Raw genomic sequence first — 123647 nt, 5'->3', positions numbered from 1 at the left:
TTTGTCCTCCAGGTACCTGTCCAATCCTTCTTTGAAGCCCTGTAGCGTGCTCCTGCTTATCACATCCTCTGGTAGCGCGTTCCATGTATCCACCACCCTTTGGGTGAAAAAGAACTTCCTGGCATTTGTTCTAAACCTTCCCCCTTTCAATTTCTCCGAGTGCCCCCTTGTACTTGTAGTTCCCCATAATTTGAAAAATCTGTCCCTGTCTACTTTTTCTACACCCTTCATGATCTTAGAAATTAGGAAAAACTCTTAATTATTGAAATGATCCACCTCACTGTGTTCCTATTCCCTCAAAGATGTTTCTAGCCCCCTGCCCTTCACCCCCCCTCCCGTCTTACTACCTGCCAGCTCCAGCTCCATGTTCTTCTTCCTTTGAATTAACGTTTGTTGATTGCATGTCGCCTTGAACCTAAACAGGTATAGAGCGTCTCATAAATATTAGATTAGATTTTAGATTTCAGTTGGTAAACCTGTTGGGCATTACATCTGAATTACTGATATTGGACCCCAGATATCAAAGGTCTGAGTAAGAGATTACAAGAAGCCATTCTCTTTAGGACCTCCATAGCTCCTAACCTAGCAATCTTCTGTTGACAACAATCTGTCTCATTCATATTCATGGTGGTTATTCTGAATGGCTGGAAGATGCTCATAGGCTCAGTAGAGAAAGAAATGTTCCAGAGCAACTGGAGCCTAGAAAATAATACAGGTTCATGGTGTAAATTCTACCCAAGCAGTCCCAGCAGTGAAGCAGGGCAGGGCCTACTTACAAACATTCCTGTATCTTCTGAGGGAGATGCAATATTTTCCATGATGACAGCCCTAAATTTGATCTGCTGTGACTAAAAGGTTAAAGAATAGAAACATAACCAAGAGAACAACCAGCATCTTCCTGGCTTGCTTTTCTGTCTGTCTTTCTTTCACCGGGTCCTTGTCTTTTTCACTCCTTATCAGTCCATATCTGCTAGTCATTCTCACAGTGCTCAGCTCTGGAGCCAGGAAAGCAGACTGATGGCAGAAGTAACATTTTTAAGCCTGTAGGAATGATGCTGCACACACAAGGCTCAGAGTGGGATGAGGCGACCTAAATGGATGGTCTCTCCCCCTTTTATTGCAAATCATAGTTCCATTAATGACTTAGCTAATGCTCTACAAGGTTATGATGTCATAATGCAATTACAGTGAGGATTAGATCAAGACAATACTTTGTTTAACTATTTCATGTGATTATAAAGTTACTATATCACGTGACATATGAATACATAATAATAGTTACAATAAAGTGAATTCCAATGTGTACATTTCTGATATGTCTCAAATCTTACTATAGCATGTGACAGTCCAAAAGGTTATAATGCATACTCCTTAAGCTCTTAAGTCAATGCCTGCTCAGGCAAAGTCTGATTGTTGCCCATATAAGGGATGCTTAAACAAGATATGAGATAAGATAGGAATAAACCTGTGTCAGGTTAATAAGTGGCAAGAGTCGGGGGGCTCAAGGTGCAACCCTTGTCCTTGCTTAGAATGAATACGTGGCGAGAGGGAGAGGAGATGAGAAACAGGGCCTCAGAACCAAACTCAAGCCTGGATCCACACACAGGCCTATATCCGCACACAGGGCCTAGGTCGGTGTGCCGACCTGACCTGCGCTCAGAACCGCCTGAGTGTTGACCCTGCCTTTGTTCTGATGCCTTGGATCAGAACTTATCAGATCTCCATCCCTACATAAGCCAAAAATATGAACTTCTCCAGATCTGAAAACACTTTTTAACTAAGGTGTCCAAATTATACAATTGTAAAATCTGCCAACCCTAACTGCAACCAACCACAGAATCCATGCAAAGGTAGCACTGAGTGTGCCACACCTGAGCTCTTTTATTAATACTTGGGGAACAAGGTTAATTTTTATCGAGCAATAGAAAAGTTTTTGGTACTCAGTACCCCAAAGCCCTGTATCTCAGAATATGCACAATGGATATAATATTTTTGTGTGTGTGTGTTCCGTCCACTCCCTGCAACGAAAGGTTTCAAAGTGACTGTTAAATCACAGTGCCTAAAAAAAATAAAAGTTAACTTGATTGTTGCTATTTATATTGAATCTCTTCAAACAGTTAACTCAAAGTAGGAATTTGTGAAATCACCAAAAAATGAAACACTCCCCATGAAAATTCAAATAGAAATATTAGTAATATTTTCCCCCATCCACCTTTTACAAAACCGCAATAGCAGTTTTTAGCCAGGCCAATGTGCTGAATGCTCTGCACTGCTCACTATGCTCATAGGAACTCTATGAGTGTTTGGAGCAATACAGAGCATTCAGTGTGCTGGTCTGCACTAAAAAACACTATTGTGGTTTTGTAAAAGGGGGGGATTGTGTGAGATCCTAAGATGAGCGTGAAAATGTGCATATTGTTTATTGAAAGCTTCTACACCGTTGTTAATGACTGGGGGAGTCAATTCAGAGCAGTTTATATGAGCTTTGTAATGGTGTTACAATACAGAGTTTGCATTTCCTGGGATGGTTTCAATACAGACATTATTAAATCATAATCCCTTTATTAAACCTTAATCAATACTTGTGCTTTTGTAAAGGTGTTACAATACAGAGTTAACGTTTTTTGAGTTGGTTCTCAATACAGCCCTCTTAAACCATAATTTATGTATTTTTTTTTTTTTTCAAATCTTTATTCATTTTAACATATACATCAAGTGTACATTAAAATATGAACACAACATATTACATTATCACTTGATAATTCCATAACAATATATAACTAAAAGATTTATATCCCACCCCCATCTCATAACTATACATGAATAATATAATTCCTATGTATATTAATCAATAAAATTATGCACACATATATTAAATTATCATAACCCACCCATCCCCCATCCCCCCATTCTTTCAATTATCATATAAGGAAAAAGAATAATAAATTAACATTAATCATTATGATAATTTATTATTGGCCTCCACACATCTTTAAATCTATTAAAATGACCATTTTGTATTGCAAGTAAACGTTCCATTTTGACACACTGAGTTCCACCAGAAACTGTAATTTAGTCTAGAACAATTTTTCCAATTCAATGTTATTTGTTGTATCCCTACTCCTGTAAAGATCATCAAAAGCTTATTATTTGCTGCAGATATTTGGCTTTTATTTCTCATACACATTCCAAATAAAACTGTGACAATGCCACATGATTTTCCATAAAGAGGTTAACTTGATCCCATATTAATAACCAAATGCCTGAATATATGGACAATAAAATAAAAGATGATCCAACTTCAATTTTAAAATGCCAGCACCTATTAGACTTAGAGCAATCTAATTTTTGTAATCTAGTAGGGGTCCAGAATGCTCTATGCAACAAAAAGAACCATGTTTGTCTAATAGATGCCGACATCGTACCTTTAATTCTCCAAGACCAAATACGTGGCCATTGAGATGCATTAATCTGATGCTTAATCTCAATGCTCCAAATATCCCTTAATCCATGTATTTATTTAAAAATGTATATATCGCATATGATGTTTCCATATCACATACATAAAATCTTTTTTTCCTACAATTGTCACATATAACATAGAGATGTCTAAGCAACATCATTAATCGTCCATAAGCAAGCTTTAAATCATACATTGCTGTAAAAAAAAATTCTAAAAGGCGATCTTCAAATGAAATATACCTTAGCATAAGAAGGCATTGGCATTATTTTCAGTTTTCAGCATTTTCTTAAAATTCATCTTCCCCGTACAAAACCGCAGGATACCAGGCAAGGCATTCCGTAGTTCTAAGCCAGCCACAGATATCACTGATGCTGTGATCCTCTTTCTTATTTATGCCTATAATATAATCAATCTACCTGCTTATACATACCTCCAGCCCTCAGAGGAAGGCATGTTCAAGACGATCACCCAGATCCAAAAGATGTTTCTGCAGTGCCACAGTGGAGTTCAGAGCTGATGCCGAGATAAAGGTAGCTTTGTCCATGGTGGCCAATGCAAAATCAATATAAAATAACCAAAAGGCCCCACATAGAATAAATTACCTCATATTATTTAATATGTACTGAAACATTTTGCCATGCAAAAAAAGATTAACTCAGATTCATAAATGAGGATCTATGCATTTTTCTCCAGGAACAGCCGATACCTTCATGGGACAGAGCTCCCCGTAAAATCAACAAATAAGCAGGTGCTCTATGGTTCCCACTAGAGAATGACACGGGGACAAATTTGTCCCTGTCCCCATGGGATCTAAATATCTCTATCACTGTTCCATTCCTCCCAAGCTCTGCCCTAATTGCACAAGTCTTGAACATTTATGATTTTAAAGTGTTTGAGGCTTGTGCAGATGAGGCCAGAGCTGGTAGGAATGGGACAAGGACAGGGACAGAGAGTTCATGGGGATGGGGCAGAGATAGAGAGATTCCGCGGGAACGGGAAAAATTTGTCCCTGTGCCATTTCCAACTTGTCTGCATCCAAGCGGGATTGTTCATTAGAGGAACTCCATTTGATCATGTTAATGTTTCACTACCAGCTTGCTTTCCTGGATCAACCATTCAAAGTAATTTACAAAATATAAGTATCACGTAAAACAGAGAAAATGAGTCAAATTACAATAAAAGCAACATACAAAAATATAACATCTTTATAAACGATCTGGACATAGGTATGACGACTGAGGTGATTAAATTTGCAGACGATATGAAGTTATTCAGAGTAGTAAAGATGCAGGGGGATTGCGAAGATCTGCAACGTGACATAATCAAGCTCGAGGAATGGGCATCAACATGGCAGAAGAGGTTCAACGTGAATAAGTGTAAAGTGATGCATGTTGGTAACAAAAATCTCATGCACGAATACAGGATGTCTGGGGCGGTACTTGGAGAGACCTCCCAGGAAAGGGACTTGGGAGTTCTGATCGACAAGTCGATGAAGCCGTCCACACAATGTGTGGCGGTGGCAAAAAGGGCAAACAGAATGCTAGGAATGATAAAGAAGGGGATCACGAACAGATCAGAGAAGGTTATCAAGCCGTTGTACCGGGCCATGGTGCACCCTCACCTGGAGTACTGCATCCAGCACTGGTCGCCGTACATGAAGAAGGACACGGTACTACTCAAAAGGGTCCAGAGAAGAGCGACTAAGATGGTTAAGGGGCTGGAGGAGCTGCCGTACAGCGAAAGATTAGAGAAACTGGGCCTCTTCTCCCTCGAACACAGGAGATTGAGAGGGGACATGATCGAAACATTCAAGGTACTGAAGGGGATAGACTTAGTAGATAAGGACAGGTTGTTCACCCTCTCCAAGGTAGGGAGAACGAGAGGGCACTCTCTAAAGTTGAAAGGGGATAGATTCCGTACAAACGTAAGGAAGTTCTTCTTTACCCAGAGAGTGGTAGAAAGCTGGAACGCTCTTCCAGAGGCTGTTATCGGGGAAAACACCCTCCAAGGATTCAAGACAAAGTTAGACAAGTTCCTGCTGAACAAGAACGTGCGCTGGTAGGGCTAGTCTCAGTTAGGGTGCTGGTCTTAGACCAGAGGGCCGCTGTGTGAGCGGACTGCTGGGCATGATGGACCACTGGTCTGACCCAGCAGTGGCAATTCTTATGTTCTTATAATCAAATTCAAGGAGTTTGCAATGATGAGCAGAACATGCTAAACATGTTGAAAAAATAGGCTTTCAGTTTATTTTCAAATGTAATAAGATTTCATTCTGAAAAGCTGGCAATGAATTGAAAAGGCCCTTGTTGGATGACAACTGTTCCCATCACCTTGACAGAAGAAATGTTTAACATGCATCCTTGACTCAGGCATTGCTATGTCAGCAAGCCTCTATCAGTCCTTCTGGGGATGGAAGTCCGAGCAGGACTGGGTGCTGTCTGAACATTTCCCTTGAGAAATCACTTAGGGCTCCTTTTACAAAGGTGCGTTAGGGCCTTAACGCGCAGAATAGTGTGAGCTAAAATGCCCCGTGTGCTAGCCGCTACCACCTCCTCTTGAGCAGGCGGTAGTTTTTCGGGTAGTGCGTGCTAATCCGGTGCATGCGCTAAAAATGCTAGCGCACCTTTGTAAAAGGAGCCCTTACTGTGGATTTAGAGCAACTCCATTACACTGTTCCTAGGAGCAATAGTTACTTTTATTGCAGTATTTATTGTTGTGGGATTCAAGAGGGCTGCACATTCATTTGAAACAACACAGCTCGGACAAGCAACAGGCGTCAAATTTTGGATGTTCAAATAACTTGGCACCAAGGCCTACCTATTAAGCTAGGTGAATTCTCAAGAAGGCATCAAATCCCAGGGGTGTGCTGCCAAAATATCAGTTTGCCATGTTGCTGAGAGGAATTTCATTTTGTTATTTATTTGGGTCTGATATTCAATGTGCAATGTGCTCCGGAGGAGGAAATACCTTTTACAGAAAGGGTGGTAGATGTGTGGAACAGTCTCCCGGAAGAGGTGGTGGAGACAGAGTGTCTGAATTCTAAAGGGCCTGGGATAGGCACGTGAGATCGCTCAGAGAGAGAAAGAGATAATGGTTACTGCGGATAGACAGACAAGCCATTTGGCCTTTATCTGCCATCAAGTTTCTGTGTTTCTAATGTCTATTAAAACTCCTCTTTGTCAAATAAAGTGTCAAAATTTCACTATGTGAATATTTTTACATCTACTCAAATAATCTGCTTTCTAAGAGTCCAAGAGCCCTCTGTTTAAATCAGGAGAGTCAAATGTCAATCTTCGAGGGCCGCCATCCAGTTGGGTTTTCAGGATTTCCCCAATGAATATGCATGAGATCTATTTGTATGCATTGCTTTCATTGTATGCTAATAGATCTCATGCATATTCATTGGGGAAATCCTGAAAACCTGACTGGATGGCGGCCCTCGAGGACTGACATTTGACACCCATGGTTTAAATAATTGGGGGAAAAAAAAGAACAATATGATACTGGTATTTCTGTTAAATGAGCATAAAGCTCCTGTGGTCAGAATATCATTCTCTAGGTGTCTTCCTATCATAGCAATTATCAACGTATGGTTAGAAGGACCCTTATCCTATCTGAACAATAGTTCTTCAGTTTCCAATCTCTACACATCATTGGGAATCTGCTCATACATCCAACTTGGCTTAAGAGATGACATTTTTGCTGGATAGATTAAACAGAGCTATAGTGGAAATGCTAATCCCTGATTCAGTTTGATGACCAAGCCTGCACCATGTTGGATGCATGCGCAGGTTACCGATGACATGTTGGGTACAGAAGTACTGCTGTTCAGTTAGGTTACTGCAAATGTTTTTCTATTCGCACATAATTGCCAATATAGAATTCTTAGTACACATCATTCTGGCTCCTAAATTTAAGTGACTTTTTGAGAATTATCCCTATAGGGGAAAATTCTATATATTGTACCCAAAAAATTGGCATAGAACCCCCCCCCCCCCCAACACACACACACACACACACTTAGTGCTATTCTATAAGCTGTACCTAAAGTTAGGGGCAGTTTATAGAATAGCACTATAGTGCCTAACTCATGATAAAATTTAGGCGTGACCATTTACAGTATACCAACTAAAGCATGATGTAAATCTCCGTGCCAAGCTTAGGTCTGGATAAGGCATATTATATAAAAGTGTATGTAAATTTTTGGAATGCTCTTGCCCATGTCCTACCCATGCCCACACCCCCACCCCCTTTTCAGTTCCAGGCACTAGAATTTATATGCACCTCTTTATAGAATATGCCTAAAAAGATGCACATGTAAACTCTAATTAGTGCCAATTAGTGATAATTGTCTTGTTAATGGTCAATTATCAGTGCTGATTGGGTCATTAATCAAATTGTGCGTGCACCCAAATTTCTCTGTGCAACTCAAAGCGCCATATGTCAAATCTGGGGATAGTGTGTAGAAGATATCGAACTATCATCGATTTAGTGCACTTAGTGAGATTTAGGATGTCTCTTATGTGCTACCTTTTACCCTTGATGCAGCCTGTGGGCAAAACATGGCCATTTTGGGTATTTTAATAAATATTATTTTTTAATGAACTGGAAGTTTTGCAAACAGAGAGGATCTTTGAAGAGGAAGGGATTGTAGAGATTAGTGATTGATATGGATGGGCCAGTTGGTCTTTATCAACTTATCATTTTCTCAGTTTCTATCCATTAGGCAATACTGTGGTTTTAAATTAACCCACCCCCTTAATTCAAGCCACACTGCAGAACAGAACACAGCTATGTGCTGAGCTGCAGCTTGATAAAAGGAATGGGGGGGGAGGTAACAGCTGCAGCTATTTTTTAATTAGCACATATCAAAAATCGATCTTTCCAGCAACACAAATGCAGTTCCAGTTCCAGACCAACTGGATTAATGGAAGCAGTACAGATCACAAACTACACTGATCTTTCAACCTTTTTTTTTTTAAATTTAATTTTACCAAAACCAAACAAACAGAAGTGCATAAGACACAAAACCTTAGTCATAATCCAGAAAAAAATTCCAATAAAAAATTCCAATAAGATCAATACACGTTCCACCAATAATATACTGTCATTCTTCAGCATATGACAATCAGTCATAAGAACATAAGAATAGCCATACTGGGTATGACCAATGGTCCATCTAGCCTAGTATCACGCCTTCACAGCGGCCAATCCATGGGATCGCTGTAGGGCGTGCATCCAATCAGATCATTTGCATGTAGAATCTGTAGTGAATCGATTGCTTGGCAGAACTCGGCCCAACTCCAGATCGGTAAGTTTAGTTTAGCTAACTCCACATTAACACAATCCTTGGAAAATTGATCAGTGTCTTTTATGCAAATTCAGCCTTATCTTTATCAGCTTCTACATATTTCTCTCCTTCCCCTTTGAGTCTCATAATGCCACTTTTGCACTTCTTCCTATCACAAATATTCCTAGGATTTCATTTGTATATTTTAGGACTTTTAGTTTGTGGGCCTGTATTTGCATAGGGTTTATCTGTGTTCTGCATGTGTGACAAAGGCCAGGTGTTCTGGTAGGAATGAATGTTGTGACGCATTATTGGTCATGAGTCCAAATAGAAAGATATTTGTTGGCTCTCCATCAGTCCTTTGGACCCAAAACATCCCTTGCTTAAAAATTAGTGAAGACCACTACACTGTGTAGAAGACTTTCTTGGCCAAAGTGACAAGGAGCTAACTTCACCGGTTCTCAACCATTTGGATAATCTTCCACTCAGTGGGTAGGGGGTGGGGTGGAACAGGAAACAAATCAGCATGGGCACCACTTCTCATGACTACCAGAATATATACTTATCCTGAAGACTGGGTTGGGAAATCCCTTGGAGCAGTATCTTGTTCCAGGTTGTTGTGAGAATGAGGTTGGTGAGATAACCTCACAACACTGCTATCTCCAACCTTACATTTTATTCCCAGATTTTTAATTTTTTTTATCAGCAGTTATTTTATTTAAGTGAGCTGTAAAGACCTTGTCAGAATTGTTCCAGAGTAGCTGGCCAGTAATAGGGAACCTTAAGAAACTGATGGCAGTTTTACTGAGTACACAGATGCTCTGGTCTCCTGCCTGTCAATAAAGAATAATTAGCAAAGGACTGTGATTCAGATTTTTGTCATATTTGGGAAAAAAAATAAAAATAAAAATCAATACCTGTGTTTAAGAAGAACACATTTTCTTTATTTTCTGAACTAATTGTAATATATGGGAGATGACGTTAGCTTTTACCTACAGTGAAGCAGCTTTTGCTTTAAGCTGACACCAGGGTGCCACATATGTCCTTTCTTTGGGTGGGACAAAGGCTCCATAAGCTGGGATGAGCCCCCGGAGAGTCAGCAAGCAGCTGATTTTTCTCTCTGGATGCTTCTCAGACACAGACAGTACAACCATGCTGCTGGCTGAAGGTGATCGAGCTGTGTGTGAGGCGGAGTGACTGGAGATGGACGGAGCATCTTTAAAATGCAGCTCACAGAAGTCCACGGCAGCCCCGCCAGGGTGACAGACTGCGTCTCATTATTTTATGGTATCTGCAGCCCCCCACCCCCACCCCATGATCCTTTGGTTCAGCCTCGGCAAGCACTAGCTTGGCTGCTCCTCATAGCTTTTTTTCCCTTCATTTCAGTCTGTCCTGGTCCTACCGCGCCACGGGAAGACGGTACCAGTTACAAAAGATCAAATAACCTAGTCCAGTGGTCTTCTTCCTAAATGTTAAACTGCCTAAAACCTTTTCACATTTTACAAATATTCCATGCTCGATTTCATTTGCAGCCATCTAGTATCATGTCCTGAACAAGGTCACCCGGGGACACATCTGAAATGATAACAGCACTTATTCATCAGTGATCTAGGCTTTAGCTCAGTACCCAGCTCTAGTTTAAAGCTTAATCAGATAAAAGAACTTAAATGCATTCACATCTTCTTTGTGATAAAAAAGCAACATTTGACTTTTGAACATAGGGCTAGTCCGTTGCTGCAGAATGGGATTTATGGTACGATAAGTGATATTTTAAGTCATTCATTATTCCTTCAGGGAGATGGAAAAATCACAATCATTTTGGGAAATGGAATCTTGTGTCTTGTTAACGCCTGAAGCTAAGCCAGGGCACGTCTGCTTGTAGTACTACACACTCCCAACATGTCAGTGCATTGCTACTGCTCTGCTACGTGGCACCCCATTCCCTACAAGGACTGCATCTTAAGAGGGTGTTGAGCAGGACCACACATGCTCAATTGCATCCAAACTGCTAGCCACAATCAGAAACAGGATGCTGAGCTGGACGGACCCAGTTTGGCAAGACTGATGCTCTTAGGTATCTGGGTAAGATGGCTTTACATGCAAACACTGCCACCTACAGGCTGCTGTACAATACAGCAGCTTTCATCTACACCTGGTCATCCACACCAAAGGTACCACAGGCCACAGGACCACAGTAGACAATGAAATTACATTACATTAGTATTCATGGATGCCCAGAAGGAGTTCAATGTGATTTACAATTTAGAAAAGCCTGGTCATATCCAAGGATTATATTATTTTATTAGGGTTCATGACACAGATAACGTGGTTTGTGTTGGCATATGCTTATGGCGTATGGTTTGGAAAGAAGATTGACTATATCTGGTGTTGTAGTCTTGATATTATGGGTTCTAGCATGGGGGTCATTTTCCTATTTGTAGGGAACTTGGTCATCTATTGAGATAGATTGTTTGGTTTCTGGCGGTCGTAACCTGTTGTTTGTGGGGAAGAGTGCGGTATTTTCCAAATAGATAGGTTTTTAGGCCTTTATGAAAGTTTTGGTAGGAATGGGTGTTCCTTAATTGTGCTGGTAAGGAATTCCACCATTTTGCTGCTAGGTTTCATGTTGTGAGCCCAGTCGGCAACTAAATGATTGACTTCCTTTACTGATTTGTTGATCTTGTTTTCTTTCTTGTAGAAAAGAATGCATATTTTAAAATCATCTGTGTAGAAGTGAAGTCTTTCTTGTCTAAGAAGTGTCCTAATGTTGACATCAGTATGTTGAAAAATATTGGGGAGAGTGGTGAGCCTCAGGGTACTCTGCTTGATGCTGACCATTCTTCCAATCTTTCTCCATTCATTTTACGCTGTACTAGTATATTCTGTTTGTTAGAAGTCCTTCTAGCCAAACATGCACTTTACTACTTATTCCTATAAAGTTTAGGATCAGTAATAGGAGTTGATGGTCTACCACATCAAATGCACTAGCTAAGTCAAATTGTAGTACAAGGACCTGTTGAACGGTGCTCAAGCATGTTCTAATCTCGGATGTCAGGGCACCGAGTAGTGTTTCAATATTATAGTGTTTTCTAAAACTGCGTTATGTGATATGTAATAGTTTATGGTGTTCCAGGTACTTTGTGATTTGTTACTACGCTTTCTAATAGTTTGACATGAAGTGGGATTGAAGGACTGGTCTGTAATTCTTGACATTGTTCATTTCTACATTTTGATCTTTTGGGATGGGTGTTAGAATAATTTTTCTTAGGTGTTTGTGGAATATTTATTTTTCTAGTGAGTCATTCAGCCACTCTAATATTATATATTTGATGGATTTTTTTAATAGTAAAATTGAACACAGACATCTAATAAATAAACTGAGTGCCCTTGGGATGGGTCCCAAAGTGACGGGCTGGGTCAAGAACTGGTTGAGTGGAAGGCGACAGAGGGTAGTGATCAATGGAGATCGCTCTGAGGAAAGGGATATTACCAGTGGTGTGCCTCAAGGTTCTGTTCTTGGGCCTGTTCTTTTTAACATTTTTATAAACGATATTGTTGAAGGGTTGGTCAGGTAAGATTTTCCTCTTTGTGGATGATACCAAAATCTGCAAGAGTAGACATGCCAGATGGTGTGAATAACATGAAGAAAGACCTGGCGAAGCTTGAAGAATAGTCTGAAATTTGGCAGCTAAAATTTAATGCTAAGACATGCAGGGTCATGCATTTGGGCTGCAAAACCTGAGGGAACGGTACAGTTTTAGTGGTGAAGAACTTATGTGCACGACAGAAGAGCGGGACTTGGGTATGATTGTATGTGATGATCTTAAGGTGGCCAAACAGGTTGACAAGGTGACGGCGAAAGCTAGAAGGATGCTAGCGTGCATTGGAAGAGGTATGGCCAGTAGGAAAAAGGAGTTTTATACCCAGGAAGTTTACAAAGTATTATTTTAATGAGAGGATAAATATCACCTAGTCCTGAAGGATGATGGCCCAGTAATGGCCACCACCTAGAAATCCACTCAAATAGTATCTTTCTTCAGACCCTCAGAAATGCCACCATCCACTCCAATAATCTTCATAGTGGTTGGATTTAAACATTGATTCCTCACCGGGCCATTTATGTTTATAAATATTTTAAATAGAAATGTGTTCTCAATTCACTTGGCATGTATTTTAAATGTAACGCTAATACTTAGCTAAAGTGGTCCATTCACAGGGATCAATCGCCAACATGTTTCACCCTGAACGGGTTTCATCAGGACACAAATCCCTCTATCCACAATTGGTTTCCCACAGCACGACCACTCCTAATTTTAAAAAAGATACTATTAGGAGTGGTTGCTTTCCTAACCACTCGGTGACAGTCTTTTTGGTGCCTTTTGTGCTCCTTCTGGTTGTGTTTGGTCCTTTTTCCATTTTCTGAAAGATGTTTTCTTGTCACTTATCGCCTTTTTCACTGCATTTGTTATCCATGCCGGGTTTTTTGTTCCTGCACCCTTTCCTAAACCTGGGGATGTACAGGTTTTGTGCTTCGTGCACCGTGCCCTTGAGTAGGGCCCAGGCTTCCTCTACATTCTCCATTTTCCCTGAGCTGTTGCTGAGCTTCTTTCCCACCATTTTCCTCATGGCCTCGTAATTTCCTTTTCTGAAATTGAATGCTGTCGTTGTGGTTCTTTTCACCTTTGATGTTCCTATTTTTAGCTTGTACTGGATCATGTTGTGATCGCTGTTTCCTAGTGGCGCTAGTACTACCACCTCCTTTGCGGGTCCCCCTAGCCCGTTGAGGATAGGTCAAGAGTGGCATCTCCTCGTGTTGGTTCCGTGACCAGTTGTTTCATGAAACAAAATCATCCTCCAGGAATTTTGTTTCTCTCATGCAATTTGAGTGCCCAATGCTCCAGGGTAGTTGAAATCCATCATTACCACCACACTTCCGCTTTTGCATACCTGCCTCAATTCAGCCTCCAGGTTCTGGTCGTTTTCTTCCGGTTGTCCTGGTGGGCGATAGTACAATCCCAATTTTATGTGTGCTCCATTTTCTCCTGTCAGTTTAACCCATAGTGATTCCAAGCCTTCCGCCCTTACTGTTGTTTCCATCCTGGTTGAAGGAATGGAGTCCTTTATATATAGCGCTATTCCTCCACCCTTCTTGTGTGTCCTGTCCCTCCTAAAGAGTTTGTACCCTGGTAGGACCACATCCCATTTGTTGTCTGTGATTCCAATTATGTCTAAGTCCTCCTTACTGGCTATAACCTCTAGCTCTCCCATTTTGGTTGTTAGGCTCCTAGCATTAGTGTATAGGCAATTTAAGTCCCGGTTGTTTACCTTCTCTGTTGGTTTTCCTCATGGTTTGATGCTCCTGCCGACCTCCTCATGGGCTGCCAGTCCCCGATCCTCGTTCCGGTCATCCTCCTCCTGTGGTGTGTCTGTTTCGTCCTCATTCCCCTCCTGTGGAGGGTCTATCTCGTCCTCAGTCTGCTTCCCCATTTTTGGATGTCCCTCTGGCTCCGGCTGTTTCCTCCTTTTCCCGTTCTTTAGTTTCATTAGTTCCTTGGGCCCCTGCATTGCGTCTTTGGGTTTTTGTTTTTTTTTTCAGAAAATGTCCACTCAGTCTCGAGCCCTCTATCGCCTTTTCCCTGTTCAGTATCCTTGTTTGATACTCTAGTCCGATGTGTCGATGTCAGATCGACTATCGGCTTTCCCCTTGTCCTCAAATTAAAGCCATGTCTATGCCGATCTGGAATCCCATCATGCTGGAATCTTCTTCTCTATGTCACAAAATAACCTGAAACCTCACTATGTAACTTGAAACCAACTACCTTCTAATGTAATGTAATTTCATGGAAATGTCCAGCTATCTTCCAATGTATCTTCCTGGAAATGTCCAGCTATCTCCCAATGTAATGTATCTTCCTGGAAATGCCCAGTTATCTTCCAATGTAATCCGCTTAGAACCGCAAGGTACAAGCGGAATAGCAATCAGTAATGTAATGTAATGTAAAATGCCCCGCATGCTAGCCGCTACCGCCTCCTCTTGAGCAGGTAGTTTTTTGGGTAGCGCGCACTAATCTGGTACGTGCGCTAAAAACGCTAGTGTACCTTTGTAAAATGAGCCCTAAATGTGTACTATTTTTATTAGTTAATTATTATTGTTTTCCAATGCTCAATAAGACTTCCTTTTTAAGGTTTGACACTTGTGCCAGAATATTTTTACTAAATTTAAGAAGTATCAAATTCTAGAGTGAATAATTAGATATACGCCCTCTTTCACATGGTATAGAGGTTTAAAAAAGGGCAATGCGTTAATGAAGTCATTGGGTTCAATCTAGCCATTTATTTCTGCATTAATTTAAACAACTAAGGAAAAAAGATAAATATAGCTCATCCAGTCATACAAGAAATGGCTCTACCTCACCTCTAATAATGTTTTGATCACTAGGTTCCTTCCTGAGGTCTTACTGAGGATATGAAATAGATGCGATCCCCACTTCTAGACCTCTTTCACATAATTTATGGAGAGGTGTTACTGAACCTTGAAGGAGACCTGTGTGATTGCACTACAGCAAAACAAAAAAGTAGCAGATAAAGATCAAAGTGAGAGCTAGGGCAAAACAGTTTAGGTAAAGATGCAGGTAATAATTAGCAATGTATTAAAAATATTTTATTTTTATTTGCTTATAATGTCATTTGAAAGCTGCTTGATGTTAATACAACTTTAATTTAATTCTTTATAGTGGGTGTGTGTGTGGTGGTAGTTGGGGGACAACGCCTACATCAACAGTAAAGTTAGAATAGGGTCATTAAATCCAGTGGCGTATCTAGTATATATGACAGCCAGTACTGATCTTTTTTTTTTAAACCCTCCTCTATATAAAAAAGATATTTTTAGTAATAATCCATGAGTCACACAACAAGGGTGCCTAGGTAAAGGCAGCATCTTAAACACTGCAGTGAGCACTAGAACACCAACACATGCATTGTAAAACTAAACAAGCCAGATCCTGCACAGTCAATTGATCCTGTACAGTCAATGCTAACAGAAAGCCATGTCCTTTTCATACGCACAGAACACAGATACACTCTCGCCCAATACGAAATAATCACAAACTAAAAATAGAAATATGTAGACAAAAGTTAAACTGAACCAAGAAACCAGACTCTGCATACAATGCAGCACCACAGAAAGTGACACGTCCCCTAATACTGTGCAAAATATAAAGACAGTTGATGTAAATTTGAAAAAAACTGCTACATAACAATCACCACTTTACAATTTAACAAATAGAAATAAAACAAATAATGAGAAATAAGAAAATATCATTTTATTGGACTAATCCATTTTTCAATTAACTTTCAAAGGGCAAATCTTTCTTCAAAACAGTACTGTACAGTATACAGCTGTTATGGTATCCTGTCCTGACCTGAGGAAAGGGGTTTAGTCCCAAAAAACTGCCTTATTTCCATTTCCTATGTATAAACTTTAATCAACACAGTTACAATACTACTTGATTCTATGTAAAGGGACAAAAATTTTTTTTTTCTACCTTTTGTCGTTTCTGCTTTAATCATCTTCTCTTCGCTCTCTTCTTTCTATTCAGCGTTTGTCCTCACTCCCTTCCATGCAATATCTATCATCTCTCTTTGCCCTTTCTACCCAGCCTCTGCCCTCTCGCTCTCTACCCTTTCCATCTACTGTCCACCCTCTCTCTGACCCTTGAATCCACTTTCCACCCTCTCTCTGACCCTTGCATCTACTGTCCACCCTCTCTACCCTTCCTTTCCTATGACAGTCCATTCCTGGTGTTTCCATCTAGGGCAAGAACATGTACAGGAAAAAGATCCTTAAGGAACAGCTTTGTTTGATATCAAAAAGAGACCCAAGAAAAGTATAATTAGTCACTCGTGTCCCCCAAAACACCACAAAAAAATATGTATTTTGTGCATGACATGCATAGTGACAACACACAAACCTAGAGGACTGGGTAAAACGAGGATCCTGCAGGCCTCATGAACCTTGCGGGTGTCTACCTCACATCCTTAAAAATTTGCTTACCTCAAGGGTGAGTGGGAACCGTGAGGTCTGTGGGTGTTAAAATGCCCTGCAGACCCCATGTCACAGAGATGTGCGAGGTCTGTGGGATCCGGGCGATCCTTATTTTACCCAGTCCCCAAACTTAGGAAAGTCTATGCATTGAGAGCAATTTTTTAAGCTATTTACCCAGATGCTGTTTGCCAGAAAAGGAAGGTTTAAATCTATGGGATACTTATTTTCTTGGATGACTTTTTCAAAGAGAAAGTGCTCAGTGCTCTTAGTTTCATGATTGATGTGGCGTACCAGGTATCAAAGAGAAAGCATCCACAATCTTTTCAATGGACTGAAGTTTTGAAAATAGCCCAGAGATAACTCGATTTCTGTCATGGAACTACAACTCTACCTTCTTGCAGGACTTGGAAACAGCAGCCGTGCACATAGCCCCATTTGCACAATCATTAACTCATACCAACATCTGTGCACAATGCACAGCATGAAAATCCCCGCACTTCAAAATCATGCCATCGTAGGAGCTTCAAGTAGCAGCTTTCATCTGATGATTTGCCAAGATTTTTTCCCTGTATTGTAAGGGATAGGATTTTTTTTTTTTTTTTTTTAAACCCACAAAAAAAACCCACCTCTCTTCTGAGCTGCACACGTTAAGCACTGCAGTTCAAATAGCAAACAGCACTGGAACCCAGTGAGAAAACTCTTTTTACTACCCATAGATACATACAACTGATTAATAATGACTTGCCGTCCTGCCTCTTTTGGGGGTCAATGGGCATTTGCTGTGCCTTAGGAAAGATCAGAGCAACCAACCCCCTTCCTTCGCACAACTCGGATTCTGCTTCCTCTCAAGAAAAAAATGAAGTTACAAACCGAGTAACAATCCAAGAGACCAAAAACTAAAGAAACCCCCCACGTGGTCTTGATCACCCTGCTTGCCGGAACTGAAGGAAACTTGACACTTTTTTTTCTCCCAGAAGAGTCCCAGACTCGCTGCAGCCCCACGAGCTGACAGTCTTTAATATCCTGGTGAGCAGAGGCATTACCAGCAGCTTTGTGGAGGTGGGAGGAGGGTTTACACTCAACACAGCAAGATTATTCTGCTTTCTGGAGACAGGGAAACATACCCAATCAGAGGACAGAGCCTGGTTAAAGAAACAGCAAAATAGCTCAGTAACCCTCCTGAGGAAAACTGGAGGCAACTTGAGGAGTGCCCTTCAGATCGGCTTCTAATGTGCTGTCCCGTGCTTATAAATTGGCAGTGATTTGAATTTATTTCACAGGCAGGAGGACTCAAACACTGAACTTTCAGTGGCGAGTCAGGCTGTGCCGAGTCAGCCCAGGAAATCTCCAAGCTGGTGAGAGGGTTTAAAAAAAAAAAAATGTTGAGCAGTGGCGGCAGCAGCGCGATTCACGATTGAGATGACAGCCGGGTGGTCATCTAAATTAAAAGGCCCTAAGGAGAACACTGAAATCTCATGTTTACTTGCATAAACATTATTTCTCTGTATGTGTAAAACAAAACAAAAAATTTTATCTTCCCCCCCCCCATCATTTAAAGGTAAAAGCAGACATGTTTTTAAAAAAATTATTATTATTTAATGTTTATGGGTTTCCCAACCAGTGCTCACTTCCTCCTAAAAAGTCAGAACAAAGAAACAGTCAGTTCTTCCAGACTGAGACAGAATCAGTCCCCTTGATTTTTAGCTGAGGTGGTCAGCATTTAAATCAAATCCCAGCCTCTACAGGTTTTTATATTTGGATATTCAGTACCAGTATCAATACCAGGCAGTTCTGAATATGTATGTATAACTTGCCCTTGGCAATATTCAGACTGATATCCAGACAACTAAGCAGATAAAAGTTAGGACAGCCTAATATTATCTGGGTAGTTACCTGGTTAGCGGACTGAATATCTTCACTAACCAGGTAACCTGCAATTCTGCTCAGGTTTTGGTTCATGATGAACTACTCAGAAAGGATTTTCAGCCCCATGACACCTGGACAATGCTACTGAAAATCCAGGTATGACTGCGATGCACTCTTATCCCAATAAATCCCATTGAATATCGAAACAAATGTTATTGTGCTCTGTTTTATTAATGTTACCAATAAAAGCCTGACTGAAGGGAATTGAGCATGCTTCTGCCATCCGATAGCAGTTATAAGGCATGAATCCAATGACAAAAACCCTGTATGCAGCTGCCAGTATGCACACAGCCAAATACACACTGATACTAACTGTCCTGGGGGACTGAAGAGGAAATGTTTCACATCCTCAGCAGCTGTATAACATGAAATATATGATCACATCAGGAGCAAACACACATGGTCCTGAGAAGATGGCTGCAAAGTGAAAAGCTTCTCTCTGATTCTTTCATTCATCCAAGGGGTGCACACAGTCTGGACCCCCAGTCACAATCTCATTCTACAGCATCTTTGCTGCACAAACTTTCTCCAGGTGTGAGCAGGTGGGAGAGGGCTGATCCTTTGCCACTGCCATAGAACATATACTTGTCCAATTGTATGTCCTGTAGTGCTGTTGTATCTTGGACTGGCTTGGGTTTTTTCCCCATACTGGTGGCTACCAGTAAGCATTCTTGCAGTCCAAGGTGGGAGGGACAGGAACAGGTATACAGCTACTGCAGGGAGAAAGGCAGAGATGTCACTCCTTCACCAGGACCACCTGCTTCTGCTTTCGCTCCCTCTTCTTCTGGAGCTTCCTTTGCAGCTGCGCTTCCTGCCTCTGTTGCAATGTCTCCTGGATTTTGTCTTTGAATTTTTGTTTTTCTCGCTTGATTTTTTCCAGCTCAGCTTTTCTCTTTGCTTCCAGATCTGGATCCTGGAAAAATTGATAAGTGTAAGGGAATCAATTTTACAAAGCATTTTTACAATTTTACAAAGTCTTTATCGGCCATCATGTTTCTTTGTTTCTATCCCAAAAGAAGTGGTGGAGACAGAGACTGTGTCTGAATTCAAAAGGGCCTGGGATAGGCATGTGGGATCTCTTGGAGAGAGAATGAGATAATGGTTCCTGCGGATGGGCAGACTAGATGGGCCATTTGGCCTTTATTTGCCATCATGATTCTATGTTTCTACTGGTAAAGCATGTTTTACAACTGAAATAGGCTCTGATAAAATTGCACAAATGAATACACCTGTATAAATACTCCTGTCAAAATGATCGTGGCAGAAGCTCCTGAGGTGGAGCGATGCATGCACAAACCATCAAAAGCACAAGTACACACAAAGAATACAGTCCATTCTCATTATTTGCATGTTCCCGGTGCACAATTTCATGTATCTATGGTTGCATCAGTTGAGAACAATATTTCCCATTCGTGCTGTTGTGTTCACGTATTCGCAAACCGGCTGTTAAAAACCAAACAAACCCGTTTTCACTTTCACCTCACGGTCTGGTGTTTGCTTCCAGATCTGGCCCCCAAGCTATGTTTCCTCTAAACTGAGCAATTGCTCATACATCCTAGGAGTGTCACTCACAGATTTTACATGGCCGCTCACAAAAATACTTGCAAATCTGGAAAATTATTGGTTTTTAGAACTTGTTGCTCATATGAGAAAATATCTGGCGACACCTGGTCAATCCTAAACAAATACAGCTATTACTTCTAGTTAATTCCTGACCTGGTTTTCCCTTTTTATGTGCTTTCCTATCTAAATTGTAGTTCTGCCTTCTATCCTCCCCTAAAAGTATGTCATGAGTAATTGGTGGAGGATGGGCTGGGGAGGGCTTCAATGGCTGGGAGGGTGTAGATGGGCTGGAGTAAGTCTTAACAGAGATTTCGGCAGTTGGAACCCAAGCACAGTACCGGGTATAGCTTTGGATTCTTGCCCAGAAATAGATAAGAAGAAAATTAAAGCTTTGGATTCTTGCCCAGAAATAGATAAGAAGAAAATAAAAAAATTTAAATTGAATCAGGTTGGACAGACTTGATGGTCCATTCGAGTCTTTATCTGCCGTCATCTACTCTATTACCGCATTTTCGCGGATATAACGCGCGCGTTATACGTGATTTTACGTACCGCGCATACCCCTCGCGCGTTATATGCCTGAGCGCGGTATACAAAAGTTTTTAAACATAGTTCCCACCCCGCCCGATTCACCCCCCCAGCAGGACCGCTCGCACCCCCACCCCGAACGACCGCTCGCACGCGCTCCCACCCGCACCCACGATCGGAGCAAGAGGGAGCCCAAGCCCTCTTGCCCGGCCGACTCCCCGACGTCCGATACATCCCCCCCCCCGGCAGGACCACTCGCACCCTCACCCCGAAGGACCGCCGACTCCCCAACAATATCGGGCCAGGAGGGAGCCCAAACCCTCCTGGCCACAGCGACCCCCTAACCCCACCCCGCACTACATTACGGGCAGGAGGGATCCCAGGCCCTCCTGCCCTCGACGCAAACCCCCCCCCCCCCCAGCCGACCCGCGACCCCCCTGGCCGACCCCCACGACCCCCCCACCCCCCTTCCCCGTACCTTTGGAAGTTGGCCGGACAGACGGGAGCCAAACCCGCCTGTCCGGCAGGCAGCCAACGAAGGAATGAGGCCGGATTGGCCCATCCGTCCTAAAGCTCCGCCTACTGGTGGGGCCTAAGGCGCGTGGGCCAATCAGAATAGGCCCTGGAGCCTTAGGTCCCACCTGGGGGCGCGGCCTGAGGCACATGGGCCAAACCCGACCATGTGTCTCAGGCCGCGCCCCCAGGTGGGACCTAAGGCTCCAGGGCCTATTCTGATTGGCCCACGCGCCTTAGGCCCCACCAGTAGGCGGAGCTTTAGGACGGATGGGCCAATCCGGCCTCATTCCTTCGTTGGCTGCCTGCCGGACAGGCGGGATTGGCTCCCGTTTGTCCGGCCAACTTCCAAAGGTACGGGGAAGGGGGGTGGGGGGGTCGTGGGGGTCGGCCAGGGGGGTCGCGGGTCGGCTGGGGGGGAGGGGGGTTTGCGTCGAGGGCAGGAGGGCCTGGGATCCCTCCTGCCCGTAATGTAGTGCGGGGTGGGGTTAGGGGGTCGCCGTGGCCAGGAGGGTTTGGGCTCCCTTCTGGCCCAACTACACAAAGGTACGGGGAAGGCGGGTGGGGGTGTCGTGGGGGTCGGCCAGGGGGGTCGCGGGTCGGCTGGGGGACGGGCGGAGGTTCTTGGGGGGGGCGGTCATTGGGGGGAGGGGGTTTGCGTCGAGGGCAGGAGGGCCTGGGATCCCTCCTGCCCGTAATGTAGTGCGGGGTGGGGTTAGGGGGTCGCCGTGGCCAGGAGGGTTTGGGCTCCCTCCTGGCCCGATATTGTTGGGGAGTCGGCGGTCCTTCGGGGTGAGGGTGCGAGTGGTCCTGCCGGGGGGGGGGGGATGTATCGGACGTCGGGGGGGGCATCAGGCTTTCAGGATGGGGACAGACCTTCAAGGGGGGACAGGACTTCAAGGGAGGACAGTGCACGGAAGTCAGGGGGGGTGAACGGAGAGTCGGGACAGCGCACGGAAAGTCAGGGCGGGCGAAAGGAGAGTCGGGCAGCATGCGCGTTATATGCCTGAGCGCGGTATAGAAAAGTTTTTGTACATATCATCGTGATTTCTGCGCGCTATACCCCTGTGCGCGTTTTACAATGGTGCGCGTTATATCCGCGAAAATACGGTACTATGTCTGTTGTTTATATGTCTCAACGAATATTTTATTACCACTGTAAATTGCTTAGAAATTTTTTATAAGCATTTTTATAAAATTTTAATAAAACTTGGAGTATTGCTCCCAAGTATCTGGAGAATGAATTATAAGCATCTACAACAGGTATTCCAAGTGCTGTCCCATGCAGGAACCTAAGCCTATTTTTCCAAAAGGATTCATTGTTCACTTTCTGTGGTTTTGTTTATTGTGAGCTTCCATACTGCTACTAATGACTGGGATGTCAATTCAGAACGGTTGGCATGAGCTTCTGTAAAAGGTGTTACAATACTTGAGCTTCTGTGGAGGTGTTATAATACATGGGCTCTATACAGAGTTACAAGGGCTTCTGTAGCAGTGTTACAATACAGAGTTATTAAGACTGGCATAATTATGGCATAGTCAATCAATCATCCCATTATATTACTGGCACATCGATCGTCCCACCTATATGTATATGTTCATACTAAATCAATTGTCTTACCTATCTTCACATCTAATATTAGATTTACTATTGTAGCTAAGTATACAGTATTTATACACCTCCTAAGGAATTTGGCCTATTCAACTAAATATGTTCTATATACACATGTATATGTATTGTGTTTTATTTTATCTTTGAAGTATTATCTTCCTCAGTCTAGTTTTCTGGGCTTCAGCCCTTGGTCTATTTATATCCTATTATGTTCTTCCTATTGAGTTCCTGATTGGGGGAGGGGGTGGGCTAGCCAACTGTCTCCTCTATGTTGTTTTATTGGCTAAAGTAGTCTACAAAGAGGATGGTCTTTATCCCTTTCTTGAACACACTTTTGAGGCACAACATGTACTACTGGAACCTAACCTCTATTTTCCCATAGACTCAGCGTTTTGTTATTTGCGAACATTTTCAGGAACCATTCTACTGTGAATAATGAGAATGGACTGTTACGTATGTACAGTATGTGTGTATATATACATTCTAGATTTCTATGAAGACTGAAAGTTGTGTGTTGAAGATAAAACTTGCCAATGGCACCTGTAATACGATTATGCCCAAAGGAAACTGGCTGCAGACTATGAAAAGGAACTGTGTAAAGCATTATGTTCCTTGTATGTGACTGAGGTATTCTGTTTGCATGGCCATAATCTCATTAAAAGTAACTCAGGTTGCAGCCTTACAGAAAACTTAAAGAGATGCCAAGCTGCTTGCTGGATTTGAACCCATTGTTGCTTTATTTCTGGGCAAGTCCACCCACCACATATGAAAAAGGATGCCAACTTCCCCGCAACCCCTTCAGCATTTCTCAGTGGTAGTCGGAAACATCCTGGGTAGTCGAGCAAAATCCTACGCCAGTTTCTTTAACTACAACTGACAGAGATGACTCGTTAGCCTTTATTATCTTCTATTGTTTTCCATTAACAGATTCCCCCAGATCTTCTTTGCATTGAGCCATATATTTAAACTTCTCAAATACATTACCGTGTATCATGTCATATAATTCTGATATTAGCCCCCTAGAGTATTTGGCATATTTAGCTCAAGATTTTTAGTCTTAACAATAGCGTCCATTTCACTCATAAGGACACACTTAGTCCTTTCCTCGAACACTGCAGTCTGTTTCCTTGTCAACACTTTCCAAATAGGTGCTCAGGGAATCCTCTGTAAACCTAAAGCAGTTAATCAGCAGACAGAACTCACCTTTCCCTCTAAGATCAGTTGCTTCCTTTTATTTTTTTCCTTCTTTTCATCGAAATCCGTAGATTCCAGCTTCTGCAGAAAGAAGAGAGAGCATTGACTGCACATTCCCTCAGGGTGAAGGGCAAGAGAGGTAGCAATGAATGTAGTAGACACGAGAAGCAAGATGCTCACAGCAGCTGTTTGGAATATAAAAGAGCTTTTTGATAAGCCAAAGGGGAGCTGGGGACTGGAGGGAATGAAGTGGAATCTCATGTGCTCTTTTACCCATCTTGATGATGGGAAAAAGTAAGATAAATTCTGTTCTGGATTGGGAGAGATCTGGTAGGAGGTTATACGCTGGAGTTTGAAGATGGAATATTTCCTTAGAACTTTGGGAAAAATAACTGAGCAGACTGGATGGGCCAAAAAACCTCTCTGTACCTTCTGGTCTGGATAGGGACCAAGCGGTTACTTGCTGAGGCTTGAAGCTGAAATGTTTCCTTAACGTTATGAGCAGAATAACTGGGTGAGCCAAATAGTCTCTCTCTATGCCCTCATCTACCAAGATACTATGGAGTTAATAAACAAACCATCCCCAATTTGTACAGAGATATGTACAGGTTTTGTTCTTTAATTGCTACACTACAAAACCTGCTCACATAAGGTTTTGCAGATGTTCTTTCCAGGGGCAAAACAAATTCATGTAGTTTTGATTATCCAAAATCATGCATATAGTTTTCTCCTCTGACCTAGCCCTGTCCTAAGAATGCCTCTTAAAATAAATACCCAGTTAAATGTACATGTGATAGCAACATGCGTAAAACTTTCCTCACTTTTAGGATAAGCAGTAATCCAAAAGCCTATGTTTTACTCGCCAACAGAACTTTACTATCCTCCTTCATGAAGGTCAGATTAAGGAGATTAGAGAGCCCTCAAAAATGACCTACTGACCTTGCAGCAACTCCCTCTATAAAATAATTCAAGGGAAGGAGCATAAAGAACTTAAGGAGCATATGCCATCAATTCTGCAGCAGTGAAAAATACAACAATAATACTATACTACTATATTCTACAATTAGAGATAATACTGTTCATTGTAGATAACACATAAGATCACCAATCAAATACCGGGATGCAACAATACACAATAAATCATGTAAAACCCAACTGAAACCAGGATCTCCGGTTGTTGATTAAACTGAATCTGTGACGCCATCCCCCCCTCACACACACACACCAGCAGCAGCCCCCTCCTGGGCCTACCTTTTTATTGGCGGATAGTGGCATTCCTGCACACAGCCATGTGAAAATGGCTTCAAAGACTGCTGCAGGAGATCCTGGCAGCCATTTTGAGAATGAAATTGGCATAGGCTACAGAGACTCCCACTCACTCTTGCCCATGCCATATCCAATCTCAAGATGACTGCTGGAACCTACCATAGCAGCCATTTTAATATAAAGCTGGCCATGCACAAGAGTGGTGATACTCCTTTGCCCATTTTCTACCAATGAAAAGGTAGACCCAGGAAGGGGAGGGGGGTGGGTTGTTCAGTTTTAGCTGAAAATGCACTGGCATTTACAGTCGATATCTAAACCCGAATTCTGGGCCAGTTTCAATGTGAAATCCCAAACCAAAGCTGAAATTTGGTCAGCCTCTAAAATCATGAAAAATTAATAAAAGTTTGTGGAATAAAAAAGTTAACAAGTTTTTAACTTCCTGTGAAAACTCATACAACTGAAATTTATCTTTAGATTTGCAGGTAAAAATCTTTCAGAGCATGGCTCAGACCATTCCCAGATCCCGACGCATACTATAGCTATCTATTACTATTGTAATCTCCCTGGGAATTCCCAGGCTAATTTCTTGTTGTAAACTGCCTAGAACTGAAAGATACTGGCAAGATAGAAGACATCAATGTAATGTAATATAATAAGAAAATTAAGAATTAAAAACTCGTCTAGATTTGATCTTGCTTATGGTTTAGTTTATTTAATATACCGCTCTCTCTTAGGTAATAGCAAATCGGTTTGCAATATAAAACCATAAAAGACAGAAAAGAACTACAAATCACAGAAAAAGTAATTAAATTACACAATTCTAAAAAACAAAGGAAAAAAAACCCCAAAACAGAAAACAACAGATTGCAACTCTAGTAAACCCTTATGACACCTGGTGCAGACAGCTCAGCTGAGAAAGACTTCTTGAAAAGGTTTCAGGAGTGTTCTAAACTTCAAATAAGAGGGCTCAAGATGGACTGAACTTGGGAGAGACTATTATTGTATAATTTATAATGTTTAATAAAAATTGATTTAAACACTTATGTCTAATTTATGTCTCCCCAATTATTTTATCTCACTATAAATTTGTACACCACTTAGACAACTTTTTAAATGGTATATCAAATTTTAAATAAAACTTGGAAAAAAGCAGGTAAAATATGGGAAAAAGTTTTATTCCTACTTACTTCATAATGGGCTGATCACATTAGTAGAATATGAAGATGTAAATTGTTTAAAGAACGCAGTGCTCTGGGTGTACAGTACGAACAAATAAGTGAAGATAAGTAAGCTGGTGTATTACAGTGTAGATGTGTCTAGTAGTCCTGAATGCTAGGATTATTCATCTGAACCTGCAAGTTGCTTGCAGAATGATATCACTCATTTTCAACTCCACCTCCTTCCCAGTAGCCTTGCTCCTGCCCCCTCAGAGCTCAGTTTGTACAAAAGTAGTCAAGAATCACTGTAAAAGAAGACATCACCTGAAGGAGGGCAACGGGGAGAACTCCCCAACACTAAACTTCTGTTGTGCTCTGAAACATTATGTTTATTGTACATTTGATAGCCTGCTATTCCAATAACAAATGAAGGGGTCTTTTTACTAAGGCGAGCTAGTGCATCTTAGCGTGTGCTAACATGTGGTAACATGTCCATACGATATAATGGATGCGTTAGCTTTTAGTGCGTGCCTTAGTAAAAGGACCCCTAAATAAAATAACCAATTAAAAGAAAAGAATACCATTAATTAAAAGGACGGAAAAACCATTCAACTAAAATTATCATACATAAATATTACTTAGTACATCTTAAATGCTAGCCCGCGCATGCGCACTCGCGACACGTGTTCCCTGATCCCTTTTCTGTCGGGATGTGGCCGCACGAGTGCGCATGCGCGAGTATTACCTCACAACAGCCTCCCTGCTCTCCACCTAGCGCTGCTTTCAAAGGGCCCGGTAAAGGTCGGAGAAGGCGGCGAGCTCTGACACCAACAGCAGCGCCACTGCACACCCGCCGCCACCCCCTGATCCCTGTTCTGTCGGCAAGAGTGCGCTACAGGAGGAAGGCTTAAAGGAGCAGTGCTGGCGGCGGTTGCCAGGAGGAGGGCTTCGAGGCGAGGCGGCTGTCAGCGGAGGGCAGACGCCGGGCCAGGATGGACTGAAGAAGACGCGGATGGCGGCGGAGGGAGCGATCGCAGAGTCCTGCCGTCGAGATGGCCTCTGCCCAGGGAAACCTTCCAGGAAGTAAAGATAAACCGGCTCTGGAACACTTGCAATTCAAAGTCGATGCGGCAGCTCCTCTCTCGAACCGCACCAGCGTTGGAGAAGACTTCCGACTCAGGCGGGGATCGAGAGAGGAGTCGCGGCGTCGGCTTTGCACTAAAACATGAACTTTGACGGAAGAGCTCTCCTCAATCGGGAAAACTACAGATTTCCAGCCCCCATCTTCTGATCTGTAGAGAGAGAGTACCTTTATGTCAGCTCCCCCATTTTTTTCTAATCCCAATGCTCCAGAAAGGGAGGGGTGCAGCTCTCCCCAGGGAAACCTTTGACTAATTAAACATAAACCAGCAAACCCGCACGGGAACTAGCTCTCTCACACTTAAGATATAGTTACGGTACACGAACGAGCTTAAACATAAAGCAAACGTGGCATCACATCCGGGTAATAGTAGGCGCGTTACACGGCCGAAATTATCATGTTCAAGAGCATGCCCGCCAGCTGGGATTATAACACCAACCTGACTGCGGAGAACCAGCAGAAGCAGGTAGTTCGGTGCGGAGGGAGACCACACAAGTGTTTTGCGGCGGATTTTGTTGTGGGGGAGGGGAAGGCAAGGACGATTGAGTAAGAAAAACGGTAGAGGAGGGGAAGGGGGTTAAACAGATCCTTACTAAATAAGCCTCCAATGAGAGTAATTTTTAGATACATATTCAAGGCCAGTTTCCAGTTCTTTCATCTGTGCTCCTCTGTTAATGAAGATATCGTGTATTTTTATGCCTACATAAGAGTAGGGGCAGGGACTGGGGAATGACTACCTCCCTCTTCCTGGGTAATGAGAGCTATCAGGTGGAAAGTAGCTAGCTGGATGGGGAAGCTGCATATGGAGATGAGGTGCTACAAGTATGCATCTGGTGCAACCCCAAACTTATATGTCATGTCTGTATTTCTAAGTTAGATTGTAAGCTCTTTGGAGCAGAGACCATCTATAAATGTCAAAATGGCTACATCAGGTCACCAACTTCGACTTTATTCTACCCACTGAAAAAGTGACCGGCTTGAAACCTTTGCACAAATCAAAACAAAGAGCCAGACAAAGAGCAGGCAGGGGGGGTCTTCGTGGGGGGGGCGCAAGCACCTCTTCTCCTTTCTGCATACCTCTTTAAATGTTCGCCAGCATACGAAGCATATTCCGTTCTTCAGATAAGCTACTCTTACATTTACCCTTCTCCTCCACTGCCAATTCCATAGGGGACATGTGAGGGAAGGAGGCTTTACTAGCACCCATTAATGTAACGGGCTAAAAAACTAGTAGAGGTATATTATGAATCCACTGTGCTTACAAATGCAGTGATTCATAACCTTTTTTAAGTCATGGACCCCTTTAAGAATCTGATGAAAGCTATGGACCTCCTTCCCCAGAAATATTCACATAAACACAACTTTGCATGCAATGAATATAATGTACTTTCGAGATTTGACTGTCTCATACATATATGACATACACAAAGTATTACTGTGTTTCTCTGAAAATAAGATCTACCCCAAAAATAAGCCCTAGTCCCTGGATTTCCTCCCTCCCGTCCCTTGTGCAGCAGGACCCTTGAGAGAGCACCCCCTCCCCGAGTACCTGCACCCGCCATGCAGCCGAATCCCCATCCTTCCCTCCTCCCTCCCATTGGAACCCGGCCGCGAGCTCTACTTACCTCCCTAAGCAGCGTTGGGCCGGCAGCACTCTAACAGGCTGCTTCGGCCTTGTCCGCTTGTGAACTGTGCCGCGTTACTGATGACATCATCAGTAACACGCCACAGTTCACAGGCGGACAAGGCCGAAGCAACCTGTTAGAGTGCTGCCGGCCCGACGCTGCTTAGGGAGATAAGTAGGGCTCGCGGCCGGGTTCCGATGGGAGGGAGGGAAAGATGGGGATTCGGCTGCATGGCGGGTGCTCGGGGGAGGGGGGGTGGCCACTCATTATAATTGTGAAATGCAATCCTCTTGTGCAAGATCTATTACTACTAAGTTTTATACTAACATTACTACTACTACAACTACTCTCTCGTTATCTATGAGAAAAATCAACAGTACCAGGCTGTATAGTGCATATAAATGTTAATTTTTATCTGACCTTCACGGACCCCAGGTTAACAACCCCTGTTCTAATTGAATGCCTTTTGAAAAAGCGATTTAAACTTTGGGAATGATAATTAAGGTTGTTCCATAAGAAAAGTGAAATTTAAAAAAAGCAAGCATCTGCCCCTTCTTCTCTTCCATTCAGTGTCTGTTTTCTCTCCCCCTTCCATCCAGCACCTAACCCCCTCTCTACCCCTTCCATCCAGCACCTGACCTCCTCTCTCCCCCTTTCCATTCACTGCCTGTCCCCCCTCCCTCCCTCCCCCTTCCATCCAGTATGTCTCTCTCCCACTCTCCAGTGGCAGCAAAACAAAGAAAGGCCTTGTGGGACTGCACTATTCATCCTTGCAGCTGTCGGTCATGCCTCCTTCTGACCTCACTTTCAGTTTCAAGACAGAGCCAGCATCTTAGGATGAATAGAGTGGCCCCGTGACGCCTTTATCTTTGTTTTGCCGCTGCTGAAACAGCAACAGTGGTATTGTGGTATAAAGAGATTTTTAGGAGTACCATAGCACCCATAGCTCCCACTATACTGATGCTGTAAGAAACAGCCCAGAGAAGTGGGGCAGGATATATTTGGGAAGAATAGAAAAGTGGCAGTGAAGAACAAGATGAGTGAAGCCAAGGTGTGGAGGAGGGCTGGAGAGCTTGAAGCCACAGAACCATACTTACGATTTCACATTCCCTACGAGTCACGTTAACTTGGGTCAGGATTTTTAGCACCTCACCCTCGTCCACAGCGAAATCCTTTAGTTTTATTTCTGTGACAGAAGAAGCCATATAGCAAAGGTCAGAATAGCTATTAGTTAAAAGGAGGGAGAGATACAGCTTCTATTCACACTTAATAGAACCTACCATGATGGATGAAGGATCTCAGGCTGCACAGCACACAGTGAGATGAGCACTGCAACCCTCTTTCAAAAACTTTGGAACAAGCCCACCCTCAGGAAGCTACATACAACTCCTAACCTAGGATCTTCACCAGTGTTCCCGCTAAGCTGCGTTGGCCTGCGCTCGCGCACAAAATATTACATCGCAGCGCAAAGTTTCTCTTCACAGCGCACACACGCGTCGGTAAGGTAAGGGGACGCATTGGGGGGATTGCACTTCCCCACAATTGCCATGCTTCGGTTCCTCTTCTTCCTTCCTTCCTCCACCCCCCCCCCCCGCGGGACCCTGCGGCACCATCAACTCTTACTCCCTCTAATGTCGGCCCTGCAGCTCCAGACTTCCTCGCACCTTCTCCCCTCCCCCTTTGGATCGCTATTATTTTAAATGTTATAGCCGCGGAGCTGTATCCATCAGTGGAGATGTCTAACCTCGGCCTGCCCCGGAACTCTTACTGCAACAGTGACTTCCTGTTCCTGCCTAGACGGGCGTCTGCTGCAGTAAGAGTTCCGGGGCAGGCCGAGGTTAGACATCTCCACTGATGGATACAGCTCCGCGGCTATAACATTTAAAATAATAGCGATCCAAAGGGGGAGGGGAGAAGGTGCGAGGAAGTCTGGAGCTGCAGGGCCGACATTAGAGGGAGTAAGAGTTGATGGTGCCGCAGGATCCCGCGGGGGGGGGGGGAGGAAGGAAGGAAGAAGAGGAACCGAAGCATGGCAATTGGGGGGAAGTGCAGAGCTGCAGGGAAGAGTGTTGCGGTACCCAGCTGGAGGGAGAAGGAAGATGAGGGAGGGAATTAAAGGAGATGCCAGGGCTTGGAGCGTAGGAGGAAGGTATGCCAGTCTAAGGGAAAAGGAAGGGGGAGATGTGAGAGCATGGAGGGGGAGCGAAAGATGGAAGAAAAGGAAAGGAGAGAGATGCCAGAGAATCAGGGAAGGGGAGATACCAGACTATGAGGAGAGATGTGGGAGAGGGAAGGCGAGGAGAGAGATGCCAGACCAATGGGGTGAAAGGAGAGATGGAAGGGGGAGGCATACAGTTTCTGGAAGGGGCATAGAAGGAGAGAAGATGCCATATAGGGGAAGAGAGACGGCAGACAGTGGATGGAAGGAAGAGAGTTACAAGAAGATGAGGAAAGGAGAAACCACAGAAGACAAAGGTAGAAAAAAAATTTCTATTTATTTATTGCTTTAGGAGACATGTGTCACTGTTTCTGTGAAGCATTGTATGCAGAGTCCAGCTTCTTGCTGGTTCAATTTAACCTTTGTCTATGTATTTTTATTTTATCCCCCCTTTTACAAAACTGTGAAGCGTTTTTAGCACCAGCCTTGGTGGTAGCAGCTCTGATGCTCAGAATTTTATGAGCATCAGAGCTGTTACCTCCGTAGCTAAAATCCACACTACAGTTTTGTAAAAGAGGGAGGGGTTAGTTTGTGATTACATATTCCTTACTAGGCGAAGGTGTTTTCTGTGTTCTGTGTGTTCGAAAGACATGGTTTTCTGTTAGGATTGACGGTGTAGGATTGATCTGTGCTGGTCTGGCTTGTTTAGTTTTACAATGGGTGTATTGATGTACTGCTCACTGCAATATGTAAGATGCTGCCTTTTCCTAGGTACTCATGTGTGACGTGTGGTTTGTTACTAAAAATCATGTTTTTCTTACAGATGGGGGGGGGGTGCCAAAAAATGATGGGCCCCGGATGTTACATATGCTAGGTACGCCACTGTATGTAAAGATACCAGAAAGCTGGCGTAGCAAAAACTTCTAAGTTTTGAGTATTTAACCCTCCCACAATCTCACGGGCACTCGTTTCAAGTTTATTGAGATTTTGATTTAAACGCAATATCAAATATTTTCAATGCGTATAACAAAAATAAATTTGGGGAAATAAATAAAACCATTTGAACCAGTGTTCCCGCTAAGCTGCGCTGGCGTGCGCTGGCGCACAAAATATTACATCGCAGCGCACACGTTTCTCGTCACAGCGCACGATCGGAAGAGGCGTACGGCAGATGGCAGGGCGGCGAGAGGAGAATCGGGCGAGTTGGCTCATAACTTGCTGGCGCCCGATATTTTTGGCTCACGGTGAAAAAAGTTTGCTCACAACACCCGCCCGCTTAGAGGGAACACTGATCTTCACTCCAGATTTTCTCTACCCAAGTCTTCATGATGGTGATTAGAGCCACAGCCTCAGCATCCTGAGGTTGTGAGTTCAAATCCCACGCTGCTCCTTGTGAACCTGGACACCTTAATCCCCCATTGCCCCAGGTACATTAGATAGTGTGAGAGCCCACTGGGACAGATAGGGAAAAATGCTTGAGTACCTGAATGTAAACCATTTAGGCTATAAGTGGTATATAAATATTTAAATAAATAAAAAATAAAAATGATACACCCAGTCAGGTTTTAAGAATATCTACAATATAATAGCAAATGTATATACTGCCTGCACCAGGAGCTCATGTACAGCTTACAATGGTTGAAATTCATATAACAGCAAAAATTAATACATAATTAAACAGCATAAAATACCACAACATGTAACCAAATATCAATTTCAAAGATCCAGTTCAATTTTTTAAATAGCCAACCTTTCAACAGTTTCCTGAATGTTCAACAGGTTCCTGAATGTAACTACGATAATTAGACTAAATACTACTAGTAACAAATTCCACAAAGAGGGGGTAGCTAAATTAAAAAGATATTGTTTAAAGGATAATGTTCTAAACAAAACTGAGGTAGGTAACTGTAATTTATTCAGATAAATAGTTTGTGTGGAAACTAAACATGGCCAAATTGAAACAAGATTTGAAATATAAGCAGAATAGTCCCCCACATAAAATTTAAAAAGTAAACATAAAAATATTAAATTCCACCCAGGAAACCACAGGCAGTCAGTGTAATTCACAAAGAAGTGGGGGAACCCTATCATATTTTGTTTTGTCAAAAATTATTTTTAATGCTGTGTTTTGCAATAACTGAGGACAAAAGAGAAGCGATTTAGACATACCAAAATTAAAAAACCCGTATAATTCAGTTTAGAATTGAGAAACCCTAAAACTAATTTCTGCAATTTGTCTAAAGAGAGCAAAAAATGTATCTAATGTAAACGTAGCTGTACAAACACCAAACTCATCAGGTGATTCACATGAGAACGATCTTCCAAAGAAGAGTCCAGCCATAAGTCAAGACTATGAAAACTAGACTGTAAAGAAATTAAATTGCCTTGTAGCACTATGGAGATTCAACGCTGCACAGGAGAATCTCTTCCCGCCAACCCAAAGAAGAGAGGATTTTTCAGTATTTAACTTCAATTTATGGATAAACATCCACTTTTTTGTGAATGTAGTATTTGTAAAATCGAAAAGTTTCAGTTACAGAGTTCATCTCAGGAAAAATAACTTGATCATCATCAGCATAAATTAAAAAATCTTAGCCACAGTTGTCTTAACTCATAACCAAGGGTATTTAAAAAAAAACCCATTAAACAGCACAGGAGACAGTGAACATAAGAACTGCCACTGCTGGGTCAGACCAGTGGTCCATTGTGCACAGCAGTCCACTCATGCAGCGGCCCTTAGGTCAAAAACCAGTGTCCTATTTGAGTATAGCCCCATCTGCACACGTTCTGGTTCAGCAGGAACTTATCTAACCCTTTCTTGAATATTTGGAGGGTGCTTTCCCCTATAACAGCCTCTGGAAGAGCGTTCCAGATTTCTACCACTCTCTGGGTGAAGAAGAACTTCCTTACGTTTGTATGGAATCTATCCCCTTTTAACTTTAGGGAGTGCCCTCTTGTTTTCTTCACCTTGGAGAGGGTGAACAATCTCTCATTCTCTGCCTGACTCCATAGGAATAAGACCAACTATTTGAAATAAATCCGGATTTAGAAAAAACATAGTTGCGGTGTTTCAAAACTTGGGAAAATCAAGACAGCACATTCCCTGTTATTACAAAGGATTCCAGTTTAAATAAAAGAAGCTCATGATTGATTAAATCAAAAGCCGACAAAAGGTCTAACTGCATTAAGATAGAGGGAATATTCTTACCCAACAAATATTTTTAAAACATAGTAACAGTAAATGACAGCAGATAAAGACCCGAATGGTCCATCCAGTCTGCCCAAACATACCGTATTTCCCCGATAGGCCGCGGCTTATACATTGATTTTACAAACCTGGCTATGGGATGCGGCTTGCTTAAATGGGGCGGCCTATCTAAAGACATGAAAACTATTTTTAAAATCACGTACCTTTTTAAATCCCCCCCACTTCCCCGTACCTTTTAAAAATCCTGGCTCGTTCCTGTCTCTCCCTTGCCAGACGACTGCCAGCTGCCTCCTCCAATCTCACAGCCAGCGGTGCAGGGCAAGAGTGAGCTTTCGCACTCCAGCCTGGTCCTGCACCGCTTCCTGAATGGCTGCGGCTTATAAAATGGGGCGGCCTATCGTTGGGGAAATACTGTACACTCTCTATAATTTAATGCTTTAATTTAAATTGTTCTTTTTCTTAGATATTTCTGGGCCAGAAACCCAGAATTCTGCCCGGTACTGTGCATCTATCGGAGTCTCTGTCAAAGCTCACTCCAACTCATCTAAACCATCCCAGCCCATCCTCAACTAAATGGCCATATATGGGACACAGACTGTGCAAGTCTGCCCAGTACCGACTGGCCTTAGATCTTCATTAATGCTAATAAACATGTTTCAGTATTATGAGATTTGCTAAAACCAGACTGCATCATATCCAATAGAAACCGATTATTTAAATAATCTTGTAACCGATCAATAACAAAAAATTTGGTAATTTTAACTAAAAATGGTATACTTGCCATCTATCTACAATTTGAACAAAGCTCTTAAGATTTAGATTGATCTTTTACAATAGGAATCAAAACAACAGAAACTCTTTTCTGGAGGGGGGGAATTTACTGTAGAAAGCATGAGATTAATTAAACTAAGCAACCATGTAAAAGAGCATGATATATTTGCATGCACCACCTCCCTCATGCATATTCATTATGGATACCCTGAAAACCTGACTGGCTTGTCTTGCCCGAAGACTGGACTGAGAACCCCTGCTCTGTATGCTTATTTGTAACAAAAGCATCTGTTTCATAAAGCAACATCAGTGTCTTTATGCCTTTATGAAATCAGCACAAATTAACATCCCCAATAATGCACATATTCACACCAGCTCCAAAGAAGGTGGAAATGTGTGAATGTATGAGCTTGCATGTATATTTTATAAAATATGCATGTTTATGATATATAAATGTATTTCTTGATATTCTGCTTTTCTGTGGTTTACATACATGTATATTGCAATTCCCAAACTATCCTCCCAGAAATGCCTGCACATCTATAATAATAAAACCCTAGAGCATGCGCTGTCGAAAGTCCGTGAGTCCTGGTGGCGTGAAGTGTGCTTCTGTGCCAGTCCTCACGGCGCCTGCGCTACCTGGAGGCGCGTGTGCCAGCGACTCCTCCCTCCCGCTGCCGGTCCTCTTCAAAGCGGCCTGCTGAGGTTCGCCAGCCATTGTAGCGAACCTTGCAGGCCGCTCTCCACCTTCCCGATGCAATGCAAGAAACGGTGAAGAAAACTATGAGAAAAAAAAGCAAATCCAGGTAGGCGAAGGCGGGACAGAGGCTACAATTGGCAGCGGCTGCTGCTACTCCTCCAGCCACCTAGCTCCTCTCTGCCGGCCCGGCAGCCCCCTCCTCTCTGCTCCGGTGGCCCGCGCAGGAGAAGGAGCGGATGAAGCAAGATCACAGCATGAGGGAGACCGTGCAAAGGGAAATGCAAAGGGGTTGAAAAAGCGAAAGGTGGGACAGGAAGGGGAAAGGGAGGGGGAAGAAGCCTAAAATGAAAAAAAACCTAAAACCCAACTTTATACAGGAAGAGGAGTCTCTAGCACCCGTTAATGTAACGGGCTTAAAGACTAGTATACAAATATGTGTGATGTTGTTAGCATCTGTACTTATGCATGCTATTCAGCTGCCCATTTTCATATGTAAAGTATGCCTTATATATTAACCCTTACGTGTATACCTCATTAGCAGTTAGAAAAGAAGAGAAAACTCACTAATCTGCTCTTCAATGGTGTGCAAAAGATGAATGTCATACTGTGTCACCAGGGTTATAGCGATTCCGTGGTGTCCTGCAGAGAGAAGGGAAAATAAGATTCCTTAAAGCAGTACTAGAGCACAAGGTTTGGAGACAGTGGCTGGGCCAAAGGACAGGAGGTGGCCTGCCAGCAGCCCCCCCTCTCTGACTCACCAGCACCACAGTATTTGATTGCATACCTGCTCGAGCTGTGCGGCCTACACGATGAACATAAAGCTTTGGCAGCCCAGGTGTGTTATGATTTATCACCACTTGAACAGTTGGAATATCTAATCCTCTATAAGGGGGGGGGGGAAAAATAAATAAATAAAATGTTAAGATAGTCCTGCATCACTCCACTTGCACCTCAGACATTGAGATTTGCCGGCTGGTGTTTGCTGCTTGCTCAGGCCCAGAATAAAATGCTGTACCTGCAGCTCAGAACCAGAAGTTGAGACAGCCAACTTAAAACCCAACCATGAAGGAAGGAGTGGCCTTGTGGTTAGAGCTACAGCCTCAGCACCCTGAGGTTGTGGGTTCAAATCCCATGCTGCTCCTTGTGACCCTGGGCACGTCACTCAATCCTCCATTGCCCCAGGTACATTAGAGAGATTGTGAGCCCAACAGGACAGTTAGGGAAAATGCTTGAGTACCTGATTGTAAACCGCTTAGATAACTTTGATAGGCGGGATATAAATAAATATAATAAATAATAATAATAATAATTCCTGTATGCGCTCTGCTATGAGCCAGCCAGCTTGTTGAGGATATGTCTGGAATAACTGAGGCTTTAACAGGGAAACATTCTCAATGGTCTAATAAGTTCAAGGGCTCTTTCTGAGCAGTACAAGACAAAGCACAAATTCTCTGTTGTCTGTACAGCGTCCTTGAGAAGGAACAGCTCTCCTGTGCACACAGACACTTATGTAACATCCAAACTATTTTGTTAAAACTAGTTTAGTCTGTCTGTGTTTGCTAATTTCTCAAGTAGTTCCAACCAAGGGTTCCCCCCCCCCCCCACTTACCTTGCAGCCACGTCAGTCGCAATAAGTATCTTGAAAATGCTGGACTTGAATTTGGCAAGAGTTGCAAATCTCTGTTTCTATTAATAAAGGGGAAACCATGATTAGAAACACTGCATCACAACTTGCACAGCCTTGCAGGTGAGGTGTAATTGCACCAGAGAACACTGACACCCTCAAGGACATTAGATGTGCCATGAAAGGTCGGACCATAAGCCTGATTAGGCCAGTATTTTATGGCCAATTTGGGTGACAAGTATATAAGAACAGCCATACTGGGTCAGACCAATGGTCCATCTAGCACAGTATCCTGTTTCCAAAATGGCCAATCCAGGTCACAAATACCTGGCATAAACCCAAGTAGTAGCCACATTCCATGCTAACAAAACCAAGGCAAGCAGTGGCTTTGTCCCCGTGTCATTCTCTGCTATGGACTTTTCCCCCAGGAACTTGTCCAGATCTGTTTTAAACTCAGCTACGCTAAACGCTGTTACCACATCTTCTGGCAACGAGGTCCAGAGCTTAACTATTAAAAGTTACAGTATTTCCTTCTATTTGTTTTAAAGGTATTTCCATGTAAATTTAAGTGCCCCTTAGTCTTCGTAAATTTCGAAAGAGGAAAAAAAATTGATTTACTTTTACCTATTCTACATCACTCAAGATCCCAAACAGAAGATCTATTTCTTGTTCCTCCTACCCAAGGACAAGCAGTAGAATTCTCAAGTCGATGTTATTAATGATAGATCATGAACTTTTCCTCTAGGATCTTGTCCCAGTCCTTATGCTGACTTCTTAACCTCATCCTCCAGCAAAAAATTCCATAGCATAAATATGTGCCAAGTGGAAAAAAAAACTCCAAACTTTTTCTACTTTGTTTTAAATGTGCTGCCTATTAGTATCACACCAAGTCCTAGGGCTTGCTCCCCACCCCCACCCCCATTCCGCATAACTGTGAAAAATGCTCAGAAACTAACCCCCTCTTTTACGAATGCATAGCACGTGTTTTAGCGTCAGCAGCGGCAGTTACTGCTCTGACATTCATAGAATTCCTATGAGTGTCAGAGCAGTTACCGCTGCTGCTAAAACCCGCATTATGTGTTCGTAAAAGAGGGGGGTAAATGACTCTCCCTCTTCCCCCTAGCATTTCCTTTTTATGCAAGCTTTGACTCTGGCTATATTCAGCATCATTCTGGGTATAACATTTATTTTTGACCACTAAAGAAAAACAGAAACCTGAGATGGGAAAGAAATTAGTTTTATTTCATTTTAATCAGCTTTTTGGTTTAGCTCCTCACTGCTGGGCACATAGCACTCAGAGTATTCCCCCTCCTCCTAGATAAATTCTTCCCTAAAACCTCCACTTAAATAATCTCTTCCTCCCCAAAACACCAACCAAGTATTCAGATCCCTGAAATGTAACATAATCTTATTTGTACTCTAACTGTAATCTATTTGTTATATCACACAGTAATGTACAGTCAATTTAATATCCAATTTGCAAGTTCTTCCGGAATTAATCCAGGTACCTCTCTTCCCTTGTAACAAAAAAAAAAAAACAACAACCCCCAAACTGTTGTAACTTCACTGGAAATGTCCAGTTAGCTCTTTTGTAATCCGCCTTGAACTGCAAGGTATAGGCGGAATAGAAGTCCCTAATGTTATGTAATGTAAGTATTGTGAGGATAACTAGCAGACCAAAGTGCCACTTGTATACAGCTATCTCTGTCTCAGAGGGGATGGAATTTAATCTACCACCTTTCTGGGTTTACATATTATATAAAGGTACTTATTTTTTACCTGGGGCAATGAAAGGTTAAGTGGGAGCCCTGATCCTGATTATCATAGCACCATCAACACTTGCACAAAAATTCTTCAATGGTACAGTTTAGGGGGCGAAGAACTTTTGTACACAAAAGAGGAGCAGGACTTGGGTGTGATAGTATGTGGTGGTCAAACAAGTTGAAAAGGCAAAAGATAAAAGAACGCTAAGGTGCATAGGGAGAGGTATGGTCAGTATATAAAAGGAGGTATTGATGTCTCTGTATAAGACTATAGTGCAGACATGAGCAAACTACGGCCTACGGATCATATCCGGCCCGTTTAGCTTTTTAATCTGGCCCACTTCATCTGAACCCTGCCGACCGCGAGCCCTACATACCTCCCTCCAGAGCAGTGTCGGGCTGGCAGCACTCTAAACTGGCTGCTTTGTGACCTTCTCTCGGGGAATTTCCTCTGTCACATCACTGATGATGACATCAGTAACGCAGCACATGGAAGGCCCCAACAAGAGAAGACTGCAAAGCAGCCTGTTCAGAGTGCTGCTGGCCCGACTCTACTCTGGAGGGAGGTATGTAGAGCTCGTGGTTGGCGGGGTTCAGATGGGAGGGAAGGATGGTCAGCGGGGGTTTGGCTACACGGCAGGGGCGGATGCTCAAGGGTTCAACTGCACAAAGCATGGGAGGGAGGGGGAGAGAGAAGGATGGAAGCTGGGCAAGGGTTCTGCTGCATGAGGGATGGGAGGGAGGGATAGAAGCTGGACAAGGTTTCTGCTGTACAGGGGGATGGTAGGGATAGAAAGATGCTCTTGGTCTGGCCCCTCTGTAAAATTTAAGAACCCATTGTGGCCCACAAGTCAAAAAGTTTGCCCACCCCTGCTCTAGTGAGACCTCATTTAAAATATTGTGTGCAATTCTGGTGATTGCACTTTCAAAAATATATAAACAGGATGAAGTTGGTCCAGAGGAAGGCTACTAAAATAGTCGGTGATCTTCATAATAAGGCGTATGGTAACAGACTCAAAGATCTCAATATGTATACTTTGAAGGAAATGCGGGAGAGGGGAGATATGATAGAAACGCTTAAATACCTACATGGCATACATTTGCATGAGGCAAATCTCTTTCATTTGAAAGGAAGCTCTGGAATGAGAGGGCACAGGATGAAGTTAAGAGGTGATAGGCTCAGGAGTAATCTAAGGAAATACTTTTTTACAGAAAGGGTGGTAGATGCGTAGAATAGTTTCCTGATAGAGATGGTGGAGACAAAGACTGTGTCTAAATTCAAGAAAGTATGGGATGGGCATGTGGGTTCTCTTAGGGAGAGGAGGAGATAAAGGACAAATGGCCCATCCACAGCATCCACTATCTGCCATCGCGTTTCTGTTTTCAATTTATGAGTGTTACAACCCACCCTCTCTCCTCTTTCTTTGGGACTGACAGTATAGCCTAGAAGTTGGAACACAGAATTATGAACAAGCTGTCCTGGGTCATTTTCCTCACCCTGCTCATAGTGCGAGACCCTGATCACGTTACTTAACTTCCTAGTTTTATTTTGCACTTGACCTCTCTGTGCTCTGACCTGGGTGGGAAACACTACAATCCAAGTTAGCGCACAGAGAGATCAAGTGCAAAATAACATTGGGAAGTTAAGTGACGTGATCACGATCGCACTATGAGCAGGGTAAGGAAAATGATCCAGGACAGCTTGTTCATAATTCTGTGTTCCAAACTCTAGGCTATGCTGCCAGTCCCAAAAAAAGAAAGAAAAAGAAAATAAGTGAACCAAGACCAGGATGTTCAATGACTGTATCACCTAAGAGCAACAGCTATATTTTAAGCAGAATTTTATTGTATTCTCCACAGTTTCCACTTACAAGCATTATATCATTATGTTTCAATTTAACAACAGAAACTTGTACAAATTCTCTCCAAGACTGAGCTGGGCGGAGGGAGCAGAGGTACCCCCTCACTCACATGTTGCCTAGGACCCTCCTCACCTGCTTCATCATGGAATGCAGTGCAACGGATGGGAAACTGAATTCTCGCAACATCATGTTCAAAATCTGGCAGGTCCTGAAAAATCCAAAAGCAACAGAAGACAAATGAGAAAGAACTGCACCGGCTCCTCAACCTAATTTCACGACAATTCTTATGTAATCCGCCTATATATTTTGTAACTTCATAACAACTGTAATCCGCCTTGAACCGCAAGGTAATGGCGGAATAGAAATCACTAATGTAATGTAATTTTGCATTTCTTCTCAAAGAAACAAAAGGTATTTTATTTCAGCTTCATCTGTGGGTAGTGTGACTTAGAGAATGACACAGTGGTAGTTATCCGCGGCTAGCCGTGTAACCCGCCGAAATGGTGGGTGGGGGGAAGAAGTGCTTACTGCGGGCACGGGGACAAGGCCATCCACTGCCCCGTGGAGTTAAGGGAGGGAAGGCGCGCGGTCACCGATCACGTGCGATCCCCTCTCTACCTCCGGCCAAATCTATCTCCCTCCCTCTTACCTTTGCGGCGCTTTAGAAAAGAAACTGAAGCCGGCGAAGCCTGCCTGTGCCGCCCTGCAGTCGCGTGTGTGTGAGCGGAAGCTTCTCCTCTGACGTAACTTCCGGCGGTGAAGGAGACAGTGGTCCTGACGAGGCAGTGATGGGGACAGATTGTTTTTTCCCCCGTGTCATTCTCTAGTGTGACTGAGGTGGCCCCTGCTATTTGTGACAGACTTTCTGGGATGTTTGCTCAGAATTTGATGGGAAAGGATGAAACAGAATAGTAGAAAGGATTTCAGGGACCTGCTGAAATCTTTGAAGGTTGTAACCATCTTACTGGACAAAGAGATTGTAGTCTTTGAGCTTTTGAGACCCATTGTTTAAATAAGGACCTACATGGTCTTGGAAGTTATTTTTATGCAGCCAAAATCTGCTTCATATTCTACTTTTCCCAAAGGTTAACACAGCTGTTAAATTTATACACTAGAGGCAAACAAAACCTGTTCTCAAACTCACTTGCAAGTGCTTGTGAAGATGATAATGGACCAGTCCTCATGTTCATCCTGAAATTTCTGGATCAAGTGGACCAGATATGCATCCTTAACTTTCTCTGGCACAAGGAGGTATCGCTGATCCAATTCATCCACTGTCCGCACCCTGAAAACGAAATTCCAGAACTGATCAGGTTGGAAGGAATTACTCACTCCTGTATTATATTTCTAATTAATTCCATACTGCGCTGTACAGGAGCATCAGCCAAAAACTCACTCTGAACTGGACTCCCAGAAGAAGGGCTTGTTCATAGCAATGGTCTTCAGCTGCTCCAGGGTGTCTGTCAGCGTAGCGCTGAAAAGCAGCGTCTGCCGCTGTGCGGGGATTGCACGCAGGATCACTTCCAGGTCCTTTGTGAAATCCGTGCAGCCCTGCTCAAGCAGGCGATCTGCCTCATCCAAAACCTGATCAATGGGTCAGAACACAGCACAGTACGAAAATATTTTTTTGGGGGGAAAAAAGTTTAGTGCTATGCTAGCATGATCTTATGTTGAAGTACATTGTCACAAAGACACTGATATCACCACATTCAGTACTTTTAATGGAGAACAGATTCTTCCTCTGGAATTCAGCATATCAGTTTGCTACACCTTTGCAGGATGTTTGCATCTCCTGGCCCTCCCTCTGATGTGAAAACGGTGTCAGGTCAAAAGCGCGCCGGGACAAAGACGCGCCCAGACAATTGAGCGCAGCGCGGGTGCGCGCGCCACAGAAAATTACTGTTTTTAGGGCTCTGACGGGGGGCATGGGGGGAACCCTCCCACTTTACTTAATAGAGATCGCGCCGCGTTGTGGGGGCATTGTGGGGGTTGTAACCCCCCACATTTTACTGAAAACTTCACTTTTTCCCTGTTTTTAGGGAAAAAGTTAAGTTTACAGTAAAATGTGGACGGTTACAACCCCCCAAACCCCCCATAACGCCGGCGCGATCTCTATTAAGTAAACTGGGGGGGCTCCCCAACAAAAACCCCCGTCGGATCCCCTAAAAACTGTAATTTTCTTCGGCGCGCGCCTCCGTCTTACGCTCAGTTGTCGGCGCGCGCCTTTGTCTTTCACGGGGTTGTCTATGAACCGTGAAAACACCTCTCAAATACATAAGAACAGCCTTACTAGGTCAGACCAACGGTCCATCAAGCCCAGTAGCCTGCTCTCACTGTGGCCAATCCAGGTCACTAGTACCTGGCTAAAACCCAAAGAGTAGCAACATGCCATGCTACCGATCCAGGGCATGTAAAGGCTTCTCCCATGTCTTAATAACAGGAAACCTTTCTTAAAACCAGCTACGCTATCCGCTTTTACCACAACCTCTGGTAACGCGTTCCAGAGCTTAACTATTCTCTTGAGTGAAAAAATATTTCCTCCTATTGGTTTTAAAAGTATTTCCCTGCAGTTTCATCGAGTGTCCCCTAGACTTTGTAATTTTTGACGGAGTGAAAAATCGATCCACTTGTACTCGTTCTACTCGACTTGGGATTCTGTAGACTTCAATCATATTTCCCCCTCAGCCGTCTTTTTTCCAAGCTGAAGAACCCTAACCTTTTTAGTCTTTCCTCATACGAGAGGAGTTCCATCCCCTTTATCATCTTGGTGACTCTTCTTTGAACCTTTCCTAGTGCTGCTTTATCTTTCCTGAGAAAGAGGAGTAGCTCTGATGAGTCTCTGATCCACCATAACCAGAATTTAGATAACAACTTTAATCTAAACAGTGAACTAAGTTCCAGAAATATACATGCACTCATCTCTGGATAGGAACACTTGGGTAACAGTTTTACAGTCCAGGTACTAATTTTCCCGGAAAGCAGGTAGCCATGCAATATTACCTGCTTCCTGTAGTCCCTAGAAAACTAGAAAGGAATGAAATTCAACAAAAAAAGAACCTTTCCAATACTTTTTCTTACCAGAAATTTGATTTTTTTGATGGTGAAAGTGTCAGAGCTCCTGATGTGATCTGCCAGGCGTCCTGGAGTCGCCACAACAACATGAGGCTTCCGAGAAAGTTCCAAGGCTTGAGCGACCATACCTGGAAGAAGATGACACACAACGCAAGGAAGCAGTGCTGCACCGAACACTCCAGCTAGGGATTTCATAGACAGCATCAGACTTTTTCTGAGAGGACAGAAGAAAGGGAAGGGCCCTAGAAGGGCATCCAGTTTCTCCCTTTTTGGAAAGGGAGCAATTTTTAAACAGCTCACACAACTGTAAACCAGGAAGGTGCTTTTTAAAATATTTTAACCTTTTATTTAGCAAACAGGTATTACAGTGAATCCATCTGTAACAGCAACAAGCAGTCAACGAATGAGTCCACTCTGGCCACCCACTGTGAAAAGACTAAACAACTAGGACATGCAGCCTTTGGGCATGCCACCAGCCACACAGAATTACATGGGATTTTGTTTTAACATATGCCCAGAATTTCTCCAAAACCCTTTCACAAGAGGCTAAATTAATTTCTTTCCATACAAAGACTAGATTTTCAATGGTTGCAATCTCTCACATTGTTTACACTTGGACACCATCAGGAGACATGATTTCCAGAGTTACTATCATGAATTATGAAGCATTTATGGTTTAATTACATAACTTGCACTAAGGGTGCCCTGAGGTTTCTGGCCTCCCCTCTCCCCAGTGTCTCAGGAGAAAATGTTTTGCTCTGGAATGTATCCCTCCCCTATGATAACTGGGCACTCTTTTACAAACTGTTCCAGAAACTCTCTATCCATCCACAAGACATGTGTATATAATCTCTCTTACACACACCACCTCCAGCGGTTTGCAGGAAGAGTAGAAGATCCTGGGAAAGAACAAGGAGTATGTATATGGCTAGTGCAGCAACTTGTCCATTAATTCTATTCTATGACTACAGATGGACACATGCACAGATCTGGCATTTCCTTGGGACTGTGGATACCTAGTCTCCATTAGTTGTCTTGTCTTATACTGAGATATGCATTGGAGAATTCCTGTGATTGTTTGCAAGCCTATTAGGGAGAATAAGGGACGACCCTGCTCATTCTGTAGGGTAAAAGCCTGAGAACAATCCATTTGTTACCATTCTGTCCTTTGGTTGTGCATACATAGGGTTACCAGATGTCTGGGAAAACCCAGACATGAACTCTTGTTAGAGGATTGTCTGGGTGCCCAGAAGGATTTCCAAAACCTGGCAATTTGTCCGGGTTTTGGAAAGCCCCAAGATCAGGGCCATGTATGGATGGCCTCTGCACATGCACAGAAGTTGATGTGATGATATCACATGTGTGCATGACATCATCGTGCCGACATCCATGCATGCGCAGAGGCCCTGCAGACATGGCCCTGAGCTTGGGGGGAAGACATGAGGTTCATGTGGGGCAGGATTGGGAACAGAGTGGGGTGGAACAGGGCAGTCCCAAGTGTTTTTCTTTTTTTTTTTTTTAAGGGAATCTGGTAACCCTATGCATACAGGGATCTTATCCAAGCTGTGAACTGGCCAGGGTAGCTGTGATTATTGACAACCACACATGGATAGTGCATCAATTGCTTTTTAATGCAGCTAAGGCCACCATCAGCCCCTGAACTGTGTTCTTGTTAAATACCCTGTGATTATTAGCAGTCTGCCCATAAACCCAGTCTAGTCTGCATCTGTATCTAAGGGCTCAGTCATCAGCTTTTCCAGCTTCATCTGGTCTGGTTTGGTTTGCATCGGTAGCTGAGGGCTCAGTCATCAGCTTTTCCAGCTTCGTCTGGTCTGCATCTACTATTTATTATTTCTGTAATACTACCAGATGCATGCAGCGTAAACATGCAAGAAACTGTCTCTGCTCGAAAAAGCTTACAATGTAATTATGACACACAGGATAAAAGGTTGTGTCTATACACGTTGCTCAGATAGGAGATTACAAAGAGACTGATGAGGCGGTTAGGTAGGGAACTGTAGAAGGAATGCCACACAGCTATGAGTGCTTTACAAGTTGGTAGGATTAGGACTTAAATCCAGCTTTTCTCTGTCAGCCCCAGGTTCGGAGAGTCAATCCTCGCCGCCCTCACTATGTACTTTTAAAGGTAGTTTCTATAGAGCTGCGGAAGTGCGGTGATCCTCTCTGATTTGTCCCACCAAACAGGAAGTAGAGTCAGAGGGAGTGGGACAAATGTGACTGTCGCAGTCCTGCTTGTACATGGAGAATGTAAAGTTGCATACATGTAAAATATGATCTTCACAGACAGCAGGATCCAAAATTGAAGCATGTTTGGAAAGAGCTGTCACTTTGGAGGGAACTGTAGAGAATTCTCAAAACTCTTTTTCCAGAGGATTCTGACCTCTGGGAAAAGTCAAGTAGTAATGTCACCCACGTGTGTGGCTGTTCAATCTTGTTATCTACAGAGAACACCTGTTACAGGTGTGCAACTTTACTTTCCTGGCCTCATCTGCATCTGCAAACTCTGTGATCAGCTTTGGCCAGATTTTAATTTCTTCATTTATCCTAGCTTTTACAATTCAATAGCATTCTTATAATCCAACCCTGTCCTTTTTAGATATTAACATGATTTCTGCATTAGTCAGGACTGCATATTTAACCAGTTTAGAGGCTTTTGGATATCATCTAATACCTTCAGTATCACAGTAGACAATTCTTGGAATAACAATATTTTGATTGAATCTAAATGTTTCAGGGATTTTACAGCCAGACTCAGATTACAGAACCCTGCAAGACTGATAATGTGTCTCCACCCGCCCTTGAACTGAAGAACTGGTATGCTGCCCTGGAAGTAGAGGAGATGAGAGCATTCCAGGGAGAGGAAGGACCAAAGCTTGAAATCTCAAAAATTGCTGGATCCATGACCACTAGGAGGTACTGAAGCGTTCATCCGCAGCCCAGACATGATATCCCGGGAAGTATGCTATCTGCTTGGTGCCAAAATCCAAGAAGTTGCATCCACAGCTCGACGCCCAAATAAAATGCACTTGTGTTGCTTCTTTGAAGCGCTCAATATGAATGCGCCAAAAACCCACGCACAATGCTGTACAAAAATGGCGGCCTCAAGACCACTTTATGCTCCGTTTATTTCTTGTGTCTTTTTTTAACTCACTAAGTGTCTCAAGTTAGCGCAGATCCCACATGGCACTCTAAACTGTAGTCAGTGTCGGTATAGGTAGCAACACATTATACAAGAGCTGGTCACTGCTAAGACCCCCTGGTAATTTTCCCAGCGTAATATTGAATGCAATTGCATTCAATTGATTTTTAAAACCTATAGAGTGGTCGCATCGTGGGAAACACATTCTAATTGAGGGATCACAGTCCTGATGAAACCCATGTTGGGTGAAACATGTTGGTGACAGTATCCCTTAGAATGGACCAGTATAGCTAAGCTAAGTATTAACTCTTATCTACAATAAGTTTTACTTTGGCACTATTGCACCTTATGAAAAATTAAGACATTCACAAATTTAAAAACAAAACAAAAATGGCCCGGTGAGGATATAATTGTGCAGTTTGGGCCTGTTGGATCTGGTTAGGGAATTTTTCTGGTCATTTTTGCTCTCCGGATAGAGCTTGGGGTCCCTCTTGGAGGTCGTACTGACCTCAGGGGTGCCACACATGAAAGGATTAAGTCCCCCCATTTCCCCCACCTCCCCAGGTTTTCTGTGTTTAGAGGAGCCTCAACTGTATGCCTTGCTACCTATACCGTTGAAAAAGTCTTTAAAGATGGGAAAGCAGAAATCAACACATAATACAAGCAGTGTTCCCTCTAAGCGGGCGGGTGTTGTGAGCAAACTTTTTTCACTGTGAGCTAAAAATATCGGGCGCCAGCAAGTTATGAGCCAAATAAATATGTTGCTTTCTACCACAGAACTTCCTTACGTTTGTATGGAATCTATCCCCTTTCAACTTTAGAGAGTGCCCTCTCGTTCTCCCTGCCTTAGCTACTAAGTCTATTCCCTTCAGTACCTTGAATGTTTCTATCATGTCCCCTCTCAATCTCCTCTGCTCAAGGGAGAAGAGGCCCAGTTTCTCTAATCTTTCGCTGTACGGCAACTCCTCCAGCCCCTTAACCATTTTAGTTGCTCTTCTCTGGATCCTTTCGAGTAGTACCGTGTCCTTCTTAAAGTACCAGTGCTGGATGCAGTACTCCAGGTGAGGGCGTACCATGGCCCGGTACAGCAGCATGATAACCTTCTCTGTCTCTTCAGTCCAGCATCTGCCCCTTCCATTCACTGTCTGTCTTTCCCTGCCATCTCTCCTCCTGCCCCCCCCCACCCCCCAATTTGGTCTAGCATCCATCATCTTCCTTCTGTTCCCCTCATGGTCTGGCATCTCTATCCTTCCCTCCCCCCTGTGGTTTTTAGCATATCTCTCTTCTCATTTCCTCCACTCAGATCTGATCATTCTCTGCTCTCTCTTCCCTTTTCTTCTCTGGTCTTCCTTCTCTATTTTCTGCCTCCATCTAAATTAAATTCTTTCTTACTATTTAGTCCCGTTTCCCTCTTTTCACTGTGTCTACACACAGCTTGTCACCCCTTTCCCTCACCCCTCCATTATCTTACTATTTTCTTCCCCCTTTATTTATCTCCTCCTTCCATCCAGTATGTGTTCTTTCCCCACTTCCATTCAGCATCTGCTCTCCCTTCTCAACTGACATCCATCTGCCTTCTGCTCTCTCTCCCTTCTTCTCACTTCCATCATCTGTCCCCTTCTCTCTCTCTCTCATCTCCTCCATTCCATCATCTGCCCCTTCTCTCTCTCTCTCCCCCCCCCCCCAACTTCCATCATCTGCCCCCCTTCCCCTCACCTTTGTGGGTCACTTTCTTTCCCCTGAGGGTGGCTCATGTCACAGGGGAAGCTTTGGCCGAGCAGAACCGCTTGATTGACAGTGGAACTTACTTGATTGATGTCGATGCTGGGGCCCGTTGCCGTTTGAAGGAAAAAAAAAAAAAGGTGGAAAAAAGGAACCTGTAAAGGCGAGAGGAAGGGAAACCTCCAGGACAGCTGCTTTTTGCCCTCCTTCAGCGGCCCAAGAGTTCAGACCAGCAGCGGCAGCTCTGTATGCTTTTAACTTCGGCACAGAGCTGCCCCTAATCAATAGTTTAGCGCGGTTTCATGAGGCAGCCTCGGGGCCTTTGATAGCCGGCCCGCTTCGATGATGCGATGTGGGCCGGCCTAGCAAAGGCCCCGAGGCTGCCTTATGAAACCGCGCTAAACTATTGATTAGGGGCAGCTCTGTGCCGAAGTTAAAAGCATACACAGCTGCCGCTGCTGGTCTGGAGGTGCGGAGACAAGGCAGGAGGCAAACGCGGTGGAAGGCAGGAGTCCCGGCGAAGGCAGGAGTCCCGGCACAGCGACTGCAACAGGAAGTTGCAAGTCAGCTGACGCCGGCCTTTCGTTGCGGCGGGGACCGAATCCTTCGCGGACCGGCAAGATTTTGTTTGCGGACCGGCGGTTGAAGAACTGTGCTCTACACTGTGTGCGCTGTGACGAGAAACTTGTGCGCTGCGAGGTAATATTTTGTGCGCCAGCGCACCCCAGCGCAGCTTAGCGGGAACACTGAATACAAGGGCTGGTCACTGCTAAGACCCCCTGGTAATTTTCTCAGCATAATATTGAATGCAATTGACCCTCAGAAATGCCACCAGCCACTCAAATATGTTTCATAGTGGTTGGATTTATACATCTTAACACTCCACCTGCTGGAGACTGAGAAAAGACTGAATGTAAGAGGGACTACACCGGCACAAAAACAGATGGATTTACGCTCCTCTGCCAGCAGGTGGAGACTGAGATACTAACTTTTGGCTACAGTACAAGTGTAGTACACAGCCCACTTGTACTGTAGCCAAAAGTTAGTATCTCAGTCTCCATCTGCTGGCAGAGGAGCATAAATCCATCAGTTTTGTGCCGGTCTGGAGGGACGCTAAAGAATAAGAGGTTAGCTTTCATAAACTACAAAAGATCGCACAAAGAGGAAGACAGGCAAAAAATATCTGGAAAAGTTAAGAGAGGCTAGTTGAGTAATCAGGAAAGCAAAGAAACAAATGGAAGAATAAATAGCAACCATGGTAAAACAGGGAGACAAGACATTTTTTTTTTTTTTTACATATATCAGTGATAGGAAGAAGTGCAAAAGTGGCATTGTGAGACTCAAAGTGAAGGGGAGGAATATGCAGAAGCTGATAAATATTTCTGTTCTGTGTTCACGGCTGAAGTGGGACCACAGAAGACAAACATGAGTAAGGAAGGAGGAGTGGTAGATCCTGATCGATATTTTTTTCCAATTCTTTATTCATTTTAAAAACTTACAATAAGTGTAACAGCATATACAACATTTTATACTCAAATATCACACTTAATATTCTACTAAAATCCATATCAGAATGTATCCCCCCTCATCCATCAGAATCTTCAACATCGAGAATGTCTATCATAAACCCCATTCCTATATACCTTAATTAATTATCAAACCAAGCCCCTCCCTCCAATCCTCCTCTGAGAGAACTGCACCATGGCCCTGCCAAACTTTCAACAATGCTCATTGCTGTTTCTACTTTACCTGATCTCAGGAAAGATAAAGCAGCACTAGGAAAGGTTCAAAGAAGAGCCACCAAGATGATCCAAATTGTTTCCAAATCTGTTTCCAAATTTGCGTTATCAACTCACTCTATTCCGCTCCTATCCCAGTTCACTACTCCACATTCCGCACGGTAAAGACAAAATTTTCAACAATCTTACACCATGTATTATATGATTACTCAGAGGCGGGTCCATTCCCAATCCCAACTTTACAACCTTTGCGTAGACCAACTAAGCCTCACACAAAGAAACAACGATCACTAAAAAATCTAACCTATTCCCATTTTTCGCCAATTGACCTTGCTAGCTACCAGAATCTACAAGGTTTTTACCTAAATATAAGATCCATGAGGAACAAGACCGTATTGATTAAGGACTGGTTGAAAGAAATTCACCCGGACTTTGTTCTACTTACAGAAACCTGGTTGCAATCAGACAACGATATACTTATCCAAGACTGCCTTCCCACAGGTTTCAAGATTTTATCATTAGCTAGAACCTGAGGAAGGGGGGGGAGGACCAGCAATAATTTTTAAGGATTATTTAAACTGTTTGGTCCTAAATTCCAAATCCTCTTCCAATTTAGAAATGTTATCTCTTTCATTAACCTCAAAATCCCTAACAGCTGATTTAACAACTATTTTGTTTTACATTCCACCTAAAAAATGGATTCTAGCCAGAGGACTTTTCTGAATTCTTACTAATTAATTCATTATCAAGTCCATACAACTTATTATGTGGGGATATTAATATTCAGCTTGAGCAAATAGAACCAGAAATTACGGAATTTTGGTCACTCATCACTCTATTAGGTTACTTCCAACCTCCTCCAGTCAAAATCCATCAAAGAGGTCATCAGATAGACTTAGTTACATTCTCCTCCAGAGAACCAACCAATCCCAAAAACTATTGTAAACAAGATAATTGGACAGATTCTTTATGGTCTGATCACAGACTATGCAACTTTAATATTGACTGCCAATTAAAGACAACTAAATCAACATACAAAAACTACAAAACAAGAAATAAAAAAGTTCATGCTAGTAGAGGTAAAATAAATCCTGTTGAATTTTGGTCGCATTAAGAGATTGTTTCAAAACAAAACGAAGAAACCGATCAATTTATGAACTCCTGGATTAATGATAGCACAAACATCTTAAATGAAATGCCTCCCATTAAAACCCGTAGAATAAGACCTAAAAACTTAGAGGGATGGTTTGATACAGAGCTGCTAATGGTTAAGAGGGATGTAAGAAAATCAGAAAGACAATGGATAAAATCAGGATTAAAACTAAAAAAACTACAAAAACCTCTCTAAGGAAAAATGCAAAAATTTCTACGCCCAAAAAATCAGAAACATATCAATCAATAGCAGTAGCCTTTTTAAACTGGTTAACGATTTATATAATTTAGAGACATTTACTGACACCCAAGAAGAATCCACCTTAACCTCAAACAGCTTGGCAGACTTCTTCAATTCTAAAATACAAAAATTAAAAGCCTCGCTAACAGTTCCTGCCAAGCCTCACTGGTACTACCCCATTCTACTAGATACTGACAAGTCTAGAGCTGATCTGAACTGGAACTATTTCACAACCATTGACTGGCAAACTTTTAGCAAACACTGCAATAAATATGCTAACTCCTATTGCAGACTGGACACTTGTCCCCCAAATGTCATGAAAACTGCCCCGGTCAACTTTAAAGTCAAGTTGTTAACTTGGGTAAACTTTTTATTATCCTCAGGAAAATTCCCAATAGAGCAAGGTCATATTATGATTACACCTATTAAAAAAAATGCAAAAGAACCATCTAATGCCCCATCTAACTACAGACCCATTGCTAGTATCCCACTAGTAACTAAAATAGCAGAAGGGGTGGTAAATGCTGAACTCATCACATATTTGGAGAAAAATAACATTTTACATGACAATCAATCGCGCTTTCGTTCAGGCCACAGTACCGAAACCATTACTGCCGCTTTGTTCGATTACCTGCACTCACTCTTTAGCCAAGGATCAAGCGCTCTAATCTTACAACTTGATCTGAGTAGTGCATTTGACCTGGTCGACCATACTATGCTCCTGGACTTTCTGGCAACCATTGGTATCTCAGGCCATATTCTCAACTGGTTCCATGGGTTCCTGGGAAATAGATCATACAAGGTGTTTAGGGACGACACTTTCTCCTATAGTTGGGACAACTCGTGCGGGGTTCCGCAGGGCTCCCCCCTGTCCCCTACCCTATTTAATATCTATCTTGTCTCCTTGGGAAATCTCTTGCAGAGTTTAAAGCTCAAATTCTTCATCTATGCAGATGACATTACTATAGTCATCCCGCTAATTTGTTTTACACCAGAATTTCTAAATTCTCTATCAATTATTCTTAATCAGATGGAACTCTGGATGTCAGCTTTTAGATTAAAGTTAAACTCAGAAAAAAACAAACTCTTCCTGGCAACACGCAACGATAAAATCAAGGACACCACGATACATGTGAATGGGTCAGACTAGTGTCTCAAACAATCCTTAAAAATACTAGGAGTCACTTTAGACAAACATCTTACTCTGGAGAAACATTCTGACTTAGTGTTTAAGAAAAGTATCTCGGTCCTCTGGAAACTCCGCACCATAAAAAAAATACTTCGATAACACCTCTTTTCATTTGTTAGTACAATCCTCCACTCTCAGCATCCTGGACTTCTGTAACATCATATATCTGGGCTCATTCAAGAAAACCATCAGGAAGCTGAGGCTGGTTCAGAATACCGCCGTCTGCCTCATCTTCGGCTTGAACAAATGGGAACACGTTACCCCTTTCTATCATAAATTATACTGGTTACCATTTGAATCCAGAATCTTGTTCAAATTCTCATGCTTCTGCTACAAAACAGTATTTGGTATGTTACCGAGTTACCTTAACCCCCACTTCAATTTAAATTACAACAATAAGACCTCCCGCAGAATACACCTGTTTGCTTTCCCATCATTAAAATTATGCCATTTCAAAAGGTTCCTTGAAAAAACCTTTTCTTTTCAGGCGGCTAAACTAAATTCTTGGCTCGCCCAAACTGTGCTTGATGCCTCTTCCTATCTGGAGTTCAGAAAGCAACTCAAAATGCAATTATTCCACAGACTGAATTCTTAATGCATTTTATTACTATTATCCTTTTACTATTTTTTCCTCTTTACCACTTCCTTTAGATTGTTATAACCAGGTGTTTAAGGTGTCTGATCATTAGAATATATAATCAATGGCTCCCAAATCTTTTTAAAATTATGATAATTTCCTTGTTGAATAGCAAGCACTCTCTCCATTTTATAAATATGACAAACTGAATTCCACCAAAAGGTATAATTAAGTTTAGTATAATCCTAGAACTCTCTGGGTATGCCCTGGATGCTTTGTTTATCACTGTAAAATGTCCAAGTGATAAGCCCACCCTAAACATGCCTCCTTAATATTTAGATGCACTGGAGACAAAACGACTAAAAAGACATCTAGAAAGTCAGTTTTGAAAATGCCCACGTGGACGTTTTGACTACTAAGATGTCCAAAAGATGACATAAAGCAGAACTTGGACATCTATTTTTTTTGACAACGAGCCCCTTAGTATAACAATAAAAACAAGTATCTTTACCCCCACCCACTCTTGATTAAACTTTTAACAAACTGAGGAGACTACTGTAAAACCGTGTTAAAGTTCCTAGAAATAGAGCCAAGATGTGTTTAAAGTGAAGACTGCAACCATTTTATCTTTGGTAAACATTAAAGGTGGAATTTGAAGCTTGGTTAATTTTGAGTTCACTCACCCCCGGGAAAGTATTCACTTGAGCTTTAGCATGCAATAACCACACTTACCCATGCCCCCAACAATAATACAATCTTTCAGCCCCAAAGGTTTCCCCAGCACTCGGAACTGCTCTGCTATCTGGTATGCCAGCTCCCTGTAAGAAGAGGTAAATTGCATGGGAGTTGTTATTTAGAGAAAGCTGCCAACAGGAGAAAGAAAAAGACACTAACTTCACACACATAGTTGTCACTGCCACAACTCTTCACCTCTGCTAAGACAATAATAAATCAATTATGTCAAAGCATATTAATCAAATAACTTACTTAGATCCGAACTGTTTGCTTATCTGACTCAAATTCTGACAATTACTTTTTACTGCACATCGAAAACTTTGTACCCCATTGGACAACAGATTGTGCATACTATACCCTACCCCATTCCAACCTACAAAACTAGAAAATGATGGTATGGATGCCTGAAAATTACTAAGCTCCATAATCCCTTTGTCTTCCTGTGCGTGTTCCATGCTTTCATGAACTCCAATGTAGTCCTTGGATTCACCACCTCCACTGGAGGTGAGGAATGGCCTTCCATCACCCTTTCTCTAAGAAATACATTTCTCCAGAGTCTTAACCCCCTTTTCACCTGCATCCTATGCCCCTTAGGGACATGGACATTCACTATATTCTGCTACTATCCAGGAAAAACTGTCACTATACTTACCTTGTGGGTGTTAGCACGAGACAGAAGATGCCATAAGGATCCTCAGAGAGCTTCTGCAGGATGGGAAGCACAAAGGCAGCTGTCTTCCCACTACCAGTCTTGGCACAACCCATGCAATCCTGACCTAGGAGGAAAGATGCTGGCTTAAATATTCCATCTCAAACACAAAACCAGCTCAAACTGCTTTCCTTCCTGGACCCATAGACATAAAGGTCAACAAACAAGTTTGATACCTTCCTATTGGGCTAGTTTGACAAATTTCAGACTGGCTTTCAAGCACTGCACTTCTTTTGCCAAATCAGTTTAATGATGACAGGTACAAAGCCAGTAACAAACATTTTAGTCCACCAAAAAAACCCTCTCTTCTACAGTTTGTTTACCATCAAAGATGTGGAAAACATGAAAAGAGTTCTAATGAAGCTTGTCTAGAGTTTGGCAGCTGAGATTAAATGCAAAAAAAAATAAATAAATAAAATGTAGGGTCATCATGCATCCAGTTGGCAATAAACAGAGCAGTACAGGGAGTGAAGTTTTTCTGTGTAAAAAAAAAGAACAGGAGCTAGTTGTGGTCATATCTTAAGATGGCCAAAGAAGACACTTGATGGCAAAAGCTAAAAGGATGCTTGGACACATATGGAGAGGAATGGCCAACCAGAAAAGTATCCCTGTATAAGTCTAGGCTAGGGTAAGGCCTCACTTGGCATACACTTTAAAAAAGATATAAACTAGAAAGTAAGTCCAGAGGAAGGCTAGTAATTAATAGTCTCAGCCATTAAGCATACAGGAGCAGACTTAAAGATTTAAACAGGTATACTTTGGAAGAAAAATGAAATTAGGAAATATGATAAAGACATTTCTTTTGAAATATCTTTATTATGTTAACAGCAGTTTGAAAAATAACAGGTAGCAAAATCAAACAAGAATATTCAAAAAGCAAATAAGATGACCAATACCAGAACCATTATTCATATTTAAGGGCTCCTTTTACAAAGGTGCGCTATCGTGTGCGCTAGCCGAAAAACTACCACCTGCTCAAGAGGAGGCGGTAGCGGCTAGCACACACAATTTTCTGTGGAGATACGTTATCTTGGAGTGATTCGTCTCAATTAACATTTCATTCACATGTGCAGACGTTGATAAGAAAAATGTACTTCAAGCTGCAACTTGTACTATTATCTGTTGGGTGGTGACTTTAAAAAGGTCCTGCAGTCAATCGTGCTCTCAAGTCTAGACTACTGCAATATAGTGCTACTGGGTGTTCCGTCCACTGTATTAATAGCATTACAGGTTGCACAGAATTCTTTTATCTGCACATTATTTAGGTTATCAAGGTATGATCATGTATCAGAGTTTTATATTAAGCTATACTGGCTTAAGGTAAAGTACAGTGTAAATTGTTGTTGCTGGCCTATTTAGAACTACATAGATTGTCACCGCGGTATGTTTCAGAGGTAATCACATATCAGATTTCACTCTTAAAGTTACGCTCTGCTGGTAACTGTGATTTGGTGATACCATCTAGAAAGGAGCTGCGGCTGTAAACCATGAGGGCTGCGACTTTCTCATGCGATGGCCCAGCAGACTAGAATAAACCCCTGGGTTACATACATCAGTCAGTAAGGGAATCTTACTTCATTTAAATGTTTGTTGAAACATCACCTATTCTGTCAGATGAAATATGGGTGCTAAAAGAAAGGACAATACAGTTTTACAACTTGAATGTATAAATGATATAAAGAGACACTGGGATGAGTATTTGTGGCTTGGGGGTGAGTAATGTATGTGAGGGTGGGGTGTATGTGTTTTGCAATGTGTGTTCTTTTTATATGCTTATTTCTATGTATGTGTTTTTGGAACCTGCTTTGTATAAAGTGGGATATAAATAAAAACCATAAACCATGATCACCAGTATGTCTCTCCTTCCTTCCCTGCCCCCTGGATGGCCAGCATGCCTTTCTTTCCTTCTGTTTGCTTGATCTCCAGACTCTCTCTTCCTTCCCTCCATTATCCACATCATCTTTCTTCTTCCTCTGCTCCCCTACTTCCCTGCATGGTTCTCTTCCTCCTTTCTGGATAATAATGCCATTATTGTATCTAGCTTACTCCCTCTTTCACTCTCTTCCCTTCCCAGTTCCCTGCTCCACGTGCAGTAGCAATTTTCCCTGTTCCTCCCTTCCCGTTGCCCAAAGTACAATAGACATTTTTTTTAAAAGTAGTCCTGAGAGAATTCGTCTTTTACCTTTTTCTGAATTGTTATAGGACGTTCATTTTCGCAGATTTTACTACTTATCGTTTCTATAGAGCTACTAGACATACTCAGCACTGTATATCAAAACATAGAAGAGACAGTTCCTGCTCAAAAGAGCTTACTTATCTTGAAGGGGGATGAGAAAATGATTTGAGGGGGGCACAAGACTGAAGATTCTCCAAGGGCGCCCAGTACTCTCCCACCAGCCCCAAACGAGATTCCCCCACTTCCCGGGATGCTCCGGATCATAAACAACCAAGCCCCGCATCTTCAGACTCACCGTTCAATATGGCCGGGATACAGCTCTCCTGCACAGGCGTTGGCCGATTGATACCTAGCTGCGCGCACTGCTCCCGCAACCAAGCTGAGAGACCAAGTGCCGCGAACCCCACCACGTCCATGTCCACGGAGTGTGCGAGGCAGTAAATGATCACCCACCCTCACTTTCGGCGCACATCGCTTTCGTCACTAAGAGCGCCGCCAATTCTCGAACCTCGGAGGCAAAGAGAAAGCAGTGCCGCTCTGTAAACTACACTTCCCAAGGCACCACACGCCAATACCCGGATATGACATGTACCGCTTACGTGGCCCGGCGACGGAAAAGCAGGAAAATGGCAGCGCAGCAGGGGGAGGTAGATGAGCTTTTCGACGTGAAAAATTCGTTTTACATTGGCAGCTACCAGCAATGTATCAATGAAGCGCAAAAAGTGAAGGTGAGAGTTGAGGGTTTGTAAGAAAACGTATGAAATGACAGCATACCTTGGGTTCTACATAACGTCCCCAACCCTATATGTCATGTCTGTCCGTCCAAGTAGAGAATAACACGGGGAAAAAAATTGTCCCCTTCTACGCCCCGTCCCCGCAAACCATCTGATCCCATCTGCACAAACCATCTCCCTTCTGTGTTCTATTTTCCCCATTTCTAATGTCTCGCCTCTGTATCTGTATACTCCCTCCTGTGTCCGGCATTGCCTCTCCTCTGTGTCCATATACCATCCCCATGTATCTCCCCTTTATGTCTCTGTCCCTATGCCCCCATGCACATAATTTCCCCTCTGTTATCTTTCTGTGTCAAGATTTCCCCTCTCTTCCACACCAATGTGTCTCTCTCCTCTCCAACCCCATCTAGTTCCTTTCGCTCTCTCCCCCCCCCCCCCCCATTTCCAGCAGCTGGCTCACCTGCCTGTTCTTCTCCTCTTTCTCTTTCCTGCTGTGGGTTCAATATTTGTCTCCCTCTTATTTCATTCCCTTGGCCCAGCATCTCTTTCATTCCCTCCTTCCTACTGTGAGGGAACACGTGCGGTCACGAATCACGCAGTCCAGCAGCCTCCTCTCTCCTGCATTCTCTGCCCAGCTTCACTTTGTGCTATGAGAAATGATAGCGTGTTCCAGATCTTTAGAGCAAAAAGAGCTTTCTGTTGAGCCATTACTGATTCCCCCTGTAGCATGCTCCTGGCTCCTTCCTTGCGTGATCCCGATCAGGGCTGTGCTCTCCCTGCCTTTTCGGTGTAGTGTGGCTTTTGCAATTAGATGGCAAAGTGAAGGTGGGACAGCGGTTGAACCGGACCCACCCTGGGGGCGCTCCAGTGCAGGGCCAGCCTAGGCTGGAAGCAATGAGAGGGTAGTATGATCCAGCAGGTTCGGGTTTTAGTTCTTTTTTTTTTTTTAAATAAATGATTTTTATTGATAAAGCAGCCAAAATCACAGCAAGAAACAAGAGTTGTAATACAAAGTTATACGAAAACATTACTCCTATTGGTTAAAAAGCTCTTGCTCAGGCATTGGGTGGAGCCGACACCGGCCTCCTTTCCAAATTGGCTGCAGTTGATGATGGAGGTTGCTAATTTTGGAATACATACCTACCGGTCCGCCTTTTCTCTTGATGAACGCCTTTATGTTTCTTTGTGGAAGGCGTTCCAGAATAGAGAGTTGCGCGGGGACAGAAATCCCACCCGTCCCCGCGAGGAATCCTTCCGTCCCCGCGAGGAATCCCTCCATCCCCACCCATCCCCGCGAGGAATCCCCTCCGTCCCCACCTGTCCCCGTGAGGAATCCCCTCTGTCCCCACCCGTGTTCGCATATCGCCCCATAAAAGTTACCAAGATCCTGAGTGGCTGGGTCTTGGGGACCCCATACTGTATACCTACTCTCAAGCCGGTATGTGTATGGCTGGTGTGCGTGCGAGGTTCTGTGGGGCTTATGTGGTGTGGCTAGTATGGTATGCCTGGCTGGCTGCTGCCTGTTGGAATGGATGTGAGTTGGGTCTTTTCTTTCTTCTACAAAATTGTTATTGCAGTCTTGGTTAGTTCTCCAGGGGGGTACCTGCCCCATCATTAGTTGTTCCATAGAGTCTGTTAAAGATTTGTTATTATATCTTTGCTTCCAGTGGGTATTCTGCTAACGGGCATGGCCTTGCTGAATCATCCTGATTGTTTACTGTTACCATTCCTGGTTTTAGTTCTTTGCCTTGGAGTTCCCTCCCTCCCCCTCACATTATGTGGCGAATTTCATTTTCCTTCTCTCCCAGCGGCACGCTTTCCACAAGTTGCGCGCAGCTGCTTGAGTTGAATCTGCTCCTCTGATTCAACTGGAAACAGGAAGTTGCATCAGAGGAGAAGATTCAACTCAAGCAGCCGCACGTGACTTGTGGAAAGTGTGCCGCTGGGAGAAGAAAAATGAAATTCGCCACATAAGGTGAGGGGGAGGAAGGGAGATGGCTGGACGATTGCTGGACCGCATGATCGGTGACCGCGCGCGTTTCCTTATTTCACTGCGGAGACGAGATCATTCACCGCTCCATGGGCAGCTCCTTGTCCCCATCCCCATGGAAACCACTATTTTTCTCTCCCCATTTCGGCAGGTTACCCGTGGGTAACAGCCACCGTGCCATTCTCTACGTCAAAGTTAGATTGTAAGGTCTTCCGAGCAGGGACCATCTATAAATGTTAAAATATACAGCGCTTTGTACGTCTTTCAATGCTATATAAGTGATAAGTAGTAGTAGTAGCTAGAGAATGACACAGGGACAAATTTTTCTATGACCCCGCAGGAACTCAATTTCCCCATCCTGCCCCTACGAGTTTTGTCACTACCCCTGCCCCATTCCTGTAAGCTATGCCTTAACCCCACAAGCCTCAAACACTTATGATTTTAAAGTGTTTGAGGCTTGTGCAGATGAGGACGGAGCTTGTAGGAATCGAGCACGGGCAGGAAAAGAACTTGCGGGAACGGGGTGGGAAAATGAGTTCCCTCGGAGATGGGGAAAAATTTGTCCCCGTGTCATTCTTAAGTAGTAGCCCAAGGTCTAGAGGTCAGTAGCTAGGTCGAACCCCTGTTTGTTTTCTCACTGTTATTCTCAGGTTACAAGCTATTGACTGCTGCATTTTACCCTCCCCCCCATTAAAATTCCATTGGTTTATAACACTCTCATCCTCTGTGTTTTGTCAGCTTGCAACCTTGATGTCATCATCTTCTCTCCGCAAATCAAACAGACCACCAAAACCTGTCACTTCTTTCTCTATAACATCACCAAAATCCGACCTTTCCTCTCTGAGCACACTACCAAAGCCCTTATCCACTCCCTTATCACCTTTTGCCTAGACTATTACAACCTGCTTCTTGCTGGCCTCCTGTGTAACCATCCTTTTCCCCTTCAATCCATTCAGAATGTTGCTGCACAACTTATATGCACCCAGAAATGCCACTCAGAGTCAACGCACCTACGCCACCTACTCTCACCAGATGCTGCTTAGTGTATATGTTTTATTGTCATATTATATGTCATCTCTGTCCTATCTTGATTATATTGTGGATGTACTTTGTAACCTGTTCTGGGCTCCTTTGGTAGGACGGGCTAAATAATTGAATGAATGAATGAATAAATAAATATATATATTCCACTTCACTGGTTCCACATCCCATTCAAACTCCTCTTATTGACCTACAAGCGTATTCACTGTTTAGCTCCTCAATATCTCTCCCCTTTCTCTCCCTACAGTCCGCCCCAGGAACTCTGTTCGTCAGGCAAATCTCTCTTATCTGTACCCTTCTCTTCAGCTGCCAACTCCAGACAATGCCCTTTCTCTCTTGCTGCACTGTACGCTTGGAACAAACTCCCTGAGTCAGTACGTCAAGTTCCGTCCCTGGAACTCTAAAAATCCTGAGTAAAAAGCCCACCTCTTTGAGAATGCATTTAACTTATAACCCCCTCACCCTAAGCCCCTTGAGAAACTCCCTAAGCCCCTACTTGTCCTGTTCTCTGTTAATTTAGATTGTAAGCTCTATGAGCATATGTTGCTCTACAGCGTTGTGTATGCCTATCAGCACTAATGAAATGTTAAAGAGTAGTAGATTATAAGTAGTCAAAAGGAGGAGAAGCAGGGTGAATGGAAGGAAGGTGTGCTGCTGATCCACTGCCAGGAGCAGCTTCTTATCTTGGGGACTGCGCACCAATTCCATCGGTTGCTACAGCCCCTCTCCCCAGTCCAGCCTGGGGTCTTCTAGCTATTGCTTTTTCTATTGTCCTAGAATGGGAGAGGGTAAAATGAGGATAAAGCACATGGCCTTAAAAAGAAAGCAGCTGTGGCATGGGGTCTGCAGGGATCCTTGTTTTAACTCTCACGGATCCCACTCACTCAAGGATTCTGGTTTTGACCTCTGCAGATCCCACAGATTCTGCTCATCCCATGGATCCTCATCTTACCCTCCTCCCACACACCCCAGGGATCCAGATCGGTAACTGTGTCTGCAGGAGGGGTGGGGGTAAGTGGGAGCAAGCGGGATCTGTGAAGTCCACAGGAGTTAAAACGAAGATCCCCGTGGACCCCACACCATGGCTGCTTTCTTTTTATGTTAAATCTTTTTTATTGGTAAAAAATAAACAAGTCCAACAAAGATTACAGAGACAAAAGTAAATATGCATTCCTTGAACAATAGCCCCTATATCATCCCCCAATACTCCCTCTCCCCCCCCCCCCCAGTTACCAATTAATAGGACACAGCAAAAAACATTCAAAACTGAGTACAAAACATTTGACAGTTTAAAACACATAAAATCTTCTGCCTCTTTATAGGAGATACTATACTATTAATATTCCAAGATACAAACTTAAGAATCATGGAGGAACAGGAGTATCATGAGGAAAAGGCAGTAAGTGCAGGTATAAGAACAGGAGGAAGCCGACCCAGCCATTGGCTCCCCCCAAGCAAGACAGCAAAAGGCTCAACAAAGCAAAAGGTTAACAGAGAAAATGCAGGAAGTACACACCAGAATCACACAACCAAAAGGACCATGGCCCCAAACACACACCTCCATCCATACCTACCCCCAGCCATACCAACGCAAACATCCTCCTAAACTCCCCACCCACCCGTCCACAAAAATCCAAAGATAACCCCCTTCCCAAAACTCCCCCCTCACCTATCTCAAAATCTCCTCAAAGAACTATAAGTCTCTAGACCAAGTGCTAGACCAGGGTCACAGTGGAGCTCCATTCTGGGCCCTTCAGCCCCCCCCCCAACCTCCAGAAATGAACATGAGAAGTCCCATTGCATTATACATCTGAAGACATTTCTAGCAATATATGTAGCAAAACAGTACCCCACAGAAATTTAGGAAGAAGGAGAAAGAACTAAGAAACATACTATAAATGTAACCAGGGTCGCATGTCCAAAACTTGGAAGTAGCAGACTCAGTCCATAGTAAGACATCAGGAATACAATTATCCCTGTATTTTCGAACTGGAAAAAACTTTACCACAACTCCAATGAAAAATGAAAAATCTCTAGGACCAGAAACATGAAAGGCCATTTAGTGGATCCCGTAGAAAGAGATCCAAGAAAAACAGAATTCCAAGGAAAGCAAAACTGGGTAGTCTATAACCAAAAAGAGAAGAAAAACATCCACAGTACTGGGGACCTTGAAGTAAATGAGCACTTCATAGAAGCCAGTCTATAGCGTCTCCAGACTATAATTCCAGTGCACGACCTCTTAAACTCAGAGAGAGAAGACAGCTCGTGAAATGAAACTCCCTCAGGAAAGGCCGTGGATGCTGAAGAAAAGGTGACCCATAAAGGGCCTCAAGCAGCCAGACAATGTCTAGAAGGAAAGCAGCTCTATGTATCTCGGGGAACATTGGGCTAGATTCACTAACCTGAGATCCGTGTCCGATTGCATGCAGGCCGACAAATTCACTAAAGGCTTGCAAGCAAATGGAGGCAATCTTTGGCACGCCCCCCTCAGACTGCACAGATCGCTGGAGAGCGATCCTTGAGCATGTGCAGACCATCTTCCTTGACTGTAGATGGTCTGCGCATATGCTGGCCCTTCGCGCCTATGTTTTTTGTTTTTTTTAAATTACTTTACTTTTACTGTTTTGTTTTTACTTCACGAGCCCATGGTTTCAACCCACTTTAAACCCACGGGTTAAAGCCATGGGCTAGCACTGCAGGGAAAGGCAGGTGAGTCAGGGCTGAGCGGGGCAGGGAGCAGGACGGCCAGAGCAAGAGAATCGGGGCAGAGAAGAGAGCAGGGTGGCCAGAGCAGGCAAATCGGAGCAGGGCGGCCAGAGCTGGAGAATCAGGGCAGAGAAGAGAACAGGGCGGCCAGAGCAGGAGAATTGGGGCAGGAAGCAGGGCGGCCAGAGCATGAGAATTGGGGCAGAGAGCAGGGTTTTAGCACAAGTGACTGGTCCTTACCAGTCGCTAGTTTTTTGATCGGCCAGGCAGTTGGTGTGCCAGAAGAAGTTTTATGAATTGCGTCCTTCCTGCTTTGCATGCCGATTCCCCTCATTTGCATGCACGGATCGGGATCGGATTGGTACACAGGTTAATCAATCGGGTCACAAAGGGCTCGCAAACTGATTGGTACATGTGTATGCACTGTACAATAGGATTATTGGCTGCATAAGACAAGGTGAGAGATGGTATTTGCCACACAAAAGGCCTTGTGCAGTATAGACAGAGTGAGATAGAAATCTAAAGACCTTGGGAAACCCTTAGATTGTACTTTAGACTGGATGACACACTGGTGAAAAGTTCCAGTAATATGGTGGGGTTTTATACTTGGTGAGATTTTTCTTATCAATAGACTTTGTATCTTATTTGTTTTCTTTCTAAACTCCTGAGAATGATTAACCATTTGTTTCTGAATATCATACCATGTGTGTTTTGGAAAATTACCCTCATATGGGCTGCCCTTCTTGTCAAAATATTTCTGTACATTATCTGTGAATTCTTGAAAATCAAAAGCATCCATATTTGAGGCTGGAGAAGTCTGCCTTGGTTCGTGGACCTTGTTCATATATTTATATGGCCTTCTAAATATCCCTGTCTGTGTGTAGCCTTTGAGATTGACTTTAGTTAATAGGTAGAAAAATGAGGTAAAGTGTATTAGGCAAGAATCACCGGTAAAAGAATACACTTATGCCCACACTGGTTACTACCTGAAATTTACAGGCAGAAGTTTATCAGGAAAAAATGTAAGAAGTTTGTTAGAAGAGCAAAGATGCCAACTGCCAGTTCCAGTCCAGTGTGCACTGGGCCTTTCACCAGGGCAGAGACTGACAAGAAATAGAATTAAAAGCACAAAAGAAAAAAAAAAAAATAAAAGCTATTAGTACAAATGTGGTGTGTCTTAATTGAGTGACTGTTTTAACTTCGGACCATGCAGAGCAGCTCAAATATTCTTACATGCAACACATTCTAGCAAGTCTATAATAGCAAAGCATAAAATGCAAACTGGCACAGGTAAAACTACAAAGACTTTTGATAATAAAATCTCACCAAATATAAAACCCAAAATATTACTGGAACTTTTCACAACTGTGTCATCCAGTCTAAAACAATTTAAGGGTTCCAGAAGGTCTTTTGATTTCTATCTCACTCTGTCTATCAATCAAAAATACAAAGTCTATTGATAAGTAAAATCTCGCCAAGTATAAAACCCAAAATATTACTGGAACTTTTCACCAGTGTGTCATCCAGTCTAAAGTACAATCTAAGGGTTTCCCAAGGTCTTTCGATTTCTGTCTCACTCTGTCTATACTGCACAAGGCCTTTTGAGTGGCAAATACCATCTCTCACCTTGTCTTATGCAGCCAATACTATTGCACAGTGCATACAAGAAAAAATCCTGTCTATTCCATACAAGAAAAAAATTGAATTCTATTTACCCAGACAAAATCGTCAGGAAGGATCGAGACAGAGCCTCCAAAATGTAAGGTTTGGAGGGGTTATGGTTGAAGCGGCCTTACAATCCGCGGTCCCGAGTTCAATACCTTCAGAGAAGATTCACCAGGAAGTAGAATCAAATAACAAGCAAAGCCAGAAGTAATTGCATAAAGAATATATTACAGAAATAGGCTTACGGAAAAGCAATATTCATAAGCATTACAATTAAGCAGAGAGCAAAGCGGTTTCCCTGCCTTACAGAGTCCAGAGGAAAAGAGAGACAGAGTAGCATGAAGTTCCAGGGAGAGCCAGAGAGAGAGAGAAAGGGGGATGGGGGGGTGATGGTCTAAGCTTCGGGTTCCAGAGATAGAGAAGGGGGATTGATGTTGAGAGCGGGCTTTTTATAACAAATAGAATCTATTGAACTTCAATAGAATCTATTAAAGTTAAGCATCCCCATCCTTAGTAAACTGTCTGAAACAACGGTTAGTTTCACTGATCAGGAAGGTGAGTGAGATGTGCTAGACTGGAGAAGTATAGACTGGAGTCAAATGTACTTTCCAGTATGCCTCTGACAATAGTTTCTGATTAATCTTAGTTATCTGTGCACCTGGACCCATTGTACATTCTAAGTGTCCATCCTAATCATCAGACATTAACACATCTTCTTAACACTTCTTTGCACCTCTTAGCTGCAAGTTTGTTTGTTACTTTAAAGCATTGATTTAATTAAGGCTGTCTGAAATGACATTCCCTAAGGTCAGACATGAATGATATGATCTCCCATAGGCCTTTGCTGACATTGGTTAGCGCAACCAAAAATGCTGATTGCTAGCAATGCTAGGCTGACAGTATGGATCTACAAGATTTGGTTTTTTAAATCTGCTCTTGCAGTGAGGTTTACCACCCATACAACAAGGGAGATGGCGCTGCTAGAAAATAAAAATGTCAAAGTGGCTCCAGGATATATAGCCTTCTGATTTGGTTGAGGAAGAGATCTGGCTGCTCTGGAAGATGAAAAAAAATTGTAGGAAGTTAGTCATTTAGGACATTGATTCTCAAATCCAGCTAGTTGGGTTTTCAGGATATCCCAAATGAATATGCATAAGAGAGATGAGATGACAGACATGCACCTCCGATTGGCTGGGTAGTCCCCTAGAATGGATTTGAGAGCCAGTGCTATAATGGACTAAGTAAAAACTGTATGCTATACATTCCATCCTAAACTCAGTCCGTGCATAGTGGAGCTGGATGATGCAGCTTTTAGTTTTGTAATGGCCTTTGAAAGGAAGTTGAAATGGAAGCTTTTTGGTAGCTCAAAAATTAAGATCACTTTATTTTCATATGGTGCTCAGGAGGGAGGGTTAGACATCTTGTCTAGTAAGCTGAATACTATCAGTGATACTTGAAGTGTTGGTTTTAACCACACATTATCTCCATCATGTTTGGCTGCCGATACGTTTGATGTGGTGGAGATTTGACAATCGACATATAAGCATGAGTGACTGGGGCCATAAAGAGTGGTGGGCACAGCTATGGCCACCACCTTGGGCAGACTAGATGGATTTGTGGGTCTTTATCTGCCATCATTGACCGTGCTAATATGTCTTCATAGACATAACAAACTATTACAGGACCTTGTGGGCTAGAGGTTGTTGGCATTGTTGCTCACAGAATGATGACAAATGGTTTATTCAGATGTCCCTCAGATCCTGAAGCTGTGCCAGCATCTTTGAATAGTGTCTGGAGGATCTGACTCCCTTTTCTTCTTTGCCAGTAGTTTACCCAAGCATCCTCCGTCTAGATCACTGGCAACTTTTAAAATGGAGAGCATAGGAACTGTAGAAGCCAGAAGACCTCACTTCCTTTTCTTCACCATGCTGCTGATCACTTTGAAAGCCATTTGGGGGAGGGGGTGGTTCTGGAAGATGTTTATACCAATTGCTGATAAAGAAAAAAGGAACTGGATCCCATTCAGAGGATCCAATGCGGTTTGCTTGGGATCTGGCAGATTCTTGGGTAAATTCTCATAGAGAAGAAAAGGGAGCTGCATCCTCTGTTTTCCACTTGGAGGATCCAGCATAAATCCGGCAGCTTCTTTTAAAGGTGGAAAGCATAAGATCTGGCTTTTATTTCAGTCTTTTCCTTTGCAAGAAGTTGCTAAAGGTACTAAGTACAATTGCCTACAGGTTTTTTTTTTTTGGGGGGGGGCACCATTCTTGAAGACACCATACTAATTTTTCTCTGGGCAGCCTGACTTGCATAGATTGTCCAGGGTAATTGAGTTATTGGCAAATCTGAAAACAAATTTTTCAATGTCAATACTTAGTTTGTGCAGTCAAACATTTTATTTAAGGTGGTATTTATTTAAGGTAGAAATAATGAGATGTAGGGCATTTTCCTAGTCAGTATGGCTAATGCCATGGTCAGCTGCAAGATCTCCTTGTCCAGGGTGAATTTTTTAAGGTGGTATTTATTTAAGGTGGAAATAATGAGATGTAGGGCATTTTCCTAGTCAGTATGGCTAATGCCATGGTCAGCTGCAAGATCTCCTTGTCCAGGGTGAATTTTTTAAGGTGGTATTTATTTAAGGTGGAAATAATGAGATGTAGGGCATTTTCCTAGTCAGTATGGCTAATGCCATGGTCAGCTGCAAGATCTCCTTGTCCAGGGTGAGTTATCTCATGTTTTATTCAGCAGATTCACTGTGACTAGGAAAGATCAGTGGAGGAGGAAAGTGTTCAGGATCATTAGCCCAGAATGTGGAACAAACTCCTTGCGGTTCTTAGGTCTCTTCAGATTTCCTTATCTTTTAGGAAATGTTTGAAAATTTTTTTTTCTGATATTGGGTATGTTTATTATTATGGTCTTGTTTGTAATTTGTTTACTCTACCTGTTAACTGTGGGGGGGTTTCCCTCACTATGAATAATTTTGAATGGATTTCTTCCACAAAGATTGCATATACCTTCATAAATGAAATACATTTATTGTTTGGGCAAGACAACATGCTTACTAAATGTTTTTGATGCATCTTGATGTTCCTTCCAGGTTTCCAGTCCAGAGAAGGAAGTTGAAAGAGATGTTTTCCTGTACAGAGCATACATTGCACAAGTATGTGATCCTAAATGGACCTGTGTGCTGTTTATAGTGCATTTCTGTTTATGTATAACTTTATTCACGATAAAGGGCCCATTGCTCTTTCAATCTGCTATGTCGCTGTAGATCAGTGATTTTCATTATTTTTTTAAATGGGGGCCACATTGGCAAAAAGACTTGTGTATTAGCTTTGACCACTTGTTTTAATATGTTGACTCAAATTTCTATTCAAGTGATGGCAGCCTAAGTTGGTAATTTTGTTAAATTTTAACAGAGAAAATATGGTGTTGTGTTGGATGAAATCAGGCCAAATGCTGCTGCTGAGCTTCAAGCTGTCCGAATGTTTGCAGAGTATCTTTCAGATGAGAGCCGCAGGTAATAAAGGTGACTGGTTATCAAAGTATTAGTATCATTCCCAGGGTTAAGTAACAGTCCTGCATAAAGGGGGTAATTTTATAAAGTTTGTTTCACAGGGAAAGTTTGCCTTACATGTAGAGAGAGCCTTTTGTAAAAGTGGCTGGTGATAAACACACCTCTAAATATGCATACCATGTGTAGGCATTCCTAGTGATGTATAGGATAAGCTTGCTTAGCGCTTTTATTCTTCAAGCTGCCAAAAAACTTTCTTTTTTCTTTTTCTTTATTAACTTGTTTAACTTTCCTGTTACCACACCGGGGATCCTCAGAATACCACCCGATTAATTAGATCAGTGTGGCAGCACTCCTCACAAGTTCTCCTTTTCTTTGGTGTGTATTCTAATATTCCCTTTTCTTATTTTTATGTTAAATTTATAAGTTACATTTATACCAACAGTGTTTTTCTGAATTTCATTCTTATTTCATTAATTAATTCATGTATATTCTTATATATTCTTAGTCAAAAGTGTTGCTGCACCAGTTCCCTTCCGACACGTTTCATACTTCTTCAGGGTCGGGGTACTGGAAGTGCAGAATTCATAAGCAACTTGCTTACTCCATTAAACCATGTCTCCATAAATATTAAACAAGTTAATAAATACAAAGAAAAAAAGTTTTTTGGCAGCTTGAAGAATAGCAGCTCTAAGCAAGTTATTCTAGTATATGTATTGTCGTGCCTAATAACAGTTTGGTGTAGGATAAGCAGCATAAAATCTGCTTTACTGTTTTGGAATCTTGCCAGGTACTTGCAACCTGGATTGACCACTCTTAGAAATAGGATACTGGGCTTGATGGACCTTTGGTCTGTCCCAGTATGACGATGCATGTAATCTATATACACACACATATACACACACCTACACTTAAAATGTAAAGAGTCATGGATTTGACATACCACCTTTCTGTGGGTTCAACCAAAGCATGGCATATGCATGCTACAAGGGCTGGGAGCCTATCTTATATAGGGCACATAGGCATCTTATGTGTTAGTTATAGGCACATTTTTGGACTTTTCACATAGGTGTCTTGCTATAAAACCAGGCTGTAAATGTTGAATGCTGTAGAAAGGAGCTCAGGTCTTAACCTTCTATGCTCTTTCTTTTCCAAGGGACACTATTGTTGCTGAGTTGGATAAGAAGATGGCAAAAAGTGTGGATGTCACAAACACAACCTTCCTGCTAATGGCTGCCTCAATCTATTTCCATGACATGAACACGGATGCTGCTTTGCGTACACTTCACCAGGGGGACAGTTTGGAGTGGTAAGTGGGCATGTTATGGGCAGCACTATGGAGGGAGCCAAAATATGGATGTCCAACTCCAATTGCAGAATGGGTAGGTATGTCCGTGTCTAAAAGGATAGATGCCCATTTTTAGACACAGTACTAGGCACATCCAAGTTACAGAAAAGTACTCCATCTTGAATAATTCTAAAGAAAATTGCAACTAGTTTCAGTAGGATTTGAGCCGGCAGCCTTTTAATTCTCTCTTGGTTGCTCTAAACAGTAGACATTTCACATGGAGGAATAGCCTATGGCCATTTTATAATATAATTTCTTAAAAAGTAAAAAAAAAAGCACAAAAAACTTAATATTTTGAAAGGATTGGTTCTACAAAATAGATCACATTATATATGCAACATCCTATAACAGACCAGAACAAAAATATATTTTTTAAAGGCCTTCAGTGGTGGACTCCAAGATTCTCATCCCTTCTTTTGGGGCTCCTCAAAGAGAACAATCACCATTTATCAACATTGGGTCAAATTTACTTCTTAATCTTTATATTCAAGTCTTTGTCTACCTGAATTTTTATTCCACTGTGAAATTCCACTGTAATTGTTACAGCAATCAGTGGGATCGCTATAGGGTGTGCGTCCGATCAGATCATTTGCATGTAGAATCTGTAGTGAATTGGTTGCTCGGCAAAACTCAGCCGAGAATTGCCCAACAATGATCCAGATCGGTAAGTTTAGTGAATCTAGGCCTAAATATATCTGAGACTGCAGAGTAATGGTTCATAATTCTTGTCTGTCTGTGTTTCCTTACAGTTTGGCTATGATAATACAGATCTTGCTGAAGCTTGACAGGCTGGATTTAGCCCGGTAAGTGACTACTCTTAATGCTTTTCATGTTTGTTTAGAAGTAGGACACAGGTTGAAATGTCTTAGAACAGGACTGAAGTTTCCAGTGCAAAAGAAAGACAATACTTGACCAGTGGGATACTTCCTTTCACCCATGAGGATTGCAGAAGACATCATATACGTTTTTCAACTCTGAGCAACGAAACTGGTAAGAGGGCTGGAACACTGCCCATATGCCGAGAGGTTGGATAGGCTGGGGCTCTTCTCTCTGGAAAAAAGGAGGCTCAGGGGAGATATGATAGAGACCTTCAAGATCATGAGGGGCATAGAGAGGGTGGATAGGGACAGATTCTTCAGGCTGAAGGGGTCAACAGGCACGAGGGGGCATTCGGAGAAACTGAAGGGAGATAGGTTCAGAACAAATGCAAGGAAGTTTTTCTTCACCCAAAGGGTCGTGGACACTTGGAATGCGCTACCGGAGGATGTGATCAGGCAGAGTACGGTACAGGGATTCAAACAGGGATTGGACGGATTCCTGAGGGATAGGGGGATCGTGGGATACTGAGAGAGGTGCTGGGATGTAACACAGGTATAGAAAGCAAACCAAGTAATAAGTATAGAAATCCGACCAGGTCGTGCATGTGCAAGACCGGAGGGTTAGGACTTCGATGGGAAGATAAAACTCAATGGGAAACCAAGGTGGCAAGGGGGCCCCTTCTGGTGTCTCAGACAGGCCGTGACCTGTTCGGGCCGCCGCGGGAGCGGACTGCTGGGCAAGATGGACCTGAGGTCTGACCCAGCGGAGGCACTACTTATGTTCTTATGACTCCGTGTGTCGCTGGACAGTGCCTCAGCTCCTCAGTTTTTTCTTTCTGGCAGCGAGTTGAGAAGGTGTCTTCTGCTCTGCATTTGATTTATTATTTTGGGGTTCTTTTCCAAATTCTAAGGCTTCCTGGTACCACATAGGTTCCCAGAAGTCCTGGAACAGCTCTTCCTGGGAGAAGATACAGAGATACTTTATTGTTCCCACAAAAAACTCAGATGACTGGAAACCTCTCTTGGTTCTGAAGTCTGTCAATGCGGTATTGAATGGAGACTGGACATTTGATCATAGCCTTGGTAACACCAGGGGAATTCGTAAACCTTGCTGCAATTTACAGCGGCTCATATTTACGCTAGGCACTGGAGAGACATTTCCAGTTTTCAGCTTGCTATTTCAGTTTGACAACAGCACCTTCCACCTTTACAAAGGTGATGGTGGTGATAACGGCGCACAATTGCACTTTATTCTGGGACCCGTGGGTTATTTCCCTCTTCCCGCCAGGGATCTGTAGGAAACCTCAAAACCTTGAAGCTTTTACTCCCTCACCCTCACATCTTACCACTGAGCATTCTCCTGTGTACTTCAGTTTCAATTCCTACAAGCCAGGTTGTAGGAGCTTATCTTTTCTGCTCATGTTTCTTTTTGTGATTTTACAGTAATTTTCGTTCATGGCTTCACCCTTATGCTGTGGATGTTCCCTGCAGGGACATCCTGGACTGCAGGAGATCGCAGACTGTTGAAGAATGTCTGCTTCTGGGAGGGGGTTCCCTGCGTGGCAGTAAGCCCCTTGGACAGCATGGCTCTTGAGTGTGCATCCTTGTTGGGCTAGGGCTATTCTTCAGCAGTGATTACCACGTTGCTTCAGAGTAAACGAAAGTACATAGTGGCAGCCTTTGTGAAGGCTTGGAGGTGATACCAAGCTTGGTGTGCCCTCAGACAGGAGGACCCTTCTGTTCCTTCAATTCCTTGGGTGCTGGAGTTTCTGCAGGATGGCCTGAAGAAGGGTCTTGCAATGGCTTTGGTCCGGGTTCAGATTGCTGGTCTTTTGTGTATGGGCTCTCCTTCATTGAGGGGCCCCTTGGCAGTTCATCCGGATGTGGTGCATTTTCTGCAGGGCGTGTTAAGACTCGGGCCTCCTTTGCACCTTCCCTGTCCGTCATGGAACCTAAATCTGGTTCTGCACTCTTTGGCTCGTCTGCTGTATGAGCCTTTGGAGCAGGCATCTGATGGATCTCATTGTCAAGACGGTCTTTCTTGTGGCTATTACTTCAGCCCAGAGAGTTTTCAGAGCTTCAGGCTTTGTCCTGCAGGGATCCTTTTCTGCATATTGCAGATTCTGCAGTGATGCTGTGTACTGTTCCTTCCTTTCTTCTGAAAGTGGTTTCCACTTTCCATATGAATCAGGATATCTGGCTTCCTGCGTTTGTTTCCTTGGATTTGAGGGAACAGGACCGGGTGCTGTAGTCCCTCGATGTGCACAGGCTTTTGTTGTGGTATTTGGAAGTTACCAATGAGTTTCGTCTTTCTGACCACCTGTTTGTTCTGGTGGGGCCTGCCCACAAAGGTAGGCCAGCCTCTAAGGCTACCATTTCCAGGTGGATTTGCTTGCCCATTTCTGCAACATACGTGGGCCGGGAAGAAGCCCCCCCCTAGTGGTGGGGGTTCATTCGACCAGAGAAGTTTCCTCCTCTTGGGTAGAGTTGTCAGCTGTGTCTTTGGATGAGATTTATAGGGCTGCTACATGGTCCTCCTTGTATATTTTCACCAAGTTTTACAGGATTGATGCAGCAGCTAAGCAGGATGCTGCTTTTGGTTCCTCTATGTTGGCAGCAGGCTCATCAGTCCCACCCTGAATTTTTGGGACTGCTCTGTTACATCCCACTGGTCCCGGAATAAAGTGGGATTGTACAAGAATGAAAGATTAAGTTCTTACCTTTGCTAATCTTCTTTCTTGTAAATCCTCACTTTATTCCAGGAACCCGCCCTATTCTTGCTGATTCGCCAATGGTCTGCCTTACAAGTAATGGTAAGCTGGATTTCTGTTTTCTGACCAGCCTTCCTAAGAGTGTCATCAGACTGGATTTAGCACTTAATTTGGTGGTGAGGGGGAGCTAGTTTAGATGCCCCCTTCTGACAGTGCCGGCTGTTTCTCACCTTTAGCACTGTTTTGTCATTCAGGTTTTCTATGTTTCATAACTTACTATTCGTTTGCATTGTTGTTGCATTTGTTTATAAGAGCAGAATTGATTTGATTGTTGGAGAGTTCCATGTTCTTCTCTCTCTTGTTCTTATTATCTACAGATGTTCCTGGCTACTTCAAAACTGACTGGAGTACACAGGAGCATGCGAGGGGGAGGGGGTAAAAGCTTCAAGGGTTTGAGACTTCCTACAGATCCCTGGCGCCCCCTCCCCTTTGTTCTACCTTTCAATGGTTCTTTGTCCTATTTTGACATGTAGTTCTCCCTCTTCATCCCTTTCGTAACAGTACGTCCGTGTGTCATAGTTTATGTAACCCAATTTAATATTTTTTAAATGTACATCACTTAAGTTTGATAAGCAGAATTTCTATTTCCTATCTCCCCTCTTTTTTCAACCTTTTAAAGTCCTTTAGACCAGTGTAGTCTTATTAGAATGTTTATTTTCTTATTTTTTCTCATCTATCTCTATTTTAATTTTTTCATTACTCTACTAATTGTCATTTTTCTAGGTACTTTAGTTAGATTGTGAGTCTTCGGGACAGTAAGGGAATATCTAAGTACCTATTTTACTTTTATTTTACTTATAATTTTAATGCACCCTATTGTCTGTTTTTTTCTGTAAACCGCTTAGAATCCTAACGGAGTTTAGTGGTATATAAGAAATAAATTACATTACATTACATTGAAATAACCCACTAGTCCTGGAATAAAGTGAAGATTTACAAGAAAGAAGATTAGCAAAGGTAAGAACCTAATCTTGAATCATTGGCTAATCAGAGCCTTGTCCAAAGTCAACAGTAGCAAAGCAGTGGCACAAATTGGTCCAGCTCCTGCAGAACCTGGGATTGATTATAAACTTTCAGAAGAGTCACAGGACCTGGTACAATTCCTGGAGTACTTGGTGATTCATCAACACAGCAGAGGGTCATGTTATCCTGCCAGAATCGTGCAGATTGAAGCTAAAATGCTGGATTTTTCAGATCCTGGCAATGTAAGCTCCTTCAGCTTTGCACTACCTGGGACTTTGGGCAAAAGCTCATATACGATCTCTTCAGAATGTACTGCTAACCCGCTGGTCTTCTCTGAAGGATCTGCTTTCGATGCAGTTGCCCTGAAAGGCGGAAACATGGCAAAGTTACTGCTGGTGGCTCCAGGCGGAGACACTGTCCAAGATCCTACCTCTCCATATTTCCTCTTGGGTGACACTGATGACAGATGCAAGTTTTTACAGCTTAGAGGTCATTGCGACAGTCGTCCAGTTCAGGGCTGCTGGTTATCATCTCAGGGAAACTGGTCCCTCATCAAATGGGAACTGTGAGCCATTTGGTTAGCACTGCAGTCCTTCGAAAGGACCCTGGAATGCAAAGCGGTCAGGGTTTTCTCAGACGCCACAGTGGTTGCATATGTCCACAGATAAGGAGGCACTATGAGTGCTCCGTTGAAACTGGAGGTCCAGTTATTGTTTTCCCGGGTGGAAGACCACCTAGAAGCCATATCAGCGGTGCAGGTACTGGGAGTGAACAATGTGCAAGCGAACAATGTGCAAACCTACTATCTCAACCCCCAGAACCTGGATCTGGGGGAGTGGGGTTTCACCCAGAAGTATCTCAACAGCATGATAAAGTGATGGGGTAGGCTGCCAAACGACCTGATGGCATCCGCAGACAACAATAAAGCATCTCGGGACTTCAGTCAGAGATTTGAGCTGGGAAGCACTGACGTGCATGCCTTATTCCAACCTGGGCCAATAGAGGAGTTGTTATACATGTTTCCTCCATGGCCAATGATAGGCCCAGTCATTCCAAGCATAGCGACCCATCATGAGTTGGTGCTTCTTGTGGTGCAGGTTGGACTGCATCATCCATGGTACGTGAATCTAGTTCAGCTGCTTCCAGCACTTCATTCTCAGGACCATTTGCCCTGGAGAATCCAGAATGCTTAGGGCTTACGGCATGACATTTGAACGTGCAACGCTAGTGCAGAAAAGATTATTCAGAGGTGGTCATAGCTGCTCTTCTACAATCCAAGAAGCCAGCAATGGTTGCAGCTTAAGCTATGACTTGGAAGACTTTTCAATGCTGATGTATTGATCATTTTAAAGGAAGAGCTTTATAGGGCTCAGATAGCCATAGTAATTTCTTCAGGATGGGATTAAAAAAGGCCTGGTGGGTATGCAGATGGACAGCCTCTTGTGTTTCTGAGCTCAAGTGGAGAAAGTCTCCTTAGCTTTCCATCCCGATATAACAAGATTTATGAAGGGAGCATTGCAGTTACATCTTCCCATGTGTCAATCATTTCCTACATGGAATCTTAATATTGATTTATGGGCCCTCTGTAAAGCCCCGTATGAACCCTTACAGAACGAGTCACTGATGGATCTTACTGTCAAGCCAGTTTTCCTGGTGGCTATTGCCTCAGCAAGAAGGGTTTCAAAGTTTCAGGCTCTGTCAGACAGAGATACTTTCCTCAGATTTACAGAGGCTGGCATGTATCTGGACAGTGTGCCGCCTTTTCTGCTAAAAGTGTTTTTGGCATTCCATGTAAGTCAGGGGTTACTGTAGGTGAGGAAAATACTTCTCGATTATCTCAAGGTGACAAATGATGATAATTTTTCAGTCCATCTTTTTGTGTTAACAACTTTTGGAGAAAGCCAGACTCAAAGGCTCCCATTTCCCAATGGATTCACATGACTGTTTAGTCTATGGGCATTGGCCATGGTAAACAGCCTCCTCTCTTTAAAAGCACATTTCACCAGAAGTGTGGCAGTTATGCCCAAGGAGATTTGTAGGGTAGCTGCGTGGTCCACCATCCATATTTTTACAAGGTTTTACAGAGTGGACGTGACAGCACAAGTGGACATCGCATTTGGGTCCTTGGTGATAGCAGCAGGCTCATCTGCCCTGCCCTGGACTCAGGTGACATCTTTGGTACATCCCACTGGTCAAGACTCGAGTATAAAGGAATGAGTCTTGATGGCCCACCCTGTCAGATTCTCACTTAGCTTGCTTTCTGTCTCAGACATATATATGTGTCTCCAGATGCTGGTCTCTGAGCTGCCAAGAAAATATGAAGATGATTACTGTTCTTTGGTTCAACAAGTACAAAGAACTAGCCATTAACTCTATAGACAAATCTTTAGGGGAGACTATAGGAGCTTTACCAGGATATTTGAGACTATCTAAAGATAAGATGTCCTTTAGGAAGCAACTAAAAACATTTGTTTGTGAAACTTTTTACTAGGTAGTGATGTTTTAGATTTTGATAATCTGTTTTATCTAAGTTTTTTTAAGCTATGTGCTAGTTTTAGCAACATAGAAGAGTTGGAAGGATTAAGTAGAAAATTTTATTACTGATTACGTGTGTGTACATGACTATGTATGTTTATATTGTAAGCCACTTAGGCTTTAAGTGGTTATCCATTGTTTGGTATGAACTGAGGAGCTGAGGCACTGCCCAGTGACACAAGGATGCGGAGTTGAAAAATGTAGATGATGCCTTTTGCAATTCTCATGGGTGAAGGGAAGTAACCCACTGGTCAAAACTTACGTCTCTTTATACTGGAAAGATTATTGAGGTAAGAATCTAATCTTCCCTTGTTGCATATTAAAATAGTATATTACAGCAGAAAGGACCAATGGGCTCTTCCAGTCTGCCCATTTGTTCTGTTCACAGTGTCAAGGATATGTTCCAACAGCCAGTCACAGAGTCTGGAATGCTGTGTGGGCTTTTAATACTCTGTGACATTTGTGCTATGGGAAATGGGCAGTGCTCAGCACCGGGGAGAGTGTAAGACTCCCTTATCATGGTGGTGCTGAACAATTTTCTCAGTCACAGTAATATCCCCACAGCTGCACCTGTGCAGATAAAAACTCTTAATGTACAAAATGATCTCCACAGCAGAAGGTGTCATGAAGCAGTGGTGAAGGATTTGAATTAGCTCAGGTCTTTTTCAGTAGTAGTAGAAGATGAGTTATATGCAGCTTCAGTAGGTATTTTCATGTCCCCAGAGGGCTTACAATCTGTTTGTTCCTAAGACAGTTGAGGATTCATATTCCGGTCTCTTAACCTCCTGCTGCCTTAGGAACAAACAGATTGTAAGCCTTAGGAAACTGTGCAAGTTTTCCTGGCTCTTTTCTGAAGCCTCAGATTTTATTGGGGCTCTTAAGTTAGGGCATGTAAGTCAGGTGACTGACTTTCTAAACCAGCAGGCTGAGTTACACGTTGCCATCAGGACAAAGCAGAAAGAGTCCAGGGCACAGTAAAGAAGCTGGGCTTGTAAAATATGTGATGTAGATTGGCAGTGAAGCAGTATGGTGGGATGCTGTAATGCCAAGTTCGTTAGGCAGTCAGCACTTCACGACATACACAAGGTAATGCTAATTATACTAATTTATTCGTTACATAAATTGCATAGCAGTAATATACAAAGCACAAATGATTTAGAACAACTTCACCATGATTGCAGCAACACCAACTTTTCACAGCTCGAGAATCCCCTTTTCAGGCAGCTGATGGACCGGGTCAATCGTGGGACTATCTCTTTATGGCGCACCAATGGATTCTGAAGAAAATCCCATGCTTGTTCCTTTTATGCTATTTCACATTACTGGCTACGTGACAAACTATCATGTTTTTCTGTAGTAAACAGCAGGCTTTAAGATAAGATTCCAGCCTCCACCCCCACCCGCTAATGAAGTATCCTGAGATTCATTGTTCAGTGCTCATGCTGATTACACCAAATTTCCCAAGCCAACTTCAGGAGAAATGGCTGCACAGATGCCTTGACACTAATTCAGTGAATGCAGGGTATAATTCCAAATGTTTTAGAAGTCACATAATGACATCTATCTGCTTTGCAGAGTTACTTGGGAAGGAATAGCTGAGAATTATTCTAATGTTATTGTGTTATTGTCACTTCCAAACCATATTCATCTTCCTGGGAGTCAAAATCTGGAATGATCTTGCAGTCAATAAGAAGAGAAACCAACCATGCCTAATTCCAGAGAAAACTGAAAACTCTGCTCTTTGATAATTAACTTTATAAGATCACCTTACACTCCTATTCTTTTGCTTAATATCATTAGGTCTTCTCCTCCTCCCCCCCTTCTTCTTTGCTTCCCTTTTGCATTCATCTCCTACAAACAATCAGGGAAGCAGGAATCCAGGGAAGACTATCTGGCCAAGTCAAAAGCAGTCAAAACAGCAGTCAGAGAGGCCGAATGGAGGAGAATCTAGCGAAGAACATCAAGAAGGGCGATAAATCCTTCTTCAGGTATATTAGTGACAGAAACAGAAACACAGATGGGATAGTACACCTTAGGAAACCCGACGGGAACTATGTAGAATCGGACTCCGATAAAGCCAAAATCTTAAATGAATAGTTCTGCTCAGTCTTCACTTGCGAGGCGTTGGGATCTGGCCCTCAGCTGCAGACAAGGGAAAGCTCGGAAGATCCATTTTGAAATTTCGAGCTTATGCCCAGCAGTGTTTACTATGAGCTATCAAATCTATGAGACCAGACAAACTACACCCCAGGGTGCTCAAGGAGTTAAGTTAAGTCTTGGCGGAACCGTTATCCACGCTCTTCAATCTTTCCCTAAGTACAGGAAGAGTCCCGTTGGACTGGAAAATGGCTAACGTCATTCCACTCCACAAAAAAGGATACAGGACGGAGGCTGCGAACTACAGACCGGTGAGTCTCACATCGATAGTGAGCAAACTTATGGAAACTCTAATCAAATACCAATTGGATACGATCCTGAATGAGGAGAATCTACGGGATCCCCATCAACATGGATTTACAAAGGGAAGGTCCTGCCAATCCAATCTGATCAGCTTCTTTGACTGGGTAACAAGGAAGCTGGATATAGGGGAGTCCCTGGACATCGTGTACTTGGACTTCAGCAAAGCATTTGATAGCCTCCCACATCGCATGTTATTGAGCAAGATGAGTTCAATGGGATTAGGTGAAACATTAACTGCATGGGTTAAGGACTGGCTTAGAGGTAGACTTCAAAGGGTGATGGTAAAAGGCACCCCCTCCGAAACGATGGAGATGATCAGCGGAGTGCCGCAGGGCTCGGTCTTGGGCCCGATCCTATTCAACATCTTCATAAGAGACTTGGTTAAGAGGCTTCGAGGTAAAATTACGTTATTTGCCGATGACGCCAAACTATGCAACATAGTAGGCAAGAGCACAACAGACAAAGCACAGTGCCTGACAAAAGCTCAATACCCGACAGTATAACACATAACCTACTCCTACTGGAGCATTGGTCCAGGACTTTGCAACTAAGTTTCAATGCCAAAAAATGCAAGGTCATGCACCTTGGCAGTAAAAATCCATGCAGGACTTACACCCTAAATGGTGAGACCCTAGCAAGGACTGTAGCAGAACGAGACTTGGGGGTGATCATTAATGAAGACATGAAGACTGCCAATCAAGTGGACAAAGCTTCATCCAAGGCTAGACAAATCATAGGTTGTATCCGTAGAAGTTTCGTCAGCCGTAAGCCCGAGGTCATAATGCCATTGTACAGATCCATGGTGAGACTCCATCTGGAATACTGTGTACAATTCTGGAGGCCACATTACCACAAAGATGTGCTGAGAGTTGAGTCAGTTCAGCGAATGGCCACCCGGATGGTCTCAGGACTCAAGGATCTCTCGTATGAGGAATGGCTGGATAAGTTGCAGCTATACTCACTCGAGGAACACAGAGAGAGGGGAGACATGATTGAGACGTTCAAATATGTCATGGGCCGTATCGAGGTGGAAGAAGATATCTTTTTTCTTAAAGGTCCCATGGCAACAAGAGGGCATCCGTTGAAATTCAGGGGTGGGAAATTTTATGGTGACACCAGAAAATATTTCTTCACCGAAAGGGTGGTTGATCACTGGAATAGTCTTCCACTACAGGTAATTGAGGCCAGCAGCGTGCCAGATTTTGAGAAAAAATGGGATTGGCACGTGGGATCTCTTCACGGAAGAAGTTAGGGGGTGGGTCATTAGTGTGGGCAGACTAGATGGGCCATGCCATCAGTTTCTATGTTTCTATTTACTCTTTTCCTTTCCAAGTCGCCTAGAGCCTGCTTAGGTTTGTGCGACTCACAAATGCTAGATTAGATTAGATTGAGCGTAAAGTTATGTTGTATTATAATAATGTATAAAGCCATCTAGCACTTAGAGGTCCTACAATAAAAAAACACTTTCAAGGGTTTCTTAGTGCTAGCCCCAGTTGTCCTTCATCATCCTGGGATTTGCCTCTACTTATCCAGTCTGTCTCACTCATATGATGTGAGAGGTTATTAAGATATGGGTCCCAAATCCTTGACAAATTAATATGTTTCTCCAGTGACAATAACTTGGCAGCTCTGCTCCCACCACACATGCTTTTTTAAACAAGAGACATCTTCCCAAACCAAAAAGCCCAGTTAAATGTTTTTCCAATTACACTAAGAGGAGAAAGTGGAATTGAGATACCCAGAAGCCTGCTTACATACAGTTAAACCCTAGACCAAAACTGGCAAACCTATGGATGTACCCATGAGTCATGAAGAAGAGTGCCATTTGAACATCACACTTTAAACAGATTTTGGAGGCAACATAACCAGAGTAGTATGCCCACACCTGAAAGAAAATAAGCTCTAGCAATAATTCAAAAGGTGCACACTCGCCAGTTTTCCCCCATAACCATCCTTGGAATGAGTTTTAATGTTCTGCGGTTATGGAATAATTTGCCCATAGATTTGAGAAAAGAAGAATCATACATAAATTTTAAAAGACACTTAAAAGCGCATTTTTTTCAATTGGCTTTCTCAAATTGAATAACTGAATTTGGGACTGCAATCTGTATTTATATAATGATTAATTTTTGATAAGGAAAAACAGTTTTTTAACTATGCATTAATTATGGTTTACTGAGATTTGATTGTTTTTATTATAATTGCTTTTAGAATTATTATGGAGATCTTGATTGCTTAGTATTATAGAAAAAAAAACCCCAACAAACAAAATTTTTAACATTTTCTTTTACTCTTTTCTATCCTATTTTTAAATGAAGTTCCTTTCTTGATGAATGTGTGAACTACTATGGCTTTGGCGGTATATAAGAAATAAAATTATTATTATTATTATATATTGTACCGTGCTTGGATCCTATTTTAGGCTATGTGGTATAGAAAGTTTTTAATAAACATATAATTAATGTAGGCAGGAATCGACCTCGTGGTCAGTTCCTTATTCCGTTTAGTAGCCAGTACCACATATGATTTGGAAGGCAAGGTACTCTATAAGGCCTGGTGCAGACCACTACCTCTCAAATCTGATGAGCATGATGCCCAACTACAAAACATTCAGGAAAGAACTGAAAACCATACTATTCAAGAAATTTGTCAAATGATCTAACCAAACCTTATCGACCATTCCCAGATCCTGATGCATACTATAGCTATCAACCTTGTAATCTCCCTGGGAATGCCAAGGCTAATTTCTTGTTGTAAACTGCCTAGAACTGAAAAGTATTGGCGAGATATAATAATAATAATAATAATTTTATTTCTTATATACCGCTATACACTAAGTTCAAAGCGGTTTACAATGAGAGTCGTGCCGAGTTAAAGCAGGAGACGTATGTTTACAACAAGATACATATGTTTGGAACAAGATATGAGATACAAGCTTTGGAACCAGGAATCTGAGATACATAAGCTTTGAAACAAGATAAATAGGCTTGGAACATGGTAGAACAAGGTACAAGAGATCAGAGCTGTTTACAGGAAGAAAATTACAATGTGAGTAAGATACAGGGTATTACAATGTGAATAAGATGCAGGAAGATATTTACAATAGGATACAGGATATTTACAATAGGATACAGGATATTACAATGTGAACAAGATACAAGAGATCAACGCTGTATACAGGAAGAATTTACAATGTAAATGAGAGAGGAGGATTACAGCAATTTACGTCAAAAGGGGAAGGGAGAAGGTAGAGGATGGGCTTTCGGGGATTTCCATTGGTAGAGATGGAAAAACTTAGGTAGCGTTGAAGAGACGGGTCTTCAGTGATTTTCTGAAGTCAGCGTATGATGTGGCCTCGAGTATTGGTTTTGCTAGCCATGTGTTCAGTTTAGCTGCCTGGAATGATAGCATTCTGTCTAGGTACTTGTAGCGACATGATTTCAGAGATGGGTAATCAATGTAATGTAATGCAGTTGTGAAACAGATATCCTATCAGGTTCCTTTTTGCGAAAAAATGCTCTCAATTTAGCAAATACCCCTACAGAAAAGGACCCTGTTTTCAGTATAGAAAAATAATGGGACAGTTGCATATACCTGAAGGCATCTGTAGGATGCACTACAGGATACTGTGACTGGTCCTGAAATGACATCATCCTCCTATTCTCCTTTCAGTATTTTAAATGAAATTGTTTGCCTCCCTCTCATGTTTCTCATCGTTCTGTCTGGATTCTTCTTTATAGTAAAGAACTGAAAAAGATGCAAGAGCAAGATGAGGATGCTACACTTACACAGCTCGCCACAGCCTGGGTGAATCTCACCCTGGTAAGCGCGTCACTTGACATTTTTTGATAGTGTCTGTTGGGCAGTTGGGCTTCACTGGTGTTTAGCTTGAAACTTTTCTGTCTTGAGTATTGATAACACCCTGCATTTTCAGCATTTCTTTCTTTGGAGAATAAGGCGTTTCAGCTGCTGGAAGTGGTAATGGCAAGCATCTATGGATTCAGACAGGAAATTCATGCAAGCTGTAAGCACTGTACAAGCTCATTACTGTAATAGAAATTCAGAATGTCTAAAGCAATGTTCTTCAACTGCCGGTCCGCAGAAATTTTCTGCCGATCCACAGGGCCCAAGATAGTGCTCTTCAGCCACCAGTCCACGGTGCAATCAATGCAACGTTTTCGGATCGGCTCCCTGCATGCTGCAGTGCACAAAGCCGTGGGAAAAAGCTCCTGCACACGTCCTGCGCCTGAACCAGAAGCCTTCTGTCTGATGTCGCAACGTCAGAGGGAAGGCTTCCAGATGAGACGCGGGATGTGCACGAGTTGCTGCTGCCCACAGCTTTGTGCACTGCAGCACTCAGGAAGCCGGCACAAAGACGCCGTGTTGATTGCATCATGGACCGACCCGAAGATAACACCAGGGGGCAGGCCAGAAGGCAAGGTACAGCAAGGAGGGAGAGAGACAACAACGGTAGGGGAAATGCTTTTATTTTTTTATTTAGTGATTGATTTACATCTGCTGTCTGTTTAGGAAGAAATGCATTTGTTTCTTTTCCTCTGAGGTTGTACTGCTTGCAGAGTCTTGCATCTTAGGGTTTGTTTGTAAATTTTAGTACTTTTAGTTTTTGGTCCTGCATTTGCATGGGGTTATCTGTTTTCTGGTAGGATTGAATGTAGAAAAGCATACAGTGTGCTTTGTGTATTTTAATTTTGTGGTTAACCATTATATGTTGTTAATACGATTATATTATGTGTATAAATGAAAAATGAATGGAAAAAATAGTGTTACAATTAGTACTATTATGAGGGCGGGGTCTGGGGTGGAGATGGGCACGACTTAGCCCAGTGTTCTTCAACTGCCGGTCTGTGGACCAGTGCCGGTCAACAAAATAATTATTTTATTTCTGCCACTCCATAGATGTCAAAAGGTTGAAGAACACTGGTCTTAAAGCACTTAAGACAAAACTCAGTATGAAATCATAGCTAATGGTTCTCGGATATTAATTACAAGCTAGCAGTTGGTGTGGTTACATGTTTGGGAATGCAACGGAGAAGTATCTGCAAAGATACAATTTTCCAACTTCCCACTGTGTTGTGTTAAAATTTGCATAAATGTTGGATTGTTTTGTGCCCTCGTCACTGCTGGATCTTTTCTAGCTAACTGTAATAATCCCAAAGACTTGATTGATTAATTGAACATTCAATAACATGTAGTGTTGCAGTATACTCATAGAAAAATCTTCTTAAAGGAATGACCATGAAGTAACAACTATTAGTTACATTATATTTTAATTACAGCACATTACCAAGATGTGCCACACATACACCAACAATTTGTGTCAAAAAATATAAAAAATTAAATTTATTTTGTGCAGTATTATATGATATTTTAGCTCAGCCCCAACACAGACCGTGCTTCACAATTGTGGTCAGGGAGCCAAAGAAACAATTTATCAACCTAGATGCTTCTGAAAGTTCACAGACTTCACAGTTTTTGTAACAATATACCTGCAAAGTGAATCTTCAAGTTTAGAGGATTTTGGGTTGTAAGTGGGCACTACCAGCCCTGGACTGGACAGTGGACCTGATACAGACTCTTTTTAAACTGGCGGACTTAATGGAAGTTAGTACTAGTGCTGCCCGATTCGTGATTCAAATCGATTCTCCGATTCACTTTGGGTGAATCGATTCGAATCGGTTTGTTATTGCAGAAAATCAGACTTACCGATTCGTTGGCCCCCTTGCTACCACTGCAGATCCGTTCAGGATTTCCTTCTGCCACCGGAGTCCTTGCTTCAATGTAACTTCCGGTTTTGCAAAAATTGGGGCAGCAAGGCTCTCTCTTCTCCTCCCTGAACAGGCAAAAGCGGCAGTAGCGATTGTTTGTGATTGCAAGGTAAAAATAAACTGCTTAAATTTGTAGGAAAATTGATCACTCGTAATGGTTTATATTCTCTCCTAAGCAGTGTTGCAAGATTAGTGTTGGAGGGTATGTATCGGTGCAGTGCCAAATCTGCTTATTGGCGTTTTTGGAACCGCGCATCGGAGAGTGGCATAAAAGTTTGGTCAGAGCTAATGTGCCTTTTAAAAAACCTTCTGGCACATTTGTAACTCTTCTTTATTATTTGATCTTCACTATAGAGTCGAGCAGCTATATTTTGTGGTTGGTTTTGTGGGGTTGTTAGGGTTTGAGAAGGTTGCAAAACTTATTATTTTACTGTTTTATAGCTTAAAATTTTTCTAAGCATGTTACTCGTGTTTTTGGTATGTTCTTATTGTTCTCTTGACTGCTTACTGGTGCTGCCTCTTCCTGTCACCATATCATAATCCAAAATTTTTTTGAAAGATACTGTTGTGTAGTTTCATAAAGGCGTAGACTATTTTGCATGCATAAATGTGGCTAGCTGTTAAAAAGTAGTGTCACTTTTCAGTTTTGAAAAGCACAGTAGTAGTAGTATTCAGTTATACCCTTTCTGACTCACTCTTTCTCTCCCCCCGACTAACCAGTAAGTAGGTATTTTAGTAACGAAATAAAAAGCCACGCTTTATATCTGGGGGAGTAGTGTTTATACTGCTGAACTGTGATCAGGAAAAGTTCCAAGATATATATAATGCTTGTTTCTCTTCTATCCTATCCTAGTTTTCTGTGTAATCTTTATAACTTCTTTCTTTCTGATCAGACCTCACATTTGAACTGAACTTCTATCCCATTAGTTTTCATGAAACATAAAGATATGCTAACAGATGTAGAGTATAATCAATAAAACAGGATAGTTTTCATTTATATGTGGCATTTGGGGAAGTTTCCCTCTTAAGGCTTAAGCTCTAAAGTTTTATAAGCTATTGAGCAAGAGATGTAAGATGATTGAGCAGGATATGTTACTGCATGATCAAATGACTTGGTAACTCCTCAATTTGTACTCTGGGAGAGTATATTCCATATACAATACTTTTTAATTCTTCAAAATTCTATAGAAATGCAAATCAAAGGTGCAGAATTTTAAAATGCATGCTCTTTTGCAGAATTCTCCTTGGGAGTAGGTCATAATGCTGTCCCACGAACGTGAGCTAGGATTTAAGAGAGAGAGGAAAAGTCTTTTTTGTTTATTTTGTTTACACCATAGCGCAAGTGTGGGTAGGAGAGGGCAAAGTGGGTGAAGAGGCTATAAAATAAACCCACCGGGATATTTGAAAAAAACATCCACTTGGGCAGGAAAATCGAATCGAAAAATCAATTCAATAGGCTGAATCGAATCGAATTTTTTTTTCCTGAGTCGGGCAGCACTAGTCAGTACAGTATCTCTAAGGGAGTTAAATCTGGAACCATCTCAGGCTTCCATGGCTCAGATTTCTGGAATGGGATGAGTTGTCACAACTATTTCATTGTGAAACATTTTGGTGCAGCTGCAATGAAACGGCCGTGCTGAATCATCCCCTTCTGATGGGGAGCCCCTCCAAACACAGAATCAGGACACTGTTTATAATGCTACTCACTGGATACACAAGGGCAGGCACTTCCAATACAAGCACATAGAAGATGGAGAGAGGCCAAAGGCAGCTTCCTCCGCATGCACCTTCTCCCCGGCCATTCCTACTCCAGTGAGCCCATCACTGAACACCTGCTCAAGCAGCAGGTAATCCTCTGTTTTGGTTGTTCTGTTGCAGACAGTTCATTGCAATGAAATGGCCGTGATGAATTGTCCTAGATCCTCAAATTTCTCTTATGAGCAGTTCTAAGACCCAGTCCAAATTTTTTCTTTCGCATCCAGAGGTCACCATGATGGTGACGGAGCATTGGGAGTTGCCAGAGGGCCCCTTGACATTTGTCAGAGCCATGACAACATTGTACCTGATGGTTCGTGAGTTCCAGAAGTTATTGGTGCCACCTAGGGTGGATTTGCTGGTAACAAGATAACAAAGGTTATGTCGCTTCCTAGTGAAGGTGGAGTAATTCTAAAGGATGCATGGCATTGCAGGGTGGACTTAATCCTAAAATGCCAGTTTGAAGCTTTAGCTTTGGGTCTGAGAGTGGCAGGGGAGACTACCATAAGATACTGCGCCAGGCTCTAGCTCCAGAGGAGGATGCATATCCCCACGTAGCATTTTCGGGGGTTGATTATGTAACAAATGCTCTATATGATGGGTTCAGGGTCATGAAAAAATTGTCTGCCTATTTTATCTTTGCCCGTAGCATGCTATGGATCAGACAGTTGGCAGGAGATTCTACCTTTAAAGCTGCTTTGAGCAGGCTTTCAATACTCTTTGACAAGGGGTTGGACATCCTTGTGGCCAGTGTGGCAGACTATCATCCTAAGTCATTACTAGACAGTAGACAATGTGCTCCAGAAGGGTCAAGTTGTGGTTCCTTTCATGGCTACAGACGGTCTCGTTAGTCATCAGTGGGCTCCTCTGCTCAGAGATCATTTTGCGGATCTAAACCGAGGTTCGGGGGTTCCAGAAGAGCTCAGACATTGGGTTTCAGGGTCCAATTGTCCTAGAGAGTCCGGAACACTTTGGGCTTACAGCATGGCTCTTGAGCACACAGCCTTAATAAAAAATTTTAAAAAAGAAAGAAAGGATATTTGGAGATGGTTATAGTTACCCTCCTACGAGCTAAGAAGTCAACTATGGTCGCAGCCTCTAGTCTATACTAAGACTTGGAAGTCTTTTCAGCGCTGGTATGCGGAACAGAAAGTGGAGCCTTTTAGGGTCCCGATTTTCGAAGTCCTTTCATTTCTTCAGGATTATCTCAGAAAGAGCTTAGTGATTGGCCCCTTCATGGTACAGGTGGCAAGCCTCTCATGCGTTCATGCCTTATAGCTCAAGTTGAGGCAGGGTCTTTATCTTTCCATCTGCATGTGTCCAGTTCTCCTGTGAAATCTGTTTCCTCACATGAAACAACCATTTCCTAAATGGAATCTTAACTATGTGCTATGGGCTCTCAGTAGAGCCCTGTATGATCCCTCGCAAAAGGCATCACTGATGGATCTGACCATCAGGACCGTTTTCCTGGTAGCTATCACCTCATCAAGAAGAGTTTTGGAACTTCAGGCTCTGTCATTTAGTGAGCCGTTCCTCAGATTTAAGGAGGTGGGTGTGTCTCAATGCACAGTGCCTTTCTGTCAAAGGTGATATCAGCGTGTCATGTCAATCAGGAAGTCTGACTACAGCATTTCAGGTTCCAGGTGTAAAGAAAAAGGACAAAGTTTTGGAGTTACTGGACATGAGAGTTCTTCTCAGTTATCCCAAGGTGATGAATGATTTTCGTCTTTCAGATCATCCTTTTAGGATCACTAGTCCTGGCAGACCAGGGAAACCAGCATCTATGGCTTTGATTTCCATATGGATCCACATAGCTATTTTGTTTAACTACACTGGCTATAATAAATGGCTGCCAATTTTCCTTCAAGGCACATTTCACCATAAGTGAAATGCACTTTTCCGATTAGTCAACTCCCTTCTAGACACCGATTCTCATAAACGCTCTAGCTCAGAACTCCCGCCCCCTGCAAAAATCATAGCTGACCACTTCACCAATAAAATCCGAACCCTAAAATCGTCACTTACAACTCCCAATACTGAGACAATACTCAACCTTCTAGCAGTAGACACAACAGGTTCAAGGGCCGACATGACCTGGAGCTCATTCGAAAGCCCAGACTGGAACCTTTTTCTCAAACTCTTCTCAAAATACACCAACTCCAACTGCCTATTAGACAACTGCCCACCCACCATTATTAAATCCGCCTGCCCCCCCCCCCAATTCAAAGCCGAACTCTTCAATAGGGTCTCACTATGCCTGTCCACTGGTCTCTTCCCGACTGAACTCGGCCACATTCTTGTATCCTCCCGCCTCAAAAACAACAAAGAACCCATCTCCTCCACCACCAACTATAGACCCATCGCCAACATACCACTCTTCCAAAAACTCATGGAAGGCCTCATTAACCATGACCTCATGAACTACCTAGAAAAGTTCAACATCCTTCCTGATTCCCAATCCGGCTTCCGCTCAAACCACAGCACGGAAACGGTCTTAGCTGCTCTAACCAATTACCTCCTCCAATTATTCTCCCTGGGCAAAAGCGCCCTAGTACTCCAACTCGACCTAAGCAGCGCTTTCGATCTGGTCGACCATGATATCATGCTCCGCTGCCTTGACTCCATCGGCATTTCCGGCCAAGTACTACACTGGTTCTCAAGCTTCCTAACTAACCGTACCTATCAGGTCCACAGCAATGGAACCTTCTCCCATCAATGGCGTAATTCCTGTGGAGTCCCACAAGGCTCCCCACTATCCCCCTCCCTCTTTAACATCTACTTGGCATCTCTAGCACGGACACTAGCCGACTTAAACCTTAAATCATTCATTTACGCCGATGACATCACCATCATCATCCCCCTAACTTAATTCACCCAACAGACGGAACAACTCACATCCTCCATCCTCACCAAGTTAGAACAATGGACCTCGCAATTTAAATTAAAATTGAACACTGAAAAAACCAAAATCTTCCTGGCAAGCCCTACCCATAAAATAACAAACACCTCCATGAAACTGAACGGCCTAGATTATCCTATCAACCCCTCCATAAAAATACTCGGAGTCATCCTAGATAGATGCTTAACCTTCGAAGACCATACCAATGCTCAGGTCAAAAAATGCTTCTGCACCCTCTGGAAACTTCGCACTATCAAACACCACTTCGACCACCTCTCCTTCCGCTTACTGGTTCAATCATTAATCTTAAGCATACTGGACTACTGTAATATCATATACCTAGGAGCCTATAAAAACACCATCAAACGTTTAAGAATAGTACAAAATGCCGCCGTCCGCCTCATCTTCGGCCTCAAAAAGTACGACCACGTTAGCCCCTATTACGCTAAACTCCACTGGCTGCCAGTGGAGGCAAGAATCACCTTTAAATTTGCTTGCCTCTGCTTCAAAACCTTAGCAGGCTCTACTCCAATCTACCTATCTGAGCACCTTGAAATTGCATGCCCCTCTCGTACATGAAACACCTACCTGTTGTCCTTTCCCTCCCTAAAGGGCTGCCTCTACAAAAAATTCCTTGACCGATCTCTAGCATTCCAAGCGGGCAAATGGAACAAATGCCTCTCTATTCTCATCTCCAATTCCCCCCACTATCAAACATTCCAGAAGTTAACTAAAACCTACCTTTTTGACAAATTCCTCTGATTTATCCTCCCTCCTCCTCCCTTCCCTTCTGACCTCTCCCCCCTAGACCCCTACCGCCTCATGTAACACTGCTATCTGTAACGCTGCTGTATCTAACTTATAGCAAATGTAACCACTCTGAACATATAACCTAGCTGCCAAAATAACTTCACCGTATATTTATTGTCAAAAATGTAAAGATAACTTGACCGAATATGTATCGTCTAAAATGTAAATGTAACATTAACAAAATTGTAACATCGCTGTAAATGTACAGTCTCTTCTTCTGTTAACCGCATAGAACTTCCATGGTAATGCGGTATACAAGAATAAAGTTATTATTATTATTATTATTATTAAGTGCGGCTTGTTCAGGGCAGAATTCTGGGCAGTTCTGCCTGAGGAGATTGGTAGGGCAGATACACAGTCCACTCTTCATACTTTCACAAACTTTTTTATAGAGTGGTCATGCCGGTGCAAATGGCCGCTGCTTTTGAGACCTTGGCATTAGCAACTGGCTCATATCCCCCTCCCTAGACTCAGGAGACCACTTTGGGAGACCACTGACTTGCTAATCTTGAAGCCTCCCATTGGGAGCGTCCCACTCAATTCAGATCATATTCCTGATAGCTCTGTGTATAGGGAAAATGAGAAGGGTTCACAGGACTTTGACCTGGGAGTCCTCTTTCGATAAGTTTAGAACAGTTTAAATTCTACTTCTCCTCTCTATTAAAAAGATGTGCCACATTTGGAATTTCTACTAGGGAGGTGGGGGCACCTCCTTCTCCCAGGTATCTCTCCCCTGGTCTCCTTGAGTGTCCTCATCCTGATGCAGTAAGTTCCAGGAATCACAAGACTGGTCATGTCTTTTTACCATGTACCTTTTTCTAAGTAGGACTGCATGTTAGTTGCGATTAATGTGTTAATTATTAATCGCATGCAGCCATTTTCTGCAGCCATTTCATGCAGCATCATCAAGCACTCCTCATCCTACCTCAACTTCAGAAAACTAGTTAAAACCAACCTGTTCAACCGATTTGTGACCAAGGATTCCTAAAGTCTTCACTACTTACCCCACGCTGTATGACCAACCCTTCTTATTGTAAACCGCTTCGACCCACTTCTTATTGTAAACCCGCCCCTACAATGTAACCTTACTCTGTACAAATATTCATGTACTCAAAGACTTCATTGTTTTTTCGCTGAATGTCCAGCTCTTCTTTATTGTAAACCGCCTCGAACTACTTTGGCTTAGGCTTATTATTATTATTACTTTCCTTCCTCCCACATTGTATGGCATATTTCTTCCCCCTCACCTCATCATGGCTCATTGCCCCTCCCATTGCCATTGCATCCTTTCCCTCTTACCCGGCCTGCCCCCTTCTGACATAATTTTTTGTTTTCAGAAGGGCAGCCAGGTTAGAGGGAAAGACTCAGTACAGACTTCAGGAAGCCTTTGAGTAGGGCTGCGCTGGCTCCAGGGCCGAAGACTGGCTTAAGGGTAAACTGGCTGTGGGAGGGGTCTGCAATATCCTGAGTGAAAGTTTACTCTTCAGAAAGTACAAAAACTAGAGGACACGCCATGAAATTACATAGTACTACTGTTAAAACAAATAGGAGAGAATATTTTCTCAATAAATAGCTAAGCTCTGGAACTCATTGGCAGATGTGGTAAAAACAGTTAGTGTTTGTGGATTTAAAAAAGGCTTGAACAAGTTCCTGGAGGAAAAGACCATAAACTGCTATTAAGTTAGATGTGGGGAAAAACACTACTTTATCCAAGGGGGTCAGTAGCATAGAATATGTCATTCTTTGGGATTCTCCTGGGTATTTATGACCTAGATTGGTCACTGTTGGAAGCTGGATACTGGGCTAAATGGATCTTAGGTCTGACCCAGCATGGCGGTTCTTATCATCTTACTTGTACATAGTATTCTAAATGAGGTCTCAACAGAGATTTATACAGGGGCACTCGCTTCGTTTTCCTCTTGGCCATTCCTCTCCCTATGGATCCAAGCATACTTTTCTACCCATTTGTATCTGATGATTTTATTGTGGCCAATCACCTCCAAGTCCCATTCTTCTTTCATGCAGAAAAGTATTTCATCCCTATACTGTATTGTTGGGTGTCTTTTGTTTTGTTTGCAGCTTAAATGCACAACCCATAATTTTTTAAGCATTAATTTCTCTTTACAAAGCCACGCTAGCATTTTTAGCACCAGCTTCAGGGATAGGAACTCCAACGCTCATAGAATTCCCATGAGCATCGGAGGTCTTACCGCCACAGCCGGCGCTAAAAATGCTAGCATGGCTTTGTAAAGGAGGGCCTTAATCTTAGTTGCCAAATTTTAGACCATTTTTCAAGCTTCACTAGTTCTCTCTTTGTTATTCACACCATTAGAGGTGCCACAATCACGGAGTCAGACACAAAATGATTGGAAGTACTGGCTTACAAAAATATTTTTTTTATTACTATTTATTTATCATTTTTCAATAACATATCAAGTATCCACTTGTACAGAAAGATAAAGTTAAATAAGAAATAAATTACAAATCAAATTATAATCTAATAACCAAATTTATCTTAATTTTAACTCAAGTCCTCAATATAGATCCAAAATGTAGAATCAGCGAAGTATAACAAAGAAAATGGAAGTAAAAAATTAACAATTATATTGGCTGAGACAGGAAATCAAACAATCTAAACTAAGAGTGCTTCATATTCCTCCTATTTTCAGTCGAGCTGCTGACAAGAAGGTTGTCAGTTGGCTAGGATCAAAGAAAACATATTTTTGCATTTGATACACTATCACACATTTACATGGGTGACGAAGAAAATAAGTCGCCCCAAGAGCTATAACACCTGGCTTTAACAACAAAAATTCACGTCGACGTTTTTGTGTATCTCGTGACAGGTCTGGATACATTTGTATTTTATACCCTAGAAAATTTTTCTGTTTATTTTGAAAGAAAAGTCTTAATAGCCAGTTTTTATCTGGTGCTAAGGCAACTGTAAGAAGAAGTGTTGCCGACTTTGCGACTTCCTTATCTGAAAGTTCCAACAATGTAGAAATATTAAGCAATTGTTGATCATCATCTTTTAACTTTTCTTCCCTTTTACATTACATTACATTACATTAATGATTTCTATTCCGCTTGTACCTTGCGGTTCAAAGCGGATTACACAAGAAGAAGCTGGACATTTCCAGGAGGGTACATGACATTTAGGGTAAGACATAGTAACAGAATGAGTATATTCTTAGTAACATTAGATGAAAGCAGTTATATTACATTGCATATCAAATCTTTTCCAGGCGTTGGTAGGTAATATGATTCGGTAGGATGAATTTAATGGGTAAATGGGTACACTTGGGTGAATGGTGGTAATAGTTCTTCAGTAATTTCCAACACCTCTGAAACGGACCTGGTCCGGTTCTGGTCCCAAAACCATCTTGCACACACTCTGTCGCCTCTCAGATATCTGGAGACAGTCTCTTTAGGAAGAAAGGATGCTCAGGCTCAGTTTTGTCCCAAAGAGATTGTCCATTTATTATGTGTTTTTCATCCATTTTTATAGCATTATACATGGGTCAGTTTTTTCAGCATATGACTGTAGGAAAGACCATATTTGGTAACAGGATACATAAAAGCAACTAAAAAGAAGTAGCAAGCATAAGGGGGGCTTTGGTGGGAAGTTTCATAATACTGTCCTTTTGTCTAAGGTTTGAGCAAATGTTTCATTCTTAGCAAAAGTTGCTTATCTAAATGAGAAGCAGACTTGCTCAGCTAGAACAGAACAGAAAGAGAAAAATGACTTTGTGTTTGCTTAGCAAAGTGAAGTTTCTTAGCAAAGTGAAAACTTTCTGTTTCAGCACAAGCATGAATAGAAAAAATTACATACAGAGAAAAATTACTTACAAGGAATATATGTGAAGGAATACATGTGCCCCTTCAACCTCCATCATGTAACGTTTCAACATGTCTCTCGGAGTTACTGCCACAACTCTAGGAAAGTTAATTAGTCTGAGGTTATTGCTACGGGAAAAATTTTCTAAAGACTCCAATTTTCTTCTTAAATTGATATTGTCTCTCACCAGTGTTTCTGAAATTTGTTTGGCAACTCATTTCTTGGGAAGAATTTAATGTTGAATTTTTCAAATCCTGTAAATCAACTTTTATATTCTTAATTTCACTTTCTTGAGTATTAATTTTATGCTCTAACTGGGAGAGCTGAGGATTTATTGTTTTAGCCAAATCCACCACAAGATCCCAAATAGCTTCAAGAGTTACCTCATTGGGTTTCTTTAATATAAAGGAAAATTTTTAGAAGAAAAATCATGTTCTCACCAACTGTAATTTCCTCTTGGCTGCAGCTCTCCTGCACACAGACAAGCTATGGTGTTGGTAAGTCCCCAAAAGGTAAATGAATACCCTGTGAATACAGGGATTCCAACTCCATACTCCCCTCCAAGTTCCCATTAGCCTCCGGGAATAGTCGAACACCGACATCCAATGGCTCCTTCACCCGCGGGGAGCTGGTAATCCAGGGAGGAGGGAAAGGCACTCCAGCGTCGGGGCTCAGAGTGGTTTCAGGGCCCAAGGAGAACGCTTCTGTTTCGCCCCGGTGCATCTCTAGCGGGCGTGCTGACACTCCCATGATGTCCTGCATTCGACGCAGGAGCTCATCTATGTTGCCGAGACTGGCCAGGCCCGAACGCCGCAAGGCTTCAGCGGCACTACGCCCTCTCCACTTAGGCATGTTAAAGGTAATTAAAGCCAAGAAAAGTAAATTAGGCGAGCTCTCTAACGCGAATCAACTTAGCCAAATAGTTAATCCGCCATCTTGGATGGCTTACAAAAATATTAAATGATATCCTATATAATAAAAGCTTACTGGCGCATACGCTGTTAAAACAGCGTGATTCCTGCCGCTGTGGTGTGTGATCCGTGGCCGTGTTCCATTTTAGAACCTGGCGGCAGGGAACATTCTGGCCACTCCCCTCCTCCTGCCCTCACTCACCAACTGCTGCAAGGAAGCGCAGGCAAGCTCTCTCCCTGCCTGCGTCCTCGGCAGGGAACACACCTCCCGCCGTCGCTCACCGCTGCTGCCGCCGCCATTGATCCTCCTCTTCAGAGCAGCCTGCGATCGTGACCAGCTTTAAAGAACCTCGCAGGCCGCTCTCCAACCTCAGTAGCACATTCCTTCTAACGCATGAGATCGCGTCAGAGGGAACGTGCTACCGAGTTGGAGAGCGGCCTGCGAGGTTCGCCAACCACCACGATTGCAGGCTGCTTTGAAGAGGAGCAGGCCAGAAGACACCGGGATGGAGGAAGGGTAAGAAGGGGATCAATACAGGGGGCCAGGGGGGAGAGGGAAAGGGGGCTGCTTTGGGGGGAGGGGTGTGCTGGGGGGGAGACAGAAAGGGCCATGGAGAGATAGGGAGAGGGAAAGGGGGCTGCTTTGGGGGGGGAGATGTGCTGGGGACAGACAGCTTTGCTCTGGGGGAAGATAGAAGGGGGCCAAGGAGAGACAGGGAGAGGGAAAGGGGGCTGCTTTGGGGGGAGGGGTGTGCTTGGGGCAAACAGCTTTGCTCTGGGGGTAAGACAGAAGGGGCCATGGAGAGACGGGGAGAGGGAAAGGGGGCTGCTTTGGAGGGAGGGGTGTGCTTGGGGCAAACAGCTTTGCTCTGGGGGGAAGACAGAAGGAGCCATGGAGAGACAGGGAGAGGGAAAGGGGGCTGCTTTGAAGGGAGGGGTGTGCTTGGGGCAAACAACTTTGCTCTGGGGGGAAGACAGGAGAGAGTTAGGGAGAGGGAAAGGGGGATGCTTTGGGGGGAGGTGTGTGCTGGGGGCAGACAGCTTTGCTCGGGGGGGGGGGGTAGACAGAAGGACACAGACAGCGGCCAAGGAGAGAGAGATAAAGAAACACAGACAGACAGACACATCTATTCTAGCACCCGTTATGTTTAAATGATTTTTATTATTCCAGCAGTAAGAAGCAAATACAAACAGTAGTACCAGTCAAGAAATAACATTTTCAACAATATAATCAGTTCCCCTCCCCTCCCCTCCCCAAGAATCCATGGCCAGTCCAACAGCTGAGAGTGGGAATAAAATCTTAAAGATTCAAAAGTCTACTGCGAGCACGCGGTGTGAGGTCCTGCCAGAAGTGCTCCCACACCTGACAAAATTTTCGACCCAGGCCAAGAGTCAAGTCTCCCAGCATGCGTCTCTCCAGTGTTGCGTGCACTATCATTAGGGATCTCCATTGTGCATATGACGGGGGATCACGGGAGAGCCAGTTGGTGAGGATGGCTTTTTTTCTCATCAAAAGGGCTCTGGAGATAAATGCTGACATTCCCCTGGGTTTGGGCGAGGCTATATTATAAAATCCAAATAACGCCCTCGGTTGCGGAAGCCATCGCCTTCCCCAAAGTGATGTGGTAAATAGGCCAAGATATCTCCAAAACTGTTGGATTGTGGGGCAGGCCCAAAACATGTGACTCAAAGATGCGTGAGCCTGATTGCATTTCGGGCAAGAATGCGACGCAGTAATCCCCATCCGGGCTGCACGTTCCGGTGGAATGTAAAGTCTAAGAACAATTTTTTCTAGCACCCGTTAATGTAACGGGCTTAAAGACTAGTACAGTATAATGTTATTCCAGTTCTTTTATCTGTCTTGCCCTTAAGGGCTTGGATACATTTGTGTGTGTAACCTGTTCGCTGTGGAGTAGTCTAATGGTTAGTGTAGTGGACTTAGAACCTGCAGTAACTTGTGACCCTGAGCAAGTCACCTAACTCTCCATTGCTCCAAGTACAAAACAAACTTAGATTGTGATCTCATTAAGAACAGAGAAGTGCCTGACATCGGTGCAAGGCAGAAAAGGCTATTATAAAGGACAAATGACAGAACATATGCATTCTTTATTCCCTCTGAATATCTGCAAATTGTATTTCGCTGAATGTCCAGCATCCTTGACTGTAAACCGCCTAGAAGTCGCAAGATTGTGGCGGTATAGAAGAATAAAGTTATTATTATTATTATTATTATTATTATTATAAAGCGTGGATTAATGAGACAAAGCCAACATGGATTTAGACCAGGGAAATCTTGTCTCACCAATCTACTGCATTTCTTCAAAAGGGTGAATGAACATATTGATAAAGGTAAGCTGGTCATTTTGTATATTTGGATTTTCAAAAGGCATTTGATAAAGTACCTCATGAAAGACTTCTGAGGAAATTAGAGTCATGGGAGGAGGTAATGTTCTTAATCCACAATAGGACTATTTGAAAAATAGAAAAACAGAGATATGGTCAATATTCTCAATGGATAAGGATAAATAGTGGGGTTCCACAGGGGTCTGTGCTTGGGCTGCTGCTTTTTAACATTGTTCTAGTGATGGAAATAACTAGTGAGATAATTAAATTTGCTGATGAAACAAAGTTGTTCTAAGTTGTTACATTGCAAGAGGATTGTGAAAAATTGCAAGAGGACCTTGTTAGACTGGGAGACGTGGCATCAAAATGGCAGATGACATTTAATGTGAGCAAGTGCAAAGTGATGCATGTGGGAAAGAGGAACTTGAACTATAAGAACATAAGAATTGCTGCTGCTGGGTCAGACCAGTGGTCAATTGTGCCCAGCAGTCCGCTCCCCGGCGGCCCCCCAGGTCAAAGATCAGTGCCCTGAGACCAGCCCTACCTGCTTTCGTTTTGGTTCAACAGGAACCCGTCCAACTTTCTCTTAAATCTCTGGAGGGTGTTTTCCCCTATAACAGCCTCCAGAAGAGCGTTCCAGTTTTCCACCACTCTTTGGGTGAAGAAGAACTTCCTTACGTTTGTACGGAATCTATCCCCTTTCAACTTTAGAGAGTGCCCTCTCGTTCTCCCTACCTTGGAGAGGGTGAACAACCTGTCTTTATCTACTAAGTCAGGGGTGCCCACACTTTTTTGACTCACGAGCTACTTTTAAAATGACCAAGTCAAAATGATCTACCAACAATAAAATTTAAAAAAAAAACAACGCATACTGTACGCATAGAATTGTTAATTATCATTCCTATTCCGGGTTTTTTTCAAAGAGGTCAAAGCAGATGACTCTATGCACTGTCACCTCAGTAACAACCATACAAAAATAGACAAATACCCACCCCCCTCCCTTTTTACTAAACCACAATAGCAGTTTTTAGCGCAGGGAGCTGCGCTGAATGCCCAGCACTGCTCTCGACGCTCATAGGCTCCCTGCGCTAAAAAACACTATTGCGGTTTAGTAAAAGGGGTCCATATTGTAAAATATAGACAGCAGATATAAATTCAGACAAATTTTGATCACTAAATTTAAAATAAAATAATTTTTCCTACCTTGTCTGGTGATTTCATGAGTCTCTGGTTGCACTTTCTTCTTCTGACTGTGCATCCAATCTTTCTTTCAACCTGTATGCTTCCTCTCCTCCACACCTCATTCCCTCCCCCAACTTTTTCTTCCTTTCTCCCTGACCTTTCTTTCTTTCTCTCTTCATGCCCCCTTTCTTTTTTTCTGTTTCCCTGCCTGCCCCCTTTCTTTATTTCTCCCTGCCCTTCCCCAAGCCACTACCGCTGCCATCGGGGAACAGGACCCAAACCGCCACCAATGGATAACAGGCCCCAAAGCCGACGCTGCCGACGCCCCATGCTCTCCCTGATTCGGGCCGACCAGCATTCCTCTCCCCGACATCAATTCTGCCGTCGGAGAGGAAGTTCTGCCCAGCCAGGCAACGATTGGCTGGCCCGAACTTCCTCTCCAACTGCAGAATTGATGTCGGAGAGAGGAAGACTGATCGGCCCGATAGATCGCCAAGGCAAAGTGAATCCTGGGTGATCGACTCACTTTGCCTTGGCGAGCTACCGGTCGATCACGATCGACCTATTGGGCACCCCTGTACTAAGTCTATTTCCTTCAGTATCTTGAATGTTTCTATCATGTCCCCTCTCAGTCTCCTCTTTTCAAGGGAGAAGAAGCCCAGTTTCTCTAATCTCTCACTGTACGGCAACTCCTCCAGCCCCTTTACCATTTTAGTCACTCTTCTCTGGACCCTTTCGAGTAGTACCGTGTCCTTCTTCATGTACGGCGACCAATGCTGGACGCAGTACTCCAGGTGAGGGCACACCATGGCCCGGTCCAGCGGCATGACAACCCTCTCCGATCTGTTCATGATCCCCTTCTTAATCATTCCCAGCATTCTGTTTGCCCTTTTCGGTTCATAGACAAAACCGCAGAAGACAAAGGTGCGCGCCGACAACTGAGCGCCAGATGGAGGCGCGCGCCAAAGAAAATGACAGTTTTTAGGAGCTCCGACGGGGGGTTTTGTTGGCGAGCCCCCCCCCCACTTTACTTAATACAGATCGCGGCGGCGTTGTGGGTGGTTTGGGGGGTTGTAACCCCCCTCATTATACTGTAAACTTAACTTTTTCCCTGTTTTTTAGTGAAAAAGTGAAATTTTCAGTAAAATGTGGGGGTTACAACCCCCCAAACTCCCCACAACGCCCCCACAATGCGGCGCAATCTGTATAAAGTAAAGTGGGGGGGTTCCCCCATGCCCCCCGTCGGAGCCCCAAAAACAGTTATTTTCTTTGGCGCGCACCTCCGCACTGCGCTCAGTTGTCGGTACGCGCCTTTGTCTTCCGCCGTTTTGACCTGACACCGCCCTTTTCACCACCGCTGTACATTGCGTGGACGGCTTTATCGTCTTGTCGACCACTACTCCCAAGTCTCTTTCCTGGGGGGTCTCTCCAAGTACCGCCCCGGACATCCTGTATTCGTGCATAAGATTTTTGTTACCAACATGCATCACCTTACACTTATCCACGTTGAACCTCATCTGCCATGTCGCGGCCCATTTCTCGAGTGTGTTTGTCATGTTGCAGATGTTCGTAATCCTCCTGTATCTTCACTACTCTGAATAACTTCGTATCATCCGCAAATTTAATCACCTCGCTCGTCATACCAATTTCTAGATCGTTTATAAATATGTTGAAGAGGACGGGTCCAAGCACCGAACCTTGCGACACTCCACTGGTGACGCTTTTCCAGTCCGAGTATTGTCCATTTACTCCCACTCTCTGTTTCCTATCCACCAGCCAATTTTTAATCCACGTGAGTATTTCACCCTCGATTCCATGACTCGCAATTTTTCGAAGTAGTCGTTCATGTGGAACCTTATCGAAAGCCTTCTGAAAATCCAGATATACAATGTTAACTGGGTCACCCTTGTCTATCCGTCTGTTTACTCCCTCGAAGAAGTGCAGCAAGTTCGTCAAGCAAGATCTTCCTCTGCTGAAGCCATGCTGACTGGTCCTCATCAGATTGTGTCCGTCAAGGTGCTCAATGATGCGGTGCTTTATCAGCGCCTCTACCAACTTTCCCGGTACCGAGGTCAGACTCACCAGGTCTGTAGTTTCCCAGATCACGGTGAAAAGGGTGAACAGAATGCTAGGAATAATTAAGAAAGGGATCACGAATAGATCAGAGAGGGTTATCATGCCGCTGTACCGGGCCATGGTATGCCCTCACCTGGAGTACTATGTCCAGCACTGGTTGCCGTACATGAAGAAGGACATAGTGCTACTTGAAAGGGTCCAGAGAAGAGCGATCAAAATGGTTAAGGGGCTGGAGGAGATGCCGTACAGTGAGAGGTTAGAGAAACTGGGCCTCTTCTCCCTTGAAAAGAGGGGACATGATCGAAATGTTCAAGATATTGAAGGGAAATAGACTTAGTAGATAAAGACAGGTTGTTCACCCTCTCCAAGGTGGAGAGAACGAAGAGGGCACTCTCTAAAGTTAAAAGGGGATAGATTCCTTACAAACGTAAGGAGGTTCTTCTTCACCCAGAGAGTGGTGGAAAACTGGAATGCTCTTCCTGAGGCTGTTATAGGGGATTCAAGACAATCCCTATAATCCTCCAGGGATTCAAGACAAAGTTAGATAAGTTCCTGCTGATCCAGAACGTATGCAGGTAAAGCTAGTCTTAGTTAGGGCACTGGTCTTTGACCTAAGGGCCGCTGCGTGAGCGGACTGCTGGCACGATGGACCACAGGTCTGACCCAGCAGCGGCAATTCTTATGTTCTTAGTATGGCAATTCTTATGTTCTTAATTAATATAAACCACTTTGGTTTACCACAAAAATGCGTTATCCTTACCCTGCATATTCAAATTAATATCTGTTGTCTAGTTTTTTTTTATGCTGTTAGCTGCTACAGTATTATTGTAGTTGTTTCAAGTTTCAAGTTTATTAAGTTTGTTGTACACGCAATATCAAATACTTCAATGCGTATGACAATTAAAAATTGGAAGACAAAATAAGACAATTTGTACAAGTAAACATACAATGTATGTACACAAGTAATTAGTGATACATAAGGGAAGAGGGGTGAACTACAATTTTTAAGGAAAGTAAAAATACATTTAAGGAAAAAACAACATCAGGAGGGTAATGAAGAATGTTTTACAAATATGGCTAAGCCAAAAAAGAGGATGGTGGAGGTTGTGACCTATACATAAGGTCTGGTTAAAATTAGGTATTTAAGCCTGGGATTTTTTTTTTTTTAATTCTTTATTCAGTTTTAACTCTTGCAACAAGTGTACAAAATTCAATCAGATAATTCGTACAAATCACTTGACATTCTAACAATTATTGTCAAATGCATATAAAAAAGACCCCTCCCCTACCCATCCCATTCATCAGGAATAAATCCATTAAATCACATAACATACCTCCCCATCCCCACATGTAATAAAAAGGTGTCCAAGGTGTCTAATCATTAGAATATTCAATCAATGGCCCCCAAATCTTTTTGAAACTATTATAATTTCCTTGCTGTATAGCAAGCACTCTCTCCATTTTATAAATATGACAAACTGAATTCCACCAAAAGGTATAATTAAGTTTAGTATAATCCTTCCAATTTCCAGTAATATGTTGAATGGCAACCCCCGTCAGTATTAACAAAAGTTTATTGTTATTTGCTGAAATTTGACTCTTGAATCTCATAGACGTTCCAAATAAAATAGTATCATAGGATAGGGCAACATTGAATTAATTTGGGACCAAATTAACTTCCAAAAGGCATTGACAAAGGGACAGAAAAAAAGTAAATGATCTAGAGTCCCAGCATAATAAGAGCCTGGGATTAATGATAGAAGAATTATCCTATCTATGACTCGAATGCATCTTTGTACAGGTAGCATTTTAATGTGCTTTTAAATTTTTCTAATGAGGTTTCTCCACATAAATAGATTGGTAAATTGTTCCAAAGCTGGGGTGCTATGACTGAAAAAAATTGTAGCTCTTCTGGTACCTATTATTTTTAAAGAAGGGATAGTCAGCAAATGCTGTTCCGTTGATCTTAGAGTCCTGGCTGGAGAGCATGGTATCAAAAAACGATGCAGAATATAGTTGTGATGGGAGAGTTAAATTATTGCTATTTGTTCAGTTAATCTTCTCATTACCTTTGCCTATCTGTAATGACTTTCTTCTTCCTAGGGGGGTGAAAAGCTCCAAGATGCTTACTATATCTTCCAAGAGATGGCAGATAAGTACTCAGCAACACTGCTTCTGCTGAATGGACAAGCTGCCTGCTACATGGGGCAGAACAAGTGGGATGATGCAGAAGGAGTCCTGCAAGAAGCCCTAGACAAGGTGCTAGTTTCCCCTGCTTTATTCCTGACTCTGTGAGTTTGCTCCAGTTGTAGGCTTCCAACTTCTCATATTATAATTAAAGTCGCACATTACACTTGGGGTGGGAGGGGGGGTGGGTGGAATGATGTAATTAATTTTTCATTGCATACAGAACTGGAAAATCCCCAGTCCTTAGTTAATGGAGAGATGATGTCAAATACGTTTTATCTTCTATATGTAACAGTCAACAGCTAAGCAGGACCTCTTCAATCCATTGCAGCTGTTGGCATGAGGTGCACTGGGAGGTCTTGTGCTGGCAGTGAGAGGACCAGCAAAGGGATCTGCATCTCAAAATAAGCATGGATGTCCCAGAAAAGGATTTCAAAATTTTTTTAAAAATTTCCTTGCAGTTTAGGGCTTAAAGGTTTTTTTTTCAACTAGAAAAAAAAAAAAAGCCGTAGAGTTTTGGAACATTCCAGATATCTGACAAGGTGTCTTGAACATGTTTTTTCTCTTCCCTCCATCCAGGACAGCAGTTATCCTGAGACCCTGATCAACTTTATTGTCTTGTCTCAGCACTTAGGCAAAGCTCCAGAGGTGAGAAGGGTGGAGGTTATTTCTGTTTTCTCTTATATCTTGTCTTGTCATCTCTCTGTGACTCAGAATTTAAAGTATTGTAGAAATTGCTTCTTGGCTAGAACAGTGCTCTGAGAGCCACAAAAGCCAAGGTTCAAACCCACTTTCCATACTTGTGACCTTTAAGCCAACTCTTTATTTATTTTTTTATTTATTTCGATTTCTAGCCCATTGTCCCCGAGGCTCAGAATGGGTAATATAAGAACATGCAGACATTTTACAGAAATGAGGGTCATGACTAGTCAACGGGTAGTGGGTACATAGTGGGAAAAGTGTTGAAAATTTACAGAGACTAAGGGGCTCAGAAGAGGGAAGAGAAAGGGAGAGGTAGTCTATTGGAGTCTGTTTAGCTGAAAAGGAGGGGTTTCACTGCTCTTCGGAATGTCATTAGTGAGTTCTGAAATATCTGTTCAGGCAACTGGTTCCGGAGCTGAGGGATGAAATGACTATATGAGCGTTTCATGACTGTTTCCATCTGGAGAGATTTTCCTTGTGGGATACACAGTCGTCTTTCCATGGCTGAGCAGAGGGGGCGATTGGGGGTATACTGTTGTAGTTTGGAAGCTATGTATGTAGAGGTTATGTTGTGGAATCTTTTGTGAGCAATTATTAGAGCTTTGAAAATGCAGCATTTCCTACTAGATAGCCAGTGTTCTGCTTGGAGAGCTGGAGAGGTGGGGGTCGCAGTAGTTGAGGTTGTATAGGAGTCGGATTGCTGCATTTTGGACCCATTGGAGCTGTTTGAGTTCCTTTGTGGTGATGCCATTGAATAGAGAGTTGCAGTAGTCTAATCTTGGCTGTTATGGGACAGTTGTGGATCAGCTTAGAGAGAGAGGGTATTATGTAGTTAGGGACCTTACTCTACTTTATTCATGTACCATGGTCACAGTAATGACATAATGATTTAAGGCTGTGTGCTGGAGAGCAGAAGATCTTGAGTTTGAATCTTGTCTCATGCTTCTGGGACTAGGAGAACTGCTGAATGAGCACTTGATCTCATTGGAGGGCTGAGTAGCATTTTTCTTGTGTGGTGTGGTGTAAGATGCCAGTAGGTCAAAGACACTGCATTGTTTTGCAAACTCATAAGTGTTAGTTTTGAAGTTTCACATTTGGAAACAAATGATGAGAAGATTTGGAAACCTAACAGCTCACAAGTGGTGTTATTTTTTTTCCCTTTCCTAAGTTATAGGACAGCAGTTAGGCCCACCCCTTGATTAACTTTCTTGTCATTCTCTTCCTAGGTTACAAACCGCTATCTCTCACAACTTAAAGATGCCCATAAAAAACATCGGTTTATCCAGGAGTATCAGTCAAAGGTAAAAGGACAGTCTCTAGTTCCTGCCTGTTCCTCCCTAATTTGCAATATTGTGGCTGGGAGAATGTTTCTATCTCTGTAAAACGTGGTGGCAAATTCTAGGCCTTACAAGTCAGCTTTGCTCAAACTTGATGTTGGTGCTCATTGAGAGTGTAATTCTTAAAACTTGAATGCAACTGCCTGTTGGGTAGAAATTTGCTTTGCATAGACAACAACATACAAAAGAGCCAAATTATTCACCCCACAGTAAAACATAGGCAGATAAACATAGCCTGTGTTTTGGCAAATTGTGCCTTCTGCAGGAATCCTATTGTGTGATGAATCAGAACATGCACATTTGAGATATAACAACCAGACACAGTTGCTGTTACAGCATAATCGTGCATTACTTGCACTTTTGAGTATAACACCACACTATCTCCCAGTTAGATCTATTTCATAAAGGGTCTAAAGATTAACAAGTGTGACCTGCGTGCAGGAGCCCATGTGCAATGAACCAGTGGTCTTGACACTGTGAAATCTGTACTCGCAAGTGTTGCCTTGCTAGTCCCACCAGGGAATCGATGATCAAGCCGTGATGGAGGCTGGCCTTTTCACAGATTCCATGAAATGGATCTTAGCTCCTGCATGCTTTATTCTAATTCGTGCTGTCCTGGCCATGTGTTTAATTTTGCAGGAAAATGAATTTGATCGGCTGGTTCTACAGTATGCACCCAGTGCCTGAAGAACAGTAATGATGTGGGGCTGTATGAATGACTGTGACAACCAGAGAAATGGGATAAATGCTGTCTTTGGTGATACACAAATAAAATGGAAAACAGATAAATTATGTAGATAAAGAAAAGAGCAAGGACCAGCAATAGAAGAAGTGGAGGCCATGTTTTGTATTAAATAGCTAAAAAATCTTTTATTAACTGTTAATGCTTGTCAGAATGTGCTCATGTAGCATGTATTACTAGGCCATGAATAAAGAATTTGTCTGATGCTTACACATTATTCCGTAGCTGTGTGCTCTGACCTTGAATTTGCTTCAGCTATCCCAGCAAGGCCAGCTCAGAAATTTCTTTACCAAGTGTCACAAGGAGTGTCCTAGTCAAAATGGTTTGGTTTCTAATATGTGAAAAAAAATGCAGAAAGGTTGCCCTGATGGTTATTGTGGACTTTGTTTTCCTAATAACAGGATGTGTTCAGGAGTATTGGTGGTGTTCCCAGAAATTTTTGTCAGCCTGGTGCCATGAAGCAATAGCCTGTAGGGATGGGGGAGTACTAGTATTGCAACATTTTCTGTTAAGGGAAAGGGAATAGGACTTATACTACCTTTTTGTGGTTACACATTCAAAGCAGTTTAGGGGGAAGAGAAATGGATTGGGATTTGTATACCACCTTTTTGTAGTTATACAACCACACTCAAAGCGGTTTTACATACAGGTACTTCAAGCATTTTCCCTATCTGTTCCAGTGGGCTCACAATCTATCTAATGTACTTGACGCAGTGGAGGATTAAGTGACTTGCCCATGGTCACAGGGAGCAGCGTGGGGTTTGAGTCCCACAACCTGGGGTCTGTAGCTCTAACCACTATACCATACTCTCCTTACTTATTTTGTACCTAGGGTAATGGAGGTGTCCCAAAGAGCAGTACTAGGATTTGATCCCACAACCTCAGGGTTCTAAGACAGCAGTCCTCAGGCTACTCCTCATCTCCAATCAGCCAGTGGCACACCTGCTTAAAACTCACTGTGTACTGAGCCATAGTTTTTCTAGTATTCCAGGCCTCTTCTTCACACAGGTGGGGCTTCTCTTTCATTTTTTTCTCTCCATCCATGCAGTTCAGCATTTCTCTAATGACCCCCCTCTATTCTGCCCCTCCACGGGATCTGATAGGCATCTACTCTTGCACTCTTCGGGCCACTGGCAGTGTGAGTGAATTAAATACCCTGCCTTCGGAGGCCCAGAAGCCTTCTCTCTGCTACTGCTTTGTGTCAGGAAGCAGAGGGAAAGCTTCCAGGCTGCAGAAGGCAGCGTGTTTAATTTACGCATGCTGCCGGAAGAGTGAAAGAGCAGCTGCAGCGATGGATCTCGTGAATGGGGGGAATGGAACCCCAGACTGCTGCGCAAGCTGCCCAAAAGATCTCTGACCATGGGCTTCTTTTGGCTTGTGGTCATCTGAGATCCCAAAAATATTGGTGGTGCTTGGCACCCACAGAGCTGGTGCCTGTGGATAGGGCTAGTTCATGACAAGGGAGAGAAACCAAAAAAGAAACCTTCTGTTTTCAGTCTCCTTAAAGTAGTCTAATGTTAAGTATTTTCTGATTACCCTCTGTTATGCCTAGGGCCAGGGGGTAAATGAACTCAGCATACTACGTGACATGTCTCCTCAAGTCTGCTTATCTAACCTCATTGACCTTAGTGTTACCTTGACAACATCAAAAGGACAGTAAATCTGACATTCTGACCTCCTTGACCTGAGTGTTGCCAAAACAACATCAAAGGGACTGGCCAGGGGGTAACTGAAACTCAGCATACTACTGACATGAATCCACAAGTCTGCTTATCTGACATTCTGACCTCCTTGACGGGACTGGCCAGGGGGGTAACTGAAACTCAGCATACTACTGACATGAATCCACAAGTCTGCTTATCTGACATTCTGACCTCCTTGACCTGAGTATTGCCCAAACAACATCAAAGGAAGAGTGAAACCAGATGGGAAGCCGGTTTTTCTGCCACACCTCCTTCTGACATCCTGACCTGGGTGTTGTCAAAACACCAGAACAAAAGACCAGGACCGGGTGTGCCTGAATCGTAGTGAAGGACGCTGATTACTGCAGGATCAGCTGTATTACTATGAACTATATAAGAACAGAACTCTGCCCCTAACATTAGAATCTAAGACGTCTCCAGGAACAGAATCCACGATGTCTAAAGGGGCAGTCTCCCATGTCCACTCGCCTATCAATTGAGGGATTCCCAATTGTGAAGGAAGAGTGTTTGCCTGGGATACGGTGATGCTATTTTATTCTTATATTCATCTATATATATATATATATATATAAGTATAATAAAGTGTTATTGTTTATGCTTTATATTGTCTGTGTGCTTTTCTGAGTGTCACTGATCATCCCATTTGACAGAAATAAGTGGCGGAACATATTGGTACCAGAAGTGGGGTTGATCAATGTGGTCAGAAAAGCTACCTAGAAAACAAGGGGTTGAGGAGCAGGCTCCCAATCCCTCCATTCCGAATGGGAATGACAGTATAGGTAAATTAATGGCCACTGAGTGGTCTGTAGAAGCAGGATTATGTGAATCCTGTACTTTTGGAAGTGGGGATCCACATGAATTATGTGCCTCCTTACAAAAGGTGAAAATCTCAAAAGGAGAAGAGCAAGAAGGAATTTCTAGACAAGGAAGGATGATTTTGTCAGACTGGAGGAATTTGCATGAAGCTAAACAGGAATTACTATTGAAATTAGGAGAGCTGGAAAAGAAAAGGTGTAATCAACAGCATGCCATTAAAATGCTACAATGTCAGAATAAGTTATTAATGGATAAGGTAGACACCTATCAAAATGTAACAGAAAAGGCAGCGGTGCAATGTGCACAATATAAATATAAGAGGCGGAAAGTGAGTTACAGAAAAGTTAAAATCTTAATTTATCATCTGCCGGATGATTGGAATCCAAACAAACGGGATGGGGATATTTGGGATTCAAATTCTAATAACAGTGAGGAGGATATATTTGTTGAAGAACAGGCAGAAAGTTTAGAAGCAGAGCCTGTGAGGAGACAAAGATTACAGGGAAAAATGCAAACAGGAAAAAATCTAACTAGAAATAATGTTATGGAGGATGTTACTCCACATGAAATCATGGATACGATGGCACGCTTTACACAGCAGCCTGGGGAACCACTAATACAATGGGTAATTCGGGTGCAGGAGCTGGGCGCAGCAGGGATTATGTTGGATGCCACAGATGCCCCTAAATTTGTTCAAATTAGTCAAGAAGTAGCAGTGCAAAATGCGTTGCGGGAGGATCCTTATCCTGCAAAATATGCCCAATGGTCTTTATTAGAGATAATTAGTAGGGGGGTCACGAGGCGATATCCACTTGAATCTGATTGGCCCTCAAATGATAAAATTTGGTATACATTAAAAGATGCTCAAATGAGAATTACGGAGGAGGCTATGAAGGTAGCCTTAGTAATAGGTCACGCTGACACATATATGTCATTACCTTTTACTGTGTCCATGAGAAATAAAATTATTAAGTATGCTGCACCGGCATACAAACAGGTAATGATAACTTTGTTGATCAATCAAATAGACAGGACTATTTTGGAAGCCTTAGAAGCGGTCCGACAGTTAGGAGATCGGGGGGACTGGGGACCTCAAAATACTTTTGATAAAAAGAGAAAAGGACAATCCAATTCAAACAGGGCTAATCGGGTGTCTCGGAGGAATATGTTTTTGAAATTAATAAAAGATGGTGTAAAGGGGGAAGAAATAGATGGGAAAAATACAAGGACATTATGGGAAATGTACAAAAGTAGAGGACTGGGAAAGAAATCTATGTCTCAAGCACAAATGAACAAAGGAGAGAGGGAGGATATTTTGGTGCCAACGGCTCCCCCTGAGGAAACTGCTTCCATTCTTTATCCTGATTTAAAAGGGCGGAAGTGTTGGGAGGATCAATAATGTGAATGCCGAGCCTCAGTGTTTGCCTGGACCAAATTAGAACAGCGTCTGCAGGTAGAGATAAATATTTGGTAGAGATCTGGGGAGCAAAAGGTACAAGCTGTAGTGGACACTGGGGTGGAGGAATATAAATATCAGGATTGGGGGGAAAATTATACAAGCAGGAAGAAAAAAAAATTACAAATTTTAAAATTGGACAATTACCAATTTGGGAATATACTGTATTAATCTATGGGATTCCTTAAAATATAATAGGGCTAGATATCCTAAAAGGGTTAACATTACAGCTTTCCGATGGAATCTATAGTTTTGGTAAATTGCCAGACATTCCTATGAGATCAGTAGTGGTGGGGAAATTATCTAAACCAATAGTAGTACCGATCTCCACTAAAATTGTAAACATGAACCAATGCATTTTTTACTATTCCTATAGTGGAGCAATGTCCAGAACAATTTGCATTCACTTGGCAAGGGAGGCAATATACATCTACCAGACTACCACAAAAATACAGTGGTGCCTCGCATAAAGAACGCCTCGCACAGCGAACGCTGCACACAACGAACTTCATGTCATGATTCATACAACGAACTTCGTTTCACACAACGAAGTCGCCCGAGCTTCCACGATCGCTGCCGATGTATTGCATCCTTCCGCGCAGGCACTGCAAGCAGTCGTTAGTCACTGCACTTAACGCGTTTCACATAACGAACTTTTCGCATAACAAACTTGCTCCTGGAACGAATTAAGTTCGTTGTGTGAGGCACCACTGTACTTACATAGTCCCACTTTCTATCACAAGATTATAGCAGAAAGTGGGCAAAAGGATGCTGAGAGGTGATAGAGAAAGTTAAACAGAAAATTGTAAACTTCCCTTCTCCCCAAAGTAAAAAACAGACTTGGGCCTTTTTGGATTCTGGAGGCTACATATTTCACATCTGGGGTAACATATGGGGTAGGTTGGACAATAAAAAAGTAGAAATATTGCTAAGTGACCTTTATAATGTATAAAGTTTTGTTAGAAAGTATAAGGAAGTTGCACTCCAAGTGATTTTGCAAATGTGTCTTTTAACTCAAACACTAACATTGTGAACCACTGTACCTGCACGTAAACCTCTCTTGTATGTTTTATAGATTAAAAACGTCCCTGCTTGCATTCTCTTATGATTGTGTGACAGAGCTTTGAAATGGAAGAAAATAGAAAGAAGACCAGTAAAACTATATAGAGCAATTAACTTAAGTTTCTATCTCTCTTTCTTTTAGAAGCTTAGTATCCAGACATGGTCAGGAGAACCAATTTCACTGTGCCATATTTAAAATACTTCCAGCACTGTGACCTGATAGTGGGAATCCAATGGATACCAAATTTGTTTATGATTCTTTTGATTAATAATGTGCTTATTTACAGATTAAATTCAACCCTGAATCATTACCGATGGAAGAAAGCATGCCGGAGCTCTGTGTTTGTCTATTTCTGTTATGTGTTGTCTGTTTTAGCTTATGGGGTACTCCAACATCGCACATTGGCCATTTCCAGAGTTTATTCCACCCCTTCTATTAGTCCAAATGGTACCATATCCCTTTCCAAAAAAGATTCCCCCACATACAAGAAAGTTTCTTATGAAAACCATGCTCACAATGATTTTATGCTATGGCTCATACAGCCCAATGATAATTTAGTTAGGGGTTATATTATAAGAGGATATCTGAAGAGAAAAAATTAGAAAGCTTTATACCTGGTAAAATGGTGTTCATTGGTATTTGATATTTGCTAAATAAAATAAAAAATGGTCTCTCTATTTAACTTACCAGGTATAAACAGTGCAGTGCACATCTCTGACATAAGTTATTTTGGTATTACCATCAGTACGTGTTTATGGTCTCTTTTAAGTGACATAATAATTAGGTCCAGAACATAAAAAGGTGTATTTTCTGAATGTACTACAGAATACCTTTAAGTGCATTATCTCAAACAAATACTACCTTACACACCAGTATTGTGTCACATGTTATCACATTCAGTACATAAAGTGGTTTTTCTTTTTTTTATCTTCTCGTTTACCACTAGGGGTGTTTATTGTAACTAAAGCATTGAAGCTAAACAGTCATGATGAAATATTTTCCTTGGAAAATCACGAACTGGGAAATGTTATTCCATATAGACTTTCATCCCTTTGTGATAGAATTGGTCAGCTCTGCTCTCTTATTATTATGATTTGGCTAACATGCTGGGTTAAGAGAAAATTTCACCAGATCGAGAAGATGATGACACGCAACCAGATATACAGTGCCGTGCCATGACGCTATTATGTGGCACCGACTTGGGAATAGAAGTGAGCCTATATCCTGCCACTTCACATTAGGGCTGGTCTCTGGGGGTGGTGCACTTGACTCTTACGTGAGTGAAGGCATGTGAGTGGCATAGCAAGCCTATTGAAACTGGAGCATAGCCAGACCCTAACCAAAGCTGCTAAGTAAAACGGGATACCAGATAACTGCAGTGATCAATGGTGGATAGGAAGCTACCCTAAATGTATGTAAGCCATGAGTAAGAGCACAAATATAATATTAATAAGATTATTAATTTCCATGATTCCCTATACGTGATACTTTCAAGTAAAATGCCTAATTAGCAAAAAATATTAGGGAATGCAAGAATACCAGGTTTAGAACATAAGGAAATAATTTAACCTGAGGTATAATAAATACTATTGTTTCTGAAATACTGGCTGGCAAACAAGCATATTTTGGCTCCAGAGTAGCAGATGTATTTAGATGGGAAGGTGAATGGGTGCCAAATACTGTACATAATCATGATGATAACTGTGTTTTGTTTTTTATATCACAAAGAATTATCTCATTGATTTAAAACCACATCACATTCTGTACCCTTAGATAGAAAAGGGTGTAATTTTGAAATGACAGTGATGCCTTTGACAGTAGGACCCCAATTAGGGTTTCCCACTTATCATTGGCAACAAATAGATGAACAAAATAAAACAAACGTGTCATCTATGAACCATGTTTTTTACCATTCCATTGCAAGGTTATACCTTTATACAAGAAATATCACATTAAAATGTGTTGCTAGCAGTACTGTTGATTCCTGCGATTCAAGCTCCCTTTTCAGTATGTTTACAGAATGTTATTTTATTGCCATCTATAAAGAAAGCCATGCAAAATATAGCAATTCTAAATAAAGCAAAACAGCAATGTAACCTTACTTTGCTACGGCATAAAAAATACTAACTTGCATTCTGTGGCAGATCATATTGAAGCTACCACTGCACTCCATTGGTGGGATGCTTTTACTAGAGGCAGTGCTATGGCACAAAAGGTGTTTCTTCATTTCTTACTCTATAATTTTGTTTAGCTATCCTTATGTTAACATTTCTTAATTGTGGGTTTATACAAACGGACACTCTCTCCCTTTATTCGGAGGACTTCTTAATTGGGAGGTGCAGACTTGAGGATCCAGGGGTCGACTGTTATGCCTAGGGCCAGGGGGTAAATGAACTCAGCATACTACGTGACATGTCTCCTCAAGTCTGCTTATCTAAACTCCTTGACCTTAGTGTTACCTTGACAACATCAAAAGGACAGTAAATCTGACATTCTGACCTCCTTGACCTGAGTGTTGCCAAAACAACATTAAAGGGACTGGCCAGGGGGGTAACTGAAACTCAGCATACTACTGACATAAATCCACAAGTCTGCTTATCTGACATTCTGACCTCCTTGACCTGAGTATTGCCCAAACAACATCAAAGGAAGAGTGAAACCAGATGGGAAGCCGGTTTTCTGCCACACCTCCTCCTGACATCCTGACCTGGGTGTTGTCAAAACACCAGAACAAAAGACCAGGACCGGGTGTGCCTGAATCGTAGTGAAGGACGCTGATTACTGCAGGATCAGCTGTATTACTATGAACTATATAAGAACAGAACTCTGCCCCTAACATTAGAATCCAAGACGTCTCCAGGAACAGAATCCACGATGTCTAAAGGGGCAGTCTCCCGTGTCCACTCGCCTATCAATTGAGGGATTCCCAATTGTGAAGGAAGAGTGTTTGCCTGGGATACGGTGATGCTATTTTATTCTTACATTCATCTATATATATATAAGTATAATAAAGTGTTATTGTTTATGCTTTATATTGTCTATGTGCTTTTTTGAGTGTCACTGATCATCCCATTTGACAGAAATAAGTGGCGGAACACCCTCTATCCAGAGGGAATTATTGTAGAGCATATTTGAGGTAGAATATAATGAAGCTTTCTTTCAATCTCTGCCTGGGGTTTCAGTGTACCTAGCAGTAGGGCTTTATGACCTTCACTGCTAGGGTGAGAGTAAAGCTGCTGTCAGCCTGCCTCCTACTTGGGTATATGAAGGAGATGCTGAGATTTTCATTCTGGGTTATAAACAGTTCAACTAAAGATGGACTTCCCTGAGGTGTAGTGGTAAATTTTAATGCACTGATTTAAAAGGAAAAAATGCAAGCCATGAGCTTATAGCGGTGTAACTGAAAAGGGGGACCCATGTCTTCTTTAAAAACTCACTGTACCCAGCACTGATTCCTAGTTTTGGGGTTTTTTTAAATAAATCTTTATTCATATTTTTAAAACTCACAATAAATATAACATACAATAAATACAATCATTTTATACTTTAACATTATTTATTATATCATCAAATTATAGCTTTCATCAAATATCTCACCTCTCTTATATCCAACAATTAATCATAAATAAAAGAAATCATAAAAAATTTCAACCCCCCCCCCCCCACTCCACCCTGGATGTGTATGAACAAAAAGGAATTAATATTTATTCTATGCAATAATTTCAGTCTTTACAGTATCTTGTTAATGGCTTCCAAATAACCTGAAATTTTAAAAAATTTCCCTGCTGTATAGCAATTATTCTTTCCATTTTGAATATGTGGCATAAAGAGTTCCACCAAAAGCTGTAATTCAGCCTCTTCCAATTTTTCTAGTTATTCGTAATCTGTTGTAAGGCAACCCCTGTTGTTATTAGAGGATATTTGGCTTTTAGCCCTCATTGACATGCCAAACAGCACAGTATCATATGATAATGCCACTGGATTTTCTAACAAATTATTTATTTGACCCCATATTGATTTCCAAAAAGCAAGAATAAATGGACAATTGAATAACAAATGATCTAATGTCCCAGCTTCAAGATGACAGTGCCAGCATCTATTAGATTTAGAGCTATCTAACTTCTGTAAACGAACCGGGGTCCAAAATGCTCTGTGTAACAGAAAAATCCAGGTTTGTCTCATAGATGCAGACACTGTACATCTCATCCTCCAAGACCAAATTTGTGGCGATTGAGACGCAGTAATTTGATGCTTAATCTCAATGCTCCAAATGTCCCTAAGACCAGTCCTTGATTTTTTATTCATAAATCCAGATATCAATTTGTACCACTGAGCAGCCTGGTGTCCCAGAAAGTCCACCTGAAAACACAAGAAAGGCAAACTATACTTATCACTAAGATTTTTCCATTCAGGGAACCCTACCTGAATGGCCTGTTTCAATTGCAACTACTTATAATTTTGTGATTTATTAAGACCATATTTGTGTTGCAATTGTGAAAAGTTAAGCAGCTTGCCATTAGAAATAACATCATCTACAGTACATATACCTACCTTCATCCAATATTTCCAGATGACCTTAAATCCGCCAATTTTAATCTTGGAGTTTAGCCATAGGGTCTGATACGTTGATTTAAGTATTGAAATAGGTGTTAAATTATTAACATATCTTAATGTTTTCATGTATCTACTAATATTCTATTTTCTTTATGTAACCTAGGCATTTTGATACTGAGAACATGGCTTAATCTCAAAGGATAAAGACCAAAAATTTCCCACTTTAGTGAAAAAGTGCATACAAAATACACTCTATAACTATTACTGGAAAGGCCTCAGTCACGGAGCCTATGCAAGTCACAGACTGACCACAAAGATCCGCGTAGTTTTCCAGCTCCTTAGCTCCAATCATTGGCCATATTCCAGACAATAAAATATTTATTCTAAATGTTTTGTATTGTTTTTCTCTTTTTTTCTACTTATCAATAACTTATTCTAAAAGGTCACTGTCTACAGAAAATTTTTAAATATATTAATTTCCATTTACTCTATAGAATGCACTAATTCAGCGTTGCGAGACTATATCTCAACAATCTAAGTTGTGATAAATTTTACTTAGCTTAATCATAGTATCATTTGCAATCAGCGCTATGTTTCAAGTCTTGCCAACGTGGCCAGCGTTTCGTGGGGTATTATTCGTAACCACTGCTTCAGGGCCAACTGATGAAACAAGCTTCTGAAAACAAAAATGCAAAATCAATAAGGGAATTCCTTATCATAGTAAAGATTAAAGAATGAAAAAATTCTTACTTGCTGTATTGTACAAATCCAACGGCAGTCTCTAAGCAATGAACAAAATGGCGCCAGCCTCATTTTAAAGAATTTTAACAGCGTACTGACGTCAGTGCAGATATCACATTTCATTAAAGATACAGATACCAAAAAGCCTAAAGGGTGCTAACATTCCCCATATATCCTACAACCTTTTAAAGGAAAGCAGTTCAAAGAAGATCTAATAAATAGCTTAATAAAAATGTTGCCACTCCATTTGTTTATTCAAGCCGTTTGGATACAATGTCTGCAAACGGCTAATCCATCTTTGCTCATGTTGTGCTAGAATCCGACGGAAATTACCTCCCCTAATATCAGGTCTGACTACTTCTATAATAACTGCCCGTAAAGAGTCAAAACTATGTTTCATCTCAATACAGTGTTTAGCCAGAGGGGTACCCATGTTATGATTCTTAATGTTGCTTTTATGTTCGGTCAAACGAACATTAAATTTACGTGAAGTTTGTCCCACATAAATGAGCTCACAGGGGCATCTTAGTGTGTATACAACACCCTGTGTTTTACAATCAGATTTATGGTTTAGGATGTATTCTTTCCTGTCTTTTGGATTCTTAAATATCCTGGTACATTCCATTAAAGTGCACATTTGGCAACTGCCACACGTTTGATGTCCTGATTCTTCATATGTCCTACTGCCCAAGATGTCTCTAAGAATTGAAAGACAAAGTATTTCCTTAAGATTTCGATTGCGGCGGTATGCTATTCTCAAGGAGTAGTCTTTGAATGTTCCCGCTACTTTGAGCATATCCCAATGTTTTCTCAAGGCTTGGGCAATCTGATAACTGTTCTTCGAAAAGGTCAGAACGCATGTCATAATTTTCTCACATGTTGCAGAAAAATCTTTAGTTTTAGAGTTTAAAAGATATTCTCGATGATTGTAGTACGCCCTCTTGTATGCCCTATTTATAGTCTTTAGTGGATAACCACGTTGAATAAATTTTTCTTTAAGACAATTTGCTTGAGTCCTAAAATCGACGTCTGAAGTACAAATTCTTCTGATCCTAAGGAATTGAGAAAAAGGAAGACTCTTTTTTAAGGAACCAGGATGGGCACTGGAGAAATGTAACACAGAGTTACAGTCGGTAGGTTTTGTGTAAACCCTAGTTTGAAACTCATTCTCAGCTATAGTAATCCATACATCCAGAAATGAAATTTCAGTCATGCTAAAGGTATGAGTGAATTTTACTTTGGGGTGACAGTTGTTCATATAATGCAAGAAGGTCATCAGTTCTTCCAGACCTCCATTCCAAATAAGGAAGATGTCATCAATATACCTAGTCCATAATTTCACCCACTTAAAGAATTGAGAGGAGTATATCCATTGTTGTTCAAAATTGTCCATAAAAAGGTTGGCTACAGATGGAGCCATTGTAATACCCATCGCAATCCCTGATGTTTGTTGGAATAAAACATTTTCAAACATAAAAAAACTCTCCTGGAGTACTATTTTAGCAAGTTGATATAATAACTCCGTTGGCACTTTAGGATTATTTCTCAAGTCCAATGTTTTACGAATGATCTCGAGAGCTTCCTCTTGAGGGATAATATTATAGAGGGAACATACATCAATCGTAACCATGATCGAATGTGGATCTGGTTGCATCTGTTCCATTTTATTCAGAAAAGCTGTAGTGTCTTGTAGATAGGACAATGTTTTCTTTACAAACCCCTGAAGAAATTTATCGATATATATCGAGGAAGCTTCAAGGAGAGCACCCCGATTAGAAACAATCGGTCTTCCCGGTGGAGAGTGGAGAGATTTATGTATTTTGGGAAGCAGATAAAATGTCGGAATGATGGGAAAAACCACATTAAGGAAGCAAAATTCTTTGTTGGTTAGATGACCTTGTTCTAAAGCTCTCATAGTGAGTTTATTGATCTTAAGTTGCAACTCTTCAATAGGGTTGAGAGTAAGAATCTTGTAATCTTCACTATAGAGTTGTCTATGAGCTTCTTCCATATAGTAGCTTCTTTTCAGGAGTACAATACTACCCCCCTTATCGGCTCTCCTTATAACTAATTCTTTATCAGATGTAAGGGTCTTTATAGCGTCCTTTTCCCTTTTGCTGATATTAAAGGTTCGTGTGTGCCGACTCGTGTTGTTAATTCTTTCAATATCAGCTTTCACAAGTTTAAGAAAAGTTTCAATAACCGGATCAATCGGGCCAGGAGGAACCCAACTAGATTTAGGAGTCACTATAGAATTAGTATCCTCCTGTATATTTCCTTCCTTTTGAGAAAAAAATGATTTTATCCGGAGAGTGCAGTTTTTTTTTCCCTTCAGAGTTGGACAGAGTGCTGGATGGCCTAGCTGTAGCTACTGAATGTTACACAATCTATTTGAACTTCAAGAACACTGTATTTTTTTTATAGAAGGCTTAATATTTATTTAGCCTGTCCTCCCAAAGAAGCCCAGAATAGGTTACAAGAGTACATTCATAGTATGATTAGGACATACTTTGGTGAGAAATACAGACTCTACAGGATTTACAGTATAGAGACAAAGGGGTTTAGATTACAGTATAGACATAACATGGAGACTTAAAATATAGACTTAGTGGACATAGGGTGGATTTAATTGCAGCACATTCAGTGTAGATATCACATGGAGGTAAGATAGTTTTCTTAGTAAGTGGGTGCATGTTTGTTGTCGGAGAATGTAGTGATTCAGGTTATATTTGCGGTGGCATGCGAGTATTAGTGAGATTCCGTTTGGAGTTTTAGGTCATGTCTTTGAGATCCATCCACCAGGGATGTAGACTATATGTGCTTTCCTCAGAAACACTGGCATGTAGTCAAACTGGCAGGTGATATCATTGGGGATAAATCACTATTCTTCTATCATCGAACAAGAAATATAGGAGAATTTATTAACTCAAGTATTCACTTAAAAGGTTACCGTACTAGTTGTGGGAGTTGACAGTGGTGTTCCTTTACCATGATGGGGATAATTGGACAGATCTGAATATGGGAAAGATTTATTATGCTAGAGCTATAGCTAATTGTAATACCTCAAATGTAATATATATGATATAATGTTCCTGTCAGAAAATATGTATAGGTGTACTATCAGACCCATTAAGATCAGATTGAATGAACATAAATCATGAGTATACACACAATATGAAACAGCACCTTTAGTTTGCCACTGGATTTTAATGAATCATGGTTTACAGGATTTAAAGTTGCATATTATAGATTCAGTAAAAGTGGGATGGGAGGGAGGCAACCTTGAGAGAATTCTTAATTTAAAAGAACTGAGATGGATCTTCCAATTAAACAGTACTTCAATGACTTGAATGAGAACACAGAATGGATAAGAACATAGGAATAGCCTTACTGGATCAGACCAATGGTCCATCAAGTCCAGTAGCCCATTCTCACAGTGGCCAATCCAGGTCCCTAGTACCTGGCAAAAACCCAAGCAACATTCTATGCTACCGATCCAGGACAAGCAGGGGTTTCCCCATGTCTTTCTCAATAACAGACTAAGGACTGAAGTAATGCCATTTATTTTACCTCAATGGAATGACTACGAGAAGGCATTGTATTTTCCAAAACAGACAATATTTTTATTGTTAGTATAAAAACTTATAAAATTACAGCAGCAAAGACATAGCAGAAGAAATATTATATTGTCAGTTCAGAATATGCAATGGAGAGTAGAACTTACACTGATATGCCATATAGGGGGCTAGCACATCCCCTCCGGTATATCTGAATCAATCTCTCTGGTTTTAATCTAATCTAAACCTTAGGTTTGTATACCGCATCATCTCTACATTTGTAAAGCTCAACACGGTTAACAAGAGTTAGGGTAGAAAGGAACTCCAATGGAGGGAAAAGGCAAAATGAAGAGAAAATTTAGAGTACTAGAATAACCAGAGAGGGAGGAGAAGTTACATTTTTGAGAATAACCAGGTTTTCAGATGTTTACGGAAGAGTTGGAGGGAGCTCAGATTCCTAAGAGGGGAGGTAAGGTTGTTCCAGAGCTGAGTGATTCTGAAAGGGAGGGAAGAACCTAGTTTTCCTACAAGTGAAACGCCTTTTAAAGAGGGAAAGGAAAGTTTCAGTTTTTGGGTGGATCTGGCAGAATTGGGGTTAGAGGAGTTCCAAGAAAGAGGAATGAAGGGAGGGAGAATACCGTGTAGGATCTTGAAAGTGAGGCAGGCACATTTGAAGTGGACTCTGGAGATAATCGGAAGCCAGTGGAGCTTGGATAAAAGCGGTGAGACGTGGTCGAATTTGCTTTTTGCGAAGATAAGCTTAGCAGCGGTATTCTGAATCCGCTGGAGTCTTTGAAGGTTTTTTTTTTGTTAGGCTAAGGTAGATAGAGTTGCAGTAGTCCAGTCTGGAAAGGATGGTGGATTGGACAAGGACGGCAAAGTGTTTTTGATGGAAACAGGATCTCACTTTTCTCAGCATGTGAAGGCTGAAGAAACATTTTTTTACTAGGGAGTTGAGGTGGTCGTTGAAGGAAAGTGTAGAGTCAATGATGACTCCCAGAACTTTACTAGAATATTCAAGATGCAGAGTGGGGCCAGAGGACAGTGGGATGGAGGTGGGCAGTTGGTCCAATTTTGGGCCGAGCCAGAGAAGTTTTGTTTTAGATTCGTTCAGTTTCATCTGCACAGTGTGGGCCCAGGTTTGAAGGTTCGACATACATGAGGATATGTTCGCCGAGAGGTTGGTGAGGTTCCAGTCGGTCTCGAGGAGGACAAAGATGTCGTCTGCGTAAGTGTAGAGTGTTTCAAGGGGGGAGAGATGGAGGAGTTTAAGGGAGGACATATAAATGTTGAAGAGGATAGGAGAGAGAGGTGAGCCTTGCGGGACTCCACAGATCGGGTTCCAGGGGAAGAAGTGCCCATGTTGACTATTGTGGCGGGGCCGGGGGTAAGCCTAGCGCTGGCAATCCGGCTCCCGCCCCAGACGTAAGGACGGAGCGCTCCCAGGAGGAAGTTCAATGTGGAGAAATGCAAGGTAATGCATTTAGGCAATAAAAATAAGGAATACGAGTATACAATGTCAGGTGCAACTCTGGGGAAGAGTGAACAAGAAAAGGACCTGGGTGTACTGATAGATAGGACCCTGAAGCCGTCGGCACAATGTGCGGCAGCGGCAAAGAAGGCAAATAGAATGTTGGGCATGATAAAGAAAGGAATCTCGAGTAGATCGGAGAAAGTTATAATGCCGCTTTATAGGGCAATGGTCAGACCACACTTGGAATACTGCGTCCAACATTGGTCTCCCTACCTAAAGAAGGATATAAAACTGCTGGAGAGGGTGCAGAGACGAGCAACAAAACTGGTGAAGGGTATGGAGAAACTGGAATACGAGGACAGACTTATAACACTAGGATTGTTCTCCCTTGAGAAAAGGAGACTGCGTGGGGATATGATCGAGACCTTCAAAATACTGAAAGGAATCGACAAAATAGAGCAGAGAAGATTATTTACATTGTCCAATTTGACACGGACTAGAGGACATGTAATGAAGCTAAGGGGGAACAGGTTCAGGACTAATGTCAGGAAGTTCTGCTTCACTCAGAGAGTGGTTGACACCTGGAATGCCCTCCCAGAGGAGATTATGACGGAATCGACCGTCCTAGGCTTCAAGAGCAAACTAGATGCATATCTCCTTAAGAGAGGCATATAAGGATATGGTGGACTATAAATTAAGCCAGGTGTACACCTGGCAGGGCCTCCGCGTGTGCGGATCGCCGGACTTGATGGACCGAAGGTCTGATCCGGAGAAGGCAGTTCTTATGTTCTTATGACTCCCACTGGATAAGCAGTAGAATAATTAGTGGAGACTGCGTTCTTGGTAAAGTTCAGCTTTTATCTTTATTACCCCTAGTTCACCGCACTAGGGTTCTAGTAGTCCCTCTGGTCTGAGGAGACTTAAAACAAATCATATATTCACAAGGTTTCTTCCTTACAACACAGTCCAGCCTGCTACCCAGGCAGAAAAGCCAAAAAATAAACCAAAACGTTTTCTCCTTAATTTTGCTCCTTTTGTTTGGAAATACTTCAGGAAGCTCTATGACCTAACCCACCCGAAGTCCAATGCCCCCCACTAGCCTATGCTCCTGGGTAGGGCTAGGGAACTTTATATAACCCAACCTTTTATGACTGGTGTAAGTCCCCTCCCGAAAGTTCCCTGCTTCAGGGTTACACAATGTCAGGTCTCTGAGTTCCGTTACACTTCTTGGGGAAGTTAATTAAAGGTTCTCACCTCCTTCCCTTTATCTGCATGGCCTCCCTCTCAGGC

General features: G+C 42.4%; 2 protein-coding genes across 2 annotated transcripts; one reads left to right on the top strand and one right to left on the bottom strand.

Annotated features, from left to right (window-relative positions):
• Positions 1–18225: 18225 nt before the first annotated feature.
• On the bottom strand, positions 18226–58437 carry DDX49 (DEAD-box helicase 49). The gene is made up of 13 exons (XM_033954959.1): positions 58176–58437; positions 55648–55771; positions 54993–55078; positions 44487–44608; positions 42805–42992; positions 42553–42693; positions 41541–41616; positions 37769–37845; positions 36944–37041; positions 36724–36798; positions 30420–30508; positions 24143–24214; positions 18226–19636 (listed from the first exon to the last, which is right to left on the bottom strand). Exons 1-13 carry the CDS (start codon positions 58294–58296, stop codon positions 19460–19462), a joined length of 1446 nt encoding a protein of 481 aa, XP_033810850.1. The 5' UTR covers positions 58297–58437; the 3' UTR covers positions 18226–19459.
• Positions 58428–107210, top strand: COPE (COPI coat complex subunit epsilon). Its single transcript, XM_033954961.1, has 10 exons — positions 58428–58608; positions 69114–69176; positions 69436–69536; positions 70687–70839; positions 71628–71681; positions 84166–84247; positions 104129–104284; positions 104792–104860; positions 106141–106215; positions 106891–107210. The coding sequence occupies exons 1-10, from the start codon at positions 58462–58464 to the stop codon at positions 106936–106938; spliced, it is 948 nt and encodes a 315-aa protein (XP_033810852.1). The 5' UTR covers positions 58428–58461; the 3' UTR covers positions 106939–107210.
• The last annotated feature ends 16437 nt before the right edge of the window (positions 107211–123647 follow it).

The sequence above is a fragment of the Geotrypetes seraphini genome, chromosome 8, assembly GCF_902459505.1.
Source record: "Geotrypetes seraphini chromosome 8, aGeoSer1.1, whole genome shotgun sequence".
Classification (NCBI taxonomy): domain Eukaryota; kingdom Metazoa; phylum Chordata; class Amphibia; order Gymnophiona; family Dermophiidae; genus Geotrypetes; species Geotrypetes seraphini.
Note: the sequence above shows the minus strand (reverse complement) of the source record. Positions and strands in the feature narration are given on the sequence as shown.

Excerpts from the sequence above, each read along its gene's own strand:
- DDX49 (XM_033954959.1), bottom strand. The coding sequence starts at position 58,296 with ATGGACGTGGTGGGGTTCGCGGCACTTGGTCTCTCAGCTTGGTTGCGG. Across the intron at positions 55,079-55,647 it reads CTCGTGCTAACACCCACAAG|GGAGCTGGCATACCAGATAG; the intron begins GTAAGTATAGTG and ends CTCTTCTTACAG. Across the intron at positions 30,509-36,723 it reads CACCATTGAAGAGCAGATTA|AAATAAAACTAAAGGATTTC; the intron begins GTGAGTTTTCTC and ends CTTCTGTCACAG.
- COPE (XM_033954961.1), top strand. The coding sequence starts at position 58,462 with ATGACATGTACCGCTTACGTGGCCCGGCGACGGAAAAGCAGGAAAATG. Across the intron at positions 58,609-69,113 it reads ATGAAGCGCAAAAAGTGAAG|GTTTCCAGTCCAGAGAAGGA; the intron begins GTGAGAGTTGAG and ends TGTTCCTTCCAG. Across the intron at positions 71,682-84,165 it reads GACAGGCTGGATTTAGCCCG|TAAAGAACTGAAAAAGATGC; the intron begins GTAAGTGACTAC and ends TCTTCTTTATAG.